This window comes from Orcinus orca, chromosome 6 (assembly GCF_937001465.1).
Source record: "Orcinus orca chromosome 6, mOrcOrc1.1, whole genome shotgun sequence".
NCBI lineage: Eukaryota > Metazoa > Chordata > Mammalia > Artiodactyla > Delphinidae > Orcinus > Orcinus orca.
In genome coordinates, this window is record NC_064564.1 from 118,058,590 (window position 1) to 118,198,304 (window position 139,715).

The following is a 139,715-nucleotide window of genomic DNA, read 5'->3' on the forward strand; positions in this document are numbered from 1 at the left end:
TCGGCCGCCCCACACCGGTCACCTCTCCAGAGATGCCCCTGATGCAGGTTTAACCTTTTGATTCTTTGTAGAAACATTTTGGAAGATTCACATCTAAAGGTTTCTATGAACACGGCAGCTTTCCAGGCTGGTGCCTGGGAATAGCCACGGGTACGGGCAGCATCTGAGTAGCCCTGCAAAACAGCCTCGCCTGGGACCCCAACAGCAGCAGAGACGTTTCCGTTAGACCTAAGGAAGACTGCCCGCGCGGCAGCCAGGAGATCGCACCTGGTTACAGACAAGTTTGGGGAATCCCCACCTGTACCTCCTTCCTGTATCACCTCAGTGAAGGCTCTGGAAGGCACAGGCACACACAATGGCCTCATAACACAGCAGTAGGGCCAGGTTATGCTGTCCAGTGGCCTGGCCAATACAGCTAAGGTCTATGGCCCTCCTATTAGTAGCTAAACCTCTAGACCTTGGTGTTTGGAACTAAAAGATGGCGAAATATCTGCACTGGCCCAGGGGCAGGAAGAAGAGGATTTAAACCAGCGGCTCCTTTAGGAGAAGCTGGTGGGAGGTCACGGAAAGTCCTTGATTTCTTCAGACCCCACCTAGGCAACGAGGAATGAAATTAGAAGGTTTTCTTTTCCCTACTTTGTACCCAAAGAACTACTATTTTCCTTTCAGCGCCCAGCTCAAATGCCACCTCCTCTGGGAAGCCTTCCAGCCTCCTCCCCCCCTGGCTGCTCCCTCCTCTGAATTCCCACAGCACATTGGGCGTGGCCTCCTCCTGGCCCAGATCAGCCCACATTGGCTCCCCTCCTTACATGCAGCCCCAAGAGAATGTTCTAGATTTTCACTCTCCAATATGCCAGCCACTGGCCACATGTCGCTTTTGAGAGCTTGAAGTGGGGCTTGTACAAGTGGGGATGATGTGCTGTAAGTGTAAAATGTGTACCAAACCTCAGACTTGGTACCCAAAAACGAGTGTAAAATAGCTCACTAATAATTTTTAGATTGCCCACATGTTGAAATAATAATAGTTGACACATTGGGTTAAATTAAATATATTGTTAAAATTCACGTGGCTCTTAATGTGGCTACTAGAAAATTTTCGGCCACACACGTCACATTCTATGGGACAGACTCTGCTCTCCCCTGAGCCAGCCCAGGGCCCGGCCCGTGCAGGTTTCCAGGCAGTGTTTGCTGAATGAATGAACAAATGACTGGGTGGTCGGGGCCACACGCCATTGCCTTTGCCCTGGAGCCTCGGACTCACCCCAGCGTGACCCATGACCATCCTGTTAAAACACAGACGATGTGTGAAGTTTAAACCATAGCTCCCTCCTCTGGAGTCTGCACCCAACCCGTGCCGCAGGCAGTGTGCGCCTGGCCCTGTGCTGGGGTCTCGGGGCACGCTGGGGAGAAGCTGGGGGGTGCACCCCGAGGGGTAGACGGGGAGCTCCAGTGAGCGTGCAGAGGCCTGCAAGCACGCCCTTGGCTGCACCTGCAGGCTCACAGCGGGCTGTGCAGGCAGTGGGAAGGCTGGGCGCCTGCCTTCTGCTCAGGCTGAGAGTCTGCCAGGCCGAGCTGAAGGAAGCGGGAGGCTGCGATGTCCTTCCCTGGGTCTCTGCGGGCTGGCTCCTCACTGAGGCGCGGCCCGACCACGCCGTCTAGGTCGTCTCCCCAGACACCTCCTGGGGCTCCCCACCTGCCCCACCACTTGATTCTCACTCTGAACTGGGAAGGTGCCCGCCTGAGGCTTTCTACAGGCTCCGGGGAAAAGCTGGGGGTGTGGCACTGGGGTCCAAGGTGGTCAAAATTCATAATCGCTTCTCGCTCGACAAGGTCTGGCCACAGAGGGAGCTCCCAAGGGACCTCCGCTGGGACCAGCTGGGGGCGGATGTCCCAGGCCCCTGCACTCTTCCACCGGTGATCTCCTGCATTCTGCATGCCCCTCCCCTCGGCAGGCAGCCACTGCACCCTCCCCGGCCCACTCTCCACCATGGGGTGTGAGATGATCGCTGCCTTTGCACCTGGTTGTGAAAGTTTGCTCTCTTTTTTTTTTTTTTCCCTGCTCTGTGTTTCCAGAACAGGACGTGGGAAAGAAAAGCATTTGGGGAAAAGGAGGGCCCCTCGGCCAAGATGAAATCAGAGATGCTGGTATGGGGCCCCTGGCTACTGGCACCGTCTGGCACCGTCCATTTGGGCAGCTCCGCGGCCCCAGGCACGGGGGACAGAGTGCGGAGGGACAGCACCTGTCCATCACAAAGCAGCACGCTGCTGGATGGGCACTGGGAGAGGGAGGGGTGGAGGCGGTTGCCAGGGAGACGTCAGGGCTTAGCCAATCAGCACCGGCCACCAGGCTTGGTGGTGGGGTTCACTCAGTGGAGCAATGCTGTCCTCTGGTGGTGGAATGGGGAGCTGACAGCCCAGCCCCATCTCTGCCATCATGCCGGGTGGAGGCAACTGGTGATGTTTTCGCCTCATTCTAGGTACATTAAAGATACCCAGATAGGCATGCGTTTCTCTAGTGGGGGAGGCCGAATACCTCCCTTTGTGATGAGTTTCACAACCATCCTGTACTCCAAGGAGGTTATTTTTATTGGAGTCACCCTCACCTGCTGCCCCACAAGTCAAGGTAAGCTGTTGGCAGGTAATAGATCACGAAATGGCTCTTTCCTTGAATCTGACTTAATTCGAAGTTATAATCCACAGAGTTCTTGCACAAAGATAGGCTTTATTGAACTTGCTCAATCCGTAAGTTATTTCGGTTTGGTAAACCCTCAAGTTGCAGAATAGAGGAACTTTCCGCTTGGAATAGTTAGAGAGCGCCACCCACTGTCGACCCAGAGAACTGCAACCCAGCTTTACAAGCTGTTGTAACTCTTGGAACAGAAGGGCCACAGCCTCTGCGAGTGGGGCGGCTGGAGGGGTAGGAGAGGGTGTCCAGGAACTGGTGGGATTTCTAGAGCCCTAAGAGGTCCTGGTGGGACCAACAGAAAGAAACCACCAAAGTCAGAGGGATGAGTAAGTGAAGTCAGCTAGCTCCGGACCTTTAAGCCAGCTGCCCTCTCACACATTCCAGCTCACCCATGGACACAGCTACACAGAGGCAGTTCTATCAGGCTGGTAAGTGTACAGCCTCCACTCTCCTAAGGCTGTGGCAGAACTAAACCCATCAGGCATCTGAATCCTTCTCAACACAGTGCCCCAGGCAGCCCCTGCTTTTGACTGGAAAGGGCAGACAGCTGGCCCTGGAGATGAACAGCTCAGAACAGCCCCTCAATCCACATTCTATTTGCTCCTAACTCATTTGTTTGTTTTGTGGGTTTTGGGGAGGTTTTTTGGTATATTTCTTGTTTTTTTTAATTAAAATCTCACTTATCTGTTGCACCCAAAGTTCACTGGATTTGTACTCACTGGCCAATTCCTGGACCCTTTCCTCCAACTTGTCCTACCAGGGCCCTCTGAGACCTCAGGGCCCCCCAGCAACCCTGATATCTTGGTCCTCTACCCCCTGAGGCCCAGGGGAGCCCCACCTTCTACACCCATCCACCTGTGACATTCTGCTCCAGAGCGGGGAAGCTGATGTGCGTGACTGCAGAACCCAGGGGCAGGGCAGCTGAGGCCCAGGACTGGGTTCCGGAGCTGCCACCACCAGCAGGGCCCTGAGACACTGTCATGGAGGCTCTGAAGAGCTCACTTCCTGTTCCGTAAGGATGCTCTCATCTCCCCTCCCACGCCTACCTCATCCAACCCCAGACAAATCAGAAAACCTTGCCTCCCTATTGGGAAAGTATTCCCACCCCCTACACATGGGACCTCTCCAGCCCAGGTCCTGCTGACCTAGAACATGAGTGGGGGGTGATCTACTGGAAAGCTGGAGTTTGGGCCCCGAGGGGTAACATATGGTGTGGCCTGGGTGTCCAGCTGAGCCTCCTGCACCCCTGCCATCCCTGGTGCGTTCACTGGGCCTGGAAGCCAGACCACGGGCCTCCCGGGTGGGCACCGGCTGTGAGATGGGACTGGTTTCCGCCCAGCAGCCCAACCCTCCCTCGCCCGAGACACCCGGGCTCTCCCCTATCAGCTGAGTTTGGGGCCTTTCAGATTGAAACACAAAAGCTGAGCTACTGGATGAAAACTTGTCCATGTGGTTCTGTAACTGGGGTCATGCCCATTCCCAGAGAGCTTTCATTGCTGGGGAAGGGGCTCAGGCACATACAACAGAGACCCTAGTTAGTGACCTTAGAGGGGTAGGAGGGAGGAGTGGGGAGGGAGGGAGGTGAGGGAGAGCCAGTCAGTCTAGCAGGTCAGCTCTTCAGCCCCCTCCTGTCACCAGACCCCAGCAGCCCCCCACCATGCTCTCTCCCTCCATCTCTCTCTCCCTACCCCCTCCTGAATATGGGATATTACACACAGGCTGGATATGGAATATCTCTGAAAAAGCAACGTCCTTATTCGCAACAGCTGGGCTGTCTCACAAGAGGTCTTCAGTAAACACACTGGTTTCCGTAAGTCAGTATTCAGGCCACATTTTTTGTGTATATATGCTGCTTTGATTTTCTAAATAAACTTTTTTAATTTTAGAATCATATTAGATTTACTGGATTGTTGCAAAGATAGTACAGGGAGTTTCCATAGACCCCTCGCCTAGCTTGCCCTCATGCTAACTAACATCTTACATTCATATCGCACATTTGTCGTAACTAATGAACCAATATCAGTACGCTACCTAAGGCAACAGCTCAGAGATATTGCGGGTTCAGTTCCAGACCACTGCAATAAGTGAATATCGCAAGAAAGCAAGTCACAGGAATGTTTTGGTTTCCCAGGGCCTATAAAGTTATGTTTACACTGTACTGTAGTCTATTAAGTGTACAATAGCATTAGGTCTAAAAAAACAATGTACAAACGTTCATTTAAAATATTTTATTGCTAAAATATGCTAACCACCATCTGAGCCACTGGTAAGCTGTAATCTTTCTGCTGACGGAGGGTCTGGTCTGGATGCTAACGGCTGCTGACTGATCAGGGTGGTGGTAGCTGAAGGCTGGGGTGACTGCGACAATGTCTTAAAATAAGACCACCAGGAAGTCCGCTGAATTAACTGACCCTTCCTTTTGTTAACGATTTCTCTGTAGTGTGCGATGTTGTCTGCTAGCATGTCGCCCACAGTAGAACTTCTTCCAAAATTGGAGTCAATGTTTTGAAACCCTGCTGCTGCTTCATCAACTAAGTGTGTGTAACATCCTCAATCCTTTGTTGTCATTTCCACAATCTTCACCGAATCTTCACCAGGAGTAGGTTCCATCTCAAGAAAACACTTTTGATGGCCAAAAAGCCCATGAAAAGATGCTCAACATCACTGATTATCAGAGAAATGCAAATCAAAACCACAGTGAGGTATCACCTCACACTGGTCAGAATGGCCATCATCAAAAAATCTACAAACAATAAATGCTGGAGAGGGTGTGGAGAGAAGGGAACCCTCCTGCACTGTTGGTGGGAATGTAAATTGATACAGCCACTATGGAGAACAGTATGGAGGTTCCCCAAAAAATTATAAATAGAATTACCATATGACCCAGCAATCCCACTACTGGGCATATACCCAGAGAAAAACATAATTCAAAAAGACACGTGCACCCCAACGTTCATTGCAGCACTATTTACAATAGCCAGGATGTGAAAGCAACCTAAATGTCCATCGACAGAGGCATAGATAAAGAAGATGTGGTACATATATGCAGTGAAATATTACTCAGCCATAAAAAGGAATGAGATAATGCCATTTGCAGCAACATGGACGGACATAGAGATGATCATACTAAGTGAAGTAAGTCAGACGATTATACCACTCATATATGGAACATAATTTTTAAAAAATGCTAGAAATTAACTTAATTACAAAGCAGAAACAGACTTATCGATATCGAAAACTAATTTATGGTTACCAAAGGGGAAACATGGGGGTGGGGGTCATGTATAAACCAGGAGCTTGGGATGAACATACACACACCACTATATATAAGACAGATAACCAACAAGGACCAACTGTACAGCCCAGGGAATTCTACTCAATACTCTGTGACAATCTGTAAGAGAAAAGAATTTTAAAAAGAATGAATATATATATATATATATATATATATATATATATATATATATATACACACACACACAACGGAATCATTTGCTGTACACCTGAAACTAACACAACATTGTAAATCAACTTTACTCAAATAAAATTAAAATTTAAAAAAAGCAAAAAATATGAGATTGAAGTTGGTAGATGTTAATACGCAAAGCATGAGTTTAGGGCAAAGGTCAGCAAACTAAAGCCCACTGTCTCCTTTCGTAAATAAAATCTTATTACAACACACACACTCACAAAAGACATCACTTCCTTTGCTCATCCGGAAGAAGCAACTCCTCCTCTGTTACAGTTTTATCATGAGGTTCCAGCAATCCAGTCACATCTTCAGGCTCCACTTCTCATTCCAGTTCTCCTACGATTTCCACCACATCTGCAGTTCCTTCCTCCACTAAGGTCTTGAACCCCTCAAAGTCATCCGTGAAGGCTGGAATCGACTTCTTCCAAACTCTTGTTAATGTTGATATTATGACCTCTTCCCATGAATCACGAATGTTCTTAACCATATCTAGAAGGGTGAACCCTTTCCAGAATATTTTCAGTTAACTTTGCCCAGATCCATCAGAGGAATCAGTATGGCAGCTGTGGCCTTACAAAACGTATTTCTTAAATAATAAGACTTGAAATTCCTCCTTGATCCAGGGGCTGCAGAACGGATGCTGTGTTAGCAGGCCTGGAAACATCACCGATCTCATTGTACATCATCTCCATCAGAGCTCTGGGGTGACCAGGTGCATCGTCAATGAGCAGTACTATTTTGAAAGGAAATCTTTTGTTCTGAGCAGTAGGTCTCAACAATGGGCTTGAAATATTCAGTGAACCATGTAGTTAACGGATGTGCTGTCATCCAGGCTTTGTTGTTCCATGTATAGAGCACAGGCAGAGTAGATTTAGCATTATTCTGATGGGCCCTGGGATTCTGGGAATGGTAAGTGAGCACTGACCTCAACTGCAAGTCGCCAGCTGCATTAGCCCCTAACGAGAGAGTCAGCCTGTCCTTTGAAGCCAGGCATTGACTTCTCCTCTCTGGCTATGAAAGTCCTGGATGGTGTCTTTTGCCTGGAGAGGCTGTTCTGTCTACACTGAATATCTGTTGCGTAGTGTAGTGCCTTCATGAATGATCTCAGCTGGATCTTCTGGATAACTGGCTGCAGCTTCTCCATCAGCACTTGCTGCTTCCCCTGGCACTTCGACGTTACGAGACGGCTTCTCTCCTTAAACCTCTTCAGCCAACGTCTGTCCGCTTCAGACTTTCCTTCTGCAGCTTCCTCGCCTCTCTCAGCCTTCACAGAATTGAAGAGCGTTAGGACCTTGCTCTGGATGAGGCTTTGGCTGAAGGGAACGTTGGGCTGCTCTGATCTTCTATCCAGGCCACTCGAACTTTCTCCATACCAGCAATAAGGCTGTTTTGCTTTCCTATCATTCGTGTCTTCACCGGAGCAGCACCTTTAATTTCCTTCAAGGACTTTCCTTTGCCTTCACACCTTGGCCAACTGTTTGGTACAAGAGGCCCAGCTTTAGGCCTGTCTCAGCTCTTGACATGCCCTTCTCACCAAGCTTCGTCATCTCTAGCTTTTGATTTAAAGTGAGAGCCGTGCAACTCTTCCTTTCACTTGAACCCTTGGAGGTCACGGTAGGGTTATTAATTGGCCTGATTTCAATACTGTTGTGTCTCAGGGCAAAGGAAGGCCCTAGGAGGGAGAGAGAGAGACGGGGAACAGCCGGTCGGTGGGCCAGCCGGAACACACACATTGATCAATTCAGTTCACCGTCTTATATGGGTGCCGTTCATGGCTCCCCAAGCAATTACGGTCGTGACCTCGAAGGTCACAGATCACCATAGTGGATATAACATTAATGAAAAAGTTTGAAATACAGTGACAATTCCCCAGATGTGACACAGAGACACAAAATGAGCACATGTTGTTGGAAAAAAGGCACCAACAGACTTGCCTGACTCAGGGTCGCCGCAGACCTTCAGTTGGTTTGCCTGTGTTTGTGTCCGTAGTTTAATTTTCTTTGTTTTTTCCTCATGTCCTCCTCTGTCCCAGGACCCCACCCAACCTTTAGTTGTCACGTCTCCTAGGGCTCCCCTGGGCTGGCATGGTTTCTCAGACTTTCCGTATTTTCGAGACCTCGACAGTTTTCAGAAGATTGCTCAGGATTTTGTAGAATGTTTTCAGCCGGGGCTGGTCTGGCGTTTTTCTTGTGGCTGGACTTGGTGGTGGGTTGGGGAGGAAGACCCCAGAGGGCAGGTGCCCACCTCATGCCATCACACCAGGGGTGCGGGCCAGCACCAGGGCTCATCACTGCTGGCGTTGACCTTGATCCCTGGCTGAGGTCATGTTTGCCAGGTTCCGCCCCATCTCCACCTCCATGAAGCTCCTCTTTCTCTCCCTCCCTGTAGAGCCCTCTTTATAAGGAGGTCACTGGGCACAGCCCACGCTCAAGGATGGTGGGTCAGGCTCCACCCCCTAGAAGGCAAGTGTCCACGTAACTCCTTTGGAATTCTTCTGCAGGGAGATTTGTCTCTTGTCCACCGTTTGTCTATTTATTCAATCACGTATTTATACGAGTTACAGGCTCACGGATATTCATGCTATCCTTCGAGTTATCATCCAATCCAACTTTATTTATTCTGTCCCAGCTCCGGTTGTTACAGCTTCAGCCATTGGGAACTGTGCCAGCCACATCCTGTGTCCCCCTGACGACCCCACTGTCGTGCTTCTGTGGTTCCTGCGGGGTTCTTTTTTTACTTTTACTTTCTAGCACGACAAGATGCTCCAGGCTCATCCTGGCCATTTCCTGCCCCAGCCCTAGAATCAGCGATCTCCCGCAGAAGCCGTGGTCCTTGCATTGGAGCATCTCCCGCAGAAGCCGTGGTCCTTGCATTGGAGCATGGTGTTAGAAACCAAGATCTGGGCACGGGGGTGCTCGGGGCTGCTGGGGGCTGTGTGTCACTTCCAGTCTCTCTCAGCTGGTGGAGCAAGGAAACTGTGTGTATCCTACGCTGGGCTGTGTTTACACATAATTATAGGTATTCTCCATGCAGCCGTCTGTAGGAAGCCAGACCTGAGTGCGTACTGCATCTCCAGCTCTGAGCCACTGCCATGCCGGTCATTCGAGCACCTCCCCTGCTGGTCTGTCCCTCCCACTCTAGCAGCTACGTGCCAGGCCCCCCCGACACCCACCCCACGGCACGGTTCAGTTCCAGTGTAGACATACAGCAGCATCGGATATCGGAGCCGTCAGCCCGCAGCCCCGGAAACGGCTTTCTCAACTTAAGTGCGGCCTCACACAGTGCGTTTCATCTCTAATTTTACAAACGCCACTCCTCTCCAAAGCTGCCAGCTCAGCGGCTGTTCCCTCCACCCTTTCAGTGAGGTTGATTCAGGAAGGTTGTTTTGCCACCGTCTGCACGCCAACCTGGGATTCTCCCAACCTCCTAAGTAATTCTCTATTTGCATGCAATAAGGCTCCCTGTTTGTTCAGTAAAATCCTGTGGGTTTGGACAAGTTTGCAGTATCCACCAGTAGCCTCGTACAGAATAGTTTCACTGCCCTGAAAATCCTGCATCTCACCTGCTCGCTCCCCCTGGAGCCCCTGGCAACCACTGATCTGTTTACCGTCTCTATAGTGCCGCCTTTTACAGAATGTTGCATAAATGGAATCATGTTGCATGTAGCCTTTTCTCTTTCTTAGGCTTTTTCACTTAGTGATACGGATTTATAATTCCTCCCTGTCTTTTCGTGGCTGGACAGCTCATTTCTTTTTTATTAAGAGCGTTCCCTCTGTCTGGATGGACCTCAATCTGCTTGTCCATTCACCTACTGAAGGACATCTTGGTCGCTTCCAGTTTTCGGCAATTATGAAGGAAGCTGCTGTAAACGTCTGTGTGCCAGTTTGGGGGTAGCCTGCCAAACCCCTTTCCAGAGCAGCCCTCCCCCAGCCCTCTGCAGAGGAGGTGAAGTGCTGGGGGGAGCCTGCCCTGACGCCCCTGCGGTGGCAGCCTCTCCCCTTTCTGAGCTCTCAAACGGCCTTGGGCATCTACAGAGTTTGGGCCCCACCGCCCAGCCCCTACCCCACCTCCCCGAGGTCTCGGCGGCAGACAGAAAGGGAGGTCCCCAGGCATCTCTGCCGGGCTGCTCCGCCCCACCACCCGGGGCCCCGCCTGCCCCACTGGGCAGCCTGGGCTCCGAGCAGGCGGCAGGGCGGGCTCACAATGGCTCCTCTCCTGGCAGGAGCGCCGCCTAGGGGCCGGGGTTCCACTGCTCAGGCTGAACCCCGGGCGGTCACCTCCTCTCCGGGCCTCAGTTTCTTACCTGAGCAATGGGGCTCCTCATCTTTGGTAGGATCATTACCCTGCTCTGAGCCGTCCGTCACAGCGCCTGCTCACTACAGGTCTCCCCCATCCATAGAAGGGAGACTGAGGCCCAGCAGGGAAATGTTTTGTCCACCATCTCCAGCGGGGTTGGACTCCGGGCCTGGCCTCCTGAGTCCCATGCCTCCCCGATGGCCCCGGCTGGGCACTGGCAGCTGCTGGTGTGAGAAGGGCAGGAGGATGGAGGCCCGACTTTGGTGGCTACCCGGAGACCTGTCCCTCCCCGGCCAGAGCAGGCTTCTCAACGCTCCATGGGGACCAGCCCCCGGGGGGCAGGGCGGCCAGGAAAGCCTCTGTGAAGCACGTTGGCTCTGGGCCCCCAACCCATGTGCCCCTCTGGGCTGCGGGCCTGGACTCACCTCTGCCTTGTGGAGACGGGAACCAACCACAGTCCCACAGGCGGAAGCAGCTTTTTCCAGCCCCGCTGGGTGCTGTGCACCGTGCCTCACGGGCTTTGGGTCAGAGTGTCCGCGGCAGTCCTGCCAGGTCAGGGCAGGGCCCCAGGTGTCCAGGCAGGGAGGGCCTGGGGGTCAGGCTCGGGGACAGCTGGGCCAGGCCGTCCAGCGCGGGGTGGGATAGGGATGTCCGGGCACTCCTGGATTCAGACCCAGGGGCCCTAGTGGGGTAGAAAGCCCCTCAGGGTGGGGCTCGGGCCTGGTAAGTGTCATCCGTGAATGACTGCACGAAGTCCCCTCCCCGGGATCCCCAAGTGCCCAGGGCTTGGCCACCCACCCGGGCAGCTCTGACCTGCCCTTGGGTCTTCACCTTCAAGGACACGATGGTGCTGACCTTCCTGGTCCCCCGGCCTGGAACTGGGCCCATAGCCCTGGCGTCCTGGCCCCCATAGACGTGGCCCCAGGCCAGAGCTCCGAGGGCTCCAGCCCCCGCCCCTGCCAGGTCTGTGCCTCTGTGCCACAGTCCCTTCGCACGGAAGTGACCCAGGAAGTGGCGACTTCAGAGCCTTTTCTGGATGACCAAGGTCTTGTACACCTCATCACAAGGGCTCTGGGAGGTGGAGACGTCTGTCCTCATGGTGGGGACGCGGAAACTGAGGCCCAGAGAGGGCGGGACCCGGCCTGCCCCACCTCCCGGCCCAGGCTGAGCGCACAGTAGGCCCTGCTGCCCAGCCCACCCTGGGCATCCCTACTAAGCACCCGTGCCGCCCTCGCTTCTCCCACCCCAGCCTTCTGATGTGATCAGCTTGGGGGAGGCGGCCTGGGCATCAGGATTCCGCGAGGCTCCTGGTGATTCTGCGTGTAGGGCATCGGGACCCACTGCAGCGCGGGCTGCAGGGATGGGAGGGACAAGGGACCGGAAGGACCAGGGTGGGCTTTGCCCCAGCACTTCCAGCAGGGGGCAGTGCCGCCTCGCACCTGGGGCAGCTTGGCCCCGAAGCTTCTGTTCTGAGGCACTCAGCGCACCCTTCTACAGGGGTCCCTCTTAACGGGTGGGGGCTGGGCTGGTCCTGCCTCTGGGCCCCGTCACCCGACTCAGAACTCCTCCCAGGGGCTCTGTCTGCATCAGGGAGGCTGCCCCGGGGCTGCAGCCCCTTCCCAGCCTCCTGTGGGTTCTCCGGGCGTCCATGTAGAAGGCTTCTGCGGCTGGGTGGGGTTGGGGGGGTTGAAATGGCCAGTCCACTCTGACACTGAGTCCTCGAGGTCACCGGCAGTCGGGACGCCTCCCCTAGGGACAGGACGGATGGGAAGTCCACAGCCAGCAGGCTGGCCGTTCCCCGCGTGGACCCACAGCCACACTGGCGCGTAGTAGGGCAGCAGCCTCTCCTCGTTCTGGCTGGGGACGACCCACCACTGCAGGGGAGCCCCCGCGTTCGGGGGCAGATGGGATTCTGTGTGGGCAGCAGGGGCTGAGGGCTGAAATCGTGACAAGGCCGCTCTGCCTAACCCTCCACATTCCGGTCACTTCCTGCCTGAGGTCTCAACTCTCCTGACCATCTCTGCAGGGTTCTCGTCACTCTGGGTACGGCAGCCCTCGGGCCCCGTGATGACACCTACTCTTCTGTCCTCTGCATCCTCTGCTGGGCATCGAGGCCTCACTGGGGGGCTCACCCCACCTTTCCAGGATGTCCCCCCCCCATTTCCCACACATGCCCTTTCTCCAATCACACTGCCTGCTTGCTGACGGCAGGGCCAGCCCTTTCCTGTCACTGGGCTCCGGCACCCAGCCCAGAACCTGTTATCTAAGGAAGCTCAGCACGGTTCCATCCAAAAACCCCCCACCCAAACCTCACCTCTCAGGTTACAACCCCCAAGCCCTGCTGACTCATCCTGTCACCACCTGATCCTGCTGGTGATAAACTTATCAAGCCCAGCATCTCTGGTCCAGGGGGACCGCCCTGGGCAGGAGTCACCATGGCAACTGGAGGCAGCAGAGAGGCCAGAAGCCAGGTTGCCAAGCGATGCCCGTAGGCAGCCTGGGTCTCCGCTTGACTGGAGGCTCGCCAGGGGCACAGCTCTCCTCAAGAAGCCGGGTGTCAGAGCCCTGCCCACCCGGACTCACCCACCTCTCGGCCCCCTCCACCTACTGGCCCCTCTGCTGCTGTCCCTCCGGGGTGACATCAGCCCAGGTGTGCTCCCTGGAGCCTCTGTCCTGGACGTTTGGGGGATGCTGGGCCTGGATAGGTCCTCGGTCACTGCCCTGCTCGGCCTGGGAACCCACCTCTCCCTGCTCTTCCCCTGAGACCCCCGTGGCCCCTCCTCGCCCTGTAGCCATTGCAGCCATCCCTCCTCAGGGCCCACTTACACCTGTGACCCCGCACCCTGCCCAAGACACCCCTGCAGGATCCATCCGTGGAGGCCGGGCCCAGAGCTGGGCCAGGGTAGCCAGTGGGCCTGGGCATGTGGAAGGCAGGGCAAGGGGCCCTCAGTGGGTGGCAACCCTCCAATTCTCCAGGCCCCCCAGGGCTGACCCACTTTTCAGACCAAGATGAGGCCCCCACGGCTGGTATTATTTGAGCTTTTATGACAGGGAACCAGAGCGGGCCGGTCCCAGCAAGGCCCGGAGGCGGTGGGAGGCTGTCTCCCTGTGCCCGCCCCTTCCAGGAGGTCCAGGCTGAGCTCTGGTGGGCAAGGCCACGCCCTCACTCTGGGGAGGCCCTCCCAGGCAGCAGCAGACCTGGCAGCGGTCCCGGCGGCAAGGCCTCCGCGCCCTGCGCTTCCAGAGTCCCACTGGCACGGCCTGCAGCCCTGGTAGGGACGGGAGCCGCTGAGTTTGTGAGGTGGTGTGCGTGCACGTGTGTACGAGCGTTTGTATGGGTGTGAACGCGCGTGTCCCCATGTATACTGTATGTGCACGAGCACATCTTAGGGGGGTTACCAGGGGAGCCCCTGCCTCTTGGGCCACAGGCCTCGTGGTGAGATTCACGCCCTCCTGCCGGAAGCCACCTTTGCCCTCGGTACCATGTGGCCGGCGCCACCGGGCGGGACTCTGGCCCTCAGGGTTCCCAGCTCCAGGACACCCCCGGGGCTCCCTGGAGGGTGCCTGCTGGCTGGAGGTGCACGAGAGGGTTCGGGGACCATCACCAAACTGCGGCCGGGCCCAGCCCAGCCCCCGGACAGCATGGGGACGAGAGGGGGAAGGGGCGTCGCTACCTGCTCCCTAATGGGGCAGTTCGATGACGTCACTCATTCTGTGGCTGTGTGTGAACCTCCCGCCCGTTCAAGCCAGTGTGGACACCGGGGCTGGGCTCGGCCCACACCTGGCCCCTCGGACGCTGAGGGCAGCCCTCTCGGGAGGCCTCTGGACGGGGCCCAGACCCAGAGGCAGGCTCCCAGGAGCTCTGCGATCGGAGCAGACCCGGGAGGAGAAAGGGCCCGGGGGGGCCCAGGGCGCAGCCTCACCATCCTGGACAGGCCGACACCGCCGTCCGGGGTGCAGTTGGGGCACCTGGTGTGGACCCGGCCCAGGTCAGGGCGAGGCCGGCAGGCCCTCCCCCTCCAGGGTGGCCGGAAGCCCCCGGCGTGGCTGACTTCCAGACCGACAGGAAAACCCCATCAGCACAGAGGCAAACTGAATGGGGATGTATTTTTAAACGCTCATGTTTTGTTTGTTTCTCCTCTCACGTTTGGCTTTGAGTTTCTCTTTTCCACAATTCTAACACCATTGTTCGTGCATCCCCGGCACCTGCGGCCGCGAAGTTTTCGAGAACGATCACGTGGGGAAGTAATTTCACAGTCACAGAGTCTCGGGAAGGCCAGCTGGCAACAGGGACAGAACAGAGCAAGGCTTCAAAATTACTCGAAAGGGGAAGAAAACCCTTGAAAGTTTCAGGCCCACCTTCCTGCCCCAGAAAGAAAACATCTGTGTGCAGCGGTTTCGTCTGAAGCCCGTGCCCCGTCCCGAGAGCTCCCTCCTTCGCTCCACCTTGCGTGCCAACGTTGACTCAGAAAGCTTTCGCCTCAATCTCTAAAAGCAGAAACAAAACAAGTCCCCCCTCCCCGCCACATCCTCCAAGTATACATGAGGGATAAAATTACATTTGTACAAAAATAGATTTTTTTCTACCTTTCCCGATGCTTTAGACATCTCTCTTCTCTGTATGTATTTGTCATCCTCTCTAAGTGTGAGCTACGCATCCCGGCTAAGGCATTCTAAGGACTGGGAACGGCTAAACCTGTTTGCTCCAAAGCATCTTAAAATAGATGCATCTCCTTGCCACGAGATACCCATTCGAACCCGGATTTCACCAAAGGAGGGGTCCTTACGTACTTGCTTACATGAAGCAAATCTGTAGGAAAACGGGGGGTGGGGGGGGGGAGGAAAGTCTTGATTAAAAATAAACAGAAAACGCTGGTAACTGGTACGTGTGTGTGGATGGCAAGCAGGTCTGTGCACACAGGGTCTCTGTACAGCAGGTACATTGTACACCACACACCTGCGTGGGCAGGGACCGAATTCCGTGATGGGGACGACATCAGCTGATTACCCACTGGCTGCACGTTCCAGCCGGTGGAGGAAGCTCGGCATGGTCTCCGGCACTGGCCACCGGCCTGCCAGCCCGAATCCTTCCGGAACACGGCGAGTGCGGCGCCGTCTTCCCCCCCACCCCGGGGGACGAGAGGGCCAGGGGCTGACCCGGGAGTCATCTGGGCGGACGTCCCCGGGCAGGCCAGCTTCCAAGGAGACGCCTGACGGGGGACGAGCCGGAGTCTGGCTTTGCCAACACCTTCCAAACCCGGGGCGTGGTCGTCTTCACTCCTCGGCCTCGGCAGGCCCATCTGATGTCCAAGCAGGGAGGGGACGTGCCGGAAGCGTCCAGCAGGCGGGGACGGGCACAGGATGGCTAATGAGCTGATGTTAGTGCTATCTTTAGAAAATTAAAGATTGTCCCACCAAAATAATAATAATAATAATAATAATTACAAAAAATCACCTTAGTTGAACCAGATTGGTAATACTACTGAAGGTCTGGTTAAATAAAAATCCTACCTCTCTACTGAGTAATGTGCCGTTTCCCCACCATCATCTTTCAAACAAACAGCACTGCATGACAACATCGGTGACAGCGGACCGAGGAGAAGATCAAAGGGCGGCCCCCAAGAGCCCGAGATGCTGCCGTGCCGGCGGGGCCACGAAGGCTGAGCGGCGAGGGGCCAGGGAGTTTCCGGCTTTGGGAGGGGGTGGCCTGGGGACCTCAGTGCTTTACGGGCAGTCAGCCCACGAGGCCGACCCCCCAGCAAAGCGCTCCATCCTGGGTCTTTCCCACTGGAGCCATCACGTTCCCGAGGGGTCCGGGGCAGCGGGAGGGGGCTGGGCGTGGACAGGGTGCATCTGGCTACAGAAGGCACCGGGGTGGCGGGCCGGGGGGCGGTCCACGTTCCCAGGGGGAGGGGGTCCCAGAGGGAGGCCCCTGAGGGTGCCGGCGTCCCTCTGCCTGACACAAGCATGCCCCCAAAGGGTGCCAAGACTTGCAGGAAGAGTCTGGGAAGAGGGACAACTAGGCAGGCGTGGGCTCGCCCCATCTCTGCCCCAGATGGTGGACGGGGCTGGGGGTGCCTGTGTGGCAGGGGATGCCTCGCCTGGGCCACCACGTTAAGGGCGGGGTGGGGTGCCAGAGAAAGGACGTGTTTGTGGAAGCTTCCACATCTTCTGTCCAGGCACCTCACGCTTAGCTCGGGCCAGACTCTGGAGGGCAAAGAATGGACCCCGTCCTCCCTAGAGGCCTGGAGGCCGGCATCTCCCCTTCCAGCCCCAGGGGCACCCTTGCAGCACCCGGGGGAACAGACTCGGGGGGAGGGCATCCACAGCCCCCATGCCCACCCCCGCTCTGGGGCCTCTCTGGTGGGGAGTGGTGGGAAGAAGACAGGCACCGCAGAGCATCCCCTTCATGGGCTGAGGAGACAGGACTCTCCTCCCCAACCCCTACCCCCGGCCCCCCAGCCCCCCGGCCCGGTTCAGGCCCCCCCACGACTGACAAATGCTGGGTTCATGGAGTACGAGGCATGCGAATGGAAAGTACTCAGACCAAAGGGAGGGCATTACAGTGCAAAAGAGGCCAGTTCAACCTGAGAGACCCTGCCCCCCGCCCCCGCCCCAGGGGCAGAGGGCCTGCCTGCCTGGGGTGGGTGAAAGGTTCAGGGGTGGGTGCAGGGCTGGGTGAGGTGCCCTCAACCAGAGCAGGTGTTGATGGAGCTCCCACAAAGGGCTCCATCAGCCGGCCAAGACAACAGCCGGGCTGGCTGTCCCCGAGGGGCATCCAGCCCCGGCCCAAGGGTGCTGGCACTCAACGGTTCCTGACCCCAAGAGTCCTCTGGACAGAACAGCCAGCAAAGGGGCCTCTCTACCCAGAGCGTTCCAGAATGGACCATCTGCCCCCTGCCCCGAGCCATGCGCCCACAAGTCCCTCCTTCGACGTGCACAGCTGCCCGAGGGCCCTCTGGGGAAAGTGACTCTCCTCTCCTCCCGTCCCTGTGGGCCTCCTTGGTGATGACCTCTGCCCTTGAGAGGTCAGCAGAGCCCAGGTTGGCATGGCCCTCCAGTGCTTCCAGGAGGGCCAGAGACCAGGCTAGCCCTCCAGGACTGGGGACTGGGGTCAGCCTTGGCCCTGGGCACAGACTGCAAGATTTGGGGGCAGGGTGGGGGTTGGTTACCCAGGGCTGCACAGAGGTCAGCTTCTGTTCTGACTGGCTCGGGGACAAAGCTGAAAGTCATCTTTGGAAACAGGGGTTGCTCACCCTTCATTCTGAGGGGAGACAAGGCTGCTTGCCCCAGAGCCCCTCCCGTCTTCCCAGGGGGCAGGTGGAGTCTTTTGCAATGAAATGCCAACCCCCCCACCTGTCCCCTCCTCCCGATTGTGGGTGAGGCCGGGCTGGCAGGTTGCCAGCACACACAGGAGGCAGAGGGATCCCTGCAAACAGAGGACCTCGCGACAACAAAACAGTGACGGAACAAAGCCACCCTCTGACCGCTGCAGCTCCGGGGGCGGGGGCCTGAGACCCCGTGAGCCGCCCGGGCTCCCCCGGGGCTCACACCAGTTCCTGCCACTCCGGCTGCCACCCCAGCATGGCCACTGCCCGGTCCAGTCGAGTAGTACTGAAAATGACGAGGGTGGCAGCACATCTCAGGCTTAGCAGTGACAGGCCACGCCCCCAAGTCCAAACATCCAGGCAGAGGAGGGGCGGGTCGGGCTCGGCTGAGAAGAGCTGCTGGCAGCCGGGCGGGGCGGCCTGACCGGCGGGTGCGAAGAACGGCCACGGGCCTAAGTCATTTGGTGCGGGGCTTCCAGCATCTCCATGAGGAAGGTGTCGATGGGCGTGTCCCCGATGAGTTTGAAGAAGAAGAGGTGTTCCAGGCACTTGAGGCCGATGGAGCGCAGGGCCGGCAGACGAAGTAGCAGCTTTGCAAACCTGCGGGACGGGAGCCGCGTGAGGGGCTGGCGGGCCCTCCCACCCTCCGTCCTGGACCAGGCTCACTGCCCCATCCCCCTGAGGCTGCCACGGCTGGAGCCCCCCAGGGTGGAGATCCAGGATGAAGGTCCAGTGGCGAGACAGTGGCCGGGCTGGGGCAGGCTGGACGGGGCTTCGTGGGGAAGCTACGACACGTGAGCTTTCTCCAGCGCAAGAGGCAGCCACAGTAGGATTTTAAGCAGGAAGAAGGGCTACGAGAAGAGATCTGAGTACCAGCAATGCCCCTGGCTGCAGGGGCGCCAAAGGTGAAGCCGCTCCTGAGCTGGGAGCAGGTCTGAGCGCCAACAAGCCCTTCTCAGCAAGGACCAGCCTCCAGGGGGCTCCACGCCAGGGCCCACCTTCCCCAGAAAGAGCTCGGCCAGAGGCACCTGACGCCCAGACAGGGCGGGTGGGAGAGAAGGAGGCGCCTCGGTCCGTGCCCACCCCCTGGGGAGTTGCTGGGGAGGACGCTGGGTGGGGGAGGAACACAGCAAGACTTTGGGAGCCTCTTGCAAAAGGGACGCCAGGCTTAGTGGCCCCGCTGCCAAGGACAGTTGCCGTGGGGGGGTGACGGGGCCACATGCCCCTCCAGCGACATCCACATCTGTCCCCCATGCCGTCCCCATCCCACGTGCTGCCTGGTCTCTCCACATGCCCCTCCAGGGGCCCCAGGGCCTCATTAATTATTAACAGTGTCTGTATTTCAGGGGGAAAAGCCCCGTGCTTGGCTGCAACACTACCCGCGTTTTAAAGGCAGAAACGCAGCTTAGAGGCTGGAACAGGGCCAGAGAACGAGCTGTTTTCTGCTGAGCTGGCGAGATGGGCTAGGGCGGGAAGCCAGGAAAAACAGGCGGGCCTGCCACCCCTCCTCTCATCCTCCTCCGGGAAGTTTCACTCTAAACCAAACCAGATGAGGCTGAGCAAGACAGTTAACCCTGTGTGGCCCGTGCGTGCCAGTCGGCGGGGCGGCCAGCGGGAGAGGGAGGGGGCAGAATCAGGACAGCAGATTCGGATGCCGTGAAGTCACTGATGCTTCCCCTTCTCCTGGACGCCCACGGCGCGCCCGGCACTGTGGACCCAGAAAGGAGACAATTCCAGCCCTTCCGGGGCCCACAGTCGGCCAGGAGAGACGGGCAGGTCTGCAGACCACGGCCATCTACTCTGCATACGCCTATAAACCACCTACTGTGTGCTGGCGTCCTTCCCTGCTAGGGGTGAGCACGCCAGGCCCCCACCTCTAGCGGTTCCCTTTGGCAGGCGGAGGAAGGCACTGACTTCGTTCACATGCTTTACAGCGACAAGCACCTACTGTGTGCCCGCGCTGGGCCCGTCTTTTTGGTGGGGCTACAAGGAAGCGTGAGAGCGTGCCCGCTGAGGCCGGGAGAGCGCCTCAATCCCCCACTGCCCTGGGTGAAGGCAGGGTGTCGCCTTCTAATCCACAAGAGGGTCTGAAGGGCTGGTGGCGGGGTCCTGCCCCGGGCGGGGGGTCTGCAAAGAGACCCCGAGGTCCGTCCAGGCAGAGGCTGGGCCGAGGCTCACCTTCCTGGCTGCTCGGGGTACTTGTGTTTGCAGTACGCCTCCAGGGACGCGTAGACCTTCTCGCGAAGCGTCTCCACCTCGGCCGGGTTCGAGAGCCCCTTGGAGTCTGTGAGGGAGCAGGGGCCGCAGGTGAGAGCCCTGCCCGGGGAACCTGCCCCAGGGGCCGAGAGCCCCGACTCGGACGAGGCTGCTCGAGCCCTGGCCCTGCCGCCTGCTTGCCGGCCACTTGACCTTGGGCCAGTCCCCTGACCTCCTGCCACTCAGCCCCATCTGTAAAGTGGGACGGGCCTGCCCCCGGGGCGGCTCCTGGTTACCATGGCAACCGCGTGGCCTCCAGAGGCCTCTGCTGCATCGGGTCTCAGCCCCCTGGAGCGAGATGAAGGCTCCAAACCCTCTTGTACCTGAAAGAGCCAGAGCCACGCTCTGGGGGCCCTGAAGCCATCCCGAGCCCTGGGGCCCTGGCGGCAGGAGTCCAGGCTGGAAGGCTCTGCCTGTGGACGGAGATCCCCAGGACCAGCGTCGCCAAAGCCCCCAGGGCCCAGGGGTGAGGCTTAGAAGCACGGGCCGCCCGGCTCATCCTGGTGAGCCGTCACAGGCCTCTCTCCGAGGCACTGAGAGCCCCCCGGCCGGGCAAAGCTTTGCTAATAAGCGCCCTGGGCTTCTTCATCTCCTGGAGTTACCCAGCAAGCTGACATTGGACGAGCCTCTCTCTCTCTCTCCCCGCTGCCCCCGGACAGCAGCCACCACTGCGCATCTGGGTTTGGGCTCACACAGCCCTGAGTCTGGCCCCAGCCAGGCATGGTCCGTCCTAGTGGCTCAGGGGGCAGAGGCTAGAGCCTCCCTGCTGCTGGTCTGAAGCTGACGCAGCGTCCGGGGGCTCAGCCACGGAACAGGACTGCTGTCGGTTGGCCTGTAAGTCCCAGACCAGGGGGGTCCCACACCGGCCCTGCCCTGACTGGCTGATGTCCCAGTAGGAGCACTGCGGCCCAGTGTGAATGCCATGGTGGCCCAGGGTCCTGGGCACCTTGGGAACATGCCAGGCTCCGCTGCAACTGGGCTCCCCCAGGCCCTGGGGCTCTGCCAGCTCTGGACACCTCCCTTCTGTGCCCAGCAACCCCACGCCTGGGCCCCAACAGGTGAACCAGAACCAGGAGCCAAGCCACGCACGACTTCAGTGGGGATCCCGCCAGGCAGGGCCGAGACACGCGGCTCAGCCTCCCATGCTGGCAGGGTCACGGGCTCGAGCACAAAGCTGGGGAACACACGTCCCTGGCCACGGGCTGTCCCCCACGAGCGGACTCCATCTCCACCCCGGCCCGGCCCTCAGCACTGGAGCCGGTGGAGGGCAAGGAGTCAGGGCCCGCGACCCCTAGGGCCGTCCCATCCTCCCACCGCCTGGTCAGCTCCCGGCACCTCCCCCTAGAAGCCCTCAGCAGCCCCAAACCTGCCCCCGGTGTCCCCGTCCACCCCCCAAAACATCCGGGCTCCGGAACTCCGGCCGCAGAAGCGCGCGAAGAGGCCATCTCCTCTGGGGCCCAGGATGCCGGTGCGAGTGGGGCCTCACTTTGCACACAGCGCCCAAAGGCCCGGCCAGAGGCCTCACCAAACCGCAGAGGATGAGCTCGGCTGCGCAAGCCTTGTCCGACCTTCACGAGGGCCTTGGGAAGAAGGTGGCACGGCTGTGCTCCCCTCGTAAGAGAGACCCCGAGGCTCGGAGAAGGGGCGGGTCGCCGACGCTGCAGCGCCCGTGAGCAGCGGGGCTGGGATGAGAGCCCGGGGACTCTAGTCCCCCAGGCGGGCTGACACCCGGGCCTGGACAGCAGGTGAAGCGGCAGGAAGGCAGTACCGGGGTTGAAGAGGACGATGGCGCGCAGGCAGCCCAGCTCCGTCTTGTCCATCTGCATGTCCCGCATCTTGGACACCAGCTCCGTCAGCACCCTGCGGGGGAAGCGGGCAAATGCTGACGTCCCAAGTCAGACCACGGCCCTCACAGGACCCGCCAGGAACCCCAAAGCGCTCGGGAGGCCCGCTGTGGGCCTGGAGGGCAGCTGAGAAGAGCCAGGAGACCGGGGGAGCTGCCCAGCCTGTCCCATCCCGCCCCGGGGGCGCCATGCCTCTTCCTCAAGGTCTGCGAATGGGATTTTATCCTGGGGGGCCAGAGACTAAAGAGGAACCTCGTGACAGCCGGGGTGAGCCAAGGCCCCGCACATCCAGGGCAAAGCCCACTGCCACACGCCCCACAGGGATGCAGACCACACACGGCGGCCTGAGCGCCGCATTCCTGCCGCTCCCCGGAGTCCGCCCGCGGGAAGGCATTTCCCCAGCTCCTGGGCTTCCCGGCTCCTTCCTTGCTGCCGGAGCGGGCTCCGTTCCACTTCCCGACACCGGCCACTTACTACATTCCCATCACCGTCCCCTCTCTAGCAGCTGGAACCACGGAACTGTCAGCTGGGTGCGTGACTGGGGCCGCACTTCTAAACATGCCCCCAGGGGACGTGCTCTCCAAGAAGCCGTCTGTGGGCAGCAAAGCCCGCGCTCCACAGCCCCTTTGGGTGGCACTACTGTACACGAGCTCGTTAAAGGCCCTGAAACGTCCTGCGGCAAAGACACATCCCTACACTGTCTAAACCAGTGCTTGCCCACGGTACGCGGTGCCCCTCTGTTCTCCCTGAGCTGTCCCACGGGGCAGCAGGCTCCCACATTTATCCCCGGGGGGCTACAGGAGGGGCTTCTGCTGCTCCCCTCTAACGTCAAGGCTCCTGTACTCGGGGGCTCGCCTGGGACCCCTCCCACCACCATCCCCACCCCCCACGCCCTGCCACCCGCTCCTTCCCACTCACCACTCCTGTGCCACGCCCCCCACACCCGAGGGACCCTGGGACGCCCCTCCCCAGCCCTTCCCACTCCGGCTGGCTGAGCTGACACCCAGGTCCCCAGGTCCTCCGGGCTCTTAGGCAAGGCCCAGAGACAGGAATGAGTAGCTCCCGTCCGCCCTGCCTGGTGCAGCACAGGTGGGCCATGATTCTGGAGGTACTTGAACGGAGCCCCCTACCCACTACCCAGCACTGGCCCCCCGGCTGTGTGCCGAGGGGCAGAGAGCGGTGTCTCCACCGGGGGCACGCCAGAAGCAGCGCTGAGATGCAGCCGGGCACCCGGGGACAGGGTGCGCGCGGGCTCACAGGCGCCGCGATGCTTTTAGTCTCAGCTCGTAAGAGTCTCCGCCGCATCCGACATGACAGCAGCACAGAACGGTACCTACGGCACAGTCTACCTTTGCATTAAAAATAGGGCAGCTTTCCTTCCCATGGGCAGGACTTGAAAACATACTTGGAGAAAAGTAAACCAAAAACGTCAGCTGCGGCTGTCGGGGGTCCCCGGAGGGATTTTAACCTCAGTCCTTGCACGTCTCTGTATCTCCGCAAGTGTAACCCTCGTGAACAGGACAAAGGCCAAGCAGGTCACGGCCGTGGGCTGGGCTGGGCCCCCACCTGTCAAAGATGGCGCCCACCCCCGCGCTATGGGCGCTATTGCGGTGGACGTGCAGCCCGGTGGCCAGGAGGATGCCGTCCTTCACGGCTATGGAGCGGTGGGAGAAGGAGGCGATGAGCAGCTCGTTCCAGCCTGCGGCGGGGAGAACACACGGTCACTGCTGTCTCCAGACCCCCGGGCCTCCCTGCCCCCGACCCCCGTTGGGCCCCCCAGAGGCAGCTCTCACCCTCCCAAGCCACGGTTCCCAAAGTGGGCTCCATGAAACCCCGAGCCCATGACCGTTCCACAGAAAGGAAGTTCCCAAGCATGGACGTTTGGGGGATGCCTCTACAGCGCGTGCAGTAAAGGCCCTGAGAAGTCCTGCACAGAGCATGTCCTGTAGCGTAGCTTAACCCAGGCTCCCCAACTAGGGTGCCAGGGAAGTCTCTCTCTGTAAGTGCCAGACACTTGTGCCACGGAGCACAAGGGAGCTCCCAGGACCCTCTCCAGGCGGCCCTGGAGCAGCTGCCGCCAGTCTGGCCCCCCACGGCAAACTCCCAGAGACTGACATTTTGTGGCTGCCACAAAACAGCAAATTATTGAGCTGAAACAAGGTGTGTTTAGAGCCAAAGGCCAACTCGCCGCTCTCTCTACATGAGGCCCTGGCGCACCCAGCGTAGGTGCAAGGGCTACAAAGACGGATGGAAGCGATTCTGTGAGCAGGTGTCTCGATGACCCTATAAACTGAACAGCATGAATCGTCCCACAGGACTGTCACTAGTGACCGTCACAGCCACCACTCCTGAGTGCCCCGAAGGTTCTGGGCTGGTGGCTGCCAGTATCACAAGGATCATCCCACTGAATGCTGATTCAACCCCACAGAGCAAGTATCGGCCCCGTTTCATACAGAGGAAAACTGAGGCCCAGGGAGAGGAAGGCGCTGCCTGGTCAGTGAATCAGAATGCCCTCCGACCCCTGGTCCCAGACTTTCCCAATCCCTGCGGGTCTGACGGCTCTGGGTGTTGGGTTTTGTGCCCCAGAGTGAAAACTCCTCTGGGCACGGGCTCTCTCCGCCCCCAGGTTCAGCGCGAGGGACACCCCGCTGGCCAAACACCAGGGCCAAGGACCAGAGCTCTGCGAGGGGCCGGACCAGCCCCCCAGCGCCTGCCCTACCTGCCACTCTGCGATCACTCTGCCTCTCTCCCTCTCATCCCCCACTGAGGCCCGCCCAGCCCCTTCCTACCTCTGACCCTGCTGCCACCTGTCCTCCTGCCCCCAAGAGTGGGCCCAGCAGGCGCTGGGCTGGCCCGATGCTCCTGCGGCTCCCAGCACAGGCCCGGAGCACGCAGGTCAGCAGGTGCACACCGCAGGGCCCAGCGCGCACGTATGGACCGGTGGGGCGGGGCTCCCGCCCAGCACCTCCCAGCTAGCCCGTCCCTACTGTCTCTCTGGCAGGAGCTTTGCGCCAAGGACCCCAGTGTCCCAGCAGAAACCGGCTTCCACGCGGCAAGGCCGTCATGCCCACTTTCCAGATGAGAGAACGGCCTGGAGGGCGGGCGGCTGCCTCGTCGGGACTCCAAAGCTGCCGCTCCCATCCCCCGGCCCCGCCCGCCCCCAGGTCCCAGGATCTCCCTCACCACCCGTTCGGCCGTGGGGTGTGTGCTGAGCACCGAGCGAGCTGTTTTTGCACCAGCTTCGCGCATCGCAAGCCCAGCCTGGGAAAGGGGCTGCGGCCTCAGTCGGGGGAGAAGGCAGAACACACAGGCCCCCGAGGGCAGCCCTTGCTGGACATGCTCACCCCTCCCTCTCCACAGGTCCCCCAGACGGCCCGTCACCCCTCTGAAGGCCACTAGGACAGACCCCAAACTGAATCCTTCCTTATGAGGGAGGGGAGGGAAGCCCAGGCTGCGGTGGGCAGTGCCGGAGCAGAAGCCCCGGCCCGTGCCCCTTCCCCTGCGGCCCCACGCAGCAGCAGGAAGGCCGCGTCCCACCCGCGGGGCCGCAAAGCCCCCACCCCTCTCCTGTCCACGCCTGCCCAGCCCCCGCCAGGCCCGGCCACTCACCTGCCCGCAGCAGGATGACCTGGTCGTCCAGGGGCAGCTCGGAGAAGTGTGGGATCCGCTTGGCCCACTCCACCAGGGTGAAGAGCTGCTTGTCGGCCGCCTGGCAGATGTTGGTGACGGGGTCATTGGGCTGCGGGAAGGGGCACCGCGTGAGCACCGAGCAGAGAACGCAGCCCCAGGCCAGGCCCCGCCACACGCCTTACCCGGCAGTGGCGGCTGAATAACGCCCCCGGTGACACCCACGTCCTATACCCCAGAACCTGCTAACGTGCCACCTTACCCGGCAAAGGGAACTCTGCAGACGCGGCCAAGTTAAGGGTTTGGAGATGGGAGGTTACCCTGGAAGAAGTGGGTGGGCCCAGTGCCATCACGAGGGTCCCTACTGGAGCGGGGAGGAGGTCAGAGCGGAGAGAAGGCGTGAGGACGGAGGCCGAGGTCGAGGAGGGAAGACGCTGCCGGCCCCGGAGCCGGAGGAAGGGCCGGGAGCTGAGGAACGCGGGCAGCTCCAGAGCGGGGACAGGCCGGGCAGCAGCTTCTCCCCGAGAAGGGCCAGCCCTGCCGATGCCCTGGCTTGGCCCAGGGCCACTGAGCTCAGCCTTCTGACCTCGAGAAGCGTGAGATACTAAACTCTGTGCTGTCTTAGGCACTTGATTTGCGGTCACTTGTCCTAGCAGCCACAGGAAGGACACCGTGCTACGACCCACTCGGTCCCCACCGCAGCCCCGGGGGCTGGGGCCGGGTGACCCCGTGTCACAGGCCAGACTCGGGGGTGGCACTCAGAGAGGGTGCATCAGAGGCCCCTCCAGAAAGTTCTAGCCAGAAGGGGACACCCCGGTCATTCTCAGAGACGAGGAAACCTGGGCGGCCTCCGCGGCACCCTGCTGCTCCCGGCTCCAGCCTGTGGGGCTCGGGTGGACAACCTCTGGGCCCGGGGACGGGGGGACCGAGGCCCGTGCACGGGATGTGGAAACCCCTCATTCCAGAAACCATGACGGCCAGGCAGCCACACGGGGGAGGCCCCCTCGGAAGAGCTTCCCCTGACAGAAACCATCCGCCCCCCAATGACGCAGCCTAAACAACCCAGCCCCGTGAAGGGCCTGCTGAGGGCTCTCGTGGGAGGCCCGGTGACCAACTGGCACCGAGGCCACCGGGGCGGACAGAGCCAGGCGAGCAGAAAGGGGACCTGGGACCCCGGCAGAGGCGGCAGCCGCGGGGCGTGGCCAGTTGGTCCGCGGACCTCAGGGGGAGGGGCAGACAGGCACCAGCCGCTGGGCGCCCCCCCCTCCACCTGCTCCGCAACAAACCTCCCGGGAGCGTCAACCGGAAGTCCACACACTCGCTGGGCCCCGGACACCACGTGCCCAGGACACCCTGCGGGCATCGCCCACCCCATCCCGTCTGATGGACAGCGGCAGCCACGGGCACTCACACGAGCGAAACACCCAGCAGCTAGCGTGCCAGAGGCCAGGGCCAGGTTCTCGCCGGAGCCACTGCGGCCAGGCTGCACTCCCCGGGGACCGTGCTCCTTGCCCTTCCACGCCGCAGGGCAGCCCCTCGAGGTGAGAGCACAAGCCTGATGGTGGGGGGCATGGGGGAGCCAGGCAGGGGGAAGCGGGGGGCGTGGGGAAGACCCAAGGAGAGCCCCAGCGGTCGGGCCTTCTCCCTGGGCACCAGCCAATGGCTCCCTCCGAGCCCTCAAGGGGCCCAAAGCAGGTCCGGGGCACAGGCTGTCACCCTGAGCCACTCCCGGGCAGGCCGGGGCCTTGTAGGTGAGCACAGTCACGCCTAGAGCTGGGAGCGACGTCTGCCTGCACAGTGGGTGCAGGACTAGGCCTGGGGGGCTGCCCTGGGGGAGGGGGCTCCAGCTCTGCCCTGCTCCGTCCCGCAGGGTGGTCTCCAGCAAGTACTTAACTTCTCCGAGCCTGGATTCCCGCTCAGAGACAAAACAGGCCTCATTCAACGGCAGTTTCTGGAGTTCCAGCCCGTGCCTGAGAGGGCGGGACCTTCCCTGTGCTAGGAGGTGACAGCGGGATCCCCAGGCAGAGGCCCGAGGCTGCCCCAGGGCAGAGAGGTGTCGCCGGTGTCGAGAGAAGGGGCCTAACAAGCCGTCCCCAGAGCGGGGGACCCAGGCCAGCCCAGCTCAAGCTGCAGCACGAGGGCAGACCCGCTGCCTGGCCGGCCCGCCTGCCTGTCCCCTAGACCCCCCTCCGCCTGCTCTGAATTCGTGGAGAGAGAAGATGGCAGATTTGTTTTCTTCCCAATAACGTCCTTACTTGACAAAATCAAAAGCTGGCAGGCCAGGACTTCTCTTTCGGGGTTTCGACTCAGTCGTGAAGCCCTCCCCACCCCGCACTGGGACCGGAGAGGGGGCGTGGGGTCGGGCCGGACCACAGACCAGACGGACCGCTGAGCATCACAGCCGACGGGAGTCATTCTACGAGAGGCCGAGAGGCGGCGCGCCCAGGAGAGGGCCCGCCTTCCCTGGCACGCAGCCGAAGCGGGCGTCTCAGAGGGGCCGTGGTCCTGGGGCATCACAGAGTGCGGGGCAGCAGGGCGGCCTGCGACCCCCCACAGATGAGACGGGACCCTCACACTCGGAGATGGGGGTGGGGGCCACGTGAGAGCACCTACGGGCAGGGCAGGGTCCCGTGGAACAGCCTGATGGCAAGGATGGAGAATTAACCCACTGCACACGCTGCGGTGTGGCCCCCACGTGCTAGGGGCCGTGAAGAGTAACGTCAGGGGCGCTGAGCCCACAGAACAGGGGCACCAGGGGGGTCAAAGGGAAAGGGGCTCCGCGAGGAAGTGACACCTCTCTGAGGCTGAAGCCCGAGGAGGAACAGAGGGAGCGGCACGTGCAAAGGCCCTGGGGTTGGGGCAGGGAGCTGGGCAGGTGCGTCCGGTGCCGTCTGGGCCACCGTGAGCCGGGGAGACCTCAGGGCAGGCCACAGGGCTGTGGTCCCACCCCGACCACACACGGGAGAGAGACATAGATGAAGTCTGGACCTAACGCTGCCCGCAAACCTGGGGCAGACACAGAACCCCTGAAACCCAGCTGGACGATGGGCCAGAGACAACACGAAGCTTCAAGGTTACCATAACGTCCTGGGCTTTGAGCCAAACAACCAAAACCTCACCCACCCGACTGGGGACATCACAGAGGGGGTCTCCCTCCCAGGAGCGCGCCGGGGCCACCGTCCCCAGAGCAGGGCGGGGGTGCACTCACCGAGCTGGGGTTCAGCCCCACGTTTGCCTCCACGTACGTCTCGGTCTTGGGCTCGACAGCCAGCTCGGCCTCCAGGATCTTCTCCACGGGCATGTCCTCGTTGGCGCTGCTTGTAGACTCCACCTCGTTCTCAGCCCGGTCCTTGCCCCGCTGCCGCTCCTCCTGCACAGCTGAGGCACGGGGAGGCTTCCAGTCAGCCCGCAGCTCCCGCGGCAGCCCCTCCGCCGCCAGGGCCCGAGCAGCGCGCCCACAAGCTGGCCGGGGCCGGGGAGAAGGATGCTGCTCAGAGCCGGCCAGACTGCGGCCCCCTTCTCTGCCCCAAGCCTGGCCTCCTGGAGGCTGTGCGCTCTGAGAACAGAACACGCCGCCTCTCATTAATTCATTCACCTACTGGTCACCCCAGGACCCGCCCAGGGCCAGGGCAGATGGGACCCAGCTCTCAGGAAACTGACAGTTCAACAGGGATCCCAACGTGGAGTGAGAAGGGCTTTGATGGGCTACGGACTGAGGCAAAGCCCGGAAGGCTTCCCGGAAAAAGTGACAATGAAATTGAAGGAACGGGAAAAATAGGGAGAGCAATTCAGGCACAAGAGGTAGCACGCGTCAAGGCCTAGAACCAGAGCGGAAATGCCGCTGAGGAAAGGGCCTCTCACGTCAGCTAGGGAGCAGAACAAGGGGTGCAACGGTGGGGAGCGTAGCCGAGAACAGGGTCCAATGTGCCCCAGGAAAAGGATGGGGTGAGATGCAGATCTCTGATGGTCCCTTTCTGCTGCGGGGAGGAGAGGGGCTGGGGGAGAGCACAAGCTGGGTCAAACCCAGGCTTGAGACGGGACAGCCCGGGCCGGCCGGGCGGGTGCGGGGGTCCAGCACGAGGGTAGAACCTGAGCAGATGCTGCAGTCGGGGCAGCCTAGTTTCTGGGAACCCAGGGAGAGAAGCTGATGGGAGGAGGCGGAGAAGGAACGGTTCATTCCAACACATCCCCGCGGAGACCCGGGTGGGAGGGAAGGCCGAGGGGACCAGGCACCCCACGGCTGGGCGTTCACAGACCCTCGACTTCACAGCCCATGCAGCTCAAGCCGCCCTTTCCCAAGAGGGGCCGAGACCTCCCGGAGGTCACCCAGCAGGCCCAAGGCAACGCTGAACCAGAGCCAGGCTGTGGACCCCACCCAGAGCCCCGCAAAGACACAGGAAGGCTCCCGGGGGCTTCTGCAGCGCCCTCTGCTGGCCCTCACACCCCCGCTTCCTCTGCTGGGGACACCAAGGGCCCTGGACCCGGGGAAAGGAGGCCTGGCGGGGTGGGAGAGGCTGCCCACACAGCACCAGCACGGGGGAGCCCCTGGGCATATTGGGCCTGTGCCTCCCCAGGGACGCGCCAGATGCCACTAAGCGAGGGCCGCAGCGCCAGGACGGGGCCTGCCACCACCGCCGGCCGCCCTCCCTTGGTCCTGCTCTGCTGAGCCAGAGCAGATGTCCAGACAACCCCCGACACTCCCAGGGCGCCCACGGCCTCCTCAGGACCAGCTCCTCAGCCCCCACCCCACACAAGGCTTCCTGGGGCCCCTGGAGACCCCAAGGCAGAGCAGGAGCTTATGCGAGGCGACTTCCCGAGGGCGGCAGTGAAACCTCTCACACACTCCCAGCCCCACCGAGGGGAAGGCCCTGCACGCAGCCCCCAGCATGGAGCCTTCCGGAAGCCGGGAGGGCGCGGCCCCTCGGGGGACTTCCCACGTGCCATCACCCCTCTGGGCCTCCGTCGAGGCTCACTCTCCCCTGCAGGAAGTCTGGACCGGGCAAAACACAGTGCCCTGTTCCCGCAGACGCCGCTGTCACGGGACTGCCCCCCACGCGTACCTCCAGACCCACCTGCCCTGCCCAGCTCCGGGCCCGAGCTCGGGGCCTCACCCCGGGCCCTCTCACCCTTGGCCTCGGGTGGGTCTCGCAAACGCAGGGGACCAGCAGGAGGGAGGAGGGGGTCCGCGGCTCTGGCGCCCGCCCTGCCCGGCCACGGCTCTCAGCGGTCACTTCCTCCTCAGGCCACAGCTCTAGGGGCTCTGCCGGCCCACCCCCGCTCCGTCCTCCAAGCCTGGGGGTGTGAGGGCTCCCCTCTCTTGCTCCCTGGGGGTCCCCCGGGCCCGTGCCATTCTTGGGACACCGCCCACAGCTCTGCAACAGTCCACGTGGACCCCTCTCCACCACGCCGGCCCCGCCAATGACCGTTCAGACCCTCTCCGGGCTGCGGGGCTCCCTGAGGGCCGGCCCTGCATCCTTCCCGCACCCACAAATGGCTATTTAGGGATGGCCCCTGCCAGGGGCTGCGCTCTCCAAGACGCAAACGCCGACTCGAGTGAGAGATTCTCCATCCGTGTGGCGAGACTCGGGACAGAGGGCTGGCCCACGCTTCAGATCCACCAGCTGGGCCCCGGAGCCAGGCGGGAGGCCTCGAGTCAGAGTTTTCGCAAGCCTGGTGCTTCTGGAAAGTCTGACAGCCGGTGGGGCTGGGTGGGGAGCTCAAGCTGGCCGGCCTGGCTCTGGCCTCTTCCGACACAGCGGATGCCGGGCTGGAGCAGGGCACCTCCTCGTGTCGCCGTCTGCTACAGGGGACGGGGTCACAGACCAGAAGAGTGGACCCGGTGGGCGGCAGCCACAGGCTGAGCTGGACCAGCATCCAGAATGATGGGGACCCTGGCAGGCCGGTGTCCCTGAGACCCTGAGGGTGGGGGTCCCCAGGGTCTGTCCTCTGAACAGAACCCTAACTCCTCAGAGCCGGGACACAGCTGAGAGGCACGTTTGAGCAGGTGGGGAAACAGGCCCAGAGCACCAAAGGGGTGCGGCTGAGCCCTCAGGAGAACAGGCGGCTTCAAGCTACAGGCTCTGGAATCAGACGCTGCTCTGCCCCAACTGCTGTGTGGCCCCGGGCGAGCCCCTAGCCTCTCAGTGCCCCAGCTTCCCCAGCCACAGAGGGACGAGGTCGGCACCAGCCTCCAGGCTGGATCCGCAGGAGGCGCCCTCGGGACGCGCACGGCCCCCATGACGTGGCCCAGTTAAGGGGTTCTCCTCCCCTTCCAGACGGGACAGGGTGGCAGGTGGGGGTCCCTCAGCACTTGCCTCCTACGTGGGGGCGTCCGGAATTAATTCGCGAGCGCTCTGTGAAGCGCTCTGAAGCCATGAAGGGCCGGGCCGCTCCGAGCAGCATCATTACAAATGTTATTGTTTTATTTAAACACGGGGGGTGGGGGGGCAGGGGGGAGGGGCTGGGGATTCATGCTTTGCCAGCTCGACCACCTCTTAGACGTGGCTGTGTTTGACTTATGTCCGCTGGCGCCGGGAAGCCTCGGGTGGGAGTCGTCGGCCAAGACAGGGCCTCGTTATCCTCCCAGCCCCGAGCCACGGGCAGAGGGGCCGGCACGGGGAGGGGACGCTGCCGGGAGGGCAGAGGAGGCCGGGCCCCCACGCCGGGATCCCCAGGAAAGCCCCCGGGGCCGACCCACCCCCAGCAGCCGAGCACGCGCCTGGGAGGGGCACTCAACGCCCAGCATAAGCGGGGTCGCCGGCGTCAGGAGACAGCTGGTGCCGGACGTCCTGGGGAGCAGCAGCCCACAGCCAGGGTGGGACCCCCGCCCCCTGACCTGCACAGTGCCCACTGCGGCCCTCCGGCTCCTGGGGCTGGGCAGGAAGCCGCGAGGTGGGAGGGGTGTGTGGGCGGGGTGGGGGTGGGGGGACCACAGGCCTGCCGCCTCCTTTGCTTTGGCACCGCCGGCGGCTGGGCCCTTCCTCCATCCCCCGTATGGCCCCCGGGGCAGGCAGGGCTGCACTTCTCCAAGGGCTCTGGCCCGGCTGCCTCTTCTCAAGGCCGGCGGGGCATGTCCCTGTCAGAGGTCACAGGGCGAGTTATGTCCCTCGAGCTCGGAGGACACATCCGTCCTTCCCTCAGGGGGCTCAACCCAGGACAAGACGCCTGCACACAGGAACGGTCACGTGCAGCATACATGGCCACGCACACGGGTTCACACGCTTGCACACACGCTGCGGCCCCCACTCTCTGACCCCACCACCCGCCAGGCGCAGGGCTGGCACCCGCCACGTTCCCGCCGACACCCCCATGCACCGCGCGGAAACTGAGGCTCGGAGAGGCAAGGCCACGCGCCCCACCCGCACAGGGAGGCCGGGGAACCAGCGGGGGCCTCTCCGCAGCCGCTGCGGGGCCATGCCCGCTGGCGCACACGCATCGGGCACTGCCGTTTCCACACCCCAGTCCCTCGGAGGCAGGGGATGGGGCGCAGGAAGGAAACGGGGAGAGGCCTTCCTCAGAGAGGAAGAAGGAAGCAGAGGCGGGGCAGCGGGTGCCCCTCCAGCCTGCTGCTGTCAGGTCTCCCCCCTTCAGACGGGAGCACAGGCAGGCCCCCGAGCCCTGCAGCTGCACGCTCAGCCTGGGGAGGGCTGGCCCGCGGGGCAACTCCCACCTGGGCCCCACCAACCCCGGAATGCTGCGGAACGAGCCCCCAGGGGCTGCGTGTGTGCGCACGCCCCTGCCGTTGCCCGACACGAGACGCCGTGGGCCTGCCGCGTCCCTCCTTACCAGCGCGGGGCAGGGTGCCCGTCGGCCCTCCCTGCGGTCGGCCGGTCCAGGGGCCAGCCCCAAGCCTGTGCCCCACCTGCCCCAGGGGTGTGATCACAGCCTCTCCCAGGGGTCGTGCGGCACCGAGGCCGGTCAGCATGGCCGCCCGTGTGGGGCTGGCACCCAGGAGGGCTCAGGCCGGCCCGGTCAGCATGGCCGCCCGTGTGGGGCTGGCACCCAGGAGGGCTCAGGCCGGCCTGGTCAGCATGGCCGCCCGCGTGGGGCTGGCGTCTAGGAGGGCTCAGGCCGGCCCTGGGGGCGGGCAAGCCACATCCTGTGTGCTCCCGGCCAAGGCTGGGGTGTCACTCCAGGCCCCCGTCCCCCTGGGCCCCACTGGGCCCCAACTCATGCTGCCACCGGCCCTGCCACCGCCAGGGAGCCCTCCTGGCGGGGGTCGCCGAGGACAGCAGAGAGGAAGGAGGCTGCCTCAGGACCGAGCCCCCTGCAGGGCCGGCACTGAGGCTGCGCCGGGGCCACCGGTCACTCCTCCCGAGAGCGAGGCAGTGGGCCGGGCCCCGCAGGCGACGGGAAGCACGACGGGCGCTGCCACCCTCGCCAGGACAGAGCCTCCTCCCGTGGCCCCAGGGCTCGCGGGCCGCACGGCGGCGATGAGGAGAGTTTTACGTTGTGTTGGGAGCAGGAGAGGGCGGTGTAGGGGGTCCTGGCCGCCTGCTGGTGACTTACAAATCCAGCAGGAGGCAAGGGGGTGCGGGGGGTCCTGACGGGACCCGGTATTTACCTAATGGCCCACAAATCAGGTCTGCCTCAGGATCTCGCCCAGCGCTCCACATTCATGCACCAGACGAGAGACGGGAGCAGCCCGGCCCCGCCAGTGTGGCCCTGAGACCTCCGCGAGCGCCCCTCCCCCCTGCACCCCATTTCTCCACCCGGGAGGTGTGGCAACAGCGTCACAGCACCACGGCTGGGAGTGTGTGCGACAGGGACAGGGCCCCCAAAGAGGCTCCGCACACGGCAGGCGCTCCTACACCCCCCGTGAGCACAGGGGAGGGGTCGGACCCGGTGCCTCCCCAGCCCCGAGCCTGCAGCTCCACTGGGACAGGAGAGGGGCGTCATCCACTCTCCCCCAGGCCTTGGGGGAGCAGGCAGCTGGGGTCTGCCCAGGGCTCATAGGTGGACAGGCTGAGGGGGCCTGAGGAGGGGGTCAGCGTTTCCGGGAAAGCCCTGGGGACCCGTGGACGGTCACCCCCTGGGGCCCCACAGTGCCACATCCACTGAGTTTCTCGCCCTCGGCGTGCGCTGACCCCGGCAGCTGGGCACGGGGTCTGCCAAACACTCTTCCACTCTTCTGGTGTCAGCTGGACATCTGCCCACCCAAGCCTTGCCTGATGTCCACGGCTGGGCCAGGGGCCCACTCTGGGCTCCCACAGTGCCCTGGGCTTCCCCCAAGGCAGCACTGATCACACCTGGGGGGCCCTGCCTGGCTGTCCGACGGTCACTGTGAACGGGCGGATGCCCATGGCTCGCTGCTGTGTGCCCAGCGCCCGGCGTGGTACCAGGCGCCAGGGGTGGCCAGCTCACTCTACACCGTGGTGCCCACAGGGAGCCCCGAGCCGCAGCTGCATGTCAGGGCCCCACCTCCCCTCAGCACACTGGCACCTCCCCTCTGGCCAGGCTCCACATCTGGATGCAGACTGATCCGCTGCCCACCACACGCTTGCCCCCTGCCCAAGTTTCCATCCTTCAGGAACCACGCTGCACTCACCACCTCCAGGAAGTCTACCCTGACTACAAAGGGTGGCCAGAGGAACCGGGGCTGGGCACAGGCCTCCCCCAGCCAGGCACATGCTTCCTCTGCCCTCCTGATGGTCTAAAGGAATAGCTCTGCACTGGAAGCCAGAGGCCCAGGCTCCAGCCCGACATGTGACCTTGGACAAGCCCTGGACTCTCTGGGCCTCAGCTTCTCCACCCACACAAAGAAGGGTGGGCCAAGGTCTCCATGGAACACGTACCCTGATCAGGAAGGCCTGGAGCCCAGGCCGGCCCCTCGCTCACGCTGAAGCCCAGGAGGCACCCCGCCCCTCACCAGCGGCTACCACCGAGCCCCATCACATCACTGCCCTGCACAGGCAGCCTCGCGGCCTCAAGGAGCAAATCCTGCAGGACCACACGGCGCAGCTGAGGTTTCGGTTTCTCAGCAAGAACAAGTGGGGCCGAAGAAACAAGTGAAAGGAGATGAAAACTGCAGTCCCCACGAGAGAACAGTCCTCGGTGGTGAGACGCCAGCCCGAGACGCCGACAGGAGCCGGTGGGAAGGAGGCAAGCCACGCGTGGACCGTGGGAACAGCCGCAGCGGAGAAAGGATCCCAGACAGCACCTCCTAAACCCGCGAGGCCCCAGGCGCGAGACACTCAGCAGAGACGCAGACCAAACTGAGAGACGCCACCCAGAATACAGGAGCCGCCGAACCTGCGCTGGGGAAACCGAGGCCCACGGACGGCCAAGGGCCACGAGCAGCCACCCCGGGCTCGGGCCCAGGTCTGGCTGGACAGCTTGACAAGCTCAGCGACCTCAGGGGAGCGGCCTTCCGCGCTACACGCCCCCACCCGCCCCTAATAAACGTCACAACCCGAGGCCGAGAGACCCGCGGCCCGAGTCCCTCTGCTGGGAGGACCTGGGGTCGCCAGGCACCCCGGCCAGATCTGCAGGAGGAAGCACAGTCCAGGCCCAGCTGGCGTCCAGCAGGCTTGGGAACGTCCCGATGGTCTCTGGAGTTCCCTGCCCCACCCCCGGCCCGGGTCTCCTCGACAGGCCCCTACTGAGCAGCGGGAACGCGGCTCCAGGACCCGCACGCACGCCTTCCCGGGCTCGCGCATTCAGCGCCCGCATCTCCCACCCCCAGCCTTGGCTCCCGCTGCTTCTGCCTCTGCCTCTCCCAGAGCCCAGGCGCTCGGGCCGGGCCCACTATGACCTTGAAGAGGCTCTGATCAATGTCTGTCCCCAGCAGGGCTGGGAGCCGCCAGCAGGCAGGGCCGAGAGTGTCTCTTCCGTAATCCCAGAGCCTAGCACACAGCAGGTACTCAGGAAAGAGCCGGTAAGTGAGCTCACAGCCCCCGGAGATATGCTGCCAACAGAGCAGCAGCCGCCACCTCTGGAGGGAGTGAGCACCCCGTCATCAGAGGTATGCAAAGGAGGTCCGCGCAACCGCCAAGTCCAGAGCCACACCCTGTGCTCCGAGAAGGGAGAGGGCCAGCACCACCTACCTTCGCGTTTCATGCCCATGGCCAGGCACTTCTGGTAGCGGCAGTACTGGCACCGGTTCCGCTGCCGCTTGTCAATCAGGCAGTCTTTGTTGTCCCGGCAGGTGTAGGTCAGGTCCTTGCGCACCGTCCGCTTGAAGAAGCCCTTGCAGCCCTCGCAGCTGTACACCCCATAGTGCTTGCCTGCAGGTGGGGCGGCCGTGAGCAGCCTGTGGCCAACTGGCAGAAGGGGCTCGTCCCACTGGGGTAAGGGAGCCAGCCTGGGAGAGCAGCAGGGCTGCATCCCGGCCCCGCCCAAGACCTGGACCCCGGGGTCCTCGCCGTCTCCGCGTCTGAGATGGCGGCCCGAGGAGGTCGGCCGTCCTGCCCCCGGGGCTGCCGGGCTCGGGAGTGGGACGCGAAGGGCCCTTCACCCCGGGCACAGCCCTGCTGCCCCCACGCCATCGTCACCACCACAGCTGCCTCGTCTCTGGAAGCCTCAAAGCCACGCTGCCGCTTACCACCTCCCGGACGTGGACACACTAGAAGGTCCCGGGTGCGCGGCTCGGAGCTCCGAGCAGCCCCCTGTTGGCCGGGGCCCTGCCGTCCCCACTGTGCCCTCGCGGCCTACCTGAGGAGCGGTCCCCGCAGATAGCACAGATGTGCTTGGTGAAGGACGCCATGTTCCCCGAGGGGTGGGCCGGGACTTTGAGGACGCCGTTGAGGCCCAGCGGGGGCTTGATGTCCTCGCTGCTGCTGATGGGGTTCATGGGCGAGTTGAGCTGAGGGGGGGGAAGCCGGGGTCAGCCCTGGCAGGCTGCTGCGAGGCACCTGCTGCTGGGCCAGGAAGGTGCTGCCACACACCCCCTTTACTGAGAGAGAAACTGAGGCTCAGAGAGGGGCCCTGCCCACCCCAAGCCACGCAGAGCGGCAGGGCCCAGCCCCGCTGAGCGCAGGCGGTATGCCGGGCACCACTTCCTCAGCCAGGCCGGAGGAGCCCGTCCTGCCCTCAGGGCCCGACCCTCCCGCAGGACCCCAGGCTCGAAGGAGGACCCGCAAGGCCCCTGCTCACACCCTCTGCCCCTCGCCCACCTAAATAAGAACCGCCTGCCATTCCTGGGCGATCCCCGACAGGACAGCGAGAGCGCTGGGACCCTCTGGTGAGGCAGGCGCTTTGGGGACTCCCAACCCATAGATGGGCACTGAAGCCTGGTCCCAGCAAGGAGGGAGGAGATCCAGGGTCCACCAGCAGGCCACTCTGCCCCGGCCTCGGCAGGCAGGGTAGGGGTCTTGGATCGTGTGACCCAAGGAGACAGGGAGGAGACAACATCCCTTACACACACACACACACCCCCCTCCATCCCTCCCGCCATCCTGACACTGCTCCAGGAAGAAGGGTGGGAAACTCACCAGTCACCCTGGCAACAGCTGCTGCGGCTGCAATGACACAGCAGTTTTGGTTCCGCTGCGCCCACCCCAGCTCTCCCATCAGCGCCAAGGGCCCCGAGGTGCTTCCCGCCGCATCCTGCGCGCCAGCCGGTCCCCACAGGCGCCAGGACGCCAGCTGGGCGGCCCCCCAGCACCCCGACTTCTGCAAACCCCTGACAAAGGCGGAAGTCAGGTCCTACGATGTCTCTGGATGGACTGCAGCTGCCACGCTGCCCCCCCGTCGCCCCAGGCTGGGCCCCTCCGGCACAAGGGAACCTCACCCCCTTCCTTCCCCGTGGCCCCCAACCCCCTACTCCCATCCCCCTTTCTCACGGGATGGGAAGAGCCGGGTGCTCAAAGCACAAACCATCCCAAAGGCTGTTTCACACCAGCCCCAGCGCCTGCAGGGATTCTTCCAGCCCTGGACAGGTCTGGATTCTTCTGCTCAGGTGGGCTGTGGTTCTGTCAGGTCACTTAACCCCACGGGGCTCGCGGGGGGCTGCAAGGAGGCCGGGAGGCCAGCCCCGGCCACCTGGGGCTGTCAAGATGCAGGAGGTGGGGCGAGAGGGCGTCCAGAGGACCCCACTGCACCCAAGAACACGTACCCCACACCTCCAACCGCCCCCGCAGGACCTGCAGTCTTCAGGAGCACCTCCCAGACGAGCCTCAACTAAGCAGGGGCGCCGACTGTTTGCTAAGGGCCACTGTGCACGGCAGCTGTCACGTGGAAAGCCCCTAGTGAGCAGGGAGAGCTGCCCTCCCCTTTCCAGAGTGGACACGCAGGTTCAGGGAGGTCAGAGGACCAGCAGAGAGCCCACGGGTGCTAAGTGGCCGAGCAGGTGTGAGCTCAGGCCCCTGGGAGCCACAATCGCTGAGGGACTCCCCGCACACGGCAGAAGGGACAACCAGGGCCCCAGAGCCGCTCGGTGATCCCATCCACCAGACCATCCGCTGAGCATCCAGCCAGGCGCCCGAGGCCCCGAGGAACGCGCCCTGCCCAGCCTGCAGAGCTCGCCCACGGCCGTAGGCGGGACGGCCACAGCTTATCGCGGGATTCTGCCTCCTCTATTCCCTGTGTGACTGCAGGGAAATCATCTAATCGCTCTGGGCCTGACGCTCCTCGCGTAGAAACTGGAGAAAACTGAGTGCCTCCATCCCAGGGCTGCCGCTGGGATGACGGAGCGACTCGCGGGCAGCGCCAGCAGCAGAGCTCCTGAAGCCGGCCTGGGGCGCAGCAGCCTCGGCGTTAGCACTCGGGTTTCCGGGGGCCGCCGCTAGGCCAGCTGGGCCGCGGACAATGGAAGGCGGCGTCCCAGGCAGAGGGCCCCCCCCACCCCCGGAGCAGACGTCTGGAGGTGGGGAAACCAAAGGACTGTTGGGAAAAGGGCAGGAAATCCGTGCGGCCAGGAGTGGAGGGTCAGCTGCAGGGGCCGGCGGCAGGCCTCGAGGGGCCACTGGGCGCGTGGGAGCAGCGGGCGCAGGCTGGAGGCTGGCACGAGGCCTCTCTCGGGCTGCGGGAGCCCGGCCGCGACTCCACGCGGCTCTGGATCCGCTAGGCGGCACCGAGGAGAGGAGCTCGGGCGTGTCCTCTTTCTGTGGTTGCTCAAACCATGCCGGGTGGGTAGGGGCCACCTGTCCTCTCTCCCAGGCCCCCACGTGCAGGCCCTTGGGCCCGGCGCCCCCCCTAAGGAAACAGGCAGGCCGCAGCACCAGGGAAGCAGCTGCAGGCAGGATGGATGGAGCCGTCAGTCACGGTCAGTGTCACGGCCAAGCTGGCTCCCAGGCCACACGCTGAGGGCATCCCTGCCCTCCCGGGCTCAGGCTTCCTTCCCGGGGGCACAGCTGTCAGCCCAGAGGCTCTGGGGAGCCCTAGGAGACCCTGCACGTGTGTGAAGATGTCGGCTGGTTGTAGCCCCGTCCTCACCCCGGGCCTGGGGCCTCCACTTCCCTTCTCTGCCTCAACTGGTGGGTCCTGGCACGGCTGCCATGGCAAGGCTGAGGGGGACAGGGGTCGCCCTTCTCCCTCCCTAGCCCCAAGCTGGTGGGCCTTGGACTGGTTCACAGCCCCCAGGACAGAGCGCGGGGTGCCTTGTTCTGACAGACACGCACACCCACCCACCGTGGGCTCAAAGCCCCCCCACACCTATGGGGGACGGCTCCCCTCCTGCACTCCGTCCCTTGTCCTAGGAGACCCGGGGCACCAACAGCCCCTTCTGGAGGCCAAAGACTCCCTGGCGTGCCCAGGATGGGGGTCCCATCCCATTTCCCCTTTCATATCCTTGGCAGGTATCTCAGTTCCCGCGGAGCCTACAGGACTTCCTGAAATAACCACCCGGCTCCATCAGGGCCCCCCAGGCCTCCTCGCCACCCCCCTCTTCCACACCCACCGTGCCCTTCCTTCCCGGCCCATCACCCACGGTCAGGACGGTGGCAGGCCCTTGGCCCCGCTGGCCTCCGTCTGCCCATCAAGGCAGGTGACGAACGCCACGAAGCGCACGTGGCCTGCCGGACGCCCCACCACAGAGGCCTCCCAGCCGCGGTGCCCACGGCGAGGACAGGCAGGGGCCACGCAGGCCCTGCTCCAGGGAGGCTTGCCAGGCTGGTGAGGCCAGGGGACTGAGGCGCCCACATGTGCCAGGCCCTGTGGGCGGGCTCCGGGATATGGTGGAGAATGCTCCCTGGGCTGATGGAGCCCCCGAACCCGGGGAGAGAGGTGGGGCAACTCGGCAACGGCACCTGAGGTCCAGCCTGGCCCTGCCCAGACCCACCCCCGCGCCGTTTCCATTTCCCTGCAGGGTGGGGTCGAGGAGGAGGCCCTCCCTGACAGCAGAAGTCAGAAAGCCTCACTGGTTCCGGCCCTGTGACTTTGCGGTTGTGGTTTTGAGGCAGGGTGTGGGGGCATGTCCCCCTCGAGCTCCACACACACTTCCATGAATCTGGGGAACCCCAGGTTTCCAAGACAAACTGCTGAAGCCTAGAAGTTGAACTCAGGGCCCAGGGAAGGAGTTACGGGGGCAGGGGTGGAGGCAGGGGTCGGGGGGGCTGAGGCCGCGCACGGGGCTCAGACCACGGCTAAACCAACTGCGGCCTGATCGACCTACGGAGGAACAGGCGGACGGCTGACCAGAAGGGCAGCCGCGAACGTCTGGGACACACGGGGTTTGTTCCCCACCCTCACCCCCTCCTAAGCTCCACTCCTGCCCTCATCCCCTCATCAGCCTCACGGGACCTGCGGCCCCTCGCTCACAAACAACCTGCATTCAACAAGCACCCACCGTGTGCCAGGAACCTGGCTGTGTGCAGAGAACAACAGAGAACAGGGCGGACGTGGCCCCAAACCGCCACTCGCCAGCACCGCCCACCCTTGCCCCCAGACAGGCTACCAGTGCCCGGGGGCACCAGGCTCCCTCAAGGTTTGGGGGGCATCACTGCCACCCTCGGGCCCTGCCCCCGCACAGCCCTTGCTCCAGACTCCACACCCAGGCTCCTGCCGAACGCGTGCCCGCGGGGCGTGCAGGGCAGGCACCGGGCCTGGGGGCCAGCAAGGAGCCTCCCGGGGCCCTCCCTGGGAGCCAGCAGGTGCCGCCTCTGTCCTGGTTCCCAGGGGACAGGGTGCAGGCCCAGCCCTCGTGTGCCCTCCCGTCGAGCAGCATCGTCAGGGTGTGGCGGCCATACGCTCACAAGGGCACGGCCGGGCCCAGGAAGGCAGCCAAGACCCCCGTGCCAACACCTCCGGCCTTCTGCCTGCTTCTGGTGACAGGTGACATGAGGGGCCCCCTGAGGCCCGAGCTCCTCTGCACCCGTCCTCCAGGCACAAAGGGGCTGATGAGGTGGCCCTGGAAGAGCCAGCCAGGTGCTCCACGACCAGCTCTGGACAGGCCCAGCCGATGGAGCGGGGGAGGGCTGTCCTGCAGGCGGCGTGGCTCCGTCGGCAGCAGGGAGCCCACGGGACACGCGGACACGACTAGCTGTGCAGCTCTGGGCCGTGGAGCCTGCGCCCGAGTCCCTCTCTGGCCGCTGTCCTGCAGCCCCGTGGAAACAGCTCCCAGAGCTTCCCCCACGGAGCCCTCCTCTAAGGGGGCCCCCCTCTACGGGGATGAAAGCTGGACCCAGACTTGAACGACGCTCAGAGCAAAGGGGGCCCCACCAATGTCCAAAAGGACAGTTAGAGCCCCAGAAAGAGGGAAGACCCCTGGGATTCAGCAGATCTCCCAGGCGTCCAGTGAGAAATCCACCAGGAAACCCCCAGAGCCAGGAGAGGAGATGCCTAGCAGGGGTCCTGGGCACTCAGGACAGCTCTGCAGGGGTTCAGACGAGAAGCGCCCAGGGGAGGGTGGACCAGGCCTCGGGGGTCCCCACGGCAAGAACTGGCTGAGTCAGGCCCACCAGGTGCCAGCAGCTTCCTGATCTGGACCCAACCCCGAAAGCCAGGCTGTTCAGAGGAGCATCTGGGCAAACACGACCACAGAGACCACCAAGCCCGGCAGATGAGCCTCAGGCCTGGCACCCCCGAGGAGGCAGCGTCTGCCCGAGCCTGGGGGTCGGGGCAGGGAGCACCGAGACACCCCGTGTGGGGAAGGGTCCGGGCCTGGGCACAAGAAGGGCAGGCCAGGGGATGACGGGGCTCCAGGTAGGCGGCTTCAGCCTGAGGACCTAGGAGTCCCCACCCTACAGAGCTCTGAGTCCTAGAGGCAGGTCCCCCCCGCACTGGAGGGGGCCTCGCTGGGACAGAGGGCCGGCGAGGAAGCTTGGTCACTGACCCCCGAGGGCCACGAGCACAGGAGTCGGCCAGACCTGAGCTCAAACCCAGGTGAAAGCTGCCTCTCTGACACTGTTGCCAGAGAGGAAAGGGAGACGTGACAGCACCTGCCTCCCAGGGTCCACAGGACTATGCGGGTAAAGCCAGGCCCCGTCCCTCTGGTCCAGGCCCCGCCCCCGCACTTACCTGGGGGCTGCCGGTGCCGAAGCCCAGGGTGGGTGTGGTGGGCACGGACATGGAGTGGGGGCCCATGGGGGAGCTGATGACCGAGAAGGGCGGACCCATGCCGTTGATGGGGGAGCTCAGGGTGCTGATGGGCGAGTGCAGCTGTCCCGGGGAGCCGAGCGAGGAGCCGATGCCGGGCCCCAGGGAGGGGTGCAGCGAGGGGGCGGCCATGGAGCCGCGCCCCGTGGGGGAGTTGAGGGAAGAGGAGTTCACCTGCGTGGAGAAGTCTGTAAGACAAGAAGCCACAGGAGGCCAGTCAGGAATCCACACCTGAGGGATACAGCCTGGCCCGCTACCCCTCAGGCCACAGCTACCACACCAGGCCGCGGAAGGGCAAGGGACCCCCACTGCAATCCTACGGCTCCCCAGCAACACGAGGCCAGTCCAGCCACGCCCAGAGCTCCCCCCCAAGGCACCAGCCCCACCTGGCCCAACTTTAAGGTTCAGGCTGGGCCCCAGGCAGATGCAGGAGAAGCAGGCTGACAGCTGCTCTCAGATGCCTGTCTGGGCAGGGAGGCCAGATGGCTGCCCCTGGAACCCTCAGCACCCCAGGCCTGTCCACCTGGAACGCCTGGTGGCCGGGAGTTGCCAGCCCCTCTGCCCATCTACTCAGGGGGTCAAGGTGAAAGTCTGGGGATAATAAAAATAATGAAGGCTGACATTTTCGGAACACCCACTGTGTAGCAGAAACACTGCATGTCCTCAGCAGAGATGAACGCACGCAGTTAGGAGGTACACGGCGGTCCTATTATCCCATTTTACAGATGGGGAATTGAGGCCCTGTGTTCTTACCGCTGCCCACGGCAGGGCAGGCCCAGCACACAGCCTGGGCCTGCTCAGGTACCCCAGCGACGGTGGCCAAGACAACAGGCCCCCAGGCCCCTCTACCTCACGGGGCCCCAAAGAATACAGCTTCCTGTGTGCCCAGGCCTGGTGGCGTGCGGCCTGAGGCAGGGGAGCTTCCAGGCAGGCCTGGTGGAGGGGGCCCAGGTGTGCACCAAGCCCGCAGACGGGCAACCCACAGAGGCTGCGGCAGTGAGAGGCCGGGACCTCCCACACACCAGCCTTTCATGCCAGGGATTTCAAAGCCCCACCAGGCACTAACGGGGCCTCCCCTTCCTACCCTGAGGGCTCAACGAGAAGCTTCCCCAGGAAGGAGGCTCTCCGGGTGAATCCACTGCCCTGGGGCCTGAGCAGACCGTGGGGAACTCAGAGAGGCCCAAACAAGGCAGCATGAGTCAGAGCTGCAGGCCACAGCTAGTCCAGTCCGGCCTCTGGCAGGGTGTCCTGAGCAAGCCACGCCCCCTCGGTGGGCCTCAGCCTTCCCATCTGCAAAATGGTCTCTCGGGCCCTTCCCGCCAGGCCTGCAGTGATCACACATGCTTCTGGGAAGTCGAGCGGGCCACGGGTGTGATCGGGCGGCCCCCGTCCACGTGCCCCCAAGTCGGGGGATGTGCCCTGCTTGCACCAGCAATAGCCGCAGGAGAACTTCGCCTGCCTGAACCTCGGAGCGGCCGTGCCCCGAGCGGTCCCTGAGCGCCAGGCTTGGGGCAGGAAGAAGCCTTGTTTGTTTGTGCATCGCCCCCGAGTCCTCTCACCCACTTTGGTCACCGGTGCAAACTGAGTCTCGGGGACAGGCTGCAGGACACCGCCACCAACAGTCAGGGCCGGGCAGACCCGACCCCGGCCAGAGCCGAGCTTCCTCCAGGGCCTTGTGAACTTGTCCATGGAGGTGCTGGGCGGTGGCCAGCCCGTGGGGTGGGGTGGTCCCCGCAGGAACATGGGAGGCTCTGCCAACCCTGGCGACCCCCTTCTCTGGGAGCACTTGCCCATTTCCATCCTGTAACCCCCAGCCTGCTGGGCACCTCCTCCCTTGCCTGCCCTCTGAGGGACGAGGGGCACGGGAAGGGGGCCTGGAATTCCCAGCCAGGGAGTGGGGGCCTGCCTGCCACTGCACCAGCAAAAGAGCCTCATCTGATCCGTCTGAAACCGTTGCCATTCACAGAACTGGGAATAAACCATTTCACTGAACCTGAAAATAAGAGCTTAAAATTCCAGAACCAGATGGCGGCACCTATTGGCAGAGAAGGGTACTGCAAGCCAGCCCTATTAGTCATTAAGCTCCCGGCACCCACAAGGTCTGGCTGCACATCCTTGACCTCACTGAACGCTTGCGACCCTGTCCACCCACCTGTGACAGACAAGGAAACGGGCACAGGGAAGGTGCAAAAGTTACCCAGGCACACGCCCCAAAACCTGCAGCTGCCCCTAGGCCAAGCAGCCATGGTTCTTTCTACCAGGCCCCTGGGACAACTGGAATGCCCATTTCACCTGGCCCTTGACCACCCCTGCATGAGGAACCCTGAGCCAGCTGGTCCCTGTCCAAGCCCACCCTGCAGGATGCAGGCTAGCGCTGGCCCCTCCCCTTTACTCAGTCCCGAGAAGCACGCCTCCGACTTCAGGCGGGGAGGGCAAGGGAAGCAAGATGGACATTACAACATCTGTTTTGCAGACACCTCCACCAGAGAGCTCGGGGGGCAACTGCTGGGGCTCTCGATCGGACAGGGGTCCCAACCCCAGCAGCGCGTCCAGAAGCCTGAGGGCCTGGCCACCCTAGGGGAGCAGCCCATTCTTCTCCCCAGCCTCTGGGAACGAGATGGGGGTCTGGGGCCAAGAGGGAGACAGCACTCCGGGATTCTCACAGCTTCCTCACCTCCACCCGCTGCCCGGAAATCTTGGGGGAACTGGGGGGCTCTGAATGGGAGAAGAGGACGGGGTGGGGGACTTCTCGGGGGCTGCTCTCCTTAAGCGGTAGAGTGCAGCCGGGAGCGCCATGGGGCCCAGAGCCTGTCGGGGCCTCTGCTGCGGGCCGGCCACACCTGCGGGGTGTGGGGAGCCGGGCTTCCCGTTCACACAGCTGCAGAAGAGGCTCCCCAGGTCCACGCTGGGCCTACGCGGCCTGAGCTGTTTGCTTATTTGTTTGTTTGTTGCTCCCTGGCAGGAAGGGGTGGGAGAGGCAAGAGAAAGCTTTGGCCGGAAGGAAGGAGGGAGGGAAGTGGCTCCTTAGACCGACAGCTACCAGGCTGCACCCCAAAGCTTCTGCAGCCCCTCGAGTCCGGGAACCGTGAGGAGGGCAACAGCGAGATGGAGGGAAACTGGGCAAGACAGGAGGGACCGGGTACAGGGGGGCGGGGGGCCTCCGGTAAAAAGTGGGGGGGCCTGGGGAAGGGGCACCAGCCTCCAGCCTCTGCGTGTGGCCCGTCTCCCAAATGCAAAGGTCGGGGCCCAGTTCCTGAGCCCAGCCCCCATCCTCTGAGCCCCAGGGTCACGTGTACAGCAACTGCTCCAAACCAGGGACTGTGAGCCCCTGGGAGGGGCCACCCCGGCCAAGATCCACCTCAACGACCCCCACTCTGGGCCTTTCCTGTTGACACAGAACCTCCACAGCAGACACCTTCCCGGAGCCTGGGTGACAACGGGCAGGGGGTATTTTCTGGAGTCCTCTGGAGTCTGGCCAGGAAGGGAACGTTAGGAGGAAAAGGGAAAAATGCCTGAACACCCCCTGCTCGCAGAGAGGCCCCGCCCTGCCCTCCACGTGCACGCAGGCTCTGCCTTTTCCGGGCCACTATCTGTCCCCACCCACTGATAAACAGTAGGTGCAATAAGGCGCTATTCTTGAAGCCATACTTTGGACTCGCAGGGGACTTGTCACCAGCGGTCACCACACGCTTATCTGATCCTGGGCTGCGGGACACCAGGCTCAGGCCCAGACCCCACCCTGGGAGCTGCTGACACCCAGCTCTCCCCACCCAAGGGGGCACACGGGGCCTCGGAGGGAGGGGCAAAACCCAACTGCCGACTCCTCCCCCCCCCCACCGCCGCCCAAGAACCCGGGCCTCGCCAGGCCTGAACCCAGCACCTCACACCGCTTTACACCCTCCATGCCCCTGGGGACCAGCAGTAATCCGTGAGACTCAGGACTCCAGGGAAGGAGACCATGGCCCGGGAGCTCACAGGGACCTCCAACGAGAGACAGGCCCCCGTCCAGGCAGGAGGACATCCCAGCAGCCCCAACACAGGCAAAGGGACTTCAAAGAGCTGCCAGATTCAGTTCAGGAAGGCTTGCGTGGAAGAGGTGATGGACAGATCTCTCCCTTGGCACAAAATGCGTTTCAGGCCATAAAACTGACTCTAAAATGCAAATACCTGGAGTCCAGATAGGGAAGCCATGGAGCAGAGATGGAATGCCCTGCAATGCTCGGCGCCCAGAGCAGGAGAGCAGTAACCCCCTGGGCCCCCAGAGTATACGGGTGTGAAAAGTTACATTCAGTAAAGTTAAAATAAAGAATGTTCTCATGGTAACTGACAAGGGCACAGGCTGCTCCTGGATAGTGAGTTCCCCGTCGCAGCTGTATGCAAGCAGAAACTACAGCCACCACTCAGGAGTGGCCAACCAGGTGGGCCCTGAGGTCCCTCTGAGAGAGGGAAGGGACATTCCCCGCCCCCCCACGCCCCGCCAACAGTCCTGAACTGCACGGGCTCCCTCCAGAATGCCCACCAGGACCCTCCTGCCCCCCCGCCCCACCCCGGAACCCCCAGCAGGAAGCGGGGGAACCCCCACCAACTCCTTTCTGGTCTCTGCCAGACAGCCTGGGAAGGCGGGGGAGGTGGCAGGAAATACCAACCCCGCTGAGGCTGCCCGGCTGGGGCGGGGGTGAGCCCCTGGACCTCCAGCCCCTCTTCAGGAGCCAGGGAACCCCCGACTCTCAGAAAGGGGAGCTCAGGGCTCCTCCGCGGCCCTTCTGAACCTACAGGGCCGATCAGGGCAGGGTCCGGGCGGGCCACAGACTGGGGTCGAGGGCCCAGCCAAGCAGGAAGCCCAGCGGAGGGAGGGGAGGGACAGGCAGTCCAACCGAAGGAGCACGGGAAGGAGTCCCGTGGGGCTGGAGTGAGTGGGGACTTCAGAGGGGGCCGTGCAGCACAGCACGGAGGTGGGAGAGGGGGCCAGGAGGGGAGAGGGGCACAAAGGGGTAGGGGAGCCCCGAGGGCGCCAGCACCCTACCCTGACAAGAATGAGCACAAATCCGCCCCCCCCCCCCACTGCCCCGAACCAAAACCCCACCACGGGGTGCTGGAGGGCCCTCGGGAGCTTCCTGGGACGCCCGCCTCCAGACCCCACCTTCCGGAAGGACTGCTTCCCCCGCCGCCCAGGGGAGGGAGAAGTGGCAGCCCGCTGGGGACTGTGGTGGGACCGTGGCGGTCGGGGTTTGGGGGAAGCTCGGGGTGGTTGGTGCAGGGGAGGGGTGGGGCAGGAGGCGTCCACAGGCTCCACGGGGTGAGGGGCCTTCAGGAACTGCGGCGGCAGGGGGTGGGGGACAGACGTGCCCCCGACAGGGGTGTGCCGGCCCTGGTGGGGAAACGCCCACCACTCAGGTTCCCCTTCTGTACAATGGGTACGCCGACAGCAGAGGCTTTTGTGACAACCCACAGCAGTGGGCCCCACGAGCCCTTGCAGGGCAGGGTTCCAGCGCAGGCCATGTGCCTGCAGAGGGTGGACCTACCACCTCCAACCCCAGGGGGCGTGGCCAGCTCACTGCCTCTGGCCCAGTGTCAGTTTACAGCTCAGGTGGCCTAGCCTGAAATTTCAGCTCCTCTGGGGTCACCCTGCCCTTTCCCCAACGAATGCCCCCAGCCCCAAATCTCAGCCCCCGCTGAGGAGGACACAGGTCAGCTCAGCCCTTACACATGATCAGGAGAAACTCCCGCCTGCCTCCTGCTCTCCCCCAAGAGCCTGGGACCTCAGAACAGGGTCAGATAGGGAGCCCACCGGGCAGGCAGCCTCAGGGGCCCCTACGGAGAGGCCCCCAACGGGCCAGGAGGGACCCAGGCCCAGCAATCCGTCGGCCTGCAGGGACCATTACTCAGGTCCCAGCTCCACACCAGAGCCCAGGGTGGCGCAGACCTGCCCAGACCCCAGGGGAGAGAGGAGGAGGGGCAGGGTGAACCAAGGCATGCATCTCCTTCACCCCGCCCCCCACCGCTCACAGACGCCCACTGGTCACCCGACAGGGGCTCCACCCCCTCCCCAGGCCGCATGGACAGCAGCAGCTGGCCTCTCCCAAGTACTGCTTCCTGGCACCGCCCTACCCAGCCCTCCGTGACACAGGCGGGGATGCCCGAGGGGAAGGGGGCAGGAGGGGGCAGGCCGAGTGGACGCCGAGGAACAGGCAGGACACTGCTGGGTGAGGGACAGTCACCACGTCTCCAGCAACCTCAGGGCTGTTTGGGAGCCCAGAGTGACTGGGGGCTGCAGGCCCGGTAGACAGCGGCTCCACCACCATCATCATCACCACCTGAGGGACCCCTTGCCCTGCTCCCTGCACAGACAAAAGGCTGAAGCCCTAAGAGGCGGATGGTGACGCTGAATGGCTTTTGCCACAAGTGACAAACGGACGATGTTTCGGGCTCTGATGGCCGTCCTGAGCCGGCCAGGGCTGGTGAGGGGCGGAAGGAGGAACGGGCAGTGGCGGCAGCCGCCCTCACCCAGCACACTCGTACAGCCTGGGGGCACCGTGACCAGGCCGCTGTCAGGGAAGTGGGGAGCACAGCCAGGATGAAAGGGGGGGCCAGGAGGGGCTCCGTGTGACCAGCCAGCCAGTGCCTGGGCCTGAAAGGTCCAGGAGAGAGCTGAGGGGTAATGGTGCCAATGCACTGGGGCGCTAGAGCCAGGGTCTTGGCAGGAGGCTGCCCCCCCACGCCCACCCTCCAGAAGCTCACGGTCTAAGAGGGCTGCGGCCACAGCCCTCACACCAGGCCCAGCTCGACGGTCAACCAACGTGTCTCCACCACTTTCCCCCGATTCCTGCGGTGGGCGCTACCACCACCCACCGGGCCAGTGGCACTTGGGCAGATGTCCGAGGGGGGCGCTACCTGGCGGTACCCTAGGCGCTGAGCTGCACCTGGGGTAGCACTGCTCCAACCACCACGGTACAGAGGAGGGATCTGAGTCCCAGAACTGCGTCCGCTACCTAACTGTCCGCAGCTTACGGAAACACGCTCGGGGAGAGGGGCTTGGGGGGTGCAGGGAACACCCTGGCCGGACCCTCAGGAGGTTAGGGCCGACTCCTCCAGCCCAGCTCCCTGGCTGCGTCACGCCCCTCTTCGTCAGGCCACGCGGCGCGCCTGGTGCTACAGGAAGAAGCCGCTCACAGCTTCAGGGTCACGGGGACCAGGGCCTGCTGCTGGGACACCTCCCTCCTGGCTCCATCCTGCACCCTACACAAATGCCCCGAAGGCTGGCTCGGGAAAGGTCAACGCCCCACCTTCCCCGCCCCCTTCCCCATGACTGTAGGGCCTCCGGGACCTCGGGGCACGGCCGGTTTTTCAGGAGAAGCCAGGTGGCCACAGGCAGAGCCAGTCCCTGGCAGTCCTGTCCCCAGAGGCCTTGGGAAGCTTGGGGGCTGGGGGTTGTTCACGGTCAGGACTGGCAATGACAGCTGTGCCAACGTGACTCTGAGACCCAACCCAGCGCCGGGCTGCCACTCGGGTGCCGCTCCTCCAGCCAGCCAGCAGGGTGACCACCTCAGGGTGCAGGCCACAGAGCCACCACCTGGGACCCCCAAACATGAGGCCGGTCCTTCTAGGAGAACTCCAAGGCATCTGAATTTACGGGGAGGTTCCCCCACTCTCCCCGCCCCAGAGACGGCTGCGGGACAAGCATTCACTAGCCTCCATGACTGGACCACCCACCCAACCCAGGGTCCCAGAGGTGCGAGAGGCCGGCCCAGCTGGCGCCAAGGAAGGAGTCGGGAGGACACGGTGGACAGGCAGTGCCCGGCTCAGCCCCACCCAGCAGCACTCCCTCCAGCTGGTTCCAGAAAGGAGCCCCCCCGCAGGAGGGCTGCCGGGTGGAGGCCGCACAGGGCCACCCGCCCAGAAAGATGCCAAGGGACAGAGAGAGAGTCCCCAGAGCTGTTTCCAACCCCGTGGCCGGAGGCCCTCGGCAGGCCAGCCTGCACCCCTGACGGGCCGTCCCCTCCCCCGGGCATGGCAGGGAGACGACCCCGATCTACCGCCGGACCACTGGGCCATGCCTCCTGTTCAGTGGCCTAACACGGGCTGCCCGGGGGAGAGGCTGGGGAGGGGCAGCAGCCGACCCCCAGGCCTGCTGGAATCCCCAGGGGGGAAGCACAGGCACAGAAAGGGGGGAGGGACGAGAGGAACGGGGCCACAGAGCCGCTGGGGAGCCAGCGGCAAGTGAGCCTGCGCGTGATGCCGCTGGCGCCGCGGCCTCTGCAAAATGGAGATCCCCAAACCCACGGCCTGCCGGCGGCCCCGCGGCTTGGGAACCCCCCCACCCCCCGCCCTGACCCCGCAATGAAATCAGAGCTTCCAGAACACAGAGCTAGAGTCTAACGAGCAGCTCCTGTGTGGCTGCCCCGAGCCGGCGTTGATCACAGGGGCTCCGAAAAGCCTGGGGACGTGGGCATGGCTCCGTCCCACCTGCAGAGGAGGAAGGGGCTCAGGGAGGGAGGGGCACTCCCCAAGCCGGAGCCGGAGTCAGCGGCCGGGGACCAGGACCCAGCTCTCCACCCTGATGCTCCCAACACACTTCACGCTCACGCAGAGCCCCCGCAGCCAGCCTGGGTGGCCGGCAGAGCTCCAGGCCGGACAGGTGCTAGCAGGCACGCCCACCGTGGGGTCGAAGGGCACGGGGAGCTGGGAGCACGCTCACCTCTCCGGGGCCGGGCAGGGGCTCCCGGGTGCTGCAGCCTCCTGTCCAGGCAGCACCCCTGAACCGTCCCCAGCACCTCCAGGGCGCCGGCCCAGATGGCGGGTGGGGGGGCGCGGAGAGGGGGGGAAATTCCTGATGAAACCCCGCCTGCTCGACGGCAGCCTGGTGGTGGGGGGCCCCGAGCCCGCGGGCTGGCTGAGGCAGTTTCTCTTCAACAGGAAAAGAATGACGCTTGTTTCATTTTGAGCCGTGTCGCTCCGGCTGGCTCAGGGGCCCGCGGCCGGCTCTGTCATGGAACGCCTGTGCTTTCCACCCCCACTACAGCTGTTTTTCTCTCTAACTTTCTCGCAGCCCCTGCCGGCGTCGGGAACATGTTTGCAGACACTCAGGCCCAAGTTCGCCGGCGTCCCATCCACCTGTGCTGGCGTCGGGGGGCTCCGTGCCAGGTGGCCAACCTGTCCCAGTAGCGTGGAGCGGTCAGGGAGAGATCAGGGCCTGCCTCCTCTGGGCCCGGTGTGGGCTGGCCTCTCCCGGGGCGTCCCCAATCCTCCCACTGCCCTCCGAGCATCGCCACTTCTCGGATGTGGGCGCAGATGCTTGGCACCTCCAGCGTGTGGTAGCCCAGGGCTGCACAATGGGCGGGGCCGGGCCAAGCCGGAGACCCTGGAGGGCAGAGCGCCAGCCCAGCTCCCGAGCGGCTCACGCACGGCAGGCTCTCGGAGACCCCCGCTGCTGCGTGCCGAGAGCCCGGCCCCTCAGCGTCCTGCCCTGAGCAGAGGCTGACCCACACCGCGCTGACTCAGCCAGGTCGCCAGGCTGGTGCCGTCGTGGGCGGAGGCACAGATGGCAGGGGCTCTGCAGACAGCAGACAGGACCTCACCCATGAGACAGACCGAGAACGGGACATCCGCCTGCTGGAGCGGGGCTTCCCCATCTCGGCCGCAGGAGGGGTACCTCCCACTCGGACCAGCACAGCAGCCCCAATCCCACCGCTCCTGCAGCAGGGCCTGCAGCCTAGCCGGCTCTCCCCTGCTCTGGAAAGGCCCCCTCCCTCAAAGGGCAGCCTCCGGGGGCGGGGCGGGGGAACCAGCCTCTGAACCCCCTTGGGCTGTGTCGCCACTGTGCGGACTCAGCTGGGGGCCCACGGGGCTGGCAGGATTGGTTCCCAAGCTGAGATGCGACTCTGCCACCCCTTGGGGACCTGCTGTGAGACAGGGTCTACCCTTCACCCCCGCCCCCAGGCCCCCAGCAAGTGCAGGGACAGGAGAGTGGGTTCGACTCTGCACCAGGAAACGGAGGCCCAGGAGGCCCTAGAACCTCCACCTCCATCCTCACAAAGCACTGAACCGCGTCCCCAGATCTCCGACCTAAGGCCTCATTCCTGACACACCTTGCCGGGGCGGAGCGGCCAGGAGGTTGAGAACCTTCTCATCCCACAACAGGCGCTTTTCAGGGGCTGCTGCGGCAGCAGACCCCGCAGACGCGAGGGTGGCCGTGTAACAGGCAGCGTCCGTGCCCCGTGACCCCCTGCCCTGAGAACCCAGATGGGCCTCAGCAAGCACCCACGGCAGCACCCAGCCCGGCCACCCAGCCCACAGGGCCTCCAGGCAGGAAGGGGATGGACAGACTGACAGGTGGAAAGTCTCTCCCTGGGCCCGGATGACCGTGACCTCCGTCCGCACAGCACCGCCCCCCGGGAGTGACCCACCAGCCCCTTCGTACAGACGAGAGCCTCAAGTGGCCAAGCTCAGATCTGGCTGTGGCCAGGACACAGCCACTGGCTCTGCGTGCCCTTCCCATGGCCGCCCCCTGCACTGGTCACTTGGCAGTATGGCCACTGTCCACTCAGTCACCACCAGAACCTTCCATGGCTCCCCACCACAGGCCCCAAACTCCAAAGCCCGCCCCCCACCTTGTTCCGGCCACCTGGGGCCGGGGCCTCTGCCCTTGCACCGCCGCCTCGGTGCCCCTTCCGGGCCCTCTCGGCTTCACCAACAACCACAAGCAACCCCCGGGGGGGCCAAGGTCAGGGTCAACGCGGGGAGGGAATCTGGGAAAGTATGTTTCCACTGCCGGCTCCTGCCCTTGGGAATATATCTGCCGACAGCTTCCAGCAACTGTGAACCACGTGCGGTTTTGAACACAGGATGGGGGCTGGGGGGCCGCCCACCGTGCGACCAGCCAGGTGACCGACACGCGCTCCCAGCGGCAGGGCCGTGTTGAGGGGCCCCAGTGGCCAGACCTGTGCCCAGGGGTGCTGGACCTCGGTGAGGCCCAGCTTGGAGGGATGGGGCAACACCAAGGCCTAGGGGGACACACCAGGCAGGCAGCAGCCTCCAGCTCTCAGGGCTGCCGGAGGGAGGGGGGAGCCCCTCAGCACCTGACAAGGAGAAGCGGGGACCCAGAACCATGCCTTCCAAAGCTGCAAACCCACCCCGATTCCCCAAACCCACACGCAGTCCACAGAGCTGCCTGGGAAGCAGGGCTCAGTCCCTCCTGGGAACATACCGCCCGCTGGACACCTGGGGAGCCCTTAGCACCTGGCCCCGCGAGTGAGCAGCTGTCGCCTGCATCGTCAGAGAGAGGACAGTAAAGTACCGCCTCACTCTGTCAGAGGCCTGGAGTGCAACACCCACGCCTACCCAGACCCAGGAGGGCTGCAGATCCAGGCACAGGAAGACCCCCGATACTAAGAGAGCCAAATGCACTCGAAACAGCAACTCCAGAAACTAAAAGACTTCGCGCGTTTGGCTCAAGGAGACGCCCTTGCTCAGAGCCTATTGACTCAATGTCACCCACTACGCTAACATGCCTCTTTGGATGATTTCCCAGAGAAGGAACGACCGGAAAAAGCGAAAAGTGGTAGCGAGAGATGCTACAGGTGGGAGACAATGGGAAAAAAAGAAAAAATCCAGCCACTATCCACCAGCCAAGTAGGTGCACGTTCCACGCAGAGAAACCCCAAAATACCCTGCTCTCATCTCCTGTGTGTGGCCAGAATAACGGTCCCAATCCCCTGCAGGGAGACGGGCAGCATGCGCGGCAGGACTCAGAACGTCCAGCCCGGCCACCAGATGCCCACGATGACCCCTCGTCATGCTCCCATGGGTTGCAACTACCAAAATGCGCCCCTCGTACACATATGCAGCTTCCAGCTGAGAACCCTGGAAAGAAGTCAGTACGCTCCCCACTCTCTCTACGAGCACAGAGCCTGGCCTAACAGCCCGGGATGTTTTCTGTATGAACGTAATTTTAGATGATTTTAAATGTCCTGTCACGCCAAGAGACGAACTGACCCGGAAAATTCTCTTTCCTGCGCTCAGTTTACAGACAAGGAAACCAAAACCAAGGGCTGAAGAGGCCTGTGCAGGGCCCCGTGTGTGGGGGTGCTCAGTCATTGCCCTCGAGGAAGAGCTGCCGGAGGGGTGTGAACGCAGACCCCCCACTGACACCTCCGGAACAGGAAGGCACCGCCCCCGGTACACGTGCCACAGAGCTCTTTGCTGCAGGAGGACAGGGCCGGGGAGGAACCTCGGGCTCAGAGACTCAGACCTGGCGTGAGCCTTCGCGGTCACTCAGGGAGGATGGGAGACACCGAGCCCAGAGAGGCCCAGGGCCGGCCCCAGGACACGAGCACACCCTGAGTGCCTGTCCCTGAAATCCTGACCGAGCAGAACGTGGGCAAGGCTTGTACAGGGCAAGGTAGGGTGGGCAGCCCCCCAGTCAAGACGGCCCAGCGCCCCCGGCTGCAGTGTCCTCTCGTTTTGGGTCCCAACTCCAACACCAAGTGGTTCCCGGAGACGGCCCAGTGCAGCCTCGCCGGGCGTCCACACCTTCCACACGGCGTGAGGGAGGCCGGGTCACGGCCCCACCCAGGGAGATGCAGGCGAGGCACCCGAGACGTGGGGTCTGAACATTCACAAATCACAAAAGGCCTTTCAAACGCCTGGAAGAGCCAGGTGGTCCCGGCTCCCACCCCGAAGGCCACATCTTGCTGGAGGCCCTCCCCTGAACCTCCGCGCGGCCCTGGGAAAATAACTTCACGTCTCTGGGCCTCAGCTTCCCCCAGAACCTGGGCACAGGGGAGCACGTCCTCCTAGGGGCGTCGGTGAAGGTCAGTGAGTGACCCACACGAGCCCCGGCACAGGGTGAGCGTGAAGAAATGGAGCTCCTGGTAACCCAACGAAGGGAAGCGGCCCGTGAGCCGGGCCAGCATGATGCGGGAGACCGGGACCCGCTGGGATGCCAGCCTCTGGTCTCCCCGCAGGCCTCGTCCCTGACAAACCCCTCACCACAGGAGCCGGAGTCAAGACCCAGGGGCGGGCCGCGTCCAGGGCCATCTGTCCATCCCGGGCCGACTCCGGGCAGCCCAAGCCCCGTGTGGCCTCATCGCAGGGTGCCTGTGGCTCCCAGAGCAGACGTTTCCCACACCAGACCCAGGAGGATGGGCCAGGTCCACCGCACCCTCCGACCAGACAAGTCCCCGCCATCCCCAGCCTCAGTTTCCTCATCTGAAAAGCCAGACCCCAAGAGGCCCTCCAGGGAGCCTCAAGGCGAGGAGAGGAAAAGAGCCAGCCCCTTTCCCTTCCCCACCCAAAAACCCGTTGGCCCAGACACCCGGGGCAGGCCAGAGCCCAGCAGCCCCGGCCTCGGGCCGGGGGCAAGAATTGGGACACCGACCAGATGCGCCGAGCGCGGCCGGGCACCTCTCGTGCGCTGGGCAGCCGTGACTGGCCCTAGACAGGCACACTCTGTGCAGACACCCAGCACCGGCCCGGCTCTCCCCACCTGTCCCCCGCATCCCCCCGCCCCGGCGCAGTCACCACAAGCACTGCACCCTACAGACGAGACACAGGCACCTCCCAGGCCATACCGCCCCCAGCGCCCCCCAAGCCCAGCAGCCCTCACCTGCCGGCCACCTGGGGTCGCCCGCCCGCCAGGCCAGGCCACCTCCCGAAAGAGAGGCCAGAAGGTACAGCCTCATGGCCACAGGTACGCCCACCACGGGGGCGGCCCCATCAGCCCCCGGCCCGCCGGCTCAGGGTCCCACGGCCTCTGGCGATGCCGCACGGTGGACGAGCAAAGCAGCAGAAGCCGGCGAGGAAGGAGGCCCGGGAGGGCCAGCGTCTCCGCCAGGCAGCTGGGAATCTGCCGGAACCGCTGAGTTCCCCTTTCCCAGGGCCGCCCGGCCCACCACCCTCACCCAGACACCTGTGACCACAGGCGGCTCCCGCTGGCCGAAGCCAAGTGCTTCTCAGAGGAGAACAGGGACCCCAGCCTCGTTTCCTCCACCTGAGAGCAGTCTCGGCCTTCAGACGACGCGGCGCATGGGACCCTCGCCCAGCCAGGGGCCCAGAAGAGGGAGAGGGCAAGGCCCAGACCGGAGTTCAAATCCACTCCTCCGCTGCCAGCTGCCTGGCCGTGGGCAAGTCAGGACACCTGGCCGAGCCCACTTCCCCAGCTGCAGGCTGGCGTGAGGGCGCGGGGATGGGGCACGACGGCTCCCCGACGCGCTGCCAGCCGGCTCACCCAGGCACGCTCATTCGCCCAGATGTGCGGGCCTGGCGGGGGGGGGGGGGGGGCGTGGGCTGGAAGAAGCCCAAGCAGCACTCGTGGGGGCCACAGACCCCCGCCCACCCTCAGGCCCCCACCACGCCTTCCCCCCTGCTCCCCGACAGGAGCATCCTGTGCCCTGACGCGCCAGCAGCGAGGGGTCCTGCAGGAGGGACGACGGCGCAGGCGCCGGCCAAGCAGGGGGGAGGTGGCGGTGCCGCAGGGCCTTGACCGCCGCTGGGAGCCCCCCAGCCCGGGAAGTAGGGCCTGGACAGGACTAGACGAGCCCCGGGTGGGGGCTCGGCCTCACAGCGGGTGTGCAGGAAGTACGGAAGGAAGGAAGCCTTCGTGGCCCCCGGCCACCCTCCAGCCACACAACGGGGTCATTCTCCCGGGGCACAGAATGCCTTTTGTAGCCCATCAGCCAGCAGCCCAGCCCAGGGCCGGCGGTGGAAGTGAGGGTGCGGGGGGCTATATCACACGGCCTTCAGCCCCGCTGCGCTCTGGCAGGCAAGCGGGGCGTCCTCAGTCCCTGCCCCCCTGAGGCCTAAGGTCCAACCAACACTGTCCACATCAGGCTGCAGGGGCCGAGGCTGCCCGGGCAGCTCTGAGCCGCACATGCTGCCCGCACACGGCCTGCTCTGTGGCAGCTGGCGGCCAGGCCGGCCCCAGACAGAAGGCAGGCGGTGCCCTCACTTGAGCACATGGAAACCCTGCTGCCCACTCCAGGCCTGGCACTGGCCGTGGGGCAGGGTCAGGGCCCAGGCAGCCTTGCTCGTCCAGCAGGACTCCTACAGAAGGGCCAGGGACTCCCGCCCATGCTGACCCGGCTGCCGGCCCAGCAGCAGTCCCCCTCCCCTGCCCCCCAGGCATCTCCAGCGCACCCCACCATCATGCACCCATCCGCTCGCACGGCGCTCTCCACCTGAGACCCAACTTGCTGTGGGACCCAGGCAGGTCCCTTCCCTCCAGGGGGCCCACCACCCACCCCGCCCTGACCATAGAAGTCCACACTCGCGGAACCCACTAAAGTTTGGGGTTCAAGGATGAAGAGGGAAATCCCCAGGGGTCACACTGCAAAGTGGCGGGTCCAGGACTCCCAGGTCCAGGGAGGGAGACGCGACATCCTTTCCCACGTTATTTGTCTCAGGTTTCTGCCGTGTGCACGTGTGGTTTTCGCGGAGGCCTGATTTCAGCAAGACCCTGGCCAGCGGTCCCGAGGCTGCTGCCGCCCTCCTCCGTATTGGACGGGATTCCTCATTCACTCCTCTTCACAGCTCCGGGCTCCCTGCTTGCCTGGTTCAGGGCCCGGGACCACACCTGGCTAAGCTCACCCGATGGACGGGGGCGTGGCGAGGGCCGGCCTGCAGCAAGGATCACGGCCCAGCCCCAGTCACAGAGGCAAGCCACGCCCACTCAGCTGTGGCTGGTGGTCTGCCGTGACCCCCAGCTCCTCCTCGGCTGGGGAGGTGCCTGTGAGGCCCTCTGGACCCTAGCCCCACTGACTCAGTTCACTTGCGCCCAATGAGCCTCACCACTTGAGCGCTTCCGCACCAGGGCAGGAAAGGTGCTCAGCCCCACAGGTGGCAGGCAGGGTCACCTCTCGAGTCCACAGAGACTTAATCTGCCTCAGCAGCGCCAGTGCTGGGCCCAGGGCACATCCCGGCCAGCAGCTGGCTCCCAGCCCACCACGCCCCCTCAGCCTCAGGCCCCCCGAACACCACCCCATGCCCGGACGGTGCCACCTCCTGTGCCGTCACGACGTGGCGCCTCGCTGGCAGGAAGACCCAACCTCGGCGCCCTCAGAGGAGTCCAGCTGACCAGGCACTGGGCCTGTCCCACCAGCTGGGCGGCCTCAGGGGTGACGACACAACCTGGGCACGTGACCCACCTGTGTGGTGACAACTGGGGGTCCCCTCGCAGGACTGGGTGTTCAGAGGCCCCAGGCCCTGCCACCCCGGCCTCCGTGTGCGTACGCGAGCCACATCCACGTGGGCCCCGAGGCCCGCAAGTCTGCGCGGGGCACCGCCATGTGCCTCCTGCCCCCCGGGGGTCTCACCAGCCAGGCCCTGCCCCGGGCTGGCCCAGCCAAAGGCGCTCAGACGTTAGCGAGCACCCGGAACGTGCCAGGCGCCGAGCAGAAGCCCAAGCAGCAGCACATGCTGCCTCCGGGGGGGCAGAAAAGGGGGGGCCCAGGGGGCTGACCCGCGGGGGCTGCAGCAGCCCACACGCACATCTCCTCCCGACCAGCGTTCAGCGACATCCCGTCAGCGGCTTCAAGCTGGCCACGGCGGGAGTGTCTGCCCCACAGAAAGTAGAGAAAAACCACAGATCACACCCCCCGCCCCCCGAGCCACAGGGCTGCCCCTCTCCCAGCCCCAGCTTCCCCCCAGATGTAACAAGGGGGTCGGCATGCGGCCTGAAAGGTCCCTCCCCTCGCCCCCAGCACCTCTCCATCCCAGGGACCTACTGTTCCTTCCAAGCACAGGGGCCCTGTTCAGACCCCGCTTCTGGGCCTCCTGGACAGTCCGGCAACACCCAAGATGTTGGCCCAGGGGTTGCCCCTGGCAGACGGGCTCTGGGGCAGCCTCTCTCTCCCTCCAGCTGTCCTAGACCTGCCTCAGTGACTACCTCCTGGCCCCCAGGAGCGCCCCCACCAGGCCCCGCTGCGGCCCCCTGCCTTCCCCAGGCCTCACCCTCATAGTCAAGGCACTGGAGGCTGGAGCCCAGGCGAAAACAAACACACACACACACACACACACACCACCCAACCCTCAGCTTCCTTCCTCCCCAAGGCCAGCACGAGAGAACGGCAAGCAGGGGCCGGGGGTGAGCCCCGGCGCTGTCCCCTGGCTCAGCCAGTGGCCCCTCCCTCTCACTCACATCCTGGTGGGGTGGGGGCGGGGCTGCTGGAGGGGCAGCACAGAGACCAGGGGCCCCGCCCTCTCACTCACACCCTGGTGGGGTGGGGGCGGGGCTGCTGGAGGGGCAGCACAGAGACCAGGGGCCCCGCCCCCAGCAGCAGCACTTGAGTCTTCCTGTTCTCCCACACCCAGGAGGCGCCCACAGGCGCGCAGGGAGTCAGGGGCTAGGCCGCCGTGAAGCCACGCCCTCAACGCCCTGAGCAGGGGCCCCGCCCCTGCTGCTGACCGTTACACCTTGGAAAAACCCTGAATTCACCCAGGGGTCTCTGTCGACCACTCCCACCAAGGCCGGCCCCACCCCCCTCTCTCAGAGGGGCCCTGGGGCCACCACGGCCAATCTGCCCCACAACGGTCTCGGTGCCCAGCCCAGCGTCCCCGGGAGGCTCCAGCTGGTGTGGCCATCAGCCCCTCTCAGCCCCAGCCCTGGCCCTCAGAGCAGCATGGTCATCCCCTCCGGGTCTTCCTGTCAGGGACACCTCCTCCAGGGAGCCCTCCTCACACCTGCTGGACAGAGCAGGAAGGTCTGGACAGAGCCCCAGCCCTGTAGATGCTAGCTCAGGTCCGAGCCCACCGCCCCAGAAGGCAGGTCTGCAGACAGGCCGGGTCCTCCTGGACACCAGCCCCAAGCCCGGGCTGGTCACCCCACCCCCGCCCCCAGGCATGCTTGCCCTGCTCCAGCCGCCCCCAGGACCTCAGTGCCCCAGCCCAGCCTGCAGGCCGCTCCTTCCCTGCAGTGGTGCCTACGCCGGCCCTCAAGGGCAGGAGCCCTCCTGCTTTGCAGAAGCAGCAGCTGAGGCTCAGAGGGCACACGGTGCCCGGGTCACAGATCCGACAAGAGGCTCCGCCGGGCTCAGGCCCCGGCTCTGTCTGACTGCCCTGCGCGGTGGGCACCACGCCCCACAGCAGGGCCTCCACATGCCCACTGCCCCTGGGGCTCTGCTGTCTCTGCCACAAGCGGGAGAGCGGGGTGCTGACCCTCAGGAGGAGGTGAGGCTGCTGCCGACCCTGGAACCCCTGCAGATCTAAGACCCCCGAACCCCGGGACTGGCGGCCCGGAAGCACCACAGAGGCCTGTACTCTGGCCTCTAACCCCCGAGACCCGGGGGGAGGGGTCTGCAGGTGTTCAGCGGGCCTCGGTGGCCAGCATTATCCCCAGCTGGACAGGAGCGGGACGGCCCGGGCACAGGAGGGCTGGGGTCTGGCCTGGAGGTGCCCTGGGACAGCGGCAGCTGCCCCTTCAAACTGAGCCCACTGCCATGCTTGCCCCCTGGACATCTAGGGACATCGACCCACCCGACCCAGGGGCCTGGACTCCGTGCCCATCTGCCTCCCCACCTCCCCGTCCCCCTCCCCCCCAGCAGGTTCTCTGCCCACCTGGAAGGCAGGCACCTGGGCAGCGTCTGCTCCGTGTGAGGCTCTGAGCCGGGTGGCAGGCAGGAGCCCTGTCCCCCGCTGCACAGCCCGGGGAGGGGAGGCTGGGTCTCAGAGACCCCAACCCCAGATCTGGGCCTTGTCCCAGCTCCTCCAGGAGGCACAGGCAGCCCCCGGCCCCCAGTCCCCCGGGCCAGGCCGGCAGCGTGCCCTGTCACGCCCGCCCACGGCCGGGCCCCCGCCGCCCCGGCTCCCAGGCTCCGTGTGACTCACAGGGCCGGCACGCCACCTCCGGCCCCTCCACAGGCGGCCGCCCTGAACACACACGCCACACTTGTCCAGACTTGATGCCGGCGGCCGGCGGGATGGGCCTGGGAACCGGGGAGGGGGCCGGCCAGGCACCGGGCCACAAAGGGGCCCTCAGGAGGGGCCCGGGTAGGTCACACTCAGGCGGGTGACCCAGGAACTGTAGCCCCTGCAGGGCTGGAGCCCGATCCCAAAGAGCCCACAGGCCCCGGGGAGCGGCGCAGGGAAGGGCCTGGGAGCTGGGGCCACGCCCTCCTCGAGTCACCAGCCCAGAGGCCAGTGTGCCCACCAACTAGGGAGGGCGCTGAGCGCCCCCACACCCAGGCCCGGACCTCCGCCCTCCCCCTGTGAGGCTGAACTTCACCCTAGGGGCCAGGTAGGCCAATGGGCCCTGGCACCCTGCAGGCCACAGGCCTCTGGGTCTCGGGCTCTGGCCGGGGCCACACAGGGAAGCCCACCCCAGGGAGGGTCTCGGCCAGAGCGTTCAGGCCGGGCCCGAGGTCTCAGTCATCAATCAGGAGTGTCGTGTCACCTCCCGGAATCAGGGGGGCCGAGAAGGGGTGACGGCCGGGAGGCTGAGGCCCTGCCAGCCGTCAGGGGAGCGTGGCAAACGCCTCTAAGAGGGCGGCCACACCGCAGCTGTAAGGGCTGGAGCAGGCCTCCGACACAGAAGGGCCACCGCCCACCCACCATCCGGGGCAGGGCCCTCCTCAGGCTCCCCCGCTGTGCCACCGCGGCCAGAGAGCAAGGGAGGCCCTGGCCCGGGAGTCCCCAGGAGCCCCCCGTGCCGGGCACCCACCTTGAGGCAGTCTGTGCCCCCTTCGGTCCGCAGGCATGGACACCGCTCCCTCAGCAGCAGGAAGCGGGAAGCCCACAGGAAGTGGGGACAGACCCCCGGGGGCAGGGTGAATGGTGGCGGGACCCGAAGGGGAAATAAAGGCCAAGGGCCCGGGAAGAGCACAGCAGGGACAAGCAGGTAGGACAGGGAACAGCAAACAGGCCCACTCCTGCTGCGCGAGGCGGTGGGCAGGAGGGCCAGCGAGGCAGGAGCCGTGCCAGCGGGCCAGCGGCCGTCAGCGGCTGCAGCTGCTAATGACTGCGGGACGGACGTCAGCAGGGCCCACCCCCGCCGGAGGGAAGGCGAGGGGCGAGGGGCCCCACCGAGGCAGGGGCTGGCCTCTCTTCCGGGCACAGGATGGAGCAGGACAAGCCGACTGGAGGAAACAAAACAAAGTCACGGCCAAGGATGGCCTGGCTCCCCCCCTGCACGGTTCAAGGGGATCCACAAGGCAGCCAGGCGGGGCCGGAGGGCCACCTGCGGGCAGGGCGTCCGCGGGATCCCGGAGGCAGATGGACACACGGTCAGGCTGCGGCACCTCTGGGGTCCAGAGCCCTCGGTGTGCGGGGGGAACCAGCCTCCCTCCACAAACCCGGCTCCAGGCTGCCCTCCGGAGCGGAGCAGGGCAAGCACGCGGGGGTCAGAGCGCCCCACCTCTGGCTGCAACGGAGCTCTCGACCGACGCTGGTGAACCACGTCTCAGCCAGCCGGGGAGACAGGGAGCGCTACACCTCACACCTGCCCCCGGGCACTGCCACGGTCTGGACGGGCATCAACAGCCCCCCCCCCACCCCCGGGGACAGCTCCCCCCCCCCGCCTGGGACAGCCCCCCCCACCCCCGCCGGGGACAGCTCCACGGGGACGGGGGCCAGGGAAGCATCCTCGTTTCCCTGCAGGCCACCAGGAACGGGCCACCTCTTCTCCCTGCTCCACCCTCCAGAGACAGGAGTGTGTGGGCCCTCGGGGGGCAAGAGTGAAACTGCTCAGGGGCTAGGACCCCCCAGCCCAGGGACCTGCACACAACCATCACACGGCTACGCCCGGGGCGGCCTGGCTCCCCTGCGTGGCCCCAGCCGATGGAGAGCACGCCTCTCTCCCCATGACGACAGCACCCGTCCCAGAATGCGCCCCTGAAGCAGGCCGGGGTGGCCTGGCACCCAGGGTCCCCCTCTCCCCGGCCTCTTCCCGGAGCCCGCGCCCTCGGCCCCTCCCTGCCTTGCCCAGAAGGCGCGCGGCTGCCAGCTTCCTGCTGAGCTGCTTCTAATCCCCAAACGCAGCCAGTGCGAAACCTGCTCGGCACCCACGGCACCACCGTGCGCCGTGCAGCCCCCATCTGGGAGGGCCGGGTGTGGGGAGGGCCGTGGGCTTCGGCCCCGCCCAGCCCCCAGCCAGCCCTGCCACCTCCCCAACACCCCTCCCCCACCCGAGGGGACGGGACGGGTTCCCGGGACACAGGCTGGTCTGGGCAGCAGGGGTCCGTGACCCACGAAAACACACACACACACACACACACACACACGCACACGCACGCACACACACACACACGCACGCACACACACACGCACACACACACACACACAGAGGACTAGAAAAAGGGAGAACTCAGACTCGCGGGTGAACATGATAAATCTCTGGATGACAGGGGGCTCCCCACTCCCCCAAATCCTGCACAGGCAGGCGATGGGGTGCGGGGACAGGGGCCGACACCCCACGTCCCCCCGAGGCACGTGACCCCAGGGCCTTCATCCGCCGCCGGGCTCTGCGTGGTTAACAATAGGATGTGAAGCGCCCAACCTGTGTGCAGGGCAACCCTGAGCCCTGGGCACAGCGCTGCCCCTGAACACATGCTCCCCAGCCGTGGCAGCCCCGGGCCCGGGCTACAGAGGCCCAGCGACACATGTGAACGAGTTAACCGGCCACACACACGGTGAACTTGACGGTGAACTTGTCAAAGGCAGAGTCCTGCTTCCTGGGATGAAACAAAGAAACGGACGCACCCCCGGGCCACGGCCACGTGAAGAGCGGGCCCCAACAGCCTGCTGCCGTGAAGTCTGAGAGGAGCAAAGTGACAGAGGTGAGCCAGGGCTAACGGGGGCCAGCTCTCGCTCTGGGTTCCCCTGAACGCGGGCGATGGCGTGCGTTTCACCGCGAGCGCACTGTACCCCAGGGCAAGCTCCAAACGGGGCCTGCCCCACGGGGCAGTTCGACGTGGGGACACTGCACCGCTCTGGGCCTCAACCCGACAGCCCTGGAGGGAGTGGACCTGGGCTACCCCCATTCTCACCTGCTCATTGCTCAGCGGGGTCACCAGGACAGGCCGTGACCCCTGCACTGGGGAACGGCCCACCGTGACAGCAGGAGGGTAGCCAGCTAGCCTACCAGCAAACAACCCGACAGATGACCACCAGGGCCCGTGGAGAGCTGTGAGTGCCCACACCACCTGGGGGCCCAAGGGAACAGGGGCGGGGCCCCCTGGGCCCACAGCTGGGAAGCAGCAAGCCTGGGGTTCTGTCCCCAACCAGGTCCCAGAGGCTACTCAAAACTGGCCGGGTCCCTCCCCCAAGCGGTCTGGCGCCCCAAGGCCCACTGCTAAACGCCAGCCAGGCAGGGGCACTGCCAGCATTTCCTGAATGCCCAGTGCCCAGGAGCCCACACTGAGCACTTCAGAGTGTGTAGCTCTCATCCAGTTCTTTCAGAAATTCTATAAGCATCACTGTCTTTCTACAGAAGAAGTGAAGCTTGGAGACACAAAGTTCAACCTGCCCAAGGCCACCCAGCTGGGTCAGTGCAGGCGAGACAGGGGTCCAAGGCTGCCTGGGCACAAGGTGCGGGGCTGAGGGAGGTGAGCAGAGCGGGCCAGCAGGGGGGCAGACAGTGGGCAATGGCGGGATCCTCCACGCCACAGGGCATGGAGACACCGACATGGGGAGCGCAGACGGGCGTGAGCACACACGCGGGTCAAGGCGTGTGCACACACACATGCCCTGCTGGGGGCCCAGAAGCCCCTGAATCCCCCCACCTGGCAATGCCCTCAGGGAAGTCGGCAGCGCTCGAGGGTTGGGGGGCTGTGGCTGGCACAGGATCCTCCTGGGTGCTGGGTCCAGAGTCTTCAAGAAGCGGTTCTCTCCTCCACCGGCCATGGGAGGGCCTAACCCCCCCCACCAAAGGCCTCCTTTTCCTCCACCGAAAGGAAGGGGGCGTCTCGCCTTGCCACTGGAGACCTCAGCTTTATAGACACTGCAAATCTGTATTCCGTTTTTATTTAAAGCATAATAAACACCAAGATGGGCCGTTATCTGTCTACACGCGGAGCGAAAAGGCAGCCAGCAGGCTAACCTTGGGCGGGTGGGACTCAGTGGCTGGTTTTGACTTTCTTTGGTTTTGGTAACAGCGTTGCAGGGTGCTTGAGTTTTGTTTTCTCTTTTGGTGGGGGTGGGGTGGGGCGGGGGGAGGTCAAGGTTGCTTTACAGAATCTCAGCATTTCCCCCATCAGCCACATGCATAAATTCGCCCACCAAAAGCGCTCTCCAGGCCAAACGCGGATTTGATTTCCTCCAGAACCCCACCCGCCCCAGAGCCCTTCAAAGGTTCCCCCAGCGTGGGCTGGAAGGCGCCCCAGGAGGGCTGGGGGTCCCCTGCCCAGCCCCACACCTGCTCATCGCCCCACCTGTGTTCTCGGCTATGAGACAGCTGACCAGCACCACTCAGGCCCGAGCTCTAATGCCAAGCCCTCCGAGTGGTCCCTGGGCTAACCCAGAGACGAACTGGGGGTGGCTCTGGGCCAGGGCCTGCCTGAAGCTTCTGCCAGCTGCCTAGGACCAACTGCCTCAGCATCCCACCCCCAGAGCTCCAGAATGGGCCGAGGCCCACCAGGAGACCCCTCAGCCTCCCTCCAAGAAGCTCCCCCACCTCCCAGACCAGGACTGGGCCAGCTGAGTGCCCAGATGCCATGTCGTTCTGGAAGCAGGAAGGTCTCCTCGGCGCCCAGGCCAACGCAGGCCGTGAGAGCCACCTCCCGCCCTCCTCCTCGCCAGACCTCGGCACCCCTGGCCCTCCCCAATCTGAGCCTGCCCACTCTCCACCCACAGGCTTGGGAACCGACTCATTTCCGGGAACACACCAGCTCTCTCACCTCTGGGCTTGGACATGCTGTTCCCTGGGCCTGAAACTCCCCCTACACCTCTCTTGGCTCACTCCAACCCCGTTTGAACGACACCTCCTCCAGGAAGCCCTCCTGATTCTCCCAGCCAGGGTAGGGATGTCTTCTACTACATACTCTCAACAGGGCACTCACCACACCACAGGGTGTCCCCAGCCCACTAGTCTGAGACTGAAGGTCTGGGGCCTCCAAGGGCTGGAGCCGCAACTGGTTCACCAGGCATCCCTGGGGCCTGGCCTGGGGCCTGGAACACAGCAGGCACTGAATAAAGACCAAATGGACTGGGGATGAGAGGTGGGAAAGGGCCAATACAGGCTGCAGGATTCACCACAGTCCTTAAGAACCAGCTGAGTGACCACCAAGTTCCAAGGAGGCCCTAAGGTGCGAGGAGGAGGGCGGGAGGTGGTGCTCATGGCCATCGTCGGCCTGGGCGCCCAGGAGACCTTCCTGCCTCCAGAATGACAGTGGCGAGCACCAAGTTCCAAAGAGGCCCTAAGGTGCTGACAAGCTGTGCAACCCCAGAAAGGCTGAGCAACCCCTCTGAGCCTTTATCTCCTCTTCTACAAAGAGATGTCGCGTAAGAAGAAAGCGGCCAGGAGGCAGTGGACGTGAACGAGTGACCACGAGGCTGGCCTGTCCTCATCCATCCCCACAGGTGATGAACACAGGTGTCCCACAGCCCACAGATCTGGGTTCGAGTCCTGGCTGCTCAGCTCACAGCTCGGGGGTGGGGGGGCCCGCGGGCATCTGACCCAACCCCACTGGGTCTAAGCGTCCTTGTCCTCCGAAAGGGGACAGTGCCCTCGGCTTCGGCTCCCTTCACGTATCACGGAGCACCCCCGAGTGCGACGCCTACTCCCCCACTGCCCCCCACTGTGCTGGGGACAGGCAGATAGTCAAGGCCAGGCCCTGCCAGGGACAACCAGTCCAGAGCCAGAGGCCTTTTCCAGGAACCCGAAGGGCCCAGTCAGTCAGTGATGCAGCAGAAGGAAGGGTACTCTACCTTCCTGGCGGAGACTCCACTTGCCTCCCTCCAGCTATAACCTACAGTAGACGCCTACATCCCTGCAAACCAAGCCCTGGGCGCTCTGTGCACAGCTGGGGGATGGGACAGACCTGCATGCAGGCCCACCATGAGGACAGTCACCCCAGCCAGAGGCCCAGGGAGGGCACCAGACTCACGCAGGGGACCCCTGGCACCGGAGGCACTGAGACCAGGGTCCAAGTCCAGCCCCACCTCCTCCTGACCAAGGACCACAGGAAGCAATGTCACCTCTCCGGGCGCCAACGTTCTCATCTGGAAAATGGGCGAATAAAACCTCCGGACAGGGTTGTTTCGGGACATAAATGGTGTGAGCTGAGCATGGTGCCTGGTGCACAGCAGGCAGGCAGCAACCACAGTTCCTGGGACACAGTAGGTACTCGGTAACCGAGAGCCACCTTGGGGGTCACCGCCCTTCCCGTTACTGTCACTCCCAGCCCCAGTGAAGGCGCTACGTGTCACCGGCTGGAACCTGCGTGGTCATCCCCACCAGACCACTGAAACTTCCACCTTACCAGCACGTGGGTCTCCCGACGCACCCTCTGTCCACAGGCCCCTGGCTCAGCGGCTGCCTCGCTGTGTGGCCCAAGCCCAGCCCCTCACCCTCTCTGAGCATCCACTTCCTCATCTATAAGAGGCTAGTCTCCAGGGCCCCTCCCCCGCCGACGGGCGCCGGGCAGACGCCGCGGTCAGGGTGAGGCCAGCCACAGGTTCCTAGAACCCCAGGCCCCACCCCGCAGGGGACCTGGCTGGGGTCTGCAGGAGCGCCGCGCTGGGAAGACGGTCCTGAGCCCCTCTCCTCTCCCTCTTAATCCAGAGACCCAGATTCCAACCCTCAACCCGCTCCACACCCAAGCTGGCAGAGGTCCCTCAGGGATCAGAGAGGTTGCACAGCTCAGAATGGCAGGGCCAGGACCTGCCACTGGGGGTGGACTTTTCCATTACACCACCTCCTCCCAACTGATCCAGCAGAATCCTAGAGAGCGTGGCCTTCACCGGCCGCAGCCTAGACACCAGTTCCCTGCCTCCTGCTGTGTGCCCCCAGCAGGTCACTTGGCCTCTCTGAGCCCCAGTTTCCTCTCTGAACACTGAGCGTAAGAACACCCACCCCAGGAGGTTACAGGCAGGGCTCCACGAGCCCCGGAAGTCGAGGGCCTGGAGCACAGTGGATGATCAATGAACCTGCAGCCACCACGGTCACTGGCTGCCCACGCACAGGGCGGCCCCAGGCCCACTTCCCACCGTCTCCCCAAGGTGGGCTGTTCAGTAAAGGGCCCACACCCCCAGTCCAGGGCTGTCCACCGGAGGGCATGGGAGCCAGGACCCTTGGCCACCGCCCTCTGCCACCAGGCTGGTGTGTGTCCCCCCCGGGCCAGCGGGACATCCTGGCCCTCCTCCTCCTCTCTCCGCCCCTCCCCTCCCTCCTGCCCAGGAGGCAGCATCGGCACAGACTCAGAGGCCTGGATTCAAATCCTGCCCTCCACGCCAAAGCCACCTGACTTCCGTAAAATGGGCAGGTCAAGGATTACGTGGGCCCAGGGTAATGCGGCCCTGCCCTGATGTCACGACCTCTGCCCCGCCCAGATGGCGGTAGGGGAGGGGCGGTCTCTCCTCGTTTCCCCAGGGAGAAAACGGGGAACTGGGCACCCCAAGAGGGAGGCCCCGGCCAGGCCTGGCACGCGGTCCTGTGACAGCTGGCAGGATGTTGGGAAACCCATAGGCACTTATTTCAACACCGCGGCCGCGTCAGCGACCAGTTTCGACACACAGCGGCGCCCGGGGAGGGCCGCGGCCCTCTCGTCCGCCTGCCTGGCCCGACCCAGATGCGGCCCTCGTCCTCAGGGGCGCACAAGACGGGCCGCGTCGTTTCGAAGGTGCAGAGGCCGGCCCCGCGGCCCCGGGCCACCACAGGCCCGCTCTGCCCCAAGCCTCCCGTGGCCCTGAGTTGGCCCAGCGCTCAGCGGACCCACCAGGGGCCAAGCTCGGAGAGATCACGTTCTAGAAAGAGAGAGCACCCCGGGGCCACTCCTCACCCGCCCCGGGAGGCACAGCCGACTCGGGGAGGGCTCAGCCCGGCCCGCCCAGGCCTCACAGCCAGCGCACGGGCCCAGCCCAGCCCAGGGCCTGCACGCGGCCTCCATCCCTCCCAGCCGAGTCCAGGGCCTGCACGCGGCCTGCACCCCTTCCAGTCGAGCCCAGGGCCTGCACGCGGCCTGCACCCCTTCCAGTCGAGCCCAGGGCCTGCACGCGGCCTGCACCCCTTCCAGCCGAGCCCAGGGCCTGCACGCGGCCTGCACGCGGCCTGCACCCCTCCCAGCTGAGCCCAAGGCCTGCACGCGGCCTGCACCCCTTCCAGCCCAGCCCAGGGCCTGCACGTGGCCTGCACCCCTCCCAGCCCAGCCCAGGGCCCGCACGCGGCCTCCATCCCTCCCAGCCGAGTCCAGGGCCTGCACGCGGCCTGCACCCCTCCCAGCCAAGCCCAGGGCCTGCACGCGGCCTGCATCCCGTGGCTGAATTTTAAGCAAAAACAAGAGGCACCTGGGCTGGCAGCTGCCACTCAAGGGCACCCCTGCTCCCCAAAAAATGGTCCCGCTGAGCCCCACCCACAGAAAGAAACTGAGGCCCAGTCAGGGCGAGGGACTCGCCCAAGGCCACACCTGGAGGACCGGGGGCAGCGGGGACCCCGCTCTGGCGCCACACCTGGCTGCGCGCACTGGGCCAGGAGGACGGGAGCGTTTTAGTTGGGGTGGGGGTCTGAGTTTGAGTTGGGACAGGGTCCACCGTGGAGGTAAATCCCCTCCGCGTGCCCTCTGCCGTGCGTCCCTGGGAGGGAGGGGGCGTGCCCGGGGCCCCCAGCGCCAGCCGCCCTCCCCCACCCCATCTTCAGCCCGGGGGGCTGAGGTTCCCGGCACAGCCGCCTGCCGTTCAGGCCTGACACGGCCTGGCTCCCGGCCCCCGGGAGACATCCAGGACCAGTCAGTGGAGGGGACGCTGCAGAGACCGCCACCTCCCACAGTGACTGCACCCCTCACCCAGCCACCCAGCCTGGCGGCCCCCCATCTCAGCAGCATCATCTCTTAGGACGAGGGGCCCTGCCGTGGTCAGAGCTCCACTGGGTACACCGCCCACCAGGTCCTGCCGGGGCCAGCCCTTCCCAACCTGCAGACTTGCCACACCTGGGCCTCCACGCGCCCAGCCCTCCTACCCGGGTGCCCCCTGCCAGTGGCCCGCACAATGCCCAGCTGGCTCTCAGGGACAGCTCAGCGGTTACCAGGAAGGATGACAGGGCCACCACGCCACGGTCTCTCTGAAATCCCGACAGGCTCGACACGGCCGGCGGCACCCAGAGAGACACGGAATTTCAAATGACTGTACCCCTTCCATCAGGTGGGGACCGGGTGTCTTCTCCACCCCAGGTGCTGCTCTAGACCTGGGCACGCAGCAGAGAACCCACAGGGGGATGGAGTGCGAACTGGCACAGAAATAAGGCAGGTAATTAGGAGGCACCAGGTGGGGTCGCCCGGTCTGGACACACTGGCAGGGCAAGGCCGGCAGGAGCAGGCCACGAGGGAGGGGGCCCGGTGCTCCCAGCAGCGGGAACCGCCAGCCAGAGGGGTCTCCTGCCGGGGAGAGGGCAGCCTGCCAGGGTTCAAACTCAGGCCCGAGGTCATCAAAACTCAGGCTCCCCCGGGCCCACCGTGGATAGAAGTCACCCCACATGCCCTCTGAAGCCTCCGGAGACGCCCCCGATGGGCACAGACAGGTGGCTGTCCCCCCGGCCCCACATCAGGAGACCAGGGGCCACAGCTGGCTGCATCCCAGCACGTCAGGCAACAGGATCCCCTCCCCAGGTGCCCGGGAGCCCCAGCCCAGCACCCCGCTAGGTCTTCAGACCCAGCAGAGTCTGGAAGCCGGAGAGGGAAGAGGAGAGTGTCATCCATGGTGGGACGCAGCGCCTTGAACACCGTGCTCGCCGCACGCGGAGACGCGTGTCTATGCACGTACACGTGTACGTGCGCGACTGCGCGTAAACAAGAGGTGTAAGGTCTCAGGCTAATGGGCCTTGCGCTGGGAGGAGGGGGCCTCGCCCCCGGCCCGCACCTCCTCTTCCACCTCTGAACCTCAAGGCTGCAGGGGACGGAAGGGCAGCTGTGCGACAGTGCCCGCCTGGCCGGAGAGGGAAAAGGACTTTCCGAGGTCACTTGGCCGAGAGGGACCCAGGCACCCCAGGCTGGACCTCAGAGCCAGGCCCGTAACTCCCAAACCCGGTCAGCACCCGAGGGGCGAGGAGACCCTGGGCTGGGCTGGGGGGCGTGGGGACCTCACAGAGACAGGGCGACAGGACCCCAGAGGCCCTCGTCCCTCACACCCACACACGCGTGTGCACCGCCCACGGAACGGAGCCCGATTTCACTCAAAAAGACAGCCAGCGCTCCGCACTCTCTGCTGCCTGGCCCCTCACCCTGCAGGGTGCACGTCTACCCCGTCCAAGTACCGGGAGGTCCCCGAGGCAGGGGCCGTCTGGCCCCGGGAGGGAAGCCCCAGGCCCTCGGGGCCGAACTCACCAGAGCCCTGGGATGGCCGGGGTGAGAGCTGCTCCCATCTTCCTGGAAGGGGCCTCGCCTCCTCCTGGGGGCCTGGTCACGCCTCCGTCCAGCCCCCGACCGACCGTCTGCTGAGCCGGTGGGGGCACCGGGCACTGGGAGCCCGGACTGGACTGGGCCACATACCGGCGTGTCCTCCTTCACCGGGAGGAGGCCTCTGCAGGGACAGGGGCGCCTGGGGACAGGGCCCAGCGAGAGGTCTCAACTTAAGGCCTCTCCTCCACCTCCACCCCCCACCCCCATATCTTACACACGTGGTAAGCGGGGAAAGGAGCCTCCGTAACTGAAGAGCGAGAACCAGGTGAGAAACGGGCTGGTGCTCCCCAGGCCGAGGGCCCGGGCCTCCTCCAACCCCGGACCCCGGGACTCAAGCCGAGGAAACTCCTGCCGCTGCCCCTCAGACGGCGGAAAGAGTCCCGGGAGACAGAGAAGACCCGGGCCGACACCCGCTGCAGCTGAGCTCGGGCAGCCCGGGCCTGGAGCCCAGCGCTCACGCCGGTACCTCCACAGGGTGAACGAGCAGGGTTGTTTAATAACAAATTACAAAGAGCCGGCGGGGAGTGTCTTATCAGCAAGGATCTCCGGCAGGGCCGATCCCGTGGACTGATGTCAGGGAGCTCTGGGAATGATTTAGCTTAATTAGCAGTTCCTGCACGATCAGCAAAAAGCGCTGGCTGAGCCGGGGCCCGGGAACCAGCGCAGCCGCCAGAGCCGGGTCCCTGGGTGACGCCAGAACCAGAGGTGCCAACAGGTTGCCACGAGGCCGCACGGGCACTGCGGGCGCTAAGGCCGTCTCTGCCCCTCAGTGGGCACGTGGGCTCCCACGGGCCCACTGCACAGCTGGGCAAGTCGAGGCCCGGGAGACTGCACTCCAGGCAAACTCAAAAGTCCAGGGCACACCTCGAAGGCCGGCCGAGAGAAGCCCACCACGCCCTCCCTGGCAGCCCGACAGCTTGGCAAAGGTTCACGTCCCGTCTATGAGCAGCTGGCTCCTTTACTGCTCTGTGCCACCTGCCACAGAGGCCCGAGACCACCACCCAGCCACCCCCTCCAAGGGCAGGGAGGCAAGGGGCAGACCTTGGTCCCAGGGCGCTGCATGGCCTCGGGCAAGGGATCCTCCGCTCCGGGCCTCAGTTCCCCATGTGTCCGTGGATGGCCCCTCCCGGCCCTTCAGACCCCAACACTGTTATTATCTCCTGCAGCTTCTGGAAGCAAGAAGCCCAGGCCAGGCTGGCCCGGCTCGGGACGAGGCCCAAGCCCACCGGTGGGGGACGCTTGATCCCCACCCTCCCACGCCAAGCCCTGCTGCGCTGGCCCCGGGCCGGCCTCACGCTGCCCGAGGATGCTCAGGGCTGGGGCAGCTGTGGCTGGTGCCGGGGAGGGGGCCGCTCCCTCGGCCCTAGGAGCCCGCCGCAGCCAGGCGCTCTGTCACTGACACCAGAGGTAGCGAGTTCCAGAGGGGCCGGGGGAGCACAGGAGCAGCCCTGCCGAGGAAGCTGGAGCCGGCCGGAGATCACTGTGGATTCCTGAGCCCGTGCCAAGGCCCTGGGGCCCGGAGGGGCGGTGAGCCATGCAGCGGAGAGGAAGGCCCTCGCCCCCTCCCCATGCGTGCAGGGCATGCACAGGGGACCACCCAGGCAGCGCCGACGCCGGAGAATCGCCCCCAGGACCGCAGTCCCTCCCTGGCCGCCTCCCCGCTGGGGCCTGGCGTCTCCCAGCCTCAGTCTTCCTGCGCGACCGGGCACAGCACGGTCCGCAAGGCCTGGCCTGAGAGATGCTGGCCAAGTGCCAAGCCCCCCCAGAAAGGAAGGGATGCAAGAAGCTGGCGCCAGACAAAATCCTACAGCCTTAAGGCTCAGGCCAAGGGAGAGCCACGCTCCCAGAGGTAATTCGCCTGAGCCCCTGACCCGACCCATCACCCCTGGGCTACCCACGGGCTCACACGGAGGCCCAGCTTTACCAATGCTGAGCGTCTGTGTGTGCGCCTTTCCCCACCAGCCAAGCCCCCCAGCGTGGGACCCGTGCCCCAAGCTGGGTCCTGATCCAGGCAAGATGAATGAACGGCGTGAGTTCTGCCCAAAGCATCTTCCCTTGCATCCATGGAGTGTGCCAACTGCCCCTCCCCCAGTCCGCCCAGCTCCTCGGAGCCACCCCCGCCAAGGCAGCCACCAGGGTCAGATGTAAACCGGTCCCTCCCAGGCCCACCGAGGGACAGCAGGGCCCCAGTCCCCGCACACAGCACCGGCTACTGGGCCCCCAGAGCCCCAAGCAAGGAAGAGCAGGGGGCCTGGCCACGCACAGCACCAGGGCCTGCCACCCACACCAAGGCCGGCGTGAGACCCAGAGAGGGGCCAAGAACGCCCAGTCTCACACCACAACCGGGTGCCACTGCGTGTCTCAGGGGCGGACACACCTGCCAAACCCCATTCGCAGGGGCAGGGTCGGCCCACACTCCAAGCGTACCCAGGGCCAGGACCCAGATGCCTCCTTGGTCACCCGCCCAGGTACCGCTGCCCCGCCCCTGGGGAAACAGCTGGTGGGGCAGAGGGTTTCGGCCGGGCACCAGCAGGCCAGTGGCTGTGACCGAGTCTCCACCTCTTTGTCTAAAGCAGGAGGCCCCGAGAGGACCCTGAGATGGCACACGGGGTGGGGGGCTCTCCCGAGGCCCGTGTGCAGCCAGCCACAATCGTCAGCAGCCCCTGGCCACGCACCCACCCCACCCCCACCGGGAGCTGTCAGCTCCCCACCTCCTCCCTTCCAGCGCCCGGACCCTGGCTACGCTGCCCACCCAAAACCTCACAGCCTTTACCACGAGACACGCCCCCACCAGATGCTGCGGGACTGCCCGCCCCCACGGGGTGACCTCGGACGGGCACAGCCCTCTCCAGACTCAGTTTCCTCATCTGAGAGGGGAGGGGGCGGAAAGGAGAAAGGACCTGGAGATCCTCATGCCCTGTTCAAAGGCCAGGGCCCACATCCCAGCTCGTGGACCTCCTGCCCTGCCGGGACACACGGGTTCCCACCTCACGGCTCCTGCACCCTGGTCTGGAAGGTCTGGGCAAGACGCCGTGGACCTCGGAAACTCAGCTCAGCTCAAGATTTAGGGAGAAAGATCCATGACATCCCGCCGGTGGAAGAACCTAGAAAAGCAGGCTGGGGGGGGGGCGGGGCAGAAGACCGGTCCGGGAGGGGGGTGCCCTAGTAACCACGCCCACAGCGCAGGCTGCCGGCTTTGGCGGGGGGGGGGGGGGGGGGGGGGTTTGCCGTTCTTTTCTCTGGCTGTGAAGTTCAGCAAAGGCTCTTCCCCCCGAAACTGCTAAAGCAAGTGGAGGTGACAAAACATTCCCGCCCGAGGTTTCCGCAAAGGGCGCGACTGTGTTTACCCAAAACTCACACCACCCGAAAGCCGGCGCCCTGCCCCTCCCACGCACCTGCTAGAAGGTGGGCGCTTCCCCCGACGCGAGGAGGCCCAGCGGCCCCCCAGAACCCGGTGCTTTCACCGTCGGGAAGGTGCAGCGAGGGGCCGTCCTCCGAGGGCTGTGCTCAGGCGGACGGCGGCTGCTGCCGCGCCAGCCAAGCGTGACCGTGCGCTGAATACCTGGCACGGCCCAGGACGCGGGCTCCTGGAGGTGTGCTCGCCGGGTCCCCTCTACACGACCCTCTCTGCCCACGTGCCCCGTCGGCGCCTGCCTAGAAACGCTGCCAGCAAGTCACAGCAACGGCGGAGACAGGCGCCCCTGCAGGGTGAGGGCCAAGGAGCACGCCGACAGGCCCCCAGCAGAGCTTTCTCCTTTCTCCTTTCCGCCCCTCCCCTCTCAGATGAGGAAACTGAGGCTGGAGAGGGCTGTGCCCGCAGCATCTCGGGGCTCACCCCTGGCCCATTCGGGCTGGGCGCTTAGATGGGAAACCAGTAAGCCGTGAAATGAGCTGATCCTCTAAATGGACCCCCTTCCACCTCTCCCCTCCGGCAGGGAAGGGGGTGGGCAGACAAGGCCGGTGCCTCCTGGGCCCAAGGCTTGTCTCCCCAGGGCAGGGGATGCCGCCTCTGAGGCCGGCCCTGCTGCCACCAGGCTGTGCAGAAACAGGGAGCAGTGAGGCCTTGCTGCCCACACACCCGCGGCCATCACTCACAGTACGCCCATCACAAGACACGAAGACCCCCAGAAGGCTCCCCACCACAGACAGAGCCCTGCAGCCCCGGGAGGGTGACCATACCGTCCCAGACCTGTCAAAGGGAAGGGGGTGGGAGGAGGGGCGCCAGCCCTGCGGCCATCCCCATCCTTCTCTGACTAAGGACAGCAAGCGTTCGCCCAGACCGGGGCTGGGAGCTGGGGAGGGATGGGATGGCCGGGTCGGAGGGCGCCTCGGGCCCGAGAAACATGGTGTGGGAGCCAGGCTCAGGCGGGGAGGCAGGGCTTCTGGCGGAGGAGAAGACCCCTCCCCAACTCCCGCTTGGAGCCCCGACAGCCAGGCTTGGCCATCATCAGGAGCGTCCACCCCGGCCAGGAGCTGGCCACGAGAGACGAGTGGCTCCACACAGACTCTGAGGCTCACCCCTGGGGACCTCTGGTCTCTCCTGCTCGGGGAAACAACTCACGTGGCCCCAGGGCCCCCGCCCCAGGGAGAGAAGGCGGCCCGTCTCTGGGAGGCAGCTCTGCAACCTCGAATACCACCGTTTATTCGCTCAGAGCACCCGCGGCCGCGAGCGCTGTGCCGGGTGCTGGGTGCACAGTGGGGACACGGCCAGCTCCACTCCCGCCCTCTGGAAGCCCAGCCGGGCAAGGCTGGGGGCGACCCCGGACCAGCCACCAAAACACGCTGCCTGTGGCAGGAGGGAGAGACGTGGGGCTGCGGGAGCGCCCACGGGGACCACAGCGGGCGCGAGGGGTCCGGGAGACGCCCCGGCCCCGCACAGACCTCTGGCCCCCATACACGAGACGATCAGGAGCCGGGGGGGCAGGTCGGGCAAGGAACACGCGGGGCCGGGGCGGGCGATAGCCCAGCGGCGATGGGGACACTGAGGCACGAGCGGGGGCTGCCCCAAGCAGCAGGGACAAGCAGAGCCCACTTTCCAGAGCCACGTCCCTCCTGACCCCCTCGGGCAGTGGGACAACGTCCAGGAGAGGCAGTGCTGGCCAGGGGCGAGCTCGGGGCTGGGAGGGGGCCAGAGCTGGGGCACGTCGCCTGCACCTCCGTCACCTGCACCTTCTGGCCACGGCTGTCCCAGCACCCCCTGGATGGACTCGGGCTGGAAAGAGCGAGAGGGACGGGGGGTGGGGGGCGTGGGTAGCAGGGGGTGACGCGAGGAGGGACCACGGGGCCCGAGGCGCCAGGACAGCTGGGCAGGTCCTGAAATGGGCCACTGCACACAGTGGGTCGCAGGCCCGGATGGCGTCAGGGCCAGCGCGGGGACAGCCGCCCTGCCGCGAGGGAGGCCTCGGTCTCCCCACCCGTGACGTGAGCTCTCCAAGTTTCCTTCTGGCTCTGAGACCAGGTGCCAGGCCCAGAGAAAGCTCCAGTGTTAATTAGTTCATGAGCAAATTAGCAAAATGGTCACCGCGTTACTCTGATGAGACAGATGCCAGGACACATGGCAAAGTCAAGTCTGACACCGAAAGGCTGCTTGCTCCCATCAGATAAACTCCGAGCGGAGCCCGCAGAGGAGGCGCTGGCCGCACCGGGCTCAAAGGGAGCCGGGGCGGAGCCAGGCACCTCACAAACCCTGCCAGGCCTCCTGGGTTCCCAGACCACCCGGAGGCGGCTCCCAGACCCCAGACCAGAGCAAAGATGGGGCTCAGCTGGGGCTCTCACAGGTCCCAGCCCAGGACCCCTTCGCCCAGCCTGCCCAACAGCCCCATTCGGCGCCCGTCCGGCCTGCCCCCGCCTTGGTCCTCCGCGTCCACCATCCCCCAGGCGAAGTCCCAGGTCTCGGCCCAGCCCGGGGGCAGCCCCACTCCCAGGGACCCCAGGCCTTGAATGGGGCTACTCCCTCCAGGACGTCCTGGCCAGAACTCCTCCCTGGGTGGTCCCGGATCCCGGGTTGCCCCCGGACAAGTCAGACCCTGGGACCGAAGCGGGGGCCCCTCTGCTGCTAAAGACCTTTCAACAGGCTTGGAAGCAGCGTCTGGACGAGGGGTGCTGGGCAGGGCGCGGCACCCACGTCGTCCCCACCACCTGTCCTCCAGACGAGGAGGCGGGCTCAGGGATGCCATCTCGAACCCAGCACTTCTGCAAGGCCACAGGGCACACCCGGCCTCACTGTCACAGCTCGGTCCCGTGACCAGCACGGGTGGGAGCGGGGAAGGAACAGCTGCTTCCTGCCAGCTCGGCCCTGGCCCCGACCACACGGGAATCTGCAGCCCGTCACCGGCTCAGGCAGCGGCCAGACGCCGACCCCTCACCCCGCAGCCTGGGCAAGGCCACCGAGAGCAGAGCGTGGCTCCCAGCCCGGGCCTGGGGACCCTGGGACCACCCCCACACACACACGCCCCCACCCCCTGGCCAGACAGTGAGAGCAGGGACTTTAGGTAAGAGCCTGGGGGCTCCTGCCACCTCTGCCTCTTGGGGGGTTAAGTGGCCATGACAAACCCAGCCCGGATCACGGCTGAAGGACCGGACGCGGCACTCAGCACCGCCAGTCCCACCCTGGCTCAACCGCCTTGCCTGGCTCCTTGCCCTCTCTCCAGCCCGGGACCCCGGGAGGCCCCAGAACCTTCTGCCTAGCCTTGGTGGGGCGACAAGGAGCCTGAGTGCGTGAGCTCCTCCCCTTCACAGGCCAGGCCCACCAGAGCCCCCCCGGGCTGCCCTGCCCAGCTAGACAGATGGCCTGAAGCAGCCCACGGGGAAGTGGCCAGGAGGTCGGCCAGGCACCAAGGGCTGTCACAGGACCTCCCGAACCATGGCTGTGTGTTTGGGGAGGGCGGGGCGTGGCCACAGGAGGGGCCGCCTGCCCCCTGCCCCCGCCAGGGCTCCACCGCGGCTGGTTCTGACCCCAGAGCCACAGGTACCTGCCCTCTCCTGGGATTCAGGCCACCAACGATTGCTGGGTTTTTATTACTTATTCAGCAGAGTGAGTGGCGGGTCCTTCTTAACCGATTCGGGAAAAGTCAAGCCCAGGCCCGCGGAGGGAGAGTGGGGCCCCCCCCCCCGGGGTCCCAGCCTCCCCAGCCCAGCACCCTCCAGACAAAGGCATACACAGTGTCCCGAGAGGGCGCAGAGCCCAGAGGAGAATGAGGACGACGATTTATGGAATTCATTTTCCACGGAGCTGGGGGGCTGCGGGCTGGGAGCTGGGCAGATGGGGGGTTGGGAGCTGGCGAGGCGCCGCAGGGCAGGAGCACCAGAGAGCCAGGAGGGATGGAGAAGGAAAGGGAGTGAAGCCAGAAGAAAAAAGTGCCCGGGGAGGGGCAGCCTGGGGCAGCAGGCACCCCCCGCATGACTAATTAGCTGGTTACTGGCAAATAACGAGCAGAGGTGCCCTCCCAAACACCAGAGGCCCCAGGGCAGCCCCGACAAGGGAGCCCCAGCAACGCCACCTGGGCCCTGCAGCCCTCCCAGGCTCTGCGTGGCCTCGGGCATCCACTGCTGGGCCTCAGTTTCCCCAGATGTTCACTGAGACTGGTGGGTTTCAAATCTGGTTCTTAGGCGGGGAAGTGGCCCAAAGGGAACACCTCACTCTCCTTGCCTGTCCCTACTGATAGCCTGGGAGACCCGCCCCCCAAGGCCCCCCACTCTCCGCTGCAGACCCTGTTTCCTCCTGGGCCTCACCCCAAACTTCTCCTGCACCAGGAGGTGCTCAAACGCTCCCTGAACTGAACGGGCCCCTCTGCCTTGGAAAGGGGGAGGTGACACAAGGCTTAATGAAAATCCCCCCCAACGTGGGGTGTGAGCCTCTCGGCGACTCTAGCTTGGCCCACAGGGCTCCCCCGCACCCCTTCTTTCCTTCCGCTTTTCTAAGCTCTAGGGGGTGCTGGGACACCCCCCTCCCCTTCCCTCCCTGAGCCCGCAGCGGTGAACTGTGAACTGCGGGGCTCCTGGCCCTCTGCCCTCATGCACAGCACGCTTTCACACACAGGCCAGGCTCAGACCTGCCGGCATTCCCGAGGCTGCCACCACCGCCTCGCGGAGACCCCAGCCCTGGCCCAGGCCTGCCCCAGAGCAGCGTGTGTCGGGCAGGGCTGAGCGGTCCTGCCCCATCCTGCTGACAACAAGGGCAGGGAGAGCCTGGGGGCAGCGCTGCTCTACTGAAACAGCACCAGAGGAAAGCCTGGAAACCCAGATTCCTGGAGAATTCTCGGGAACTGGACCTTGTTAGCTTCCGCATACAACACGTCCAGGGTTCCCACAGGGTCAAGTCCAGACCCGGCACAGGCCCTCTGGGGCCAGCCCAGGCTCAGGCCTTCACTTCCCCGCAAGAACCCAGAAGTCCCCTTTCACCTCTGGGCCTTTGCAAATGCTGTTCCCCCATCCGTTCCCTTATCTAGACCTGCAGTTGTTGCCTCTTCCAGGAAGCCTTCCCCCAAGCTCCACCCCAGCCCAGGTTGATGGAGTCCCTTTCACCCTGGACTGCAGCTGCCCACGTCCTGCCCGTCGCCCCAACTAGACCCTGAGCCCTCGCCTTACCTCCTGCCTGAAAGTGGCCTCCTGCCCAGCTCACGGCTCATCAGGCCAGGACAGTCTCCAGGTGAGGACACCCAGCCTGGGCTGGGCAGAACTTGGCGGTCTGGGCCCTGACCTGGGAAAGCAGTGACTGTCGGCTCCTTCCTTGGTCGGGGGCAGGGTGGCCAGCGGCAGCCCTCTCAGAAGTGACACACGGCCTCCCACGGGGACCCCTCTGAAGGACACAACCCTCGGGTGGGCAGGTGACCAGGGTCTGTCCACGAAAACACACGCAGGGGTCGCACCTCACTCCCGCCATGCGTCCCGAAGGATCCCCAGGCCACCCACGGCCCGTGCTCCCGCCGGCCTTCCCGTGCTCCCGGGGCACCGTGGATAACTGCGGCCACCCCCGGCCTCCTCCTCGGCCGTCGCTTCTCCCCGCTGCCCTCGGGCCTGCCACGAGCTGCCGCCACAGTCTCATCCCCTGGTAAGACAGGTCACAGGCTGCCAGGGCCACACTGGTCAACTTACAGAGAAGCACGACTGACACCCCCTTTTCTAGGAACGTGGGCTCCGCCCTGAGGGTGGCCCTGCTTATTTCTGAAACAGGTCCGCGTCCTGGGACGTTCTGGCTAACAGAGAGCCGACTGCTGCCTGGGAGGCGCATTCCCTCCCTAAACGCCGCTCAGGACCGTGTCCACCACTGCATCCCCGGGCCTCAGGGGGCCTGGCGGGCGTGGGGTTGCCAGGGCCTCAGAGGCTCCCGCCCTCCCCTTGACCCAGCCGTCCGGGGCCTGGCACAACTCCTGTGGACAGACCCCCTCCTCCAACCCGGGCCCAGGAGGAAACCGAGGCGGGAAGGGCCTGACGTCACACAGCTGCAGGACAGGGGCTGAGGCGAGACCCAGCTCCGTGCAGGCCTCTCCCCGGCCCCGCAGAGCCCGCTCTTCCCCAGGACGGGGCCGGGGGAGCGGGGAGGAGGGTGCAGGCGTGTCCCGCAGCAGCCGACTCCGGCTGGTTTCTCCTCCCGGGGAGCAGGCCCTCCACCGGGGACCAGATCCAAACCCGTCCAACTGCCCCGGACGACCCAGCGCCGGGCGACTATCTGCTCCAACGCGTTACGCAACCCGGCCCCCAGCGAGCGATTGCAACAGGCCGCTGGGCCGCAGATAAGCAGGCAGAGGTGCGGGGTGGGGGGGACTGGGGGCGGATTTTTGCTTTGCTTTGTGTCTCGTTTCTGCTCCCCAGCCCGGCTCGGGCCCTGAGGCTGCTAGGTGGGGAAGGAGGCAGGTGAGGGGGCCCCGGGAGACACCCTCTATCAGGGTCCGGACTGAGCAGGCCCCGGGCGAGGGGAGGCCTTTCCCGGCCGTGTGGGCACACGTGCCGCCGGCCGAGCTGTGACCCCCCCCCTCAGTAGGACCCTGATGAGAAAGTCCACCCTCCCCGTCTGAAGCCCAGCGGTATCTGGTCCAAGAGTCACGAACAGGATCACCCCCGTGCGCCCGGCACGCAGGGCCATCACTTGGGGGCAGGGAGGGCCCCACTCCCCCACAGCCTCCTCTGTGCACAGGGTCCCCTCCCTCATCAGCAGGGCTGGGGGACGGGCTTGAAGAGGAGCCCGCCGTGGGGACCCTCGCGCCCCGTGGCCCGCCCACCCGCCAGGGATCTTTTCTCACGCCCAGATGGTGAGCCCAGCCCGAGGCCAGACCCGGGGACCGCAGACCCCGCCGCCACGTGCTCCATCTTCCCAGCGTGAGCCAGACCGTTCCCACCCACCCTACAGAGACCCAGCGAGGCAGCGCCTTATTCTCTCCATTTCAGTGATGAAGAAACCAAGGCTCGGAGTGCTTGAGTAACTTGTGGCCCCCTGCTCCCCAGTGGGGGCACCCCCAAAAGCCTGATGCTGTGCCGCCCACCCGGGACCAGCCTACCCAGCCCCACAGGGTTGGGGCAGGGAAGCTGGGCGAAGGTGGGTCGGCCTCCCGAGAAGGCCCGTAGCCCGTCCCAGACCGTCTGGGGTGGCAGGGAAGGAGCAAAGGCCAGCAGGGTTCATGCTTCCCCGGTCACCAGGAAAAGGAGGCCTGGTCTGGGACAGCCTGAGCCCGGCTCCCACAGCAAGAGCTCTGGCGGGCCCCGCTCTGGCTCCCCGTGGGGACACAACCCTGCCTCCTCTCTTCGGAGGCATCCAGGTCCAGCAGCCATCCCAGACCTCGTCCCCCAAACCCAGCTGTGGTCAACCCCCCCCAAGGGCTTATCTGACACCCTTAGGCTGACACCCTTATCTGACACCCTCACAGCCTCTGCTCCCCTGGGACCAGGGAGCCACAAAGCTTTCCAAAGAATGCAGACTCCAGGGCAGGGCAGAGCCAGGGCCCTGGGAGGAATTCCCCGCACAGCGGCAGGTTGCACAACGGGCCAGGTCTCTACCTGCCTCTGCAGTGTTGCAAGGACCCACCGCCCTTCAGGCTGGAGAACAGAGCGAGGGCAGAGGTCGGTGCTTCCCCCACCCTCAGGGGGGCAGGGTCCGGGCCTCCCAGACCTCGCAGCACTCAGCCCTGGCCACAGAGGACACCTTGCAAACCTCTCTGCAGGTAGCCGCCACCCCATCCCTCCTCTCGGGCTCTGCTGGCCCCCGAACTCTGGGCCTGTGCCTCTCCCTTCCCACCCCACCCGAGAGGTGCGGCCCAAACAAGCGAAGATTAACCAAAACTGACAAGCAGTGATTCCCGAGGCTGTGGCTGAGCCACGAGCACCGTTCACCTTCCCAGCCTCCCGAGGGCAGATCAGGAAACTGAGACTGGGGCGGGGTGGGGGGAGGTGCCCGACATCTTCCTGACCCCGGACGACGGTCCGGCTGGTCTTCATCTGTCTTTCAGTTGCCAGCGCTCCCTGCCCCCTACAAGTCAGACTGGCCGCCTGGCCCAGCTGCGGAGCTCAGATGCCCAGCCTGCCAGGCACCGCTCACGCTGACCCTGGGGACCCACAGCACAGAGCCTGGGACCTGGGCCTGCACTTCCCCAGGTGAGGATGGACTCCGGGGCAGAAAGAGGCAGAGGGGAGCCAGGCACAGGGGAGGGCTCCTGCCTGCAGGGAGGGGGTGGCCCGGCCCCAGCCCCACCCTGAACCCCAAAGGCCAACCTGGGCAGGAGAAAGGATGCACGGCCCTCCTGCAATCACAGGTCCCAGGCACTCCTGGAACAGACACCCTGCTCACACAGCTTCCTGAGAGCAGGGGAGCCAGTCTCTGGGGGGGTCCCTCTGGCCCAAACACCCCATAGCACTGAGGCAGGCTCCCCAACTACCACTGGAGACTTCCTAGTGGCCTCAGTCCCTACATGCCCACACCCATCGCCGGCCCTGGAAGGCCCACGGGCACTGGCAGGGAAGTCAGCGTGCAAAGGTCTGCGGGACGGGAGCCACGGATCAGGGACTCAGGGAATCATCACCTGAGGAGCGTGGAGGGCCCGGGACACGGGGCCAGGTCTGACCCAGACCAACAACAGAGCTCCTGAAGATTTAAATCTCCTGGGAACACACACACATATATACACACACACACACACACACACACACACACACACACACACGCACACGGAGTTACAGGAAGGATACTGGGGAGCACCTGGCCCAGATGATACCTGCACGTCAGTGTCACCCAGGGGCTGCCGAAAAGCCCCAGTGCCCAGGCCCGGCCCCCAAGGCTGCTGATCTAATTGGTCCAGGGCGTGGCCTGGACACTGGCAGTTCTGAAGGCTCCCCTGCTTTCAAAGGAGGGCAAGGCAGGGAGGGTTCGGGTTCGGGTTAGGGCAGCCAGGGTGAGAAGCTCCGACCGGGTCACTTTCACAAATCCCTCAGGCCTTCTCCCGCCAGCCTGTTCAAGGAGGGGGGATGCAGAGTAACCGGCGGCGGCATCGGCGAACAATTCTGGAGTGATGATGACCACGGACACGGCCTCGCCATTCAGCTCCTGGTGACAGAGCTCCATCCCAGTAGCTGCGGACGCCGGCAGGCCCAGGACGGCAACGGCGCGGCACGCACCTCTCCTGCCCCTGATCTCCCTGCTTGCCATCACTGCACCTCTCCGAGGCCCCAGAACTTCTCCCGCTGAGCCCCTGGCGGCCACGATCAGTCAGTCAGAGAGGCCTGCGGGCTGGGGCCTGCGGGCTGGGGCAGACCTGAGTCCCCGCTCCAGGGGCCTGGTGACCTCTGCTCCCCGAAACGGCACCTCTTGCTCTCCCAACCCCATCCCCTGCAGCCCCTGTGGAACACTGCCCCGAACTGCAGACACAGCTTTCTAAAAGCACACTCGGCGTGGCTCGGAGATGTGTTCGGAGCTGTCCGTGAGTCTTTCCAACATCACCAGGGAGACGTCAGGCATGCCAAGTCCCAGACGGCTCAGCTCGCCAAACAGGTACACCTAGCCCTGGAAACAAACCACCTTCTAAAGGGACCGGAAGGCTTCAGGGAGGAATGGCCCCTTCCCTGCCCGAGGCCTGGTATCACTGCCCAGAGGGCACCTCAGCCCTCCTGCCCTGGGAAGGGGTTGGCGGGAGGGCAGGCGACCTGCTGGTCTGGAGCAGGAGGGCTGTATCCAGGCCACCACTTCAGGAGGACCGGAAGGCCCAGCTGGACACACTGGGGACACACACGTTCCAAGAAGCTGACAGGGCATCACTTGGTAGAGTCTGAATTCTTTTGAACACAAGGGAAGGTTTGCTGAAAGCGGGGACTGTCCAGGGCGGCCACGCGAAGGGAGACCAGCCTAACGCCCCTGCACGTACACACACGGCAGCACGAACACACGCACACACACGTGCCCACTTGCACACATGCACACACATGCAGCCCAGGCCGCCAGATCCCCCTCCACTTCTGTCCACCAGGCCCAGGCCTCCCACACCCAGGGCTGTCAGAAATTCCACCTTCTGGGGACCTTCGTGAGTACAATTCCAGCAGCCTTTAAATCCCCCTAAGAAAATAAACATGCCCTCTCCCCAGCAGAGCCGGCTCAGGCCAGGGTCTGCCCTCGTCGCCTCGGGCCCCGGAATCCTGGCTGTGGGCCCACCCCTCCCCGCCACCAGTGCCAAAAGGGGATCCAACTCGGCAGACCCTGGAGGGCCCCGGCCAGTCCACTCACCCTCCCAGCCCACGCACCCAGGGCCCAGCCCGACAGCACGGGGAGAACCCAGGGCGCAAACTGCCCTCTGCCTCCCCGGGTGCAACCAGTGCCCACGCTAGGAAGTGGGTGCCCCATCCCCCAGGAGACAAGGAAGACGGGGGAGACCGCGCTGAGACCTGCTGCCCTGGGCCGGGGAAGATGAGCAGATGGGGCCGACGCGCCCAAGGCGCTGCAGCCCACGCAGCTGCCCCCGACCCCCGGGATGCGCAAATGGAGTGGGCACCTCGCTCTCCCAGAGGATCGCGCCCCTCTCTGCGCCCCATACAACGTGCAGGGGACGCTAAGGACCGACGTGGAGCCACTCCCCGTGCTGGCCCCGCACTCGGCCCCTCGGTCGACCCCATGACACCCGCACCCTGACTCTGTTTCGCAGGGAAGACTGCCGCTGAGTCAGGAGGTAGCTGCAGGACGTGGCTGGGGCACGCGGCCCCCAGCGCCCGCCGGCAGCCGGGGATCAGCGCCGGCCCCGCCAAAGGAAAACAAGGGAGGCCCAGCAGAGGGTGGCTGGAGGCTGGGTGGTCCAGACACTTAGCCTCGCACGGTCTGCTCTGGGCGCGCGGCCACCTCTGCCCGCTGCTGGGCAGAGGCGAGGTGGGGAGGGGCAGGGCGGTGCTTCCAAGCCCTGGGCCGCCCGTCTGTGGGCCCGGAGTGGGACCCCTGCGCCCTCCCTGGTGCCCGAGACGCACCCGCGGGCCCTCATGCACCCCAGGTGGGCCCTGGCGAGCGGCCACCAGGCCTGGCTGGATCCCCCAGCCCAACTCCACTGGGGTGTCCGACCCTCCTGTCAGGAGTGGCAGGGTCCATCCATGTCTAGGCTGCCCCACGGCCCGGGAGGCCTGGGGGCGGCTCACCTGCCCCCTGCCTCGCCACGTTCCCATCACACACCTGGGCAGGCCCAAAGCCCACTGCAGCCCTGGGACCAGGCCCTCAATCCCCCGGCCCTCAAGCCCAGAACACTGACCCCTGGCTGTATTCAAGCCCCTCACACATCACTCCTGGGACCCTCCTGCGGGGCCATCGGGGCTCCAACTCCCCACACATCAGGCCTCCTGACCAACAGGAAGCCAGACCTCAGCCCCCCAGGCTCTCCCCGTCCTGACACACGTGCACACCTGTACACTCACACATGGGCACACAGAGACCAGAATCTACCACCCCCCACCCCACCACATACAGACCAGAACGACCCCACCAACACACGCCAGCCACACACACCCCGCCCCCGAGAGGCCGGGCCCACAGCCTCTGCATGGCCGCCCCAGACCTCCCCGAGGCCCCGCGCACCCACTCTCACAGACCCCACTGGGCGCCGTTCACCTCTCATTTGATGCTTAAACATTCATTCACGGCTCCAGATTGGCTATCACACCTCGGCTTTAATTAAAGAGGGCCGCACGGCGGCATTCTAAACAGCAGTGTCATTTCCTAATTGACGAGACTCCATCATCAAAAAAAAAATACTCAGACGGGCCTGAAACGGAGCCGGCGCCCCTCCTCCACCCCCTCGGAGCAGGCGACGAAGGTTCAGCTTCAATTTTTAATCCGCTGATGAAATATTCACAGGCCAGGGAGGGGATCACGTTTCCCAAGGTGTAGGATCCCTGGCCTCTCCAGGGGCTCCCCGAGCTGGGAGGACACCGAGTTTGGGGTGATGAGGTGAAGGCGGGGGCTGGACACCTGCCCGCCCCGCAGCCAGCACCCTGTCGCCGCCTGGGTCCACAGGCTCTTCCCTCCCCTGCACCCTGCCCTGGGCGCATCACCAACTCCACTGCTGGGGGGGGGAGGCCTCCGGGCGGTGACCCCTTGGAGGGGGACACAGGGTCCCAAGGTCACCAGCAATGTCCCCCCAGGCCTCCTGGTCCCAGACCTGTCATGTCTGGACCTCCAGTGCCAGTCCAACCTGCTCCAGGAGAACCAGCTCTGTCCCCAGCACTGTCGTTTCCTAAGCGGAACGTCAGAGGCCCAGCCCCCGACGCCAGCATTTCCTCATGATCAGGCATTTATACCTCAAGGCTGCAAACGCTTCTGGTGATGGTTAAGTCGGCGGCCCCCCGTTTTACAGGCGGGGATACTAGAGCGGAGCGGAGAGGCCCTGGCCGCCCTCCCAGGGCGTCTGCCCACCGTCACCGAGGAGCACGGGAACGGCCAGGTGAGAGAGGCGTGTGACACTCGGCCTCCGGCGGTGGCAGTGCAGCCCCTGCCCCCTCACGGAGCACACAGTACAGATGAAGAGGCAGAGCCGGCGAGAGGGGCCCCAGGACTCAGCTCCCCGGAATGCGTCCCCGCGTGCAGCAGGGTGGGCGAGGACCCCGGCCCACCTCCTTCCCGCCTGCCTCCGAACAGAGGGTGAAAACATTCCAGATGAGCAGCGCCCTGGGTGGGAGGGGTGGTGAACCAGGCCGCCATGCCCGGCCGGGCACCGAGGGCAAGGTCCTTCAATTTCCTGCGCAGGCCACACGGTGAGCACGGCCAGAGGACACAGCTGTGAGCCTGGCACCATCCGTCCTGGGCAGCTGGCCGGCTGCCCGCTGTGCCCCCCGCAGGGGAAGACCCTGGACGGAAACTACGGGCCTCTGAGGAGGATGACCCCGCCACAGGCAGCCCCGTGGAACCCCCAGCCGCTGACCCGCCACCGTGGGCCTCTTCACCACCAGCTGCGAGACCAGGATGGCCAGCCTCCTCTACAGATGCGGGAACTGAGGCTCAGAGGAGCCGGGGGTCTCTAACGCCAGTGGTGTGTTTGGCCCTCCACCCTGCAGTGCCAGCGCCCCCAGCGCTCTAGAAGGCCCATCCCCCCACCTCCCCCTCCCTCCCCAGCCCCTGCAGCACCGCGGCAGCTTCCAGCATCCTGCCAAGCGAGCCTGACACTGACCAGCTGCCCAGCCGGCCTGGACAGGTCGTTTAATCAAAGCCTGCGATCAGTACAGCCCCTCCTGAGATCACTGGGCAGATGCACCCGCCCAGCCATCTGGCGCAGCCACTCTTTCTGACCCTGGACCTGCGCGTACCCCGGACAGAGGCGTGAGTCCAGGGCCCGGGGAAGGGGGCCCAGCAGTGCAGGAGGGGGACAGTGTTACGGGCAGAACGCTGGTGTGTGCTGTCAGCCAGCCGCCAGCTGTGTCCCTGCCCGACCCCCCGAGCCAGCTGCACTGCCCGTCCCTGAGCAGCTGTCCTGGGTGGGCACGGCCCAGGAGCTCGGCCCCGCGGGACCACGTGCAGAGCTGTGATCGTTGGGTTCACACCCTAGATACACACTCGAAGCGAATATGGCCAAATTCTCAGACACGGAGGTACACACAGCCTCAGGGGGACCGAAGACCCAAACAGCCCAGCATGGGGCCTCCGATGTCGCCAGCCCAGCCCGCCCGCGCTCACCTAGACTCTGGTCCCCGTCCCCTAATGCTCGCTGCATATAAGAGCCCCAGGGACCGAGAAACCGCGGGCCCCAGCCCACCCCCTGTGGCCACCACCCCCAGCTGCAGCAGCCCGACACCAAGAGACACGGCTCGCTCGGTCCCACAGACCCTGAGACATCAAACCTCATGTGGGCATCGGGCCACCCGTGGCCCCCAGGTCAGGTCCCAGCCCACCAGAGGGGGCTGCTTCTCCCTCACCCCCTCCCTGGCCAGGCTCCTCAACCCCGACACACCAGCCCCCAACTTCAGAGCCCCCCCCGGGCAGACAGGCCAGTCCCTGTCTGCTCTCTCCTGCCCCATCACGGATGCCCCCCACTCCCCACTCACCAAGCCCACCAAGCCCTCCACCCGGGCCGGGTCACTTCCCTGCCCAGAGCTGCCCGAGCAGGCGTCCGGGCACAGCATCACAGGTGGGGGCAGGCGGCAGCCCCAGGCCCGACCAACCCCCTCTCCCAGGAGAGCCTCCGTGCGGGCCCTCCTGGGCCGGGGCAGCACTCAGGGGACCCCCATCCCCACCACGAGTCCAGGGGCAGTGCAGGTCCCTGCCTGGCGGCGGCGCAACACCAAACATCACCCACCGCCTCAGCACAGGCACTCCCTTCACTGCCTGCGACACAACTGGGTCTCCGACACGCCTGCCCCCTCCCCGGAGCCTCTCTGCCCACTGGCGCTACCCCGCAGCTCCCACGGGTGCTGGGCGGAGCCTTACTGAGGTCCAGGAGCAGGTGCTCCTGGAGGCCGGGGGGCCAGCGTTTGGGCACCACGCTCAGAATTCTACTCTCACTCGGGGGCTGTGAGCCCCCCACCCAGGTCCCAGCTGCCCCCCGCCACAGCACCCCTGGGAGGCATCCTGGTGGGACTGGACACCTGACAGCGGATGGACCCGGGACAGGGCGAGGGTCTGGACGTGCAGGAGCGGCCCATCTCAGGAAGACAGGGGAGCACCGGGTTCAGGGGGCGTCCCACAGACAAGAAGGGGTCAACAGTCCCCGATATCAGCACATGGCTCCCCAGCCATGGCCAACCCTGACCTGCACCAGGGCGCTCCCACGACCGCCCTGGGCTCAGAGCACCCTCACGCCCACGGGGAGCTCCCTGCCGAGCACCCAGCCCTCCACGGACGCTGTGCTCCCCGCGCCAGAAACGCCGCTCCGACCGCCCTGCCGCCTGTTCCCACCCTCGAGCCCCTGCTCGTGCTGACCAGGTGCTGCACTGAGAACATTCCACGCTCTGACCACAGGCCCCAGATTCCCAAGTCTCTCTCCCAAGACCGGACGTCAGTGTCCCCGGCTCTTCCAATCTCCACGCGGCCCTGTGTGGCCTCACTGACCACTCGGGACTCCGGCCTCTTCCCCCGCCAAGCCCCCCACAAACAGCACCACCTCTCACCAAACCTCGCGGGCACCCCAATTCCCAGAGCCCCCAGCCCTGGCCTGTTGGGTGTGGCTTTAACTGCAGCCCAGACTCCCCCATCCCCACAGCCGCCACCTCCTCAGGGACTGAGGACCCTACCCCTGCCCCTGGGCCTGGTCTCACCAGCGGCCAGGGCTTCCCTCCCCTGTGGGACAGGCCCAGAGCCCCACTGGAGCCCACGTGGCTCTGCCTCTCCCGGCACTACCCCTGTCCCACCTGACCGCCATCCAACACCAGCCTCTGCGCTGACCTGCCCTGGTCAGGCTCACTCCCACCTCAGGGCCTTTGCACATGCTGCCCCTGCGGCTGGGAAAGCTCTTCCTTCCCGTCTCTGCCTGGCTGCCCCTTCTCGTCCTACAGCCTCACCTCAATCGTCATCCCACGTACCCAGGACTCGGCCATTATCACCGCAGGCCCCGTGCTCCTCTGGACGTGGGGGTATGGAGGTCAGAGGCGAGCCCGGCTCTGAGCAACTAGGCCACGGAAGACTCCTCCAGGGCCCTCCCGCTCAGAGGACGCACCGACACTGTGACGGCCACCCCCCGCCCCCCAGCTCCCCTCCATCCGGGCGGAGGGCGCGCCGTCTGCCCCTGGGACAATGCTGGGGGGCGCAGACAAATGCAGGCTGACCGCCCTGAGCCCGCAGTTAATCTCGGTCAGCAGCGTGGCAGGGGGCGGGGTGTCCTCCACCCAGTGATTTGCATTTTTATTAAATCACAGAAAACTTAGACACGTTATTGCCTCCCTCAGCCTTTAACTCCTTCTCTGCCCTGCACTGCACGCAGCCACTCCACGCCGCGGTCTGTCCCAGGGTGACACCCAGGCTCCCACCCCACCTCCACCCACCTGTCGCCTCCCCAGTGCCGGCCCCTGACCCTCCCCACAGCCAGCCAGGGCTCCTCTTCACAGTACAGGGCCCTCCCTGCCCAGCACAGAGCCCTCCCCGCAGCACAGGACCCTCCCCCACAGCACAGGACCCTCCCCCCCCAGCACAGGGCCCTCCCCACCAGCACAGGGCCCTCCCCACCAGCACAGGACCCTACCCCCCCAGCACAGGGCCCTCCCCCCCAGCACAGGGCCCTCCCCCCAGCACAGGGCCCTCCCCCCCCAGCACAGGGCCCTCCCCCCCCAGCACATGACCCTACCCCCAGCACAGGACCCTCCCCACCAGCACAGGGCCCTCCCCCCAGCACAGAACCCTCCCCCCCAGCACAGGACCCTCCACCCCCACTACAGGGCCCTCCCCCCCAGCACAGAGCCATACCGCCCCAGCACAGGACCCTCCCCCCAGCACAGGACCCTTCCCCCCAGCACAGGACCCTACGCCCCCAGCACAGGGCCCTCCCCCCCAGCACAGGGTCCTCCCCCCCCAGCACAGGGCCCTCCCCCCCAGCACAGGACCCTCCCCCCCAGCACAGGGCCCTCCCACCCACTACAGGACCCTCCCCCCCAGCACAGGGCCCTCCCCCCACCACAGGGCCCTCCCCCCCAGCACAGGGCCCACCCCCCCAGCACAGGACCCTCCCCCCCAGCACAGGGCCCACCCCCATAGCCAAGGTCCTCTCCCAGGGCCCAGCTCTGGCCAGTGCGGCCAGGAGGCAGTACCTCCTCCGCCTCCCACAGTGGCCTTGAGTCAGGCAAAGCACCTCCCCCTCGGACCTGTTTTCCCCCCTATGACATGGGGTCTCGCAGGCCCAGCTATGACCCCACCCTGACACACCGTCCCAATGGGGAGGCCCCGAGACCTCCCACCACCCCAGGCTCCGCAAGCCTGCGGGCAGGCGGCAGGGGGCGGGGCAGCGGCAGTGGGGGCGCGTCCCTGGGCAGCCCAGCCCTGCCCCCAGCCGCCTTCCTCCTTCATCCCCTGTGCTGAAGGCCTGGGGAGGGGGCGCCAGGAGTTGGGCAGGTCCCACAGCCCCTGGGAACCCCGAAGCCCCAGCGTGCGTGCCCCTGTCAGGGGACAGACAGGAGCCCTGCCAGCTAGTCGCTTGCAGGATGCACAGGGCCTCAGGAGAAAAGAACAGGCTCAGGTGGCCAAGGGTGCCAAGTGGGGGAACCAAGTGGGGGAACCAAGGCCACGGCAGCCCGGGGGTCCACAGGGGCAACACCCACGCGAGACCGGAAGGAGCAACGGTGGCTGCAGGGCGACCCGGGGAAGGGCACTCCGAGGCAGGAACAGCATGTGCAAAGGCTGTGAGCAGGGGAAGGGCTGGGAACATTCTAGCAACAGGAAGCAGATCGGTACAGCTGGTCCCCCGGGGGGAAGAAATGAGAGACAGGCCCGGGGCTGGGACTTCACCCTGAGGACCACGGCAGCGTGGGAGGGGCATAAAGACCACAGCGTGATCAGGGTCAAGTGCTTCAGAACGAGTGAGCAAAAAGCACCTCAAGGAGACGCTGTGTGGCCCGACGCCATCACATCACCCTGGGTGTCACCCCCACGTGCCCCACCCCGACAAGCCGCCGCCCCCTATTGGCAACACGGTCCCTACAGGGCAGGTGGAGAAAAGACACCATCGGACGCACAAGGCACAGGGCCGTGGGTGTGGGGGAGGCCCTCCTAAGGGGGGCATCAAGGAGGGCTTCCCATAGGAAGGGGCGTCTGAGCACAGCCCGCCAAGCAGGTGCGGCACCACTGCCACCATCGCACCACGCGGTGCGCTCATCTGTGCCAGGAGTTGACCCAGATTTAGTCATGAATGAACCTGGCCGAGAGTCGAGTCTCTAATTACTTTTCACTTCCCCTCATCATGCATTATGCATTGACAGCGAGCGAGCAGAGAGAGGGGACAGGAGGAAAAGCACACAGCACAATTAATTTCAGCTCCAATTGTTCTCTCCCGCCTCGCCCTCCCCGCTGCGGCGGGAGAGCCTTTCCTAGCTGATGTTTCACAAATACCTTAAGGGGTCAAGCAGGCGACTGCCGGGGGTGGCAGAGTAGGGTGGGGGGACACCAGAGCTGTTATCAGACACTGACACATCAGAGCAACAGAGATGCCTCCCCACCAGACCCAAGCCCGTGGCCCTGGCCGCTGCCTGCGGGAGGCCACTGAGGCAGGGACAATGGCTTCTCGACCCCAGGAGCCAACCCCCCTGGCTGGCCAGCTCCATTCTGGCCCCAGGGCATGGCTGGAAGGGCCCTGAGCCTACCAGGTGCCCTCACCGCTGACGGCCCAGGGGACACGAAAATCCCATCTCCAGGTTTGGCCCAAACTTTCAACATCCTTCCCAGCAGCCCCATTCCTTGGGCAGAACCTCAGCTCTGGGACCCCAGCGGGAGTAGTTATCCCCACCTGACAGGTAAGGAGACCGAGGCCTCTGCCCAAGGCCCTGCCAAAACTGGGCGCTCACCCGCTGGGGCGCATCCGCTTCCATCTTCCAGGCAAAGAGGAACCACCAAATGCTCTACCGGGGCGGAGAGCCCTCCTGTTCAAGCAGCCTAAGCAACAGGCCCCGTGAACGCCAGACCCCAACTCTCCACACGGCCCAGAGCCCCAGGAGGCAGGCCCACCCTCTGCGGCTGGCATCGCCCCCCCACTCGCCCCAACGCCACATCCACTGTCTGACCACGGGGCCAGCGCTGACGCTGATGAGGGCTCTAAGCCCACATCCATCACTCCCTGCAGGGCGACGGGACAGCGGGCACTGTGGCTGTGGGGTGGAGAGGACCTAACCCCAGGGGAGCGTCCAGGAGGAGGCCTAATATATGCAGACACCTGGCAGAGCAGGAAGCTGGAGGGTGAATGGGCAGGACCCAGAGGAGGGAGCAGGCGTAGCTCCTGAGGACAAAGGGTCGCAGGGAGGGCAGAGGTGAGCAGGGCTGGGAGGCAGTGAGAACTTCATCCCGCGGGCACTGGGGAGCCACAGAGGGTGGTGCACAGGGGAAAGGGCAGTCCAGCAGGGCAGGGAGGTAGGCCGGGAGCTATGGGAGCAGTGGGCCCCGGAGCCCAGAGCTGGCTCCAGCCCAACCCAATCTCCTGCCGGGAAGCCGGGCAGGAACCTAGGGCTCGACTTCCCACCTTCACAAAAGAAATCTGGGCCATGGGTGCCCCGGGTCGGGGTTTCTGTCGAGAGATCCGGTCTCCCCCACCCTGCAGCTGCTGAGTCAGAAGCCCGGGGCGGGGGCGGGGGAGACCCAAATCACACCCCCTTCCAGCAGCGCAGGCAGGCAGCTGAGCACGCTGGCGCCCAGCTCCCCCCACCCCCGGGCCAGACCGGAGCTCAGACAGCCAGCTCCCGGGCCCTCCCGGCCCCAGCACCCCCTCGCCGGGACGTAAGCCACAGCATCCTCACTTGTCAGCACCGGAAGGGACCCACTTGGGGCCGGGGACACGGAGGCCTGGGGCAGGACAGGGTGGGCTCGTCCATGCTTGGCCAGATCCCCTCCTGGGGCACGGAGCAGGGACCCTCAGAAGGCAGGGACGTCGGGCGCAGGCCTGGGGACTGTTTCAAGGTGGGGTGGCACTGGAAGCAGGCTGCTGGGACAAAGAATCGGAGCAGGGGCAGGGCGGGCCCGCCAGGCAGAGGGAACAGCACGCGCGAAGGCTCAGAGGTGGGGACACAGACGGCACGGCCCGGCAGGGACCTCTCGGGGCTCTGCTCCGCCAGTGGGGCCCCAGAGGGAGAAGACTGCCAGGTCTGCGGGGAGAGCTGACAGGCCTGAGCACCCCACTCTGGTGGGGCCACGAGGGCCGGCGATGGGCCCGTGAGTGTCGCAGGCAGGAGGGCAGAAGGGCAAGAGGGAGCCGGGGACGTCACATCTGCTGACCGAGCCCCCGCCCGCACCCGGCTTTGGGGAGGAAACGCTCTTTCCCACAGTTTCGAAAGATCCTCTTTGCTTGAAGGAAGAAGCAAACCCGGAATCACACCCTTCCACGGCTTGGGGCCGTGCTCGCTGGGGCTGGGGCTGGGGCGCCGGGCCCCCGAGCCCACCCACCAGAGAGCCACCCACCTGAACACACTTCCCTGCCCAGGACACTAAGCAGGGAAAGGCCAGTGGGGACTGCACAAGGGACTTAACCCCCCAAGTCCGCGTCAAGGCTGCACCTGGCAACGGCTCTCGCTTCCTGGCCCTGGGAGATCCCTGGGCCCCAGAAGGTTCTGGAACCAGCGGTCCCTGAAACCGCCCCTCCCAGGGAAGCACTTCCTCCCAGGGGAGAACTCCCGCATCTCCCCCCGTGGCCCAGCCCATCACTGGGTGCCGCAGAGCACTGAGGGGCAGCCCTTCACAGGCCCCCCAGCACCAGAGCAAGAAACTCCTCTCCCCAGCCTGCAGATGCAGACACTGAGGGTCAGGGAGGCCCCCAGCCACTGCTCTTCCCTGCTCCCCGGCGAGAACTAAAGTTCCGACCCTCCTTAAGTTCACCCTCACGACCACCCTAGAAGTAAGTGTCATCACCCCACTCCACAGATGACAAAGTCCAGGCTCAGAGAATGAGATGCTGCCCCAGGTCACACAGCTGCGAAGGGCTGAGCGGGGACCCGAACCAGGCACGTGAGTCCTCCCCCCGCAGCACGCCAGGGCCACCCAGCCCACACGTGGCTTCCCAGGCTCATAGAAGGAACCCCTCACCAGAGCAGTGACAAGGCAGCCCCACCAGCCAGATGGCCCTCTGCCCATGCCACCTCCCCAGGGCGGGGCGGGTAGAAATCCCATAATCTCTAGGGCCTCTCCAGGGAGGAAGTGTCCCCCCACCCCCGCCTGGGCCACGGGATTCTGTTTTCTGTCCTCTAATCAAGAGATTCCCCACAGTCCTGGCAGCCACACGTGCACGCCAGGAGGAGAGGCCACCTCGGCACAGGGCAACAGGCACGGCCGAGTCCGGCTGGGCCAGCCAGGGCGGGAAGGGCCAGGAGAGAGGCCGGACCGGCTCCTCCCTCAGCGCCCTCCACTGGGCCCTCAAGTCAGAATTCCAGACCTACCAGGTCCACCTGGGCACTGCTGGGGCTGCCCATGCCAGCCTGGGAAGCCCACCCAGCACCTACGGGTTGGCAGAGGGTCCCAGGTACAAGTGGGGCTCAGCAGGACAGAGTCCAGGATCAACCAGCTGCTTGGCACCTGCCTTACTGCCAACAGGTGGGGTGACAGGCACAGAGCGGGCACCTCGGCGCTGAGGAGGACGGGGCCGGGCCCCGGCCTTCCCACCGAGCGTGTGTCCTTCGTCCATCGCCACTCACCTGGGCAGCCCTTCCTGACCGCAGAGCCCTGTGTCCTCAGGTGCCAGCGGCACGCTGGGGTCTCACACAGACTCACTGGTCCATGCTCTGACATGGACACTATGAGTGCTGGTGAGATGGACCTGTCTGCGTGGAAAACATCTGTGTCCCACGTCCCCATCCCGGCAAGCAGCCCCCCAATGTCAGGACCACGTGGGCCTTCTACTCTGACCTCACAGCCCCTCGCCAAGTGCTCAGGCCCGCAGCAGGTCCGGGATAAACCCTGCCCCTTGGCCATAATGGCTGGGCCAGTCCTGCCCAGCCCCTCCCCACTGACGGCCTGGGGCAGACAGCAAGATGCCGCATTCCCAGCTCAGGCTCTGGGGCCCTGGCACCTGTAGGGCCTCGGCAGTGGCACCCTGGTTCTCTGCACCTCAAAATACACGGGGTTGACGGCCCCACGCCCACAATCTGTGTGGCCTCGAGGATCTGCTGGGCCTCTGAACCCGGGCCTCACCTGCAAAGGGAGAGTGCAGTGGGCTGGGCACAGGCTGGCACCAGGCCACTTGGTAGACCGCAGCCCACCCGCCCTCCACCTGAACCCCAGCCCCACCCAGGCCTGGGAGTTCACGGCGGGCCTGACCCCCAAGGTCAGGACCCCCAACCGCCAAATGCTAGCACAGGGCCCAGCTGTGCCCACGCAGGCAGGCGAGGGCCCCTTCGCCCCAGGCCAGGTCATAAGCCCTCGGGGAGACGCCCCCAACCTGGGGTTTCCACGTCCCCCGCAGCCAGCAGCACCCGTCACAGGAGGACCTTGCGGCCCAGACCCTCCAACACCCCACCCCCACCCCGGCCTGGAGGCGGGCTTGGCCGACCCCTTGGCACAGCTGGTCCCTCAGAGGGTCGGGCCTGGGCCCGCGGCAGATACAGTCTGAATGAGGCCAAGCCCAGCCCTCCCCTCGGGGCACCCTGCCCGGCCAGTCAGAGGCAGAAACACTGAGTATTTATTTACCCTCATGTCCCTGACCCACCCCACCCAGCAGATACACCCACACCAGTCACCCTTTCTCCTCTGTCATGAGGTTTCACCCCCAACCTCAACTTCCAGCGGAGAACCAGGCGAGAATGGGAGGAAACTGAGTCATGAGCTGGGGCACTGCCACCACACACTCCCCACAGCTGGTCCCAGGGGATGGAAAGGGGCCACCCTGCAGAACTCTATACCTGGGGAGAGAGTGAGCTCCCTGCCACCGAGGGTGTGCAAGCCACGCTGCTGAACCGGGGTCTTGCACACACGCTTGGCTTCCCCAAGGCCCCAGGCCCGAGCCAGGAAGCCGGGTGTAGACTGGAGGGCGTGGGCCTATCTAACCCGGAGCTGCTAAAAAGAGCCAACGGGGAAGTAAAAATAGGAAATAAAAATAAAATTGCTCCAGCCAGCCCTGGTTGTTTGTGTAGGAAACACTGCATCTCCCGGCCCAGCAGGGCGGGCTCAGCTCTGGGCCCCTCCCGGACGAGGAATGTCTCTCCCCACATCCCCCCTCCTCCCAGGACTTAAGCTGTGCTCCCTGGGCAGGAAGTGCCTCTGAGAAGGATCCCGAGAGCCGGGTTCAAATCTCAGCTCTGACACTCATCAACTGTGAGACCCTGGGCAGGGAGCTGGGCCCCCTCCCAGGGCTGCAGACCCCCACCCTGCCCTGCCCGAGGCTCCGGCAACAGTGGCCCACCACCTCCTCTGCCAGGTTCCCCTCTGGGACCCTCCCCATCTGCCCCGAGGTGGGCAGTCAGGAGATAAGAGCACCAGACTACAGAGAGGACCAGACCTGGCCCTCCGCGCAGCCCAGAGCTCCATTTCCGTATCCACACAATTAGAGGAAGTCTTCCTTCTCATCCTTTCCTGCGGGTCCTTTCCAGGGTTGGCATTAGGCTCATTCTCACTAAAGTGTGCATGACTGACCCTGGCTTCAAGACCGGCTCATTCTCCCAGGGTGCAGAACGCCACAGAAGAGAAGGCACCCCGGCCAGAGGGCCAGGCTGCGGCTCACACATCCCACCGCCCGCCCCGCCCCACCCTTGGCGGGCAAGGACCCTCCACCGCCCACTCCGTTCAGGGAGGCACTTGCCGGATCAATGCTCATCGATCGGCCACGTCTGCCGAGGGCGCCCACTGCAAGGGCTCGGGAGAGCTGCAGACCATCAGTGATGCTGCGCAGCCCAGGCCCGGGGCAGTGGGACACCAGCCGCGGACGAGCGCCCCCACCCACCGTGCACCTCTTCAGAAAGCCTTGTCGCTCCCGCGGCCCCTTCGGCCACCACCACTGGGTCTGACGTTCGTCTAACCCCTCGCCCAGGCCAGGGAACTGGGGTGAGCCCTGGGGGACTGGCTGGGGAGGTCTGGGGGTGACATGGCTGGTCTGATCCAACACCGGTCCAGTGACCCTGGCCGACCTCTGCACCCCACGTGGTTCTGGTTCCAAGTCCCCAAGGAGGGTCTGGGGAGGATGGGGTCCCTGAGGGTGGGGGTAGGGGGCAGCACACGCCACTCCCAGTCCTGGCCTTGCTGCCCAGCCCCCTCCGGCCCACAGACCCTCTGAGCTGGCCGGAGAGCCCGAGCTGGGGGTTCCACGGGTGAGAGCACAGGACAAGAGAGCAGACCCTGGGCCCTCTGGCCTCCAGGTCCTGGGGGCCAAGCCCGAGGTCAGGGACGCCAGCAGCCCACCCAATATAGGCGCGTGGGCCAGCAGCCACCAAGCACGGAGCGAGGAGTCCAGACAGCCAGGGATACGACAGGAGTGACGACGGTCATTTAAGAAACCAGGCAGGGGGTGTGTGTGTGCGTGTGCGTGTGTGTGCAGGGCCAGCCACCAAGAGGGGCTGAGGGTCAGCAGTGGAGGGAGGTCCGGGGCAGGCCATCTCCAGAGCCCTGGAGGGATTCCCTGAGACCCCCAGGTCCCCACGAGGCCCGTTCACTCCCCCAAGGCCATGATCTGCCTGCCCCCTCCCCTCGCCCAGGGGCCCGGGCAGAGCGCAAGGCCTGGCCTCGATGCAGGACGGACATGACGGCCGAGGGGCTGGGGGGCCCCGGTTGCCCCTCCAATAACGAGCTCCACAGCTTATCAGCCACGTGCAGGACCAGTGCGGGCTCGGGAGCCATCCCCTCCCCCCCTCCAGTAGCCGGCCATGAGAGCATCCCCACTGCCCAACGAGGAGACACAATAACTGTCCACAAGCAGATACGTCTCGGCAAAGAGGTGCGGGCAGGGCGGCTGCTGCAGCCGGGAGACACACGCGGGGAGCACACCTCTCCGAGGCCTGCAGCCAGCGAGGGCACCGGGAGCTGCGACCTTGCCCCGTGGCCCTGGGACTTGGGGTGGGGAGGGTGCCAGCCAGGGTCGGAGGGGCAGCACCTGGACCGGGGGGTGGTCAACCTAGAACCAGAGCTGCCCGCGGTCCTGCAGCCGGATCGCACCCCGGCAGAGGAGGCCCTCTGAGCACCACGGCGTTTCCTTTTTATAAATCCCATCCCACGCCAGCCACGGGAGCCAGGAATAAGTCGGCAGGGAGCCAACGCCCAGTGGCAGCCTGTCCCAGGCCGGCGGCTGTGCCCGCACGCCTGCCCAACTTCCAGCCTGGGAGGGAAGCCCAGAGAGGCCTTGGACATCTCGGGCTGGGCTGTGCACTCTGCCTGCAGCATCTCCCATACTCTCAGGCACCCAGGCTCCCATAAGCCCCGTCTACACCTGCGGAACTAAGCTGGGACCGCCAGCCAGGCCGTGGGAACCTAAGGCGCGTGCTCCAGACTGCCCAGCTGCCTGGGCCCAGGTGTCAGGCTGCATCCTACACCGAAGTCCTGATTGCCCCCCCAGACCTTCCTCTAGAGTTTTCCTCAACTGGTAAAAGGCACATCACCCTTCCTGTGCTCAGGCCAAAAGCCCCAGACCACTTCTGCCTCGTTACCACTCCCCCGCCCTGCCCTCTGCCCCCCGCTTCTCACAGAGCAGCAGAGCCTCCTACCAAGCACAGGCCAGACGCCACCCTCCCTGGCCCGGGACCCTCCAGTGGCTCCACCTCCCCGGGGCAGGGGTTCCACAGGCTTCTCCGTGCTGATTCCGTCTCTACCCTTGCCCCTCACGGGCTCGGCTCCAGCCACACAGGTAGATTCAAGGAACTCTGAGTGGGAGGCCTCAGACGGACAACACTGACGTGCGGATCCGAGGACGCAGAAACTGACTTCTCCCAGGCAAACTCCTATGCATCCCTCACAACCCAATTCAGACGGCCCAGCCCACTGAACAGCAGGGCAAGCTGATGACCCTTCTCCTGTGCCTGCCCCGCTCCCAGTAGTCCTCCCAGCGCCACACTCACACTGACCCCTCCCCCACAGTGAAAGCAGGCATGACCAAACTGGTCAACCACGAGTGACCTACCCTGACGCACACTATCAGCCCCACTTTACAGATAAGAAAACTGAGGCCCAGAGAGGTTTTAAAACTCTGGCCCAAGGTGACACGAGTGGTAGTGTGGCGGCAGTCCACGCCAGTCCCTATGACCCCAGGCACCACTCAGCATCTTGGGGGCGGAGCCTCACTCAATGCTGCCTCCGCAGGGACCAGCAGGTCCAGGCGTCTGCAGACAGACAGCCAGTCAGACGGACAGAGGCACGAACAGACGGCTGGCAGGTGGGAGTTTTGCTCTGAACCTCTCGGCCAGGCTTTGATTTCTACCCTCTCGCCCCACCGGCCAAGCTTCAACAAGACGTACTAAGCAGCAGAGGAAGGAACCACGTCTCGACACAGGCAGTCATCTGGGGCTGAGGACCCCCCATGCTGCATCCGGGCGCTGAGTCCACGGGACGCCCAGGTCCCGTCCAGCAGCAGGTGGCAGCTGCATCTGAAGCACGCAGAGCAGAGAGGGTGGGGGCTCAGCCCTGGACGGGGACACCCACGGTTGCAACCCTGGCCTCAGGCTCCCCGAGGGCTTCCAGCTGCCATCTGGGCCCAGGGATCCTCCAGGGCAGGGTCTCCGTCGATGGCTCCAGGCTCTCCCTGCTCCACGCCCAGGAATCAGCACCAGGGTAGACACACAGCAGGACTTCCCTCCCTGGAAAGTTGGGACGGACCCCCAGAAGAAGGGTGATTCAAACAATGATGCCTTTCAAAGTCACTTTGCAAGGGGTGGGCTCCACCCCCCCCCGTGACGTTTCTCAAGTGGAGGGGGTGGGGGAGACATTTGCAGAAAGCACTAATTCAGTCAACAAACACTTGCTGAGGCTGGTGCAGCGCCTGGTGCCGTGCGCTCGGCAGCCAACTAGACCTGCGAGCCAAGCCCATTGGTGGGCAGGGGTGCTCGGCGGTCTCAGGCCCCGCGGGGAAAGAGCCGCGCCCGACTGGCAGTGCCTGCCAAGGGTCCCGGCCGTGGAGCGGCGGCGTGCCAGCCCTGTACTTCCCACCTCCGACTCGGCCCAACATCCTTCCTTCCATTTCACAAATGAGGAAACCGAGATAAACAGGGAGGAAGTAACGTGCTCCAAGTCACAAAGTGCATGTGGCAGAGCCGGAAGGTGCAGGCCAGGGGCTCTGAGCGGGCCACCCATCCCCCGTCAGCAGTCTGCAGGGATCAGCCTCTTGGGGGCAGAGGCTGGCGCCCCGACCTTTGCCCAGGGAGACAGAGCAGGGAAGGGGGAAGGCCCTGGCTCCCCTCCCTGCTGTCCGCACCCCTCCAGCTGGACCCAGGAAGGTGGCCACCAGTGCCGCCCCGCCCCACCCCAGGCTGTGGCCCACCTCGCCACCGTCTGAGCTCAGAGTGGCCTGGCACTCACAGCCCAAGGCCCCCACCTCCTAGCCCTCCTCCTGACCTTGATCCTGGGCAGAAAGTCCAGGAGCAGGGGCGGGGCGGGGGCAGCTCCGCCACCTCCTGTGGACTCTGGCCCCAGTAAGAGCCATTTCTCTCAATCCAGGCAAGAAGGGGGTGAATCGAGGAACCACCAGGCGGCCCAGCACTCCTGCAGGAGGCTCCACGAGGGGGCAGGGGCGCTTCGGGGACGGACCAAGGGATGTGGGGACAGACAGGCGGGTGGGGAAAGGACCCCCAGCTGCTCCACCCAGAGAGGGGCCCGACTCTGGCCACTCCGCCCAGGAGCCAGAGCTCCGAGCTGGCGTAAGAACACGAGGTGGGCCGGCGTGGGCCAGGCTCCAGACCAGGACATCCCAGGGCCCGGGAAGCAGAGGGGACATCGGGCCCGCAGACATCGGGCTCAGAGGGGCTGCCTGCCGCCAGGCTGGGGGTGGCCAGGTCGCGGCCAGGCCCACTCCCAGCCTTACCTCCTCCCAAGGTTAATCACTCCCAGAGCAGCTGACCACACCCCTCACACTCCCGCGGGTCCTCACCAGCACAGACCGGCAACCAGCCATCAGGGGGCCAGGCAGAGGAGCCTGGCCGTGCAGCTGGATCCTTCTGAAATCCTCCAGGGACTGCCCACCCAACAAACTCTTATTCATCCCATAAAACCTAACTACAACATCACCTCCTCTTTGAAGCCTCCCTGACTTCCCCAGGCAATTTACAGGTGGAGCAACTGAGACCCAGAAAAGTAAATTTGCCAGCCCAGGGCCACACGGCCCCCAGCTCAGAGCGGGTACTCATTCATCACACCAGCACGCTTTGAACACAAGAAAGCCAGAAAGCAGAGTGAGCGGTGCCTGATGCGGACGGAGAGGCTGGAGGGCCACGTGACACTGAGCAGAGGCCCGAGCTCCACACTGGGGCAATGGGGGCCCGCGGAGAATTCCAGGTTGGGGATGTCAGGGCCCAAGGAGAGAAGGGGCCGGCCCGGCCTTGGGTGGTGGCTGGCGTGACAGCACCTGCAGCTCCCCTGCCCCCGCTCTGCCCAGCCCCCATCAGTAAGATTATTCCCCCCTGACATGCTGCTTTACCCCCAAACCGTCTCACCGTAACACTCCCAGGTGAAAGCCAGAGCTGGACCCGGCGGGACTGACCATACTCCCCACCGCAGCTGACTTCCTACCTCCCACAGCTCAGATCCTGTCCCCTCAATGGAGGAGGCCACTTCCTGAGGAGGGGATCCCCAGCTCTGCCACCCCAACTGCAAGGCCACCAGCTCAGGGGAACAGGGCCAAGGAAGGGAGGAGCAGAGGCCTCTGGTAGCCAGAGGGCCCCAGGGAAACCGAGGCCCGCAGGGAGAAGGGACCTGCCCGGGCATGCAGCGAGCTGCTCAGAGAGCCAACTGGACCGTCCACCCAACCCTGGGCTGCAGCCCTGCAGGGGAGGGGCCCTCCTGCCGCCCGGAGGCAGGGGAGGGGTGACCACCAGCCCGCCCAGGTGGGGCAAGACAAGGGGGTTCAGGGGACACCCCAAGAGCTCAACCGTACAGGTCTCTCCTGGGAGCAGCAGGGACAGCCTCTGCTGAGGGCACCCCGAGGCTGCCCCGGATGAAGCCGGGTCGCGGGGGTCCACAGCCAGGGCACCTCGGGCACATCCTTCAGGCTCCCCAAGACTGAAGCCCTCATCCCCAAAATGTGGACACAACAGCCCCACCCCAGGGCCTGTCCACATGGAGGGCACTCAGCCCAGGCCACCGCCCTGCCACCGCGGCCCAGTGCCGCCCCACGCCGGGCCCGGCCTCTGAGGGCCAAGCAGCCAGCAAGGTGGGTTCTCCGGACAGGAGGCCTGCGTCTCCTGGAGAGCGGGGGCCGGGCTGGACCACCAGCCCCTCGCCAGAGCCCCAGGCGCATCCTCCATGGCGTGCGGTCGTGGGTCACCTCCACCCCACTCCTCAATCACGGGCGCTTTCCTGGACGGCTTGGAGCCCACCGTGAGCACCCCCTTGGCTGACCCTCCCGTGTCCCTACAAGGCTGCGTCGTCACCCCGCGTCCGAATGAGAAGCGGCGGAGCTGAACCCGGGTAGCCCGGCACCCAGTCCAGAACTGAGCCCACCGCCCCGCACTCTACTCGGCCGGCTCACAAGCGAAAGGCCGCGCACAGCCTGGCCGGCTCTGGCAGGAAAAGCACTCAGGCTGCCGGAGGACACGGCCCCGCAGACCGGAGGGAGGGGACCGGGACAGGGACCTCCAGGGAGGGGCTCGGGGCCAGCCGCCCGACGGCGCCTTCTCCAGAGGGCCGGGCAGAGAGCCTGTGAGTGCGGCGACTCCGGCCACCTGGGCTGTCACCACCTGACCTCTGCCCAGGGCCAGTGCGGACACTTAAGCTAAATTGGTCAATTACGGGACACTTAGATCCCTCCCCGGGGCTCCCCAGCCTCCCTCGGTTCTGGGCCGCAGCACCAGGAAGCCAGTTGAATCAGTAACCTCATTACAGCCCAGCGGCCGCACCCGGGGCCGGCTTTGAACTCCGCGGGGTTTATCCATGGCCACTGCAGGATTTACACACGGCTGGCCCGGGCCCAACCTGCTCTCCCCTCCATCTCCTCCCCTCCGCGCCGGAGCCTCCAGACTCAGGACGGCCGCGGCCTCTGCTGAGACCCATCACCACCAGCCCCGCACCCTGGGCACAGCCCGAGAAACCGAGGCACGGCGAGACACCACTGTTGCTCAGATGAGCCCACGGAGGCGCAGGGGTGCTGGGGCCAGGATCTGGGTCACCGGGAAGCAGACCAAGGGCTCCTCTTTGTGTCCCCAGCCCCAACTGATGGCGCGCCCCACACCTGTCTCAGGAACTTGGGACCAAGGGCCAGCCGTGAACATCTCACGAGGAGGGACCCCAGGGCAACAACTCACACCGAGGCCCTCAGTGGCTCCAGCCCCACAAGGCCCCCCAACATCCCATTTCCCAGCCCCAAGGTCAGTCCCCACCTTGGTCCTCGAGTCCTTGCTCTGACCCCAGGAGGCCCAGTCGCCCTGCCCCGGCACAGATAGCCCATCCCCCAACTTTGGTGCTCTGGGCCCGACACGTCCTTCCAGGATTGGGCTCAGCCCTCTTGACTTCCAGACTGTTCCATCACCTTTCCCAGAGACCCCAGTCCCCCTCGCTGAAGCCACTAGCGCCCCAGGTCCTGGAACGTCTCGGTTGATGTAATGGGGGGCCCATGGGGTGGAGAGCACGTCCCCAAGGACAGGCCAAGGGCCCACGGGCCAGGAAGGGAGAAGGGGACAGGAGAAGAGCCAGGGCCGGGCAGGAGTTGGGGGGTGGGGGGGGTCCTCTCCCAGCCCCGTGCTCCAACCCAGTGGCCCAGCCTGACCCCCCCCCCCAGGAAGCCACTTGGGGTCCCCGCCCCCAGTGCAGGCCGCTGTGCCGAGAGACCCAGCCAGAGCCACTCACAGGGGCACCTACCCCGTCGGGCTCCAAGCCCGCCCAGGACCCTTCTCCTCCAGCCCAGCCTCTGCACATAGCTGGAGGCCTAATTCCGACCCCAGGGCCCCGGGGCCCCTCCTGGTCACCGTGTCAACCGGCCAGCTCTCACGCAACACGGCTTCTCCTAGCTCCGGCCACACAGGCTGCTGGGCCCTGTCTCAGCTGACCCTCCACGCGGAGCGCCCCTCCCCCTGACCTGCCGCAGCCCTGCCTGTGCTTCAGAGTCCACGCCAGGACTGGCTCCCACAGGAAGCCCGGCCGCCCTCCCGCTCACGGCCAGCTCCGGCCCGGCCGGCGCTCGGCAGGTGTTCCCCGGGCGCCGTGGGGACTGAAGCCAGCCAGCAGGCCCGAGTCCTTCTAAGGAAAAGCACATTGAGACTTTATTAGAATCAGCTGGGAAGGCCAGGCCCGTGCGCGTGTCCGTGCACGCGTTGCGTGCGCGCGCTCGTGGGAGTGGGTGCGTGAGCGCCCGTGCGCGCGTGTGCACGTGTGTTCGTACGTGTGCGTGTGTTCACAGCTGTGCACCTGTGTGCGTGTACGCGTGGAGGCGTGCGGTCACGTACACGCGTGTGCGCTGCCCACAGGGAACGCAGAGATAAGGGGACCAGGTGTGGCTGTCCTCGCCCAGTACCCCCACCAGGTCCCTCAGGAATTTGCTGCCTGACAGCTCTGCCCTGGCGGGGCGAGGACGGGGACCCCAGGCCACGGGGGTCTTGAGGCTGCGCCTCTAGCTGTCACCCAGCCCGTGGTTTTCCAGTCTATCAATAATACCCTCAACCCTGTGCCACCCCCAGCCGGGGACAACCCCAGAGGAGGTTCGGGGTCTCCACTCCCCAGAGGACCTTCGAGGGGTGAACGGGGACAGAACGCGGACAGACGGGGACAGCGAAGCTTCAACCTCCACCAAGTCTCCCAGAACAAAACGTTCCCTCACCTAGGGCCCGACACGCATAACAGGGCTCCCGGGGAGCCAGGACGGGGCACAGACCCACACCTGACGATCAGGAGGTCGGGGGACAGCGGCGCCACCCCAGGGACTGGTCCTGGCCCAGCTGGTGCTCAGGCCCCGCCACTGGGACACCAAGGTGCTGAGAGAAAGCAGGCAGGACCGTGCAGAGGGGCAGCGCGGCACAAAGACCGCAACGGACCTCACGTTTCCGTGGGCCCCGCGAGGCTGTCACGAGGTCCTAGCAACCGAGGCGCAGGGACACAGCAGGCGCCCAGGGACTGGAGCCATCATGTCCTCGGATGGACGGCACAGTGCCCCGGGCACGTCAGAAGAGATTCAGAGACATGGGACAGACGCAGGCCTAGGAGGCCCACCTGGCTTCTGGAGGCCAAGGAAATGGGTCCCTGAGCGGCCGCCCCGTTCACTTGCTTCACTCACGCAGGGACGCGGGTCCCAGGCACGAGAGGACACACCGACGTAGGGACACAGGACAGACGGTGCCAGGCACAGGGCAGGCAGGGCCCAGCTGCGGGGCCTAGAGCGAGCGCGCGGCTGCAGCCGCCTGAGCGTGCGCGCACCGGGGCCGCCACGTGCGCGTGTCCCCACTCTCCTCCGCGTCGGCCGGGGCCAGGTTTACTGAGCTGCTTTCTGCCCCACCACGCTCACTCGGCTCTGAGCTAGACGACTGCTTTGTAACTCTAGGGTGCAATTTCTCCGTCTGTGAGGCACCGGGGCACGACTGCTCGGAACATCCCGCGCCAGGCTCGGTGGGCGCGCAAGCGAGGCCCTCGCCCCCCCAGCTCCTGCGGGCCTCGGGGAGGGGGCACGGAGCAGGGGCCGTGTCGGTGCTCGCTCAGCGCGGGAGACGAGGCCGGGGGCGCCCTCCTCTCCAGCGTGGGCCCCGCAGCCCCGACAGCAGCAGCCATGCCTCTGCTTTGTGCTGCCGTTTCAGCCTAACACTCGAGAACCGGGCCCCTCGCTGATCCAGGCAGGGGGCACGGGGAGGCTCCGGCCACGGGCCTTGCCTTCGGAAAAGGGCCGTCAGGTAGACACGCCCCTGAAATAGGATGGGCTGCCTTTCCGCCAGCACCGTAGAAGGGCCAACACACGTGTCCATTTTACAGACGGACAGTTAAGGCTCCGGGAGGCCGGCAGGCAGGCCGGCCACACACACGGGCAGCAGGGACAGAGGACCCGATCCCCAGTGGCCTGACCACCAGCCCACAAGAGGACACGGTCCCCCAGGAAGGTGCAGCTCCCAGGGTCTGCTCCCCCTCTCCCCAGGAATGGCCGGGTCATTCGAGAGAGAGCAGGTAGGGGGAGCAAGTGACAAAGGGGCCTGAGGAGGAGAGGAAGGGAGAGCGAAGATGGAGCTGCCCCTTGGAAAACGTCAGCAGTGCAGGCAGGGGAGGGGAGGGGCCCGGCCCTCTCCCCACACCTTCCACAGCATCCAGGTAACAGACCTGCACCGTGCACGTCAGGGCAAAGGGATCTGATCCCCAAGCAGACACCAACCTCACCAGCCACCCAGGTTCTCAAGGGCCTGCACCCCTGCCCAGCCCTAACCCTGCCTGTAGTCAGCTCCCATAGGAACAGACCAGTCGACGGGACACCTCAAGGCCCTGCCCCCCTGCCCAGCCCTAACCCTGCCTGTAGTCAGCTCCCATAGGAACAGACCAGTCGACGGGACACCTCGAGGCCCTGGCCACCAGAGCCAGCTAGACAAATTGTGACAAACTAGGGGTGGGTGAAAAGGGAAGGTGGATCAGGTCTTGTCCTGGGCCAATTCAGTGGCCTCTGCTCTGTCCTACGGACAGCAACTGAGTCGGGCCCAGGAGCCCTCTTCTCCTGGAGGACGGGCCTTACTCGAGACCACCGCCTACCGTGGAAACACACCAACTGTGGAGAGAGCCCGGGCGAGCCAAGAAAATGAAAGTCCGGAGGCAGCTTCCACCGGCTCTGGGCAGGCGCTTGGGGCCTCCCCCCGACCCCACACCACCTCCTGTGCAGCCACTGTCTGTCCCCCCTTGGCTCACCGAGGGGCCCCTCTCCTGATGCCAGAGCCCGCGGTACCCATACCCAGCCCCATTCTGTACCACACAGTAATCCCACCACCAGCCCCCAGAACGGGAGACAAGGACCACCAACCGAAACCCGCCCACAGAGGCACAGAGGGGGTGGGGCAGGGGCCGGGGAAAGGCAGGCAGAGGGCCTCCTGGAGGAGGCCCAGCTCCCCGCAGGCCCGGAAGGACAGGCACAGCTGGAAGAGCTGGTGGAGCTGGGATCAGGCCCCCAGCAGCTGCCCCGGGGCGAGCAGGGCTGCCCGCTCAAGTCTGCCAAACCCCAGCTCAGCGCTGCCCGCCCGCACGCCCTCCATGGCTCCTCCTGGGGGACCCCAGCTCGCCCCACCCATGTTCGGGCAGAGCGGGTCAGGGCTACACGCTGGGCCCAGGCACAGCAGACAGGCGACCAAGCCCAGGCAAGGATGCAGGCCAGCAAGGCCACGGCCACGGCCACACCCATCTGAGGGCTGTTTTTCTCACCCTGACACTTCCCCCGTCAACAAACAGAGCCCCCTCCAGAGTTTACCAAAACAAACGCCCCAACAGTCAGCAGTGCCCAGGCCAAGACAGGACTGCCTCGCAGGCCGGACTCCAAGCCCAGCCTCCAAGCCCAGCCTCCAGAGAGACACATGACCCTGTTATTTCGGGAGGCCCCGGAATGTGCTCTATTTTGGGTCCCGAGGGCTCTGATGTTACCAGATGCCCCTTACCGGGGCTCCAAGCTCTCCCAGGTCCCCAAGGGCTGCCCAGAGGGTGACCAGTGGACCTCCTGCTCTGCTACTGCCCCCCACCCTTCCCCGGGCAAAGGAGCTACTGGCAGCCAGGGCTCTGGGGTCTGAGACCTTGGGACACTGCCGACTCAGCCTTCCAGTCCCACTGTCCAGCCTGATGCCAGCGCACGTCTCCCCCCGACAGGCACGGGCACTGGTCCGCTCCGGGCAGTGGCGGCAGGGGCAGGGAGCAGGGGCTGCCTTGGGCACGTTCCTTGGCCTCCAGATCTGTACCTTGGGCTCATCCCCGCCCCGCCCCCACTGGGAGGCTCAGCAGCTGGGAGACTCCCGGGCGGGTGACAGCAAGTGCCCAGGCCCACCGAGCCCCAGGCGATGGGTGCTGGAAGGAGCAGGCCCTCTGCCCAAGGCCCCGAAAGCGGCCGGACAGCCGTATGGGGCAACGCCACCTGCCCAGCAGCTCCAGGTCCGCCCTGGGTCGCCAGCCGCGCCTGGACAAGCCGGGCCTCCTGATACTGACCCCCAACGAGGAATTAGGCCGTGTTGACAAAAGGGCTTAGGCAAGTAGCCGCTTAAATGGACCTTCAACTCCCCCGGACTTCAGAGCGGCTCACAAGCTTAGAAAAAACTAAAGTGTAATCAGAGCCCAGGGCTCTCCACTCAGGCCTGGGGCACGAGCTGCCTGGGAGGCCACAGGCTGAGTCAAGGAGAGAAGCTCCCCCAGCCAGCCAACTTGCAGCAGCGGGGGCGGCGGGGCGCAGGGGAGGGGGGGTGGGGGAGAGGCGGAAAGGTGCGGGGAGGAACACAACACCTACCCAGGTTCCTGGGACACGACGTTTCCTCTTCACAGGAACTCCAGCACAGCGACCCTACAGCCTGGACCCTATGTGTGCTGACTCCCGGGACCCTCCCAGGATGTCAGACACTGGGACCTGTCCCGCTCCAGGTACCCAGCCATGGCCCTGCCTCATCGCGGGGGCCAGGAAGGGAGCAAAGGCAGAGCTGAGCATTCTTGGTCCAGAGGGACGCTCTGTATGTGCACACACGTGTGCAAAGCTTTAACGGGGGACAGGAGAGGCTGTCGGCCTCCACGGGGCCCCGCCAGGCCCACGCCAGGCCCGGCAATGGCAAGTCAAACAACTCAGCTTTCAATCCTGCTACACACACACACACACACACACACACACACACACACACACACGGTCACCACGGGCTGGGGGTTCAAATCCAAAATCCATCACTTTGTAGCCTGTGGCCTCAGTTGCTCTCACCCAGGTTTCTCATCTGCAAAATGGGCATAAGCACCCACCCTGGGGGCTCTGGGGAGGAAGGAGGGTGCTCAGCCTGGTGCCTGCAGAGGTCTTCGCTGTACAGAGTCAGGGAAGGAGTCTTAGCCTTGACAAACTGGGAACCCTGCCCCCGTCACCCTGCCATATGCCCCTCTGTGAGCCGGCGCCCAGTGCTCAGACCCTCGCCCAGACATCCCGGGGAGGGGGGCCAGCTCCACGCGGCTCCCCTCCACCTCCCCGTCTCACCAAACGTCCCTGCAGCTGTGCTGAGTTCTGGCAGCCAAGCCGGTGGCCAAACTGCACCCCGGGCTGCAGGAGGGTGGGCAGGCAGGAGGGGCAATAGACCGCGGGTTTCATTCATAATCAGCTGCTCTAATTTCCATTCAGCACAAATCCTTCACCCAGACTGACAGCCTAGCTGCCGGCCCCACCACCAAATTAATATCCTTCCCGGGCTCATTTATAAAGTCTCCCCACCCCCTCCCCCCTTCCCGGCCTCTCACTGGCTCCCAAACCCTAGGGAGGACGACGGCTCGGGGCACCTGGCCATGCCCCCTCCTCCTCCTCCGTGGGTCCAGGCCTTGAACTGGAGAGCAGTCCGGGGCAGGGAAGCCACTGGGTGGGATGGCAGTGGGAGAACAGGAAAACCGGCCCTCCGTGCCTCTAGGGTGTCCACCCCAAGTGCAGGGCCAGCTCCAGAGAACGCCCGGAGAACACTCTGGTGCGCCAGAGTGAGGGGCCCCATTTCTGGAATGGGGCCCCAGGTTTGATGTTCCCGGTCTTACGGCCCCTTGGCGACCCTGCCCACCCGCGCCCGGGCTGCTCTGGGGGAGGAGGAGTCCGGAGTGTTCCAGGGCCGGCGGCCTGCTGGACTCGGCAGCCCAGGCGGCGGCGCAGAGGCCGTCCCGATGCCAGGGCGGCTGAAGGCTAGGAGCGCACAAGTTGCGCCGCCCCGCTGGAGGTGGGCGCCCGGGCGGGGGTCGCGGGCCGCTGCCAGGAGGGGCCAGGAGCCCCCCCCCCTTCCAGCCGACCGGCTGCCCCGCCGCCCGCCCGCTGCCCACTCCCGCTCCGCCACCAAGTCGGCGGCCCGGCGCGGGCCGGGGGGCCGCCAGCCGCCCTCGCCCCCTCCCAGCCCGGCCGGCCCGGGTAAAAGTTGCCCGGCCCACCCGCTCCCGCCCGGCGCCCCAACTCCGCGCGGGCCGGCTGGGGGAGCGGGTCTAGCCGGGGCCCCCGCGCGCGCCGGGAACGCGCCCCGCCGCCGCCGCCCCCGCCGCCGCCCGCGATCACTCACCGAGCGGCAGGAAATGTTTGGTGTCCATGTCTGCGGCGACCTCGCGGCGGGAGGCGGACGAGCGCGGCGGCCCCCGGCGCGGCCGGCCGGGCCCGGGCGGCGGGAGCCGGCGGCGGCGGCGGCGGCGGCGGCGCGCGGAGGCCGCGGCGCGGCGAGTTGTTGCAAAAGTCGCCCAACAATGTAAACTACTTGTGCTGCGCGCCGCCGCCGCGCGCCCGCGCCCGCGCCCCCGCCGCGCGCGCCCGCGCCCCGCTCCGACCGCTGCGGCGCCGGCGGGGGGGCGGCGGGGGGCCCGCGACGGGCGCGGACTCGGCGCAGCGCCGCCGCCCGCCCGGCCTGCGCGCCCGCCCGGCCTGCGCGCCCGCCCGGCCCCGCCCGCCCGGAGCGCACCCCCCGCCGGTCCCCCCGCCCGCCCGGAGCGGACTGCCCCCTCCGCGCCCCCACCTCGTCAGCCCGGAGCGCGCCCCCCGCCCCCCGCGCGCCGCCCGCCCAGCCGCCGAGTTGCGAGCGAGCAAGCGAGCGGTGCAAACTTGCAAGTTTCCCTCCACCAGGGGTTCCCCGGAGCCGCGCGGGGGCGGCGGGGGCGCAGGGGCGGGGGGGACGGCGAGGGGGGCGGCGGGGGGGCGGGGCGGGAGCAGTATTCCCTCCCCGGCCTGCCCCAAGAAAACCACCCGGCGGAGCAGGCGGAGAGCCTGGCTGGAGCGACCGGCACGGCCGGGCCATTGTCTGGGCGGCCGCACAAAGCGGCCGGCCGCGCTGCGCGCCGACCCTGGCCGGCACGTGGGGAAACTGAGGCCCTGAGTGGCCGTGAGCCCCGACGCGGGAGCACAGGCTCGGCTCCGTCATCTGGGGAGTGTTTTATTTTCTGGAGCCCCCAGTCCGCCCCCGACTTTCACACTCAGGGCAAGCAGAGATCGAAGGGCACCCCGGCCCCGCCCCCACGGACCCTCCCCTGGCACCCTGGGAAGGAGAGGCTCCGCTTCTGCTGCACTGTGGCCCTGGCTTCTGGGAGCCCTCTTTAAAGGCACCAGGCTGGGGACCAGCTGCCGCGAGTTGGGTGCTGACATAGTGACCGGTGGCTATTTTTACGCCTTGGACAGTTCTCTGCCCTGGCTTTTAAATTCATGACTTGTTTGTTTAAAAGCGAAAGGAAGGACGCCTGTCCCGACCGCTCGGGCTGCTGGAGTTGGGGCTTCGGTATGAGTTACCTGCGCGGAGCCGAGCCTCCTGAGCAGGCGCAGGCCAGGCGCTGCCGTGCCGTCGCCGTGTCCGGCCGCCCAGCGCTGAGCCGCCCTCCTCACAGACCCCTGCTAGACCCATATTCCCGATGGTGACCCAGGCTCGTTGGGGTGGGGGTGGGGGCAGAGGGGCTTACCAAGGTCACACAGGCTGCACGTGGTGGCCCCCGGGCCAGGGGGCACTGATAGGGAGGTGATGACTGTGGATGGCCGTCACCGCTGCCCAGGGACAACCACTGCCCTTCACAAGAGAGGGGGTCCTACTGCGGGGTGCACCACTGTCACCTGTGTGACCTCGAGCCAGCCTCACCAGCCTTCTGGGCTTTAGTTTCCCCTCTGTGGAATGGGGGAGCAACGGGCCCACCTCCTACTGGACAGCCAGGAGCTGGATCCCACCAAGGCCATTGAGACCCTTCCAGGAGGGAGGCCCTTGGGTCACCTGGAGCATCCTGAGGCGGGGCGCTGTGGGACGAGTGCTGGCTGGGGAGCCCTCCCTCCCCCAGCACAGGCCACAGCCCAGGCTTGTCCTGTCCCCTGGCTTCTGCTTGATCCGTGCCCCAACCCCTCATGGAGAAAGCTCTGTCTTTGCTGGCTCCTGGGCCGCCGACCCATCTGCCCTCCCTCCAGCATCAGCCTGTGTAAGTGTGGTCCTCATCTGCTGTCATCACAACAGACGCACTCCCCCTTTCCCCCAGCACAGCCACCCGCTTCTACAACTGATTTCCTCCTGCCAGGGCTGGGGGCAGGCAAGCACCCAGGGAAAGGATGAGAAGGAGCAAACGGGTGCTGACACGTCTGGGGTGTGTGCCGTGTGCCAGCCCCAGTTCTCAGGCCTGCCTCCGTCACCTCTGGCGTGGCCCTAGCCACATACAGCATCAGTGGCCCGTCTGAACCCCATCCTCCCAGACTGTCCTGTCCCGCATCAGACCTCGCCACTCCTGCCGGAGAAGAAGAGGCCAGATGCCCTCGCCACTCGGGGGCCCCACTGGGCACGAGGAGGCGAGCTCCAGCAACCTGTGGGCAGGGGGCACTGCCAGCCCACCCAACTGATGAGGACAGCGAGGCTGGGAGAGGTGACACGACGGAACAGGTCACGCTGCAGTGAGGACGAAGCCAGCGTTTGAACCCAAGGCCTGTCCTTGGAACCTCTGGGCCGCTGAGGGTGTGAGCCTGCACAGGCCCCCCGGGCCCCCCAGTGACCTGCGGTGCAGCACTGCCTTCCTGTCACATCCTGTGTGGACAGCCCATCCGTGCTCTGCTGGATGAGGACGGGTCGGGGGTGTGCTTCCATCGCTGTGGATCAGTCGTTCGTTCAACAAACATCACTTAAGCCTTTACCAAGGGGCCAGACCCTGTGCTCAGGGAACTCGTGTGGAGGTGTGGTCCCAGATGAACAGGCAAGGGCCGATCCCAGCTCTGCCTCTTACCATACGTGTGGCCTGGCCAGGTCACTCCCTTCCCTGTGCCTCAGTCTCCTTATCTGTAAAGTGGGCATGGCCACCCCCTCCTGCTGAGTCATGGAGATGACTAAACAAGGTAATGCTGGAAGAGTCTGGGCCCGAGGAGGTTCGTGATAGTTACTGCCACTACTGTTATCACTATTATTATAAGACGGTGAATTAGGCCCTCTGGCAGCCCCGGCCCAGGGGGGAAATAAGACACATCCACCCTCCCCCAGCCCCTTCCCCCTTGCCCTGGAAAACTCGAGACTCCCTTTGGAACTGTTGGCACTTGGAGCCAGGGAGACACACACAGGCAAACTTCCATATGGGTTCCTCACGCCGGGCAAGGCACAGGCACCCAGATTGCCGAGGCTGCAAGAGGGGCCTCTGTTCCCAGGAGAGACCTACGAAGGTGTCCCCCAGCCCCCGCCTTGCCCAGAGCTCCAGGAGGCAGCATGGACAGTGAAGGGAGCATGGGGTCCAGAGCCACGCAGACCTGGCTCCAACCCATCCTCAGCGCCTACGGATGTCGAGCTGCTCTCGGCCTCCCCTTCCCATCTGCAGGGGTTCGGGAGTGGCAGGGGGCAGGGGTGTTCCAGGAGCCGGCTGGCTCGGAATGGGGAGGGGAGCCGGCTGCGGAGGGGGGCAAACACCCGGGCTCCCTGACGGAAAATGTGTGTGCTGCTTGTTATTTCTATTTCGCACTCCCCCCTCGAGCTGGGGCGCCTTGGTGCAAACGATCCCACAGGACACCTCCCGGGACGGTGGCTGCCCCATTTGGAGTCGCCAGGTCCGAGCTAACCATGGAAAAAACCACCCCCAGCCTTCCTGCCATGTGCTCCTGCAGCCAAAACTATTTTTATAGTAATATCCATCTATTTACAACCTGGGATCTGAGAGGGTTTTGTTTTTTGTTTGGGGCTTTTTATCCCCTCCCGGAGGATGCTTTTTAAGGTACTTTGGTTTTGTCCATGCGCCTGTCTCAGCTCAGTCTTGTAAACGTCTCTGGAATCACTTGGTGAATAATATTTTTAAAGGCCGGTGTCTGCCAGGCTGGAGCCCCCAAGGCTGGCGTCTGGGTGGGCGGCTCCCAGCAGTTGCTGGGGCACCAAGGGGCACCTCAGCTGCTTCCGGTTCCTTCACCCAAGGGAGGGTCCGTGTGATCCCAAACTGGCAACCGGCAGGATCTCGCCGGGGGGTGGGGCCTTTGGCCCCCATCAGGCAGGGCAGGGGCTTAGGCCCTCCAGCCTGTCCCAAAGTCCCCCAGCCTGGAGGACACTTTCTCACCATCTCTGTGGCTCCTTTGGGGGCGACAGTCTCTATCCCTGGTGACAGATGACTCAAGCTAGGAGGTGGGGATGAAGCCCAGAGAGGCAAGGGCTCACCTGAGCTCACATGGCGAGACAGATGGAGCTGCCCTGAGTCCTGCCCTGTCTCTCCATCGTGTGGGGGAGCACGGGAAAGCTACGTGTCCACCCTCAGCCTCTAGTCTGTCCTGCTTAGTAGGGAGAAGAGAAGGGATTGGGGCGGGGGGGAGGTGGAAACGCAGTGGAGGAGAGGACGCCTTCTGTGAAATGTCTGCTCCCATCAACGGGCAGTTGCCAGCCCTGAAGGACAGCCAGCCCCACACACCCAGACCAGAGGAGGCCAGAGAAAGGTTAGGCTCTGATTCAATGAGATGCACTGAAGGCAGCCAGCTTCCCTCCATCGTGTGCGAGCCTCTCTCCAAACCTCTGGGAGCTGAAAGGCAGTTTGGGCAAAGCAGTTCATGTGAGACAGGCCTAAGGGGATAGGGGCTGCTGCATGAACAAAGACCGGGATTTCGGGGCAGCTCCAGGCAAGAGCTGGTGGGATCCTTCCAGAGGCCTCCAACGAGATGCTCCCTCCAAACCCCAAGGCCACTTGGAAGGAGTCACAGATGACGGGGGAGGGGGGAAAGGAGGAGTGGGAGGCAGCTCGGGGGGTTAGAGTGTGCCAGGTGGTCCAGAGGGTTCCAAGCCAGCAGAGGAAGACACTGGTGTTTCCTGGGGACTCTCCACCCTCTCCACCAACTCCACCCCAGCCCTGCAGACAGATTCCTGCTTCCCCATTTCACAGATGATGTTACTGAGCCAGAGGGGAGCAGTGACTGGCTCCAGGTCATGCAGCGGCTCCAGCACTGAAGTCAACAGATTCACAATAGAGGTTGATGGTCAGACCCCCTTAGGACGACCACCCACCTCAGCCTCTTGCCTTCACAGTGAACTGCCCCACCTCCCTGCTTCTCACTGGTGTGTGGATGGTGAGACCAGAGTCCAGAGAGAAGGGCCAGGCAGCCGACTTGGAAAACTGGGTGCTAGGGTGGGTACCAGGAGGAGGAAGCCTCCCCTGGCTCAGCCACCAGTTCTCACATGGCCCTCTCTGAACCTCAGTCTCTTCTTCTAAGAAATGGAAGAAAACAGCGAGCTAATCATGGAGCCTTTTTTATATCAAATGAGAACATCAACAGGGACATCAACGTTGACCTATACCAGCAGCTCAGGAGAAGGGCTCAGGCCAAGAGTCCCAGCCTGGGGTGCCGATTCCATCCTGGGCCTGGCTCTGAAGATGGCCTGCCCCTCCCTGGCTCCCCTCCATCATGCCCCTCTCCAGACACCGCAAGAAGATAATGTGTTTTACCGGGAGCATTTATTATCGACAACTGCTACATAAATCTCTCTCTGTGTACATACGTGTGCACGAGAGGTGGATAAACAGGGCAGAGCCGCTGTGCGCAATCTCACTGCTGTAGTCAACTTGCCCCCAAAAAGATAACGGGACATGATTCAGAATATTTATTTGGCAGACATGATATGAACCCTCATAGCCTGTTGGGATTAAAAATGTCCTCCGTCTCTGTCATCCACCAACGTGGTTTAAATATTGTACCTGCGGCCACTGTGGCAACAGGTACGTCTCTGTCATCCACCAACGTGGTTTAAATGTTGTACCTGCGGCCACTGCGGCAACAGGGAGATGCGAGCGGATCTTGATAGCGGCCGTGAAGAGGAGTCCTTGCGCGTTGAGGAATGGGAAAGTAGCGGAGGAGTTTGCCCCGCGCTCCTTGTGCTTGCATCGAGAGAAACCTTCCCTGAAAACGTGGGTCCGCCACCCCCAGACCACCACCCCTGGGGCAAAGACTGCCCGGCACATGCTGTTCTGCAGCACTCGGCCAGCAGCGTCCCAGGAGGGCCTGGCCTGACTCCAGGCTGCAGCTCAGGGTCCGATGAAGCTGCCACCCCCGCAGAGGAGGCCCCAGAAGGCCCAGGCCCCACCCTCGCTGGCCGGAGACCCCTGCCTGATGGGCCTGTCCTCAGCCTCCGTCCACCCAGCGTAGAGCAGAGCCCTGGCGCCGCCCCCGTCCCCCCGCCCCATCAGGTCACTCCCAGTTTAGAGACACTTTCCTGCTCCCCATTCCCCTCGGGATAAAGTCCAAGCTCCTAAGAAAACCAGCCAGGCCCGCCCCCCGCCGAGGCATCTCCCTCCTGCCAGCGCCCGGCCTGCCCACAGGCTGCCCCCATCCCAGGCAGACTGCAGCTCTGACCGTCGTTGTCCACACCGGCCACTCTGCATTCCACTGGAAGGTGCAGCCCCAAAGCGGCCCCTGTAGGCAGGCGGCCGACCGCCCCCGACACACGCCCACGAGCCAGGCTGGGCCGTCTCTGTGCCCCACGACAGCCCGCACCCTCTCTATCCCTCCATGAGGTCCCATTCCTTGCCATTCCCACCGGCCTGCAAGCTCGCCGAGGCTGGGGACCTGGGGATGGGACCACCGGCTCTCCGTTTCCCGACCCGGGACATCGTGGGAGCTCAAACTATTCACGGAGGGAGGGCGGGGAGGAAAGAGGATATGCTGTTTTCAGGGGCCAGGCTCCTACCATCGCGGCAGTGGCTCCTCTGCCAGCCTGGGGGTGGGCCCTCAGGATCCCTGTTTACATCTCCGTCCTTCTGCACTTAGAAAAACTGCCTTTCCCTCCCAGGGCCTCGGTTTACCCATCAGTACAATGAGTCTCCGGCCCCTGGGTCGGGCATGTACCCTGAGCAAGGCTTTGAGGGTTTGCTTTGGGAAGAACCCAAAGACTTAGCTCTGAGAAAATCTCCAGGGGGTTGTTTAACCCCCTCCACCGTTACCCATACCACGCCCCACCCCACCTGGTCCCACCCACCTGCCCCCAGGCCCCATAGCTCCCCTTGGAGGAGCCCCACCCCCAGGCCGATGATGACTATTGGCCTTTGTTTCTCCCGCTAACTGGGGTCCCTGCTCCCCAGAGGAGCCGCTTCTGAGCTGTCCTGAAAAAGAGGGGCTGTTCTGGAAATGTTGCCCAGGGCGAGAGCCCAGACCCACCTGCCTGCAGCTGGCCCAGGAAGGGGGACGTCACCCTCACAGGCAAGACGGACGGACAGGAAAGGTGAGCCCCGGGCCGGAGCGGCACTGATGAACGCGTTTCCCCGGCCACAGGCGCGGTCCTCCGTCACCGCCTCAGGGAAGCCCACTCCTCCTGGGCCCCTGCCATCCACGTTCCCCATCTCCTGCTTCCAGGTGGTACTAGCCACGTGTGGGCACCCACCAGGCACCTCCACCAGTACGTTCCCAGGACAGGGGTTTCTGCTTCGTCGTCGTCTGCTTCTGCAACCCGGGGGTCCTCCTGGCCTCACCCTAGAGCCCCGGACCCTGTGTGCAGTGGGCTGCCCTCCCCTTGCCCCCTCTCTGGTCACTCTGTCCTCATCTCTTCCAGGGATGTGAGCAACAGGGCTCCTACCTTCCCCGGGGTGATGGCGACACAGGACGGGGGACGAAAACCAGGCGGTCAGGGGTCCCATGCATGGCCTGGACGGCTGCCGGGATCCAGTGTCTTCAGGTGGGCATAGCAGCAAGGCCTTTCCTCCCAGGCCCCAGGGAGGGAGGCAGGGGTGAGATGGGGCAGGGCCACGCCCTGGTCGAGGCCAACTGGGGCTCCGGAGCCTGCCCACTAGTCCCCCACCGCTGAGGGGCCAGCCCGACCCCCGAATCAGGAGGGAAGCCCCACTAAGGGGGGGTGACGGGGCTGATCCTGTGGCGCCCAGGGTGGACCGAATGAGATCAAGTCACGAAGCCCCTCCTGGGCCTGGCCTGAGCGAGCAGGCAGGAAACCGCTTGGGTGACTGGGTCATCAAGCCCGGCTGGGCCCAGCCTCCGTGATCACTGTCAGGGTGCATCTAACACCCATCACCCCCCAAGGCACTCCACCCAGAGTCCAGTCGAGCTCACCCAGGCCAGGTCCCAGCATCACCCGGTTTAAGCCTCATGGCCAGAAATTTCCAGATCGTCCTAGCATTTAGATGCGGGTCCCTGAAATTGCAGGGCACCGTGCCTCTGGGTGAGGACAGGCCCATTTCAGGTGAGTCTGCCCACACCACGCCCACGGCTGGGGAGACGGCCGTGGCTCCGGCCCTTGGAGCTGAGCTGGTTAAGGGCTCCTCCGCTCGAGCAGTGCTCTGCTGCTCTGGCCCCTGGGTCTCAGGTCTTAAGAAGCATACGCTTGGGAAGGCCCAGGGGAACTCCCAGCAGGCCCTTGGGGCTGCTCAGGGCTGGCTGGGAGGGCACAGGGACACCAGCAGAGGTGAGCTCTCGCCTTGCCAGCTGCACTCCTATCACCCCTGGGCAGGGAGGGTGAGGCAGAACACCTGAGGAAGCTGCTGTCCCCACACAGCACCGCCCTCGCCTGTGTCAGGCTGTCCTGAGGAGCTGGCCAGCCAGGCTGGCCCCGTGAACTCCTGGCACACGGCAGTCCAGCCGCTGGCCCTCTCGGCTCACCAGGTTCAGAGAAACATTAGCCGACCGGGACACTGTCACCCTGATAGCCTGACCGGTGTCACTTCCTAGGGTTCAGACTCAGGGAGGTGCCCTGGTCGGTTCAGCCTGTCTGCTGGCCGTCCTCTCCCCAACCTCAGTTTCGTCCTCTGCAACAGAAGCCTGCTGCCCCTCACCCCACTGGTGTGTGATGCCAGAGCTCTGTCCTGGGGATGACCCGGTCGCGGCCTCACCGGGAGCAGAGAGAGAGCCACGCCCGAATCTAAGCCGGCTGCTCTGCGTCCTAAGGAAACGGCCACTCAGTGGGAGATTCAGCAAGGAAGATGAGGCCTGGCGGCAGCTGGGAAGATGGGAAACAGCCTCAAGGGGCCCCGACGATCGTCTGTCTGTTCAATAATAAGGGATCAGGGACTTCCCCGGTGGTCCAGTGGTTAAGACTCCGCGCTTCCGAGGCAGGGGATGCGGGTTCCATCGGGGAGCTAAGATCCCACATGCTGCGCAGCTCAGACAAAAAACAAAAACAACAGCAATAAAGGATCAGCTCCGATAGAACACACGCGTGTGCTAAAAACAATACACTGCCAAGCGGGAAAAAAAATTCCAATTATAAACGCATCCACAGAACTCAGGAAAGAAGCCCCTCCTCCCGCTTTTACTGGTGGGGAGTTCTAGCAATGGAGCCAGGAGCTTTGCACATCCTCCTTTATAATTTTCTTCGTTTCTCTGTAATGAGCCTTTATCACATTTAGAATCGGGGAAAAGAATAGGGTTAACAAAAGCCTGTCTGAATGCATCTGAAATCTGACTCTTGGCGCTGTAGCCAACCCCGGCTCAGCTCAAAGACCCAGCCCGCTCCCACCTCCCTGTGGACCCCTGTGACAGCCTCATGGGCCCTGGAAGCCAGTGGTCTTGTCTCCTCTCCATGCACGACTGCCCCCCCCCAGCCTCCTCGTTGTGGGGGACTCCCAGCCCCCACCATCCTGCCACCCCCATCTCCGGGCAGCCTCTCCTCCATCGGCGTGGAGCCGGAAACACCCGCGTCTACTTTGTACCGATAAGGATACGCTCTCACCCGCTCGATCAGCTACGGGGCTATTTATCTGATCTGCCCACCTTGTCACCGGGCCAGGTGAGATTAATAATACACTTAATTTCACAAGCACAGAAGGTTTCGTCTAAGTGGGCAAAATATTTGGACCACAGCATGACAAGTGAGATCATTTTGGTGGTTTTAAAGGCTGACGCAGAAGCCACTTGGCTTTTGTTCCTGGCTGTCTGTTGCCAATTCAGCTGAATGGCTGGCTTCATCCAAGACGTTCTGAGCTGCAGGACGGTGCCCTGGACGCTGGCACCCCGCAAACGCCACCGTCCCTCTGCGGTGCCTCCCGGGAGTCAGCGGTCGAGGGTCAAAGGGGAGGGGGCGACGAGGAAGAGAACACCACATGGTCCAGGCCCCCCTCCCTCCATCTCCAGGTGACGCTGTGGTGTGACACACACCGAGGTGGACCAGACACTCACAAACCAGAGTGGGGACAGGACATAAGGCCAAGGAGAAAAAGGAGATGAGGGATCGGAGACAGCCAGAAGGCACTCTGGGGCCCTCTGACAAGGTGTCAGGGCACGGCGCTCTGAGGTGCCTGGACATGGGGCCGGGGTCTGGCCAGGGGACATGAGAAGGCAAAGCCTCCTGCTGGGGAGGTCAGCCGGGTGGGTGGGGTGAGGGCAACTACGGGGGGCAGGGGTGGGGGGCAGGATGCTCAGTGGGGAGCAGTGGCTCTGCCCCTGCAGGTCGGAGTGGCCCAGGTTTGGAAGGGCCTCTGTCACCCAGCTAAAGTGCTGTGGAAAGGGGGGAGTGGGACCCCCGGGAGGGTCCGAGCCCAGGGGACCCACCCTCAGGTGACAGTAAGCTATAGGTGCTGCGTTCATTGAGGGCTTGCCCTGACGCTTTCATTCGTACGCAGAGACAAACGCCACGATGGGTTCCGTTTTGCAGAGGAAACCAGCTCGAGATGCTGTGACTTGCTTTATATAGTGGCTGGCCTGGGGCACCGCCCAGAACGCGGTCCAGGATGGTCTGCAGCTGGAGCCTGGTTCCGAGAGGGCAACGCTGGTCAGACCTGGCCGGAGGAAGAGGTTGGGGGCACTACTGCACGAACCCACCCCAGCTCAGCCCAGGTCGGCTCAGCTGCGGGGCCCCCGCTGCCCTGCGCCCCAAGAAGAGCCTGCGGCCTCGCCCTGCCCTGATCACCTTCCAGAGGACTAGAGAGAGAAGCTGCTCCAGGCAGGACTCGGGAAGCCCCCAGACCACTCTGGTCCCCGGGGGGCCTTCTTTCCCTCCTCCCAATTTTACACATGGGACTCCGTGGCCCAGAAGAAGGCAGGGGCTCGCCCAAGGCCAGCTCCCAGACCTTCCAACCCTCAGGCACTTCCAGCAAGCTCTGGAGCTGAGCGGGGCTTGGCCCTCCCTCTGGCCCCGCCCCCTCCAGCGAGCAGCAGGGATTAGCGCCTCTCCGAGGTCCCTGCCGCCTGGCCTGAGCTCTTCATCATGCCCGCTGCCCCCGGGAGCGGCTTTGTCTAGACGCCACTTGACAGACGGGGCTGAGCAAAGGACTAACAGGATTTCTCAGCCCTGTCACTCCTGCCGTCGCCCTCTGCAGCCACCTGAAGACGAATTAGTGTTGCCTCTCCTCCCTCCGTCAGACCACCAGCCCTGAGCCGCTCCCCACGCGGCTGCGTTGTACGGTCAAGCTCAGAGCTAAGCCGGATTTCAGGCCTCTCTGAGCGGGGTCCGCAGGCCAAGGAGCCTGGACAGACACACAGCCCTCTTGTGAGCTGGGCAGCCCTCTGCGCCCTTACTGGGGGCCCATGGGGTAGAGGTGCAGAGAGAGCTGGGCCTTCTAAGCGACCTGCGTTTGGATCCCTGCTCTGCCAGCTCATGAGTCCGTGGAGCCCAAGCGAGCACCTTGGCTGCCCTGCCCCTGCTTCCCCCCGGCTAAAGCAAGGGCCCCAGGACCTTCCAGGAAGGCCCTTGTAAGTGTCCGAGATGCAGCTTGCAGAGGGTCAGGCCCATAGTAGGTCCACGATACCTACTAAGTATCACTGCTGTGATTGGACCAATGACGCCTACAAAGGGTGCTAATTAACTGAGCCTCGCGTCTCATTCTAGTGGACCCTCTAACAGACAGTGGGTTTGCTGGGTCCCATGAGGAAAGGTGCCCACAACACCGTAACTGCCCCCAGGGGCGTCCAGGGTCTCTGTCTGGAGCTGCCAAGGAGTTCTGGGCAGGCGTCTGTGCCGGTATCTCCGACAAGGCTGCACAGGCCTCAACTGGCCCAGGGTGACGCCCTGCAGGGCCCTGATGGCTTCACCCCTCCCACGTGGAACCCACAAGGAGAGACCTCTGGGTCTCAGTCACCCGAAGTCGCCGGGGCACTCCATGGCAGGATAGGAGGACTGTCCTGTGGGGCCTGGCAGACCTGGGGTCTGGCTGTGTGTCTTGGGCAAGTCACTTCTCCAAGCCTCAGTTTCCTCACCTGTAAAATGGGAACCAGCACCAACCCCACCTCCTTAAGGTGGTTGCAGGGCCAAAGAGTGTGGCACACTGCACGTACAGAGCAAACATTCAGTACATTTGCTTTAAGAAAATAAAGTCAAACTTGACTGTGGGAAGAAGAAAAGGAAACTCCCAGAGACTCCCCAAATTATCCTCATGGCTGAGGAAGGAAGCCGGTTCCTTTCCCGTAAGCAGTGCACCCACACTTCTCAGCAACCCCACCCCCACCCCGCAACTGGCTGGCCTGCCGTCTTTGCTAGGGTCTTTTCAGGAAGAGGTGGCCCCGCTGAAGCAGAGGGTCCAGCCCCACCCCTGGCCAGCACTTCCCGCTGGAACAAGAGGACGCGGCACCACTTCTGCACTGAGAGCACACCCAGCCCATCAGGGAAGGTCGCAGCTCTGGGCAGCAGAGACACCTGTGTTGGATTTCCTGCTCCTTCAGAGATTAGCCCTGTGACTGGGAGCCTGGACAAGACCCCAGCATGTCTGAGCCTCCTTTCCATCTGTAAATGGGGCACAGACTCTGCCACGGTGGCAGTGAGGAGATGGAAGCATGGTAAGCTGTGCTGCTGTCACGAGTATCAGGCTTCAGGCAATGACCCACAGCCTAGACGAGGAGGCAAGACAGATGTCTAAGTTCATAGAAAGATGGGTAATGGCAGCCATGACATTGCCTTTATGCATGAAATAACCGAGGTCCAGAAAGATGAATGGACGCTGGCACAAGACGGTTTGACCTCGGCCTGGAGCAATGACACAAGAGGAGTGCAAGATGGACAGATGGCCTCAGGCAGAAGCCTGGCAGCATGGCTTTGGGGAGGAGACGGGTGATGAGGTCTGAGCTGGGTGGGGTGAATAGAGCCCTTGTGAGAAGCCAGGAGATCCCCCGCCCTTTCCACAGCAGGCCAAGGAATTCATGGCTTCATAGGCCAGTTTCTGTCCTCATGCCCCGAAATGGAATCTTAGGTGTGACTCCTGGATCCAGCCTGTTCTCTCCAAATATTGGGAATAAAGTTGCAATCGAAAAATGACCCCACATATCAAAAATTTTGGGATGCAGGTAAAGCGGTTCTTAGAGGGAAACTTATAGCTTTAAATAATTATATCAGAAAAGAAGAAAGATCTAAGACCAATGACCTAAGTTTTCACCTTAGGATAATTAAAAAAAAAAAAAAAGAAGAAGAAGAGCAAACTAAATCCAAAGTAAGTAGAAGGAAGGATATAATAAAGGTAATAACAGAAATTCACGAAATAGAAACAAACCACAGAGAAAACTGACAAAGCCAGAACTGGATCTTTGAAAATATCAACAGAATTGACAAACCTCTACTTAGAATGATCAAGAAAAAAGAGAGAGCACAAAAATCACCAGTATCAGAATGGAAAGGGAGTTATCACTACAGATCCTATAAATATTAATAAGAGAATTCTATATACAATTTTATACCAAAAAATATGACAATGTAGATGAAATGGACATATTTCTTGGAAAAGACAACTTACCAAAATTGACAGAAGGAATAGAAAATCTGATCAACCCTATAGCTATTAAAGAAATTTAATTTATCAGAAATAATCTCAAAACTCTAGGCCCAGATGGTTTCACTAATGAATTCTAACAATCATTCAAATCTTATATCAAATATTTAATAAAAATATTTTTCAAAGATTTAATAAAATACCAAAATATTAACAAATTAAATCCAATCCAAAGTATTAAAAAAGGGATAATACCTTGTAAGATAATATCTCATTGAGATAATATTTCAATCCCTGAGACTTATCTCAGAAATGCAATGTTGGTTTAACATTTGAAAGACAATAGGATTCACCATATTAACAGGTTAAAGGAGAAAAATCGTATTATTTCAAAAGAAAATACGATTCTCTCAAAAGATTCAGAAAAAGCATTTGACAAAATTCACTAGCCATTCATTATAAAAACTCTCAGTAAACTAGGTATAGTAGGAAACTTCCTCAAACTGATCCAGGGAATCTACAACAGACCAGCTTATAGTCAACATCATTCTTAACAGTGAAAAACTGATGTGTTTCCCTGACGCTGGGAACAAAGATGTTCTCTTGCTACTCCTGTTCAACATTGTACTGGCCATCCTAGACATTGCTATAAGCCAAGATAAAAGAAATAAAAGACACAAATATCAGAAAAGAAGTAAAACTGTCCCTATTTGTGGATGATATGATTATTTATGTAGAAAATTCCAAGGAATGTACAAAACAACCATAAGAACCAATAAAGGGATTTAGCAAAGTCATAGGACACAAAGTTAATATAAAAAATCTATTGTACTCTTACATGTTAGCAGCAAACAACTGGAAAACAAAGTCTTAAAAATTCCACTTACAATAACACACAAAAAATAAAGTGCTTAAGAATAAATCTAACAACACTTGTCCAAGATCTCTATGTTGAAAAGCACAAAATAGTGCTGAGGGGAAAAGAAATAAAGATCTAAATAAATAGAAGAATGTACCATGTTCATGGATTGTAAGGCTGAATACTGGATAAGATGACAATTTCCCTACAATGATTTGACACAATCCCAATCAAAATTTCATCAAGCTTTCTGACAGAAGTTGACAACTAACCAGAGTCAGTGCACAGGGGCACCAGCCCCTCTTCCCCTCCAGCCTGGGGACAGGAGGCAGCAGGAGCTGCAGCCGGGGCAGCCCACCTGCCAGCAGCTCCGACTCCTGCTCTCTCCTCCCTCTCTATTCCCCTTTCCCTCAGGGCAGCCTCAGTCAACCAGCCAGTGAATCCCCCAGAAACGGGGCCTGGCAGGAGAAAATGCCAGGCTGTTGTCAGCATGGGACCCCTGTGAGCTGCCTGGGTGGCATCCTCCAGCCAGTCGTGTCCGCCAGGGCTGCCCTGCCCTTGAGCGAACGTGCCTGTGGCCGCCGGTGGTGCCCCACCGGGGAGCTCTTGACTCACACTGTTTGGGGCTCCTTCCAGGCACACAGGGCCTTCCTTCGGTGACGTTTTACAGCTCTGTGAACACCTGGCTTCCCCCTTGCTGGGAAGTTGGAGCCAAGCTGACTTTGCTCTTTGTCTGAAGTGGACCCCATAGCAGGGCAAGGTCCAGGCGGGGGCTCAGGTCTGTGATGTCAAACCAAGCAGCCACCTGTAGGTGCATGTTCATCCAGGAAGTGGCTGAGAACCAGAACCATCCAGTTCCAGTTAGCTATTGCTGCATTACACATTGCCCCCCAATTTAGTAGCCCACAGCATCTATTTTATTAAACCTCAAGATTGTGTGGGCCAGGAATCCCACTGGGGTTCAACTGGGCAACCCTCCAGCTCCATGTGGCACTGGGTGGGTTCACCTGGTGTTATTCAGCTGACAACCAGGCTGGTCTGGACGGCTTTACTCTCAAGTCTGTTTCCTCACTGCATGACTAGAAGGCTGGGCTCAGCTGGGACTGTCACCCAGATCACCTCCACATGGCCTCTGCAGCAGGGTGTTCTCAGGGTAGCTAGACTATGCATAGCTGAGGGCTCCCAGAATGTCCTAAGAGGTCTGGGGGTCAAGGAGGCTGCAAGACTTCATCTGACCTAGCCTTGGAAGTCACATGGCATTATTTCTTTGGAGTTCTATTTGTTAAGCAAGCCATAGAGCCAGCCCAGATTCAAGGGAAAAGGATTTGACTCCACCTCTCTGTGGGGGAGGGATCACTTTTGTAAGGACTCTCTGGTAAGGCTGTTTCCTCGGTGGGCTGTACAGTCAGCACGTGAGAAAGGTGTTTTATCATCTCCATCCCAGCATCATCGTCACCACCAGCATCATCTTCACCATCCTCATGGCCACCACCATCGTCATCCTTTTTACCATAATCACCACCATCACCACCATCATCACCATCACCACCATCATCACCATCACCACCACCATCTTCCTCTTTACCATGACCACCATCAACCTGTACGTGCGCCTCTCTGAGGCTAAGGCTGTTAGAATCCCTACGGAACAGATGAAGAAACCCAGGCACAGAGCACCTTGCCCATGCTGACCCTGATAGACAGAAGTTCCCATGAAGTGTACACTTTTCAAGCACCTAAAGTCACGGAATTAAAAAAACAGCAGGTCACCAAGATGCAAGTTGGTCTGCACCACACCCTCTCACATGAGCTCCCTTTAAGCACTGGTTCCCCTAGTCTTCCCAGAGCTCTTACTGAGGTTAGCGCACGCGTCCTCACCACAGCCTTGTGGGGGAGGCTTTATCGTCCCCAAACTAGAGTCAGGGAGATCGGGGCGCAGAGAGGCTCAGTCTCTTGTTTCCAACATCCTCTCTCTTCTTCTGCAGCTGCCTAAGCTCAGGAATAGAGCGGAAGCGGGTATGCCGGGCAGACATTGGTGGTTCTGTCTACACTAATCAAGTTAATTGGATAATTGCCACTTCATGGTGTTTGGTGTTGACACAACCTTGAACTTGGCTTTTTTACAGGTTTCCTCTGAACCTCTCTTGGAGGCTCCTCCGGCTATTGAATAGAACCTCCTACTCTCCAGGCCAGGGACGCTGGGGGTCTCCTTTTCTAGCTGGTGGGGGCGGGGGAGGGACTGGCAGACAAGAAAGGCTAAATGACTGTCCAAGGTCACGGAGTGACCTGTGGACGAGGTGACAAGAGAAGCCCACGCCTGCCCACCGCCTCCGGCTCTGACAACTAAATCACCCCAAAGAGACGTGTGTGGTTTCATTTCTAGTCCATCTGCAGGAGGGGGAAAAAAATCAATGTTTGCTAAATGAAAAAGAAAAAGATCGGCAGGCGGAAAATGTATTTTCAACTTTTAATAGCGTGTTACCGACAACGGCAAGTCCACGGAATACAGGAGGCCCACCTGCCGTGGGGCTGGGCTGTGATGCGGGGACATGATCTCAGTGGCCAGGTGTCGGGGCTGGTGGAGGACAGTGGGAAGGGGCACAGACACCCCCGTCTGCCAAGCCTGGGGTGGCTGGCAGCCTCTGAGTGAGCCCTAGGTGGACGCCCCCAATGGGCAGAGAGGGGGTCAGCTGGGCAAGTAGGACAAGGACCCCTCTGTAAAGGGGGGCGGCGATCTGAGAAAGATGTGGTCCTTCTGCAGAGCCCAAGCCCTGTTCGGGCCACGAGACTCGACAAAGAAGGGCCAGGAGGACCTAGATGAGGATTCCTCCAGGAAGGACGCTGCCCACTCAGGTCCCCCACAGGCTCTGGAGACCTACACCAGGCACCTATCAGGGCAACCTGCACTGGCGAGGGTCTGCTTTCATTCATTCCTTGATTCTGGTGTCTATTGAGAAAGAAGTTGTTGAGTATCTCCTGAGTGGTGGGCACACTGCCCAGTGCTGGGGACACAACAGTGACCAGGGCAGAGACTGGCCCTGTCAATGGGGTTTCTGGTTTGGTAATTACAGTGATAGAGGATGGGCATTAGGCAAGGGCGGGGGAATGATGGCCAAGGGTGGGGGCACCAGGGCTGGGGGCGTAATCCAGCCAGGGGCCTCTGTGGAGGCTCCCAAGGAAGGGATGCAGCATGTCTCAGAGGAAGCGTGTTTCCAGCTGAAGGAGAGGGGCCAGTGAGACCACAGAACGCACCAGGCTCCCCGGGTCCCACTACGGGGAGAGGGGGCGGGGAGAGAGGTGAGCCATGGGCTGGAGAGGTGGTGCCCTCGCTAAGCCGGGAATCCTCCGCAGGGGCTCAAACAGACCCCCGTGGCAAGTGGATCCAGACTGTGCAGGGGAGGAAGCATGCACGGCTTTCAGGCCTCTTGAAGAAAACAAATCAAAATTGCAAGTACACAATTAGGTCCAGGGCCTCAGAAGCAGGCCCTGCAGGTGAGGGATGTAACGGTCAAGCTTCATCAGCCTCCTGGGAACTCCCCTATCCATCTATAGAGCTTCATCTCCTCCACGATTTCTCTTAAAAACCTGTTTCTTTACATTCCATTCTGTAACCCTCGCGACCGTAATCACAGGCCTTTATCTGACCCCAAGTAGCCTCAGGGTGCTCCATCCACCCCTTGCTGCCTGTCCGTCTCTTGGTTCCTTCATTTTTAATTTTATTTATTTATTTTTTTTTTGCGGTACGCAGGCCGCTCCCTGTCGTGGCCTCTCCCGTTGCGGAGCACAGGCTCCGGACGCACAGGCTCAGCGGCCATGGCTCACGGGCCCAGCTGCTCCGCGGCATGTGGGATCTTCCCGGACCGGGGCACGAACCCGCGTCCCCTGCATCGGCAGGCGGACTCTCAACCACTGCGCCACCAGGGAAGCCCGGTTCCTTCATTTTGATTCGGCTCTCGGTGACCTGCGTTTTGTTGTTGTTGTGCGTGTGTGCGTGTGTGTGTGTGTGTGTGTGTGTGTGTGCGTGTTTTGGCCACACTGTGCAGCTTGCGGGATCCTAGTTCTCTGACCAGGGATTGAACCTGCGCCCTCGGCAGTGAAAGCGCGGTCCTAACCACTGCACTGCCAGGGAATTCCCTCTTCCATGGCTTTAGGCGCGCAATGAGTGTACATTTCCCGGGACCTGGCAGGTCTGCCGGCGTTCCCACCGGCTCCCCAGCCAGATGCCAGCTCAGCTCAGGAAGACTCAGGACCCTGGGACGTGCCTTCCTTGTCTTGATCAGACCTCGGTGTCGCCTTGCAGAGCGACAGGGTTTACAGGAAGAGCACCCGAAAGGAGTCAGGCCTGGGGAAGGCGTTTCGACCCAGTCTGAGGGGACAGATCACCGACAGTGAGACAGGCCAGAGCCGGCCGTGACCACAGCCCCTGGAGCCTTTGCTGGGGTCCTTCCCCACCCATGATGCAGAGAAAAGACATCTGGAAACTGTAGAGTGCAGCGCACATGTGCACATGTGTGAGACGTTGTCACGTAATGCAGTCTGCCCCAGATGTGACTTCTGTCTGTACTGGTCTTTTGTGGTGTGAATTTTTAAGTTCTGTCCTTTTTAAACAAACAAACAAAAAAGTAATTCATTGGAGAAAGTCTGGAGAATGTAGAAAACTAAAGAATAACAGACAAAATAAAAATACCAATAATCCCAGCATGAAGAAGTAATCATTATGAATACTTTGGTTTTTTCCACCAGTCTCGTTTTCTGTGAATATACACGTTTTTCACCGAGAGAGCGCGCTATATTTACCATTTTGTGCCCTCTTTTTTTCTATTAAAATTATATAATGCACATTCTCCTGTCTCATTAGATACTCAAATTATCATTTATAATGGTTCCACTGGGGTCCAGCAGACCGATTTAGATTAATTTACTCAAATCTTCCTAGAAGTAAGGACCTCTGATGAATGTCCTTCTCCGTACATCTCTGTACATCTTGGGTTATTTCCGACTCCCTGCCCATGGGGCAAGGAGTCAGAGGAGCGCTCACTGTCAGGCTTGACCCCTGCTGCCAGATGGCCTTTGGGCCAGCCGTGGACCCTGATCCAGCCGTGCCCACACAGCCTGGTGATCCCGGGAAGGGACCGGCACCCACTTTTACTCAATTCTTGGCAAATTTTTTTGGTGTCCTCTTGGGGTGTGAATTTACGTTTCCTTTACGACCTGGGTATGTGAACACTGCCTCATGTTCTTATCGTCCACAATACTGATCGGAGCTCTGCTTCCCCTCACAGAGACAGAACTTCCAGGAAGAGCAGAGGCAGTTTGTCAGCTGTCCTTTGCCCATTTTCCTCTCCAGATGCCCATCAGTGGGGCCCCTCATTGGTGCTCTCGAGCAAAGTAATTTGAGGAGTGCTTATACAGGGGAGGATTTGCAAAGACATGGGAAACTGCAAGAGGCAGGGCCCGACCCGGGCTGGAAGCAAGGACTGTCACCACCCAAGGCTTGAAGGGGCAAGGGGGAGGGGGTGGTGACCTGAATCCGGAGGCAGAGTGGGCTTGGGGTGGGGGGCACCTGGCAGGCACTGCTCTCCGGAGAGAAATCAACATCCTTACCATACCTGCTACCCTGCCTCTGAAGCTGGAGGGCAGCAAACTCTGGATTCCATCCGTAAGGGTCAGCCTCTGAGAACACAGAGCCACGGGGAGATGAGAGAGGGTCCCCCAGGGGCAGAATTTCTCTTTTTTAAAAAATGTAATTTGGGGCTTCCCTGGTGGCACAGTGATTAAGAATCCGCCTGCCAATGCAGGGGACTCAGGTTTGAGCCCTGGTCCGGGAAGATCCCACATGCCACGGAGCAACTAAGCCCGTGCGCCACAACTACTGAGCCGGCGCTCTAGAGCCCACGAGCCACAACTACTGAGCCCGCGTGCCACAACTACTGAAGGCCACACACCTAGAGCCCATGCTCCGCAACAAGAGAAGCCACCGCGAGGGGAAGCCCACACACTGCAATGAAGATTAGCCCACGCTCGCCACAACTAGAGAAAGCCTGTGCGCAGCAACAAAGATCCAATGCAGACAGAAATTAATTAATTCATACATTTTAATTTTATTTATTTATTTTTTGGACACACCGTGCAGCCTGTGGGATCTTCGTTCCCCGACCAGGGGTCGAACCCGGGCCCCCGGTCGTGGAAGCGCAGAGTCCTAACCGCTGGACCGCCAGGGAATTCCCAGCATTTCTCATGGATTTGTGGACCCTCTCTACTATCGTGGCATCGGCCCCCCCTCCAGCACCCAGCTTCGGTGGCATAATCCGCTTTCGTTTTCACTGTCCGGCCTTGGCCGCTGTGCACGGGACAGGATGCACGTGGGGATGTTTTCACCATCAGTGCCCACGTTTGCCAGCCTTCTTGCCTGCTAAAGAGACCGTGTCAGGCAGCTTTAGAAGTATCAGCTCAGCGGAGAGATGGTCCCAAGGCTTAGTGTGGCGGGAGTAACCACATCACAGCGATTATCGTCGCTTTATCTGGAGGGAGTAGAAACAGCACATACCGAAGGGCCGAAGAAGCTGCACACACCAGCTCCAGAAAGGTTTTGATTTTAAGTGTAAACTTCACGAGTTCACGCGCGGTAGGCAGCCTCCAAGTCGGCCCTAATGACCCCACCTCCTGGTGTCCACACCCTCGTGTGGGCCCCTCCCATGATGAATAGAGGTGACACTGTGGACATGATGGCGTGTGGCTTCTGAGGCCAGGTCCTAAGACGTTTGGCTTCCGCCTGGCTCTCTCTCAGACCACTGGCTCTGGGGGAAGCCGGCCACCCTGTCCTGAGGACGCTCAAGCAGCCCTGGGGAGAGGTCCATTTGGGAGGAACTGAGGCCTCCTGCCAACAGCCAGCACCAACTTGCCAGTGATGTGTGCGAGCCCCTTGGAAGTGGACCTTTCAGTCCCAGTTAAGTCATGTCAGCCCAGTTGACATCTCGACTGCAACCTCTTGAGAGACTCCAAGCCAGGCCAGTTTAGCAAAGTTGCTCCCAGATTCCAGATTCAAAGAAACTGTGGGAGATCATAGATGGTTATTATTGTTTTAAACCACTACATGTAGCATTATTTCTTATACAGCAATAGATACAAGCACAGCATTTCACTGCAAACCTACAGAACAGTTTGAAATCAAGGGCTGGAGTCCAAATTCTGGGTCTCCATGTGAACCCGTTGGAAGCACCTAGCAACACAGGGGCTGCTGGAGCAGACCTTAGGGAAGAGAGTTCAAGGCTGAGCGTTTGGAGTTCAGAGCTCCCCATGGAGTCAGTGTTCCTCTCTGAGCCTGTCTCCCCATGTGTAAAATGAAGGAGCTGCGCTAAGAAGCCCAGACCTTCTGAGATTCCGAGGTCAGCATGGACAGAGCCCATCCCACTCCTGACACCTGCCTCACTTCCTTGAGCAGAGCCTGGGCCGTACCTGTGCCCCGATTCCAGAAGCACCAGAAACAGGATCCGCTCTGCTACTTGTTTGGCCAGAGAGGAGGGCATTGCCCCTGGCCAACCAGAGCTCCCCCAAATGGCTTTGTGTGTGTGTGTGGTGTGTATTTTTAACATTGAGATATAATTCACAAACCGTAAAAGTCACCCTTTTAAAGTGTACAACTCGGTGATTTTTAGTATTTTCACAGAACTGTACAATCATCATCACTAATTCCATAATATTTTCATCACTCTAGAAAGAAACACTGTACCATCTAGCAGTCACTCCCATTACCCCCCAGCCCACCGCCCCAGCCCCTGGCAACCACTTATTTACTGTCTCTGTGGGTTTGCCTCTTCTGGACATTTCACGTAAGTAGGATCATACAACATGTGGCCATTTGCATGTGGCCTCTTTCATTTATCGTAAGGTTTCTGAAGTTCATTCACATCGTAGCATGTGTCAGAACTCCCTTGTTATGGCTGAGTAATATTCCATTGTGTGGATGAACACGTGGGATGAACACGTGGGATGAACACGTGGTTAGCCGATGGACATGTGGGCTGTTTCCATCTCTTGGCTGTTGTGAATAGAGCTACCCCCCCCCCAGGAAGCAGAAACCAGCCAGGAAAGCTGACGAGCAATTCTCTCATTACAGGAAGCGTCAATCCCTTCATCTACATTTTAAGGTCAGTTTGTGAATCAATCTCTGGGAGGGAACCCGTGGCTTTGGATTTCCAGAAGCACTTTCTGTACCTGAGCGAAGTGGGGGCTGGCCCGAGACCTGAGCCCCCAGTTCCAAGCTCTGTTCCCCTGATGCTCTGAGGCTCAGCCTGGGCCTCGGTCTCCCCATGAGGTCAGGGGTCAAGGAGGACCCTCGCCAGGACAAAGCTACTGCTGACTTTGCCACTCAACCCTGAGCCCCGTGCCCAGAGGCCCAGAGGCCCAGTCTCCTCCTCTGTGAAGTGGGGACGCTGCCACCCACCTGCTAGGACTGTGGGAGAGGTCAGAGGCCGTGCTGGAGAACACGTGACCGTGAGTGAGGGGGTTTACAGAGAGGAAGTGGGAACGTGGGCCGATAAGGACGAGCGGTGAGTGAGGAGCAAGCCACAGCGTGAATAAGCAATTGAACAGACGACAGAAGGAACAGAGGCTCCTTTGGGGGTGTTGGATGGGGGTCCTTCTAGCCGGGCCAGTTGCTCTCCCACACCAGGGCTGGACACAGGGCTGCATCCCCTGGGCCCACACATGGCCTGGCTGACTGCCGGGAGAGGAGGGAGGAGGGAGCAGATTAGAGCTAGGGCGAGGCTGGGGGCCCGGCCCCTGAGAGGCCCAGACTGGGTCCCCCAGGAGACCCCAGGAGCAGAGGGGCTCCAGGGCAGGGATGGGCACCCTGCCTTCAGCCCTCAAGGCTCACACCTCCTCTTGGTGCCGGTCCTGGCTCCAGGCAGGAGTGCCAGGGCCACAGGGCTGGCAGGGCTCGGGGCCATCCATCTTGGTCTGACCCTATTAAAATACATTATAAAGGGAAGAAAAGGGTGGGCCAGAGGGTGAAGGGGAGGAAAAGGATGCTGCGTCAGGCCTTTGTTTGTTCCTCCCCCAGGACCTGGAGCAGAGAAGATAAAAGGGGGCCTGGGGCTTTGTTCTCAGGGGCTGGGGGCAGCCGAGCTCAGTGGGGGGGCTCTGTGGGAAGAAGAGAGGCCAGTGGGACGCACCGTCTCGGGCCTGCCCCTCCCGTGCTGGCCTTCGCACCCTCGGACACCACAGCTGCCTCGCACCCAGATGCCTGCCAGCACGCCGCCCCCCACCCCCAACCCGGCAGCTCAGCTCTGGTCCTGCAGACCTGGGGCAGAGAGGCGGGCTCCAGCTGCACCTGGGGTGCAGGAAAACCACCCTGGGTCTGGCAAAGATGGAGCTCTGGAACTTTCCAGCTCCTGAAGCTGGTTCCCAGCACCTGCTGGGGGCCCTGAAGAGCCCACAGGGGAATAGTAAGAAGCCACCCACGGGTGGGCCCTGCCTCTGAGATGGGACCCTGGGCAGCTGACCATAGAGTGTGGGCCATGTAGGCGGCCCAGGCCCTCATCCTGGTGCTGGGGAAGGGACAGAGCCACCCAGAAGCAGATGCTTCCCTGCTGCCCGTGGGCACTCCCTCCGCCAGGCCCCGCTGAGAAGCCACACCCCACAGCTTCCGTTCCAGTCCCCCCTGGGGGCACCTACTGAGAGCCAGGACGGGCCACGCCTCTTCCCAGGGTGATAGCTTTGATCCTTGACATCAGCGGTTATGGGTTCAATTCTATCCCTCCCCCAAAAAGCTATGCTGAAGTCCTAACCCCCAGGATCTCAGAATGTGGCCTGATGTGAAATAGGGTCACTGCAGATGTCATTAGAGTGAGGGCATGCGGAAGCAGGGTGGGCCCCCGTCCGCGATGAACGGTGTCCTTACGAGGAGGGTGCGGCATGGATACAGAGACCCGCACGGTAGGGCAGAGGCAGAGATTGGAGGGGTGAGGCTGTGAACGCAGGAACACCAAGGCCACCAGAAGTGGGGACGGCCACTCCTGGCAGAGGACATGGGATCCCTTCCTGTTCCAATGCCCTGAGAAGGTGTTTGCACAGCAGGGCGGGGGCCGCGGCTCTTGGGTTTGGGAAAATGATGCCCTGATCCAGTTAAAGAACCCAGGGTGGCTTTGCTGGCTGTGAACGTGGCCGGAACCCTGTATCAGAGTCAGAAAGCCGGAGGCTGGAGGCAAGCGGGCCCTGTGATTCCCTATTCTTGTCCCTTCTTGGTGCGCTGGGGACTCACCGTCTCCAGGTCTGAGGCCGAGGGTTTTGAGCACGTCGCGTCCACGTGCCGGGCCTCCCAGGCCACACACTGGGAGCGGCACAGCTCGACAGAGGCGAGGGCAGAAGCACACCGTTCACGGCCAATAACTCGGCCTGGTCAGCTAGCTGTGCCCAGCCCTCCCCCCCGGGGCACACACAAGGGCCCACAGATCTGCTGCCATGGTGCCAACCTGCACTGGCTCACCATGTGAGCTTCTCCAAGCAGAGGCCGGGGCCCCAGCCGGAGACTCCTCCCATATTTATGACTTGCCTTCCCTGGGATGAACAGTCCACAGTGCAGACCTGGCCCTCACAACCCTCACACTCTGGGAGGAGGGATGTGGGGTCACACCTGCTGTGTTAGGGGCTGTAAGAGTTCAGAGCAGGGACCCTAACCGGCCCGAGGAACCAGGGCAGGCTTCCTAGAGGAGGTGTTGGTCAGGCCAGCAGGGAAGGGTGTCCCAGGCACAGGGCACAGCCTGTGCAAAGGGCTGGAGAAGACACATCCCATCATGAGCACGTGTAGCCATGGGGTAGAGGTGGAGGTAGGCACAGGAGGGGCGTGGCCGGCTCCCACAGGGCCTGTCAGTCACATGGCCCGATCAGGGCACTGGGGAGCCACAGAAGGCTTTGGGGGAGAGGAGGAGGGTCGTTGGTGTGAACATCCGGAAAATGCTCCGGATGCCACGTGGGGACGTGGGGGCAGGTGTGCTGGCAGGGAGCCCCTCAGGGGTGCACATGCCACCACGGGGGACACCCAGGACCAGGCCGGGGGGTGGGCGTGGTGTGAGGTGGGGTAGAACAGGAAGAACACTTCGCACCTCTGGCTGTGTCTGCTCCACTTGTTTTCTGGAAGGACTCTGCCCCCTCCCCATGCCGGGTAGCAGGCTGGTTCCCGGCTGGCACCTTGCGAGGGGTCGGGATTTCCATCTACACGTTCCCTGCTGGTCTGTGCCATGAGTTCATCTCCTCCCAGGCGCCGGGGCCAGGGACCCGCCGGGTGCCCACAGAAGCAGGGTGGGTGGAGCCCCCCAAAGGTTCCTCATCAGAGAGTCGTGTGTGTGGTTGTACAGGGCAGGCAGGGGCGCATTTGGTGCATGTTGGGGGGTCAGCCCTGGGGAGAAAGGGTGCAGAAAGGGAGAGGGTTTTGTTTCACTGAAGAGAGAAACGCAGGCAGATGCATTAAGATGAATGTGATCGCCACTTTTCTGTGTCCACTTGCCTGGGCCACGGGGGTCCCAGAAACCTGGCCACACGTTACTCTGGCTGTTTCTGTGAAGGCATTTCTGGACGAGGTTAACATCTGAATTCTTGTACTTAGCAAAGCCGATTGCCCTCCCCAAAGTGGGGGGGCCTCATCTGATCAGTCGAAGGGCTGCCTAGAACAAAAAGACAGGCCTTCCCTGAGTGAGAGTGGATTCTCCAGTGGCTGCCTTCAGACGCTCTGCACCGTCGGCTCTCCCCCTGCCAGCCCACACTGCCCATCTGGACCTGCCATCACGGCAGGAGCCAATTCCCTATAATAAATGTTTTTCTCTATCTATACACACCCTCCCCGTTCTGTCTCTCCAGAGGACGCTGATGGATAACACGAGGCTCCCACCCAGGCTGGCTGGGACAGAAGCAGCTCTGCAGACCCAAGGGGTGGCCGGCACCCTCTTCCCATGGCCTTCAGATACCGGCCTCCAGAAGCAAGGGAAGCGGGGGTGGGTCTCAGCTGGTGGGAGCAGGGCTTAGGCACTGCTGTCAAGACTCCAGCTCCTTCCTGGGAGGACAAACAGGGGTTTTTGTTTGTTGCTGTTTGTGACCCCAGAACCTCTGGGGTCACGCTGGTAACCAGCTGCATTTCTGCCATTATCACAAAGACCCGCGAGGTGGCCTGTGCCCTAAACTGGGGAGAGGGGGTGGGACCTGCGCTTTGATCACGTCCGGAAGAGGCAGCGTGTAGAACGCAGACCCAGTAGGAGGGTGTTCCAGGCACCATATTGGAAAGGGCACCAGGCAGGGTCCCCACTGGCAGTCCCAAGAGAGAGGGATTTGTCCAGCGTCCGATCCCCAGGTCAAGCTGGTCTTTTATTCCCCCTCATCGTGAGGGCGCAGGCGGGAGGTGCTTCCCCAGCCCATTTCCCTCCCAGCTGACACTCACCCCCCTACATCAGGGATGCCTTTCCTG

The 139,715-nt window shown here is 63.5% G+C and overlaps 1 protein-coding gene across 7 annotated transcripts; it reads right to left on the reverse strand.

Annotated features, from left to right (window-relative positions):
- Positions 1-15,874: 15,874 nt before the first annotated feature.
- On the reverse strand, positions 15,875-113,032 carry RXRA (retinoid X receptor alpha). Of its 7 annotated transcripts, none has more exons than XM_049711458.1 (11): positions 73,018-73,034; positions 72,435-72,648; positions 42,904-43,169; positions 37,162-37,312; positions 36,555-36,734; positions 28,718-28,971; positions 25,492-25,621; positions 23,449-23,581; positions 21,807-21,898; positions 19,961-20,066; positions 15,875-18,382 (listed from the first exon to the last, which is right to left on the reverse strand). In XM_049711458.1, the coding sequence occupies exons 3-11, from the start codon at positions 43,111-43,113 to the stop codon at positions 18,235-18,237; spliced, it is 1,404 nt and encodes a 467-aa protein (XP_049567415.1). In that variant the 5' UTR covers positions 43,114-43,169; positions 72,435-72,648; positions 73,018-73,034; the 3' UTR covers positions 15,875-18,234. The 7 variants fall into 7 exon arrangements, with proteins under 7 accessions (XP_049567415.1, XP_033271052.1, XP_033271049.1 ...); XM_033415161.2 differs by lacking the exon at positions 73,018-73,034 and adding an exon at positions 72,728-73,004; XM_033415158.2 differs by lacking the exons at positions 72,435-72,648; positions 73,018-73,034 and adding an exon at positions 112,881-113,032.
- Between the last annotated feature and the right edge of the window lie 26,683 nt (positions 113,033-139,715).

Bases quoted from the DNA above. Each gene is read 5' to 3' on its own strand.
- RXRA (XM_033415158.2), bottom strand. From the start codon at position 112,908: ATGGACACCAAACATTTCCTGCCGCTCG. The intron at 23,582-25,491 runs GTGAGTGGCCGG...TCCCCGCCGCAG, and splicing joins GGTCATCCTGCTGCGGGCAG to GCTGGAACGAGCTGCTCATC. The intron at 21,899-23,448 runs GTGGGGGCCCAG...CTTCCCCCGCAG, and splicing joins GTGGGCGCCATCTTTGACAG to GGTGCTGACGGAGCTGGTGT.